General features: G+C 44.0%; 1 long non-coding RNA gene across 1 annotated transcript; it reads left to right on the top strand.

The window, feature by feature from the left end:
• The first annotated feature begins 23,347 nt into the window (after positions 1-23,347).
• LOC143443137 (uncharacterized) lies at positions 23,348-104,525 on the top strand. Its single transcript, XR_013111900.1, has 3 exons — positions 23,348-23,922; positions 95,516-95,587; positions 103,974-104,525. It is a non-coding gene; the product is annotated as an uncharacterized LOC143443137 (long non-coding RNA).
• Positions 104,526-105,191: the final 666 nt, after the last annotated feature.

The raw sequence follows: 105,191 nt of genomic DNA, 5'->3' as shown, positions 1-105,191 counted from the left end.
AGGGATAATGAAATATAATAACACAAAACAAACTGAAACATTGGTATTGTGCAAAACAGAAGAAAGAGGGCACAAGAGCAGGCATGAGAAGAAGAAATCCACGAATTTTCATACTCTAGAATCCTATATAACACCAGACGGGAAGCCTCATGCTGCCTCAGTGTCTGTTAGTTCATGTGTGCTTTGACTGTGCTGATTTAGAAAGCCTTGTTTTCTTCTTCGTGTCCTTGATCTTTCCTGGCTCTTTATTTTCTGCAGGATTCCCTGAGCCCTGGGGGAAAGGATTTAATGGAGACACCTCTTTTAGGGCTGACTGTTCAGAGGTCTCTCATTCTCTGCATAATGTCTGGCTGTGGGTCTCTGTCTGAGTCTCTGCCTCTCTGTGTGTCTCTGTCTCTTTTCCTTCTGCTGCAGGAGGAAGCTTCTCTGATGATGGCTGAGCAAGGCACTGATCTATGAGTGTAGAAGAATGTTATTCAGAGTCATTTTATTGCTGTGTGGGTTTTTTTTTTTAATCCATCAGGGAAATGCAAATCAAAAATACTCTGAGATTTTATCTTAACACCCACCAATCAATAAAACAAGTGCCAGCTCATGCTGACAAGAATGTGAAGTAAACACTCATCCGTTACCGGTGGGAGTGCAAACTTGTGCATCCACTACAGAAATCAGTGTGGCAGTTCCTCAGGAAGATGGGAATTGGATCTCCCTCAAGATCCTGTTATACCACTGCTGGGCATATACCCAAAGGATGCTTTATCTGACCACAGGGACACTTGCCCAACCATGTTCACTGCTGCTCTATTCGTAATAGCCAGAAACTGGAAATAACCTAGATGTCCCTCAACCAAAGAATGGATACAGAACATGTGGTGCATCTACACAATGGCGGATTACTAAATCATTTTTAAAAATGAAATGATGAAATTCACAGGTGAATGGATGGAACTAGAAAAAAAAAAAATCATCCTGACTGGCGTATATTAGAGAGCTGTAGTATGTATTTGCTTATGTGAAGAAGTTAGCTGTTAAGTCAGTGATAGCCAAGCTACAATCTGTAGAGCCACAGAGGTAAGGTATAGAATACGGGACTAGGGGGTGCAGTTAGCTCTCCCTGAGAAAGGGAAGTAGAATTTGGTGGGGAGGGAGGAGGGGGCTAGAATAGGAAGATCAAGTGGGGAGGGGAAGAAAAGGGGGGACAGGTAAAAATCAAGGAGTATTTTAGGGTAGTATAATACAGTAGAACCTCCACAAAATATACACATATATGAAGGCTATTTAACTGAAATTACCAAATAATTCTGGAGACAGCGCTCCAACTGGGCCATCTCTTATCACCAAATTAAGCTTCCAGTCGCCAGACTGGGTTAGATCTAATTCAGTTGTTGGCTGAAGGGGTCCCTGAAACAACCCAGGCTGCTGTTCAGACGATAGGTTGCTCTCCACAGACGTTGACAGCAAAGCCCTCCCTGTTGGTGAAGACAGCACCTACACAACTGATTGGATGTGATGGAAGTTGAGCTGGGAACATAGAAACGTGAAAACGTAGAGTTTTCACCCCTGCATTCTAGGGTTTCTGTCACAGGAAAGTACTCTGCATGCTACTAAAAGATTAACGCAAACACCAAGCCAGCCATAAATCCTTGGATCAGGAATGGCGTTCTGCCTGCAAGATATGCCAGTGCAATGGTGGCACAAGTTTGTGGGAGTGGCCAGTGAATATCAGACATCTTAAGGCCCACTCCCTGAAATGGAGCCCATCCCAAACACTGTGTAGGTGACCAAGAACCTGAGACTAGATAGCCCAGGGACTCTGGTAAAACCAAATACTACTATTCAATTTTTTTAAAAGAGGAGGAGGAGGATGGGGGAGGAGAAAGGAGAAGAGGAGGAGAAAGGAGAAGAAGAGGAGAAAGAAGAAGAGGAAGAAAAGAGGAAAAAAGAAAAGAAGAAAATCATTTGTAATTATGAGTGATATAAAATCTTGGCTTGTTCTAGGATCTTTAAAATCTCATTGGGGATTGTGTGTGTGTAGTGTGTGCAAGTGTGTATGCAGATATGAGTGTGTGTGTGCGTGTGCGTGTGCGTGTGCGTGTGCGTGTGTGTGTGTGTGTGTGTGTGTGTGTGTAAGTGAGTATGCAGATATGCTCCTCCATGCAGGCCGGAGATTGACACTGAGATGTCCTCTATCATTGCCCACCTTATTTATTGAGATAGGCTCTCTCATTAAACCTTGACTTTGAAGTTTTGGCTAGACTAGCTAAACAGCAAGCCCCTGGGATCCACTTGTCTCTACCTCTGCCAGGCTGTATTTCAGATGCAAGCCATCACCTCTGGGGATTTCTGTGGGTTCCTTCCCTGCACCCCCCCTTAGGGAACTTTAAAATTAGTATAAATGTAGTTTAAGTCATGTTGAGAACAGTGAAGTAATTTACTTCTTAGTGAAACTAGCTCTTATAGGTCAAGTGGAGTGGCTGTGTGTGGCTGTACATTCCATCTGGGTGGAGATACTAGGTTATGTCATGAGTGTACTAAACCTCCAACTTACACAGTCAGGACACAACTGGAGATTTCCTATTTTATCTGGCAAACCGAATGCCCTTAGTCCTGATGCTCAGCTTTGATCTGGTGTTGCTTTCCTTCCACTGGTCAGGGTTTTCTTGGCTTTCTTTTTCTTTGCCAGACTAAAGAGGGCTTGGAGACTATGGGACCTTCTGTGCATGACTCTTATAGTTTCCTCTAGAGCAGTGTTTCTCATACTGTAGGTCTCAACCCCTTTGGCAAACTCATATTTACAATTAGAAATTATATTTACAATTTAGATTTTATCCCCTTACCCCATTCCCCCCACCACCCAGGAACCTCCTATTCCATCCCCCTCCTTATGCTTCTATGAGGATGTGCCCCCCACTCCCACTTCCCTACCCTCGATCCCCCCCCACAAACTCAGTGTTCAGCCTTCATGAGACCAAGGATCTCCTTGAGAGATCTTCATGAGACAAGGTCGTCCTCCCCTACATGTACAGATGGAGTCATGGGTCCTTTCCTATGTGCTCCCAGGCTGGTGGTTTGGACCTTCGGGAGCTCTGGTTGTTTGGTATTGTTGCTCTCCTCATGGGGCCACAAACCCTTTCAGCTCCTTCAGTCTTCTCTCTAACTTCTCCATTGGGAAATCCTTGATCAGATCAGTGGTTAGCTGTAAGCATCTGTGTGTCAGACTCTGGCAGACCTCTAAGGAGACAGCTATATTAGGCTCTTGTCAGCATGCACTTCCTGCCATCCACATCAGTGTCTACCTTTGGTGACTGCACATGGGATGGATACCCAGGTGGAATGGTCTCCAGATGGCCTCTCCTTCAGTTTCTGTCCCACACTTTGTCTCCATATTTGCTCCCTTGAGTATTTTGTTACTCCTTCTAAGTAGGACCGAGGCTTCCACACTTTGGTCTTCCTTGTTCATGAGCTTAATGTGGTCTGTTAGTTGAATCTTGGCTATTTCAAGCTTTTGGGCTAACATCTGCTTATCAGTGAGTAGATACCATGTGTGTTCTTTTGTGATTGGGTTACCTTGCTCAGGATGGTATTTTCTAGTTCCATCCATTTACCTAAGAATTTCTTGAATTCATTGTTTTTAATAGCTGAGTAGTACTCCATTGTGTAAATGTAACACATTTTTTGTATCCATTCCTCTGTTGAAGGACATCTGGGTTCTTTCCAGCTTCTGGCTATTATAAATAAGGCTTCTATGAACATAGTGGAGCATATGTCCTTGTTATATGTTGGAGCATCTTCTGGGTATATGCCCAGGAGTGGTATAGCTGGATCCTCAGGTAATGCTATGTCCAATTTTCTGAGGAACCGCCAGACTGATTTCCAGAGTGGTTGTACCAGCTTGCAATCCCACCAACAATGGAGGAGTATTCCTCTTTCTCCACATCCTCATCAGCATCTACTACTACCCAGTTGGCAAACTCTTATCACCCAAAATATTAACATGAAGACTCATAATAGTAGCAGAATTACAGTTATGAAGTAGCAACAAAAGCAATTTTATGGCTGGGGGTCACCACAACCTGACAAACTGTTTTAAAGGATTGCAGCCTTTGGAAGGTTGAGATCCACTGCTCTGGAGCATGTCAAGATTCCCTTCTCAGTCCCAGCAACTGACCCCTTCAGTCAGTTATGTGCTGACCGAAAGGGATGGACCTACCCTCAGAAAACTGCAGTGAGGTGTTGGTTGTAAAGTCTTAACCTGTTTGGTTCCCTTCATTACCAAAATAAAAATACAGCTCAGCATCATTTGGAAAGAATGACTAATAGCTGGTCATTAGGCTGTGGGTGACAATCATCTTCCCTCTTTTAGTACAGGAGAAGAACAGATACCATGTCTTCCTGATTGACGATTGATGCTTATAAGAAATCATTTTCTCTGAGGCATTGATCAAAGAGCTTCTTGGCACTCAGTGCCCTGGGTCTTTGCCTGTTTTTTCATTTTCCTGTATTGTGTTCAGCCATGGTGGTCATTCACTGCTTCTTGAACTGTCTATTCTTCAGTTCAACAAAGAAAACAGGACCAGGTAGGTGACAGCATCCACAGTCTTCTCACCAAATCTCAGGTGGATTTGATCCTGATTCCCATCAATGTTGGCTTTGTTCCTCCTGGTCCCTACCCTTTTGTTTGGATTTTTGTCTGTCATAGATCCAGATAGTAGGCCTTCTGGTAACTGTGAACTTCCGTAGAGTCCTCTGGACCCTGGCTTCAGTGACTTGTATCGGGTATCTCCCTCTCTGAGCTTCCCTAGCTAGCACTTTGGGTCTCTGAAGCATGCAAGGTACAAGCTATGACTGTCCAGATCAGAGTGTCTCTCTGGGCTCTCAGGTGGGCTGGGATATCCATACAGGTTCCAGAGTTCTCAGGTGTCAAGGACTGGAATGAGAACCGGCGCCCTCTCCGTCACCACCTCTTGAGCTCTTTCCATATTTTTGTTGGTTTGTTAATTGCATAGATTGGATGTGGTCTGTGTGTGTGTGTGTGTGTGTGTGTGTGTGTGTGTGTGTGTGTGCATGCCTGTGTGTGTACCTGTATATTAAACTCTGCATGCAGTGTTGGCAAGCCGAATAGTTGTCAGTTAAGCTTCTGTAGCTCTGGCTCCTCACTCACCGTATATCACCAGTAGAATGGAACATCTGGAAGCCAGGCCTCCCAGCCTTTTATTAATCAGTTTTCTACAAATTATTGGGCTCTGTGCCAGGTATTTGCCATAGAATAGGGACCAGGCCACTGTTTAGAAAGGAATAATAGAATGGCATATGTATCAGCAAGAGTTTATAGAGCATAAGGTCTCATCAGTACACTTGCTTGATTAAAGCCCATAAAAAAATGCCTACTCTGACAGTCCTGTCCTTTGTCATTAGCTATTTTTAATTTTTTTTTTAGATTTATTTTAGCCAGGTGTTGTGGTACACACCTTTAACCCCAGTAATTGAGAGACAGAGGAAGGCAGATCTCTGTGATTTCAAAGCCAGCCGAGTCTACATAGTAAGATTCTATCTCAAATATTTTCTCTTTTAATTTAAATTTTTTGAGATGGAGTCTTATACATCCCTAGTGATGCACTAACAAGTGCCACCATCACTTTCAGCCAAAAGGAGAAACATCTCGGATTGCTGGGAGGAAGCAGCTACGCATGCGCGTTGCCGCCCAGGAGCCTGACAGTGGGAATCGCCTACTGTCATTGGATAGTCCATGGGACAGCGTTTTCAAGGTGGCTTGGATAATAGAATCTAGGAGCTTGCACAAAAAGGCCCATGACAGGCAGCCTGCCTTTGTTTATTTGTTTGTTTGTTTTGTGGTTTTGTTTTTGGCGTTGTTGTTTAGTTTGGGTTTGGTTTTGCTTTCTGCTGGCTTTCATGGCAGCTAAGAAGCTGATGTACCCCAGCCTTCTGCTGTTTGTTGCCATCTGAAGGCATGCAGGTTTGCAATTATTTGGGCTCAGACATTTCTAGAAAAGGGAAACAGAGAAGAAGGTGGAGAGGACTTGGCTTGGTTCCTGAGGAACTTGCTAGTTCTGAGTCCCCATCTTGCTAGACACAGGGTCCCTACTCAAGATGGCAGCCTGGGATGCCCTGGGCCATTTCTCCAAGGCCCTCCTGCTTTAATCAAACCACACTTGACCTTCAGTGTCCCATCCCCTGGCCCAAGCTGTGGCTTTGGGAAAGAGCTGGTTGGAAGGGTTGCTCTGAAGTTCTTTCTAAATAGGAAACCTATCTGTCTCTACCTATCATCCAGATGCTTCTGGAAGGCAAGATCTGTCCAGCTGTGGGCCTTGCTGCCCAACAACTAAACAACCCTGATTATTGTCACTGGCAAAAGGTATTTGGTGAATGAAGAGTAAGCATGACTCTGTTTACTGATACTAGTCCTGACATCAGTCGAGAGCCAAAGGAACCAGAGCATGACTGGGCCCAGGGCCTACTGTGTACCCAGGACCTACTGTGTAAAACCACTTTGCATTCATTCTCTCTTGTTCTCTGGACTCCTCCCCTCCTCCCTGTAAAGGAGGCTTTACATTCTCTGGACTTCTTGACTCCTCCTCTGTGAGATAGTTTTATCATCTCCACAGAAGAGCCCCTCCCTCTTCCCCACAACTGCCATCTTACCAGAAAAGCTTCAGTACGCTTTTGAGCAGGCCTTGCTCACACAGATATGCTCCACACCACATGGCCCCACTACCTGGTGCTTTTGTTCCTCAAGGACTCTGATGAAAGCAGGCTGCCTGCATACCATCTCCTGCCACTGGGGCTTCTGTGTCCCTGTATGGCTGCCACTCAGGTTTGGTGTTACACAGAGCATGCTTGCTTCCCATTTTCCTTGCGTTAGCTTTCCCGTGACAATTGGCTTGTACATTTAAATACACACACACACACACACACACACACACACACACACACACACACACACGGTTGTAGAGGTTCCAGTCCCTGATTGGTTGGTCCTGATGTTATGAGTCTGTGGCAAAGTACACCGTGGTGGGAGCAAAACTGACCCTTGCGTGGGAATCAGAGTAGAGAAATAGAGACCAAGGTCTTTTGATTCCCTTTGAAGATGTACTTCCAATGTCTGCAGGACCTCCCACTAGGCTCCTCCTATAGGCACCCTACCTCCCTAGAGCACGCCATGCTGGGGGCGGATGGGAACCGCTTCAGACTTGAACTGTAACACTTGGCCAACTTTCTTCTCATCTCCCAGTTAATTTTCCCCGTGAGTCCCATCTTAGACACAAAGGTCTTAGAAAACTGAAAGAGAATATAAACTCAAAGCGGCCTCAAAGAGTCTTGCAGTGCAGTCTAGTAGGGAAGAGACGACCTTGAGACCGGAAGAGGTTGGAGGGCTTGTCTGCGTGCCCTGTCAGGGTCTGGTAATGATCACGGGGCCAGATTCTGCTGTCCAACAGTGCCATCTGTCTCCTGTACCCTCTCCTTTCTTGGTCCTGTTTTTTGTTTGTTTTTGTTTTTTTTTTTTCACTCCTGTGTGACACTAGTCGTCCTCTGCAGAGGGCTTTCAAGCTCTGAGGAGATGCAATAGCATGGCAAAGTGTCTTGGATGATGAGCCGATGCTGTTCTTTGAGGGGCTCACCAGGTCCCCTGGGTGGGGGTGGGGGTGGGGGTAGCGTAGCTGGTGGCATGGAGCCTCTTTGGCCCATGGATAGGCAAGGTGGGAATGTTGACACTGAGTTCACACGTTTAGCTGGTTGCCTCATCCCTGAGCCAGGCTGGCTCCCCTGGGTGAGTAATTCCTCTCCTGGATACCTTTATGCATTAAGATAAAAGGGCTAGTATATAGGCTCTGGTATGGAACATCTAAACCCTATATTATACGAGGGTCCTCGTGACTCCTTTGAGAATTCATAGAAACACCCAGAGAGCCTGTAATTAAGTAACTTTGGCTAGCTTCGTGAAAACTCTTGATGTTTAGGAAGCTATTAGGGTATTTAAAAAGAGAGAGGGGGAGCTCTACCCTGAGATTAACTGATACCATTGCTTCCTGCTCCGTTTAATAATTGTTTTAAATTAAAAAGGGCTTTAATCACCTTCTGTTTTAACGGGAAGTAATAAAATGTCTGCTGAGCAGACTCCTGTCTTTGTGGGATTCATAGGTTCACACTTCACTCAAATCAGAATGTATCCCCTGGAAATGATAGGAGCGGGACCCTCAGAGGAGTCCCTGGTGCATGTAGATGGTGAATGGGAGATTGTGTTTTCTCCTGACAATGCTCACCAGATTCTTCAAGGATGCAGAAATGGTCCGGCTTGATTGCTCGCTCAGTACCTAGTTTCTGAGCAACTGTTCTGAAGGATGAAGGAACAGGGATGGCATTTAGAGGGACTTAACTAATGAGCAAGAGAAGAACTGTGTTGGCTAGGTAGAATGGGAAGCAGACAAGGAATGTCTATCTTCCAAGCTCCTAGCAGAGTGCTTCTTGTACACGGGGATGCAGGTGACCCAGCCACAGACCGTGGAGCCCTTGGCAAAATATTAAATTATTGCTGGTGGCTACCACTAGACTTTCAGCGGGCCCAGGGCAAAGTCCAATTATCAGTCTTTGTGGATTTGGGTTGTGTTTTGTTTTGTCAATGCTGGGGATCAAACCTGGTACCTTGTGCTTGCTAGGCAGGTGTTCCAGCACTGGGCTATGGCCCAGGACGTGTTTCAGTTGGGCTGTCAAGGTGAAGTAGTTATCAGTGGCCCAGGCGCCACACATAGAATCAGTGTATTAGAATATATGTACTCTTATGTAGTGAAGATGGAAAAAGAAAAGTCAGGTCCAGCCATCTCTAAGAGACTTAGAGAAACTATCTACATGGTTGCCCATGAGGTGTGATCTACATGCTTGCCCTTGAGGTATGATCTACATGCTTGCTCATGAGGTATGGACAATGGGACTCTCAGGAATTTCCAGAGTAAAGTGGGCCAGGAATAGTTCTCTGTATTATGTTAACACAGACTACAGATCTCTGCTGCCACATTAAAGCTGACTCCATGTCTAGACCTTTATGTCTCCAGTTATATTTTGCAACTATTTAATAAGTTGGGCATAGGCAAAACCCAGCAGCACGTGGTTGTTATCCTACTATTATTATTCTTTAGCCTAGTTTATTCATTTGTAAATAAATATATGTGCCAAACAATAATGACAGCCCTAGCCTAGTTGGGAGGAGGAAACTGCTACTGCTTCAACCAGCATGGGCCCTGGCTCCTCCCACAAAGCAGGCTGCCAATGGCATGTGCCTAAGAAGCAAACATTGCCAGTGTTGTTCCCAATGTTGGAAGCAGATGGAAAACTCCATGCTCCATTCACCTGACTAAAGCCAGTGAAGTCAGAGGGAACCAGCATCTGACATCCTGGCCCAACCTGTGGATACAGCCTGAGCTTCTTGGGGACTAGATTGGTGTTTCCTGCTTTAAAACACAGATCAGCTACATGATATGTATAGCCTGGTATACAGCCCTTCTTGAGAACCGCCAACACAGAAGAATCTTTGCATGAAATCTGCCTGTTAAGATGAAGAAAGTTTCCTTATTTCCTTATTCAGATGTAGCTGCTGTGTTAAAAAATAATCCTGATGCATTCTGTTTCTTGGGCTGTCTGTTCTATCCCCTCTGTGCTCCATCTTCTGGTCCACACCTCTACCTGCAATTCCAGAGGTCTACAGCCATCAGGAATGACAGACAGGACAGCATCACTATCCTCTGAGAGGCTCCACTCAGCAGCCAATGGAAACAGATGCAGAGACCCACAGCCAAACACTAGACAGAAGTCATGTGGAAGAGTTGGGGGAAGGATTGAAGAACCTGAAGGAACCCCTCAAGAAGACTAACAGAGTAAACTAACCTGGACCCTTGGGAGCTCCCAGAGACTGAACCACTAACCAAAGAGCAGGCAGGGGCTGTACCTAGCCCCCACCCCCCATCCCTGCACATATGTGGCAGCTGTGCATCTTGGTCCTCATGTAGGCCCCCCAACAACTGGAGCAGGGCTGTCCTTGACTCTGTTGCCTGCCTGTAGATTCCATTCCCCTAACTGGACTGCCTCGTCTGACCCCAGTGGGAGAGAATGAGCCCAGTTCTGCAGTGACTTGATGTGCCAAGGTAGGTCGATACCTGGAGTAGGAGTCTCCCCCTTCTCAGAGAAGAAGGGGAAGTGGAGGTAGGAGAAGGGCTGTCAGGGGGCTTGGAGGAGGGGGCCTGTGATCGAGATGTAAAGTGAATAGATAAATAAATGAAAAAAATCGTGTTTAATGTGTGCAAGTTGATGAGTTGATCATTCTTACTTGAAAATGAAAATCAAGAACTTTGAATAAAAGAAGATGCCCAAAGTCTCTCTTCAAGATCCATTGCGTGCAACTCAAGGCCTAGACCCAGCTGAACTCTTGTTCTTAAGGGTGGGTGGCTTCAGACTCACCGGATCCAGCTCCTCCCATACAGCAGGTGCAGTTGGAAAAAAAATGTATACTTTTTTTCCCCTCACACATGTATATATTCTTCTTGCATAAATGCACGGTGGGACAATTTCCTAAAGAGAAATCTAGTCAAATCCCTGCCCTGCTAGTTGGGCATCACGGACAGTTAGGGGCCTGTTACACTGTAGAGTGTAGGTGGGACTTAAAGTCAGGGCTGTGTGTGCTATGCTGGGAGCCCCTCCATCTTTACCCACTGCTCCCCTAGTTCCACTTCTTATGCTGGGAAAAACATCATGCCCAAAGCGACTCTGGGAAGGGAGGACTTGTTTCAGTTTACACTGTACAGTCCATCATGGAAGAACATCAAAGCAGTAGCTTGAAGCAGAAGCCAGAGAGGTGTGATGCTTCCTGGCTTTCTCTCCATGGATTACCAAACCTGCTTTCTTACTCAATTCAGGACCGCCAGCCCAGGGGTGGCTCCACCCACAGTGGGCTGGCCCCTCCCACATCAATCATCAATCAAGAAAATGGCCCACAAACATACTCACCGGCCAATCTGATGGAAACAAATTCTTTAATTGAAGTCCCTCTTCCCAGGTGACTTTAGTTTGTGTCAAGCTGACAAAAAAAAAAAAAAAGAAAAGAATCAGAATATATTCAAATGAAAAATTATGTGGCTTTGATAAAACACTCAAATGAACAACATAAAAAGAAGACTTATGTATTTTACTCATGACTTCAAAGGTTTTGTCCGTTGTGGTGGAGTGTGTGTGTGGCAGAGACAGATGTTGATCTCATGACAGACAGGAAAGCAGAGACTGGAGTACCCAACAAGATACAGACCCTAGGACGCACTCTGAGTGGCTTACTTCCTCCAGTTAGGTCCCGCCCCCTATTGCTTCCAGATGCACTGTCGTTTGGAAACCCAGAACTGAACACATTGGTCCTGGGGGATACACTGTTTGCTCACCAGCTTAGTCATCTTACCTACTTAGCTGTACTTGTTGTGTGGACAAGATCTATTTTCCCTTCGGTTTTCAGTCCCCACACAGAGCACAGCATATTGCAAATATCTCGGCCTTACTAGAATGTTTTCTTGGCTGTGGGTGAAGAAAGAACCTCCGGTTTATTTGTAAGGGTGCTTAGTTTCCTGGAGAGACTTGTCTCTCTCCACACACTTGCAACCCTTGTGCAGCTGATCCTGGGAGAGGATTGTGATCAGGAGCCAGCCTTCTGAGTGTCAGACCCTGGGAGCCAAGAAGAGAACTAGAAAGGACCGTTCCAGGAAGGCTGCAGCTAATGGGCTGCTGCCACACTCACAGAGCCATGCTGTTCTCTGATGCCTTTGCTAAAGACAGAAAGGGTCCACGACATAGGTATCTAGGTTTTGGGGCTAAAATCGAGCTTTGATGATGACCAGTAATCAGAAGGAGACGCTAAGGACTCTGAAATTAATCTTGTACTGTATGAGTCTACCATTTCAAGAAGTCAAAATGGAAGCAGATAGGCCCCCAAGACAAGAGCTCAAGCTGCAAGCATCTGGTCAGCCATGTTTGTTAACACACATGCCCCCCCCCCCATGTGCTCACTCTATTACAATGGCTTATTAGAGGTGGTTTGTGCAAACCCTGGAATCCGTGCTCCGGGGCCCCCGTGGCTCTGACAGGGTTTAGCACCAGAAGCCTCACTTTGTTGAAGTGCAGCAGCTGTGATAAATAAGCTTAAGCCTTGGAAACCACCTCTTCACTTTCACCAATTACCTTGGGCCGCTTTGTGACAGGAGTTAACGCCGAGGATGGATTTCCAAGGACCCTCATTCTCCTTGTCTAATTAAATTAAATACTTGAAAGGTGATTCACTCACTGATTCTCCCCTCCCCCCACTCCCCCACTCCCCATTCAGTCACCTGAAAATTACAGAGCCTTTTAGGAGTTTAAGTCACCTGACTTGCCCTGCTTGGCCTCTGGGGTCAGAGCCCTCATCCAGGATGCTCTGGCCAGCATCCCACCCACCAGCTTTTGTGTGCAACCTTCCTTAGAGGGGGTTCTTAGATGAACCCTGCCCAGGAACACTTAGCGATGCCACCCCTTGTTAGTTTTCTACCTACATGAAAGTCTATTCAGTATGTCTTTGTTTCGAGCTCCAAAAAACTTGCACATTTTTGATACCCATTGACTTAAAATTTTTAAAAGTTGACATGAATTATATTTTGGAAGTTCCATGTTCTGATATATACAAACATGCATGCATGCATGAATAATACATATATTACCAGTCCAAACATATTTATCTCCTCAAACACTTAGTATTTCTTTATGATAAAATTTTTAAAAGATCTTCTAGATATTTTGAAATATACAGGACATGCTTATTATGTATAGTTCCCTATGTGTCTTCTTGTTTCCTTCTGGATACAGCCAGGTGCCCTGTTCTTGGGTTTTTAGTAGCCCACACATTCAGCAGGTGTGTCCCTAGTGAGAAGCCCAAAGGCCAGTCATATCCTGTCCCATTATTTCTGTTGTAAAGAGGTCACAGAATTCACTAGGGTAGTATTGGCAAGTCAGTAACAGTTATCCTCCTGTGGTACTGACCTGGCTTATTAAACGGTTTCACAATGCTATCAGATTCTTGTCGTGGTGCCAACAGGATGCTGAGGTTAGAAACTTGCAACTCTTTATTTTCTCTTCTGCCTTCTGCCTTGTGTTTCTTAAATAAACGTAGATGCGTTGGAATCCGCTGTGGTTGGCACAACTATTTCCTCGGAGGCAGGAGGCTTCAGGAATGTCTGGGAGCCTGGGTGATAGCATTGTGTGTAATGAGCTGACCCTCCCTGGATGCTCGAGGTGTCGAGGTGTCTTCTGCAAAGTGACTTTGTCTTGGGCAGCTTTTATGACCAGCGCTCCTGTTTCACTCCTAATGATGGAAGGCTTTTCTTTTCTCAGGATGAAAGTTGCCTGCTGTGCATTTGCTCATCATCCATCTGCATTAAAATAGAAACCGCAAGAATCTTCGGCATTGCCTATTCTTTTTACTGGTGTACCCCCAGCATTACAACAGGATTTGCCCACACCAGCAGCTCAGAAAACAGCTATTTCTCCAGGAAGCTCTGGTGCCCCACGCCTAGATCCCAGGACTCTGAGGTAAATCAGGACAGTTGTAAGTTCAGGAGCAGCTAAACAACAAAGCAAGATTGTGTCTTTTTTTAAAATAAATAAACACAAGACAATAGAAGGATTTCTGAAAGCGAACAGAAATGCTTTTTTAATGGGCTGCAGATGGCTCAGCCTTGAAGTGCACATGTCATTCTTGAAGAAAAGTTTGATTCCTAGTACCTATACAGCAGCTCACAGCCATCTATAACTCCAGCTCCAAGTGATCAGATATCCTCTTTTGACCTTGGCAGGCATCACGCATCCATGTGGGCAAAACCCTCATACACATAACATTTATTTAAAAAAATTTAAGAACCCACACAATAATGCTCTTTATTTTATTTATGCATAGCTAGGTGGACAGACGAATTGATAGGTGGAATGGGTGGGCGGACAGGTGAATGAACAGATGAATAGATGCCTTCCATGGATGAAAGCAGCTGTAGAAGATGTAGAATTCCTCACTGATATCCTTGGCTGTGTATCTGTAAACTTCCAGCTCAGCCTGAACTGCTTTGGACAATTCAGTGGAAGCATAACTTAGTCTTGTGGGTCATTGTATATTGACACAGTTGTATCTATCCTTATATTTTGTTACAGTATTGACTCCTTCCCTGAAGAAGTGTCATGTCCTGAGCCTTCCAGCGCCCCTTGTCTCCTCTGCCCCAGCCTTCTGGCCTTCAGAGGCCTTATTTAAACTGGGATTGGGCACCTCTTTCACCCCAGGTGTCTTCCAGAACCAGGACCAGTTCTGTCTGGTCCAACCTTTGTCTCACAAGTTGCTCAATGCTTAGAATAGGGCCTGTCCTTTATGGGAATGATCATGTTCTGGTCCACTTTTCTAAAGAACCATTCAGCTTTGACATTAAAAGCAGGTATTATATGACACCACTCCACTCAAAACCCACCAACTGCTTCTGACTCACCCAGTATGTTGACATTGGTGTAAAAACTCTTTTTGACCTATAGCATGTTACTAGAGTGCTCTGAGCTCACAAGTCCCCACAGACTCAGTGCACCCCTTCCCTGAAACCTCCACATGTTCTGTTTCTCTGCTAGAGCACGTAGCCTGTGCATAATAATTCACCCTTGCCTGGTTGTTCAGGCTCAGCCCTAAGGCCACCTTCCCAGACAGCTTGTCTCCTGTCCCACTGGCCTAAAGTCAGAACCTGTGCTCCCAACGTCCTTATTCTTTACATATTCTCCCACAGTATTTGATTTGGTGTGTGTGTGCATATGTGTGTGTAGCAGACCTTTTGTGTCTATGACTATGCTGGCTAGTACTACGTCAAATTGACACAAGGGTCATCTGGGAAGAAGGAATCTTAACGGAGAGAACACTTTTGTCAGATTGCCTGTGGGCAAGTTTGTATGGCAGGGTTTTTGATTCACGATTGGTCTGGGAGGGCCTAGCTCACTGTAGGTGCTCCTGTGTGCTATATGAAAGCAGGCCAAGCAAGTCATGGGGGACCAATCCAGTCAGCAGCACCCCCTCCTTGGTCAGTTCTTGCTTCAGTTCTTGCCTCTAGGTTCCTGCCTTGAGTTTCTGCCCTGACTTCCTGTCACGAGGACTGTGATAGGAAACTATAGGCTTGGAATAAGCCTTTCCTACCCAAGTTGCTTTCAGTCATGATGTTTTATTGCCGAAATAGAAACCCCAAGACAGAAATCGGTATCAGGTTTGCAGGGGTATTGATGTGAAGGACATGACCATATGGTTTTTGGGAAGATTGTGATGGCATTTAAACTCTGGGCAGGAAGTGCCAAGAGCTTAGTGAACTACTGTAGATGCTAAGAAGATAACTCTGAGAGCAGTGCAGGTGACGGAGGCCTGGTTGTGACGTCTCTGAGGGAAATTCAAGAGTCCCGTAAAGAGTATATGGGAGCTGTCCTACACTTTCAATTTAGAATCTGTGGTTCTGGTGAGCTGGGGCTAAAGAGCCATCTGTGATGAAGAGACCAGAACCACTGTAGCAAAACATCTGTTTTCCTGGGAAAATCGATGCTGATCATCTAGAAGGGACCAGCATCACTGAGTGGAAATCTTCTGGCAAGTATTTCCTCAGAGTGAGCACACAGAGCTGTGATCCAGAGAGGGCTGAGGCTGCATCTCATGCTGGCAGCTGAGCTTGATAATGTGCAAGAGTCATTTCAGTGGTCCTGGTTTAGAAGGCATGAAGGGGTCACGGAGAGCAGCTGATGCTTGGCCCTGTGAGAGGCCACAGGAGTACATTGGCGAACGTGCAGTCTCCGTCTCAGTTGAAGCCTCAGGATCGAGGGCTCGTGGGGAGAATTTGATGCTTGACACCATGTGCCAGGGTTGGAGTCCCTGAAGAGAGCCTGAGAAAGGTTATTAGTGAAGGTGCAGGCCAGTTGCTGCAGAGACCCTAGCATCTCAGAGATGCCAGTACCATGTACAGTCACCACGCACAGCAGCAGCTGTGGAAAGCTGCCAGCCTGAACCGATGGTATCCACCCTATGGCAAGCCCTGTGGAGCTTGGAAAATCACAGTCCCAGACGCCCACTGAGCATTACAGTGTTGGAGTTTGGTTTTGCTCTGATGTGACTGTGCCTTAGTTCTTTCCTATGGCATAAGAAAGCATCTAACTTATTTTTAATTTTACAGAGGCCCACAATTAAGAGACTTTGGAATTTCAGAGAAACTTTGCATATTTTAAAGAGACTTTAGAGTATTAAAGAAACTGGTATATTTGAGGAGGTTGTTTTTTTTTTTTTTTTTTTTTTGATGTTTTAAAGAAGCTGGACTTCTAAAGAATTTGAAGTTTTAAAGACTGGAACTTTTAAAGTTCAGAATATGTTTTCTATTGTGATATGATATTAGTAGGACATCTTAGGGATAACAAGATAAGAAAGGTTACAATTTAACTTTGATGGGTTTGTTTGCACATCAACTGGACAAGGAGTCAATTGTGCTGGCTACTTCTATGTCAACTTGACGCAGGCTAGGACAGTCTGGGAAAGGGCATCTTAATTGAGAAAATGCTTCCATCAGAACGCCTGTAGGCAAACATGTGCGGTGTTGTCTTTATTGATGATTGGTGTGGGAGGCCTCCACTCACTGTGGTATCACCCCTGGGCTGCTGGTTCTGAGTGCTGTAAGAAAGGAGGATGAGCTAGTTGTGAAGAACCAAGCAACGGCACAGCCCTCCTCCATGGCTCCTACTTCATTTCCTGCCTTCAGGTTCCTGCCTTGAGTTCTTGCCCTGACTTCCTTTGATGATGAACTGTGATATGGAACTGTAAGCTTGAAATAATGTTTTTACTTCCCAAGTTACTTTTGGTCATGGTGTTTTATCACAGAACTAGAACTCCTAAGTAAGACAATGACATGTATGTGTGATACATATACATTTAAAGAACTTCTCTTATCCAGATAGCTATAACTGCCCATCTGTGTCCACCATATATATTTATATGAAGATAGATATCTCTCTTTGTCATCTCTCTTCCACCTATCTATAATGTGCTTCTGTATCACCTTTCATCTCTATCTACTCTCAGTCATCCATCGGTATCTACAATTTATTTTTTTGTATCTAAATTTATTGTCTGGCTACCTGTTTATCTATATTGTTGTCTTAGTTAAGTTTCCACTGCTGTAATAAAATACCATGACCAAAATAAATTTGGGGTAGAAAAGTTTTACTTCATCTTACAACTCTCGGGTCACACTCTATTACTGAGGGAAGACTGGTCAAAAACTCCAATCAAGAACTGAAGCAGAAGCCATGGAGAAATGCTGCTTGGTGGCTTGCTCCTTGCAGCTTTCTTGGTTCGCTTTCTTATGTCATCCAGGATCACCTTCCCACAGGATGGCAATGCTCTCAGTGAGCTGGACCCTCCCACATTAATTGTTAATCAAGAAAATACATGGAATTGCTTATAGGCAAAACTTATGGAGGCATCTTCTCAATTGAAATTTCCCCTTCCCGAGTTGACATAAAGCTAAGTAACAATTGTCTATTCCGTTTCTGTCAGAGTCTACCACTTACTTCCTCATGTGTATCTGTTCACCTACCTCTCTATTTTATATGCCTAAGCAGTAGCAGGCCTTCAGTAAACAGATGTAGAATGAATAAAATGTAAAGGTAAATGGAAACACTCGGCAATGAAGTCAGTTCTTTCCTCCAGCACCCACAGGGCTGCAGACTGACATGGGAGTCTCTCATATTATCACACAAACAACAGGGAATAGGCCGTGCCTTCTTTTACCTGACTGGTGAGTCCCCCTCACTAGTCCACTTTGTGTTTTAATTCATTAATTATAATTTACACACACAAAGCTTCCACCAGCCCCCAAGTTGGAACACAGAGAATGCCTCCCACTGATCCTTGTGCTCCGCTCCTGCTCCTGAGATGCCAGCCACAGTGTGTATCTATACCTTCACCACACTCTTGTTCTCTTTTTCCCTTCCCAGGTACAAGCTGGCAGCCTTTCCTTCTCCATCATGTGATCAAGTGACTGGCCAATAATTAAAATAAACTTTTCCCAAATTCAGATGCGTCACTTTTAGTTAAAAAGAAAAACCAAATCTTTCACTTCATTTTATTCTCTTTGTTTTTCTTTTCCCTGCTTTTAAATATGAGACCCACACATTGTGAATATCTTCATGCAGATCCAATAACTTAAGATTTTCACACCATTGCTCCATCGTCATATGTACACAAATACACCTGAGCAACTTTGTCTATTTCTAGTACTGAGGATGTGGGGATTAAACTCAGGCCCTGCATTTTCTAGGCAAGCACTTCACCACTCATCTGCCTCCCCAGCAGCTCTCCTGTGTTATTCTACAGTCACAGACACCAGGGCACCTTAGTCAAAGAACACAGACATTCTTTGATCTAGCAAATGCACCGATATTAGTCCTAAGAAAATAATGATAATTTCATAATCAAATTTCTCCATATTCAAATTTCAGTTGGCTTAAAACTATTTACTTCTTGTCTTGGAAGGTATTAATACCGTTCTGATGTTATTAATCAGACCAGGTTCCAGTTTCAATTGTGTATAGCTTGTGTCCTAAAACAAGATCTCCTTATTCCCTTCCCTCAAAATTAGAAAGAAGGGAAAAGAAAGGGAAAGAAAGAGAAAAAAGACGTAGGATGAGGAGATCTATTAAACAGTCCAGAAGAGTTGTCTTGTAGACTGTCCCCCATGCTGGGTTTGTGTTTATTCTTGGGATATAGAGCTTGCTTATCCTCCTCTGGTATTTCCTGTGAACCAGAGGTTAGTGGCAGCCAGGCTGGTTGAGTGAAACATTCTTGGCGAGTGTGCGTCCTAGCTGATGCATTGTACAAGGGTGCATATTAAAAGTTCTGTCTCTAAAGGCAACTGAAATCGAACAGCTCCGGGCTTCCAAAGAATGATTACTAAGTAGAGTTGAGCACTAAACAGCAAGGATCATTTCTGCCCCAGGAAAACATAATGGGGAAAACATCTGGCCCGTGTGCAGCAGCTGGGAAATGCTTTGTCTTTTCCAGGAACTAAGGGCAGGATAAAGCACAGTGGCACTTTATCTGACTCAACTTTTCCTACTATGATATGGATTTCACTTGAAGTAAGGGGAAACCCACGGCATCTCTAGGAGAGGCCAAGGAATAAAAGATTTTGTTCATTTCTTTCTCCCTCTCTCCCGCCCTCCCTCCTTTCCTTCCCTCTCTCCCTTCTTTCTTTTCTCTTTTCTCCCTCTTCCCTGTCTCCCCTCAGGCCAACAACTTAACAAAGTAAATTGATGGCCCAAGTTGGCTGGTTGACCAAATGGAAGCTGACAAGATACAGTTGAAACTCCCCGCCATTCGCTCTCTCTTGGCTGTGACACAGCTTTATGTTAAGCAGATGCATATATGTATACATGTGTGCACACACACACTCCTTACAAGTGGATGGAACATGGACCACTGATGATCAGTTTGGTTCTGTGTTTTCCCCTTAACCTACACGGCCATTTCCAGATGCCATTTTAACATTGTTTCCTTCCTGTAGAGCAGTGGTTCTCAACCTGTGTGAGTCACCACCCCTTTGGAGATTGCATATCAGATATTACATTGCAATTCATGACAGTAATTCAATAACAAAATTACAGCTACAAAGTAGTAAAGAAATAATTTTATGCCTTCCAGTCTGGGCCTGAACACTGAGCAGATCCCGGGTGGCAGCTGTGCCCCCAATCTCACTGAACCCAGAGGGAGTGGGGCTCCCAGGAACTTTAACCCTGGCAGTATCTTAGGTAAGCAGACAGCAATGCCTGCCCCAAACAGGGAGTAACTGGGACCCAGTAGGACCCAGGAAGTCACTTCCAGCCCGAAGCACTGGTTTCTTCCAGTCTGTGCCTGATCACTGAGCAGATCCCGTGTGACAGCTCTGCCCCCAATCTCTAAGAACCCAGAGAAAGCAGGCCTCACAGGAGCTCTAACCAAGGCAGTATCTTAGGTAAGCAGACAGCAAGTCTGCCCCAAACTGGGAGTAACTGGGACCCACTAGGACCCAGGAAGTCACTCTTGGCCCGGAGCACTGGTACTTTCCTGTCTGTGCCTGAGCACTGAGTAGATTTTGGGACCCAGCTCTTACCCCACTAGTAACACCCACCCCACACAGTTCTGACACAACCAAGATAATAGGAAAGACAGGCTCCAGTCAGAGACAGGGCAGGTAGCACTAAGGAGATACAGATGGCAAAAGGCAAGCACAGAATATAAGCATCAGCAACCCAGAGTACTTGGCATCATTAGAACTTAGTTTTCCCACACACAACAAAGTCCTGAATTCCCCATATCACCAGCAAAGCAAGATTCAGATTTAAAATCACTTCTAATGATGATGATAGAGGATTTTAAGAAGGATATAAATAACACTCTCAAAGAATTTAAGGAGAACACAGGTAAACAGCTAGAAGCCCTTAAAGAGGATACTCAAAAATCCCTTAAAGAATTAGGTAGTTGAGAGTAGCTTTGCCAGGCATCAGTGAAAGTGGAGGGCCTTGGTGCCTAAAAGTTTGGATTCCCTAGTGTTGGGGAATTTGAGAGCAGGGAGGTGGGAATGAGAGGATGGTGGGAGCACACCCTCATAGGAACTCCCAGAATTATATGAATTAGACATGACAGAGGCAGGCCGCCAAAAGACTAAATTATCTCAATACTAAAATTTGTTATGAAAATTATATATTGCAGAACACATAGCCTTGATGTATCTACTCATCAAGCAAGCTGAGCAGACCTGCTCAAACCTCTGATGTCCTGGAATTGTAGCTGGATGCAGTGAAGACACTGCATCAGAGGCTTATCAACTTACTCTTCCCCCTGCCACTCTTCTAATATCTCAACACCCATAATCAGCTTGAAGAAGTTAATGAAGAGTTGGTGCTCCTATTCCCTGGGTTAGGGGACTGAGGTGGTTAATATTGGGCTGTCTTTCTAGGGAAAAGTAGTGGTTTTTGTGGAACAGGGAGGATTAGCTAGGATTTATTGCATAGCCATAACATACTGGTAGAAATATGTATAATTGTTATTAAGATGAAGTTATAATTTCTTAAATGATACAAAATTGACTTTGATTTCAAATTTAAGGTTTTCATTGGTACGAGCTTCTTATTGATATAAAAGTAAGATTAATATTTTTACTCTCATAGGCATTGTGCCTGTATAACACACTTAGGAATACAAGGCTTAGACCCAGTCCTTCTTTAACTTTTCTAACTGATTTTAGATGGTTAGCCTGTGAGTTAAGGGCCTATAGCAAATTCATGGCTATGAGTTTATTGTTAGGGTGTTTTCTATATTTTATTTAGAAATAGCTGAGAGGAGTTAACAGGCAACAGTCCAGATTACCTTACATGGACAGTTGATTTTCAAAACATCAGAAATCCACAGAATTGATGTTACAAACATTTCTGTATTAATGTCCATTTTGATTAGAGACCTGTCTGTTCCTGACAGCTTCCTGTCTTGGATTCTAAAAAGAAACTGAGCATCTTTGGAGTTATTCCAAATGTGGTGAGACAGCCACTAGGCAAGAATTGTCTCTTTTCATCTACAGACAAATCACTGTCCAGAAAAGGACACACTTGCAGAATAGTCGACTGATTATATCTGCCAAGACAGAGTAATCAGCCTTTAATAATTCTTCATCACTAGGTCTGTCAGATGATCCTGGGCCAGAAGGCTGAAGATCAGATGCTCCAACGTTTTGTAGTATAGGGACTGTCCAGGTGTTCAGCAGTCTCTATAAATTGCCTAAGTTTTAGAAGCTATGCTTTGTGCTTCCCACAATTTCAGTTAACTCAGTCATTCTGGATTTCTGACAGGGTTGAAGACTTATAGTCTCATAGCCAATCCTTGCTATTTACTTTGAGAGAAAAGATTTGAAGGGATGGTGTTCAGTTGACATTCATTCTAAAGCCAAGAAAAAAAGCCAGGTTCAGAACTAAGTCTTTTAGTTAGGAGAGACAACAGAGGTTCTGTTTAGTCAACAAAATGATGGACTGGGTATTGGGTCTATCTTGTCCCTTGCTGACACAAATTGATATCGTTATGCTCTAATGGTATTTTGAGAGAAAAGTTTTATTTTCACAGGAAGGGTGATATCTAGGAGGAGCTAAAGTGGGAGAATTATGGAGAGGAAGAGGAGGAGTACGGAGAGGAGAAGGAGAAGGAGAGGAGGATCTAGGTGATGAGAAAGAGAAAAGGGGGGGGGGGACATGGAGGTGGATGTTCACATGTCCCCGCCAGTAAAAGATAGTTGATATATTTAGGTTGGGTATTGGGTTACACTTCTGATTGATATTGAGCACTACCAAACTTATAAAGCCTTTGGTTAACATTAAAAAAAATTGTATAAAAGCAAAAAGGAGAAGGGGCCATTAAATAGGGGTTTTCTGGTGAGGGGAAATGGGGAAAGAGAATGGCCTCTGAAATGTAAATAAAATATCCAATAAAAAATTAAGATAAAACGGAAGTAATCTAAAAAAAAAAAAGAAATAATTTTATGATTGGGATCACCACTACATGAGGAACTGTATCAAAGGGTCACATCATTAGGAAGGTTGAGAACCACTGCTGTAGAGGCTCCAAGACTGAAGAAAACTTTTTTTTCCCAAAGTTTGGAGTTGTTGGGATCTTAAAGAAAACCATGGGGATGGGGCCTGCCCAGAGCTTTCTTGGGAGTGGTGAGGTGTGAGGATGACTTTTGGCTCTGACCCTTTCTTAGCAGGGAGGCCATTGTTTCCTTCTCTGATCCTGACAACTGATAATGGACCACTGCAGTGCTGTGCAGCTCAGCCAGGTTGACTGTGAACTTGCTTGTTACAGGCTTACTCTTACTTTGTTTCATCTAACCCTAAAAAGGAAACTGAGTGTCTTAGTTGGGTTTCCTGTGAAGAGACACCATGACCAAGGCAACTCTTATAAAGGAAAACATTTAATTGGGGCTGTCTTGTGGTTTCAGAGGTTCAGTCCATTATCATCATAGTAGGAAGCATGGCAGCATCCGGGCTGATGCAGTTTTGGAGGAGCCAAGGGTTCTACATCTTAATCCTCAGGCAGCAGAAGGGGCTATCTTCTGCAGGCAGCCAGGAGAAGGCTGGAATTCCACACAGCTTTAGCACTGGGAGACCTCAAAGTCCACCCCCACAGTGACACACTTCCTCTAACAAGGCCACATCTACTTTAAAAAGGTCACACCTCCTAATAGTGCCACTCCCTATGGTCCAAACATTCAAACACATGAGTCTATGGAGGCCAAACATATTCAAACCACTGAACTGGAGCACACAGAGGCTCCAAGTCACACTGGAAGCAATGGAGGTGAGATGGTGGCCTGTGTCCATCTGTCCTAGCTACTCTCAGGGACTCTTCTGCAGAAGGAACACTGTTTGAGGTCTCTTGACATCACTAAGCTGTGGGATCCCAAAGTACTGACCATCCTGGTTTGGCTTTGAGAGAAGTAAGCTGTATCTGCCTCGGACCAGACTGTGTAGCTTCTGATCAACTCTGGCATGACTCTCAGTTTTGTGTGAGGTGTTTGGGTCACTGCCAGAGGTGCTAAGAAAAAGCCAGATAATGGCTGGAAAGCCTAATACCAACATGAGCCAAGGAAACAAACCAAGTTCTTCTTGGATAGTCCTGACTGAGTCTAGGAGCCCTGTCAAAGCATCCTGGAGGGATCCATTCACCTACTTTTGTCACCTCAAAACTAGTCATTTGATCCAGTGGCATCCAGCAGCATCCAACAGGATTGAGACATTTCTGAAAAGACAAACATTACCTGCCTGGGTCGTCGCATATTCAGGGTATGTTATGCTTTGAGTATTCCCTCCAGAATCCCTAATGATTGCTATTGTGTTCACTCAAGGACCTGGGACATTTGAGAAATGATTAGTACTGAGGACTTCATCCTCATACATTTGTCAGTGCATTTCCTGAGGCATGAGGATTGCTGTAAATCTACTCCTTGAACGTTCTTTCACATGGCGTTCTCTGCTGGGGGCCCTTACCAGAAACCAGTGCCCAGTTCAGATCTGTGAGCAATAATTTACTTTTTAAAACAAATTGCATACTCTGTGGAATTTTGTTATAGTAGCAAAATGGACTAAATCCAGATGCATTCTGTATAGTGCCCCCATCTGGGATTTGGCACATGGGGCCCATATTGAAAGAAGGGATGATTTTTCTGTGTTAGAAAGGGATCTCTGTCCTTGCAAGACATCTTGAGAGCTCCCAAGTGAGCAAGGCAGAAGGATGTCACTTGAATCTAGACTGCACTATTTTAATACTATTTCAATGATAATTTTTTGGGATCTACCAGAAACTCTGAGCCTAAAAGCTAGGACTCTTAAAGAGGGTATTCCCAGAAGAGTTGAACCCCAAATAGAAAGCCAGTTTCATGGCTACCACCCTCATTTCCAGTAACTTTTTTTTGAAAATCTTTATTGGATATTTTATTTACTTTTCAGATGCCATCCCCTTTCCCCATTTCCTCTCCCTAGAAAACCCCTATCCCATCCCCACTTCTCCTTTTTGCTTTTGTACTATTTTTTAAATGTTAATCAAAGGCTTTATAAGTTTGGTAATGCTCAATATCAATCAAAAGTGTACCCCAATACCCAACCTAGATATATCAACTATCTTTGACTGGCGGGGACATGTGAACATCCACCTCCATGCCCCCTTCTTGTAACCTAGCTCTTGCTCTCCTTCTCCTCCTCTCGTTACTCCTCTCACCATAGCTCTTCTTACATATCACCCTTCCTGTTTAAAAAAAAAAAAAACCTTTTCTCTAATTTAGAATACAATTAGAGCATAACTATACCAATTTGTATCAGTAAGATACAAGATAGGCCTAATACCTAGACCATCATTTTGTTGACTAAACAGAACCTCTGTTGTCTCTCCTAACTAAAAGACTTAGTTCTGAACCTGGCTTTTTTTCTTGGCTTTAGAATGAATGTCAACTGAACACCATCCCTTCAAATCTTTTCTCTCAAAGTAAATAGCAAGGATTGGCTATGAGACTATAAGTCTTCAACCCTGTCAGAAATCCAAAATGACTGAGTTAACTGAAATTGTGGGAAGCACAAAGCATAGCTTCTAAAACTTAGGCAATTTATAGAGACTGCTGAACACCTGGACAGTCCCTATACTACAAAACGTTGGAGCATTTGATCTTCAGCCTTCTGGCCCAGGATCATCTGACAGACTGAGTGATGAAGAATTATTAAGGGCTGATTACTCTGTCTTGGCAGATATAATCAGTCGACTATTCTGCAAGTGTGTCCTTTTCTGGACAGTGATTTGTCTGTAGATGAAAAGAGGCAATTCTTGCCTAGTGGCTGTCACCACACAACTGGAGTAACTCCAAGGATGCTCAATTTCTTCTTAGAATCCAAGACAGGAAGCTGTCAGGAGCAGACAGTTCTCTAATCAAAATGAACATTAATACAGAAATGTTTGTAACATCAATTCTGTGGATTTCTGACATTTTGAAAATCAACTGTCCATGTAAGGTAATCTGGACTGTTGCCTGTTAACTCCCCTCAGCTATTTCTAAATAAAATATAGAAAACACCCTAACAATAAACTCATAGCCATGAATTTGCTATAGGCCCTTAACTCACAGGCTAACCATCTCAGATCAGTTTAAAAAGTTAAAGAAGGGCTGGGTCTAAGCCTTGTATTCCTAAGTGTGTTATACAGGCGCAATACCTATGAGAGGAACAATATTAATCTTACTTTTATATCAATAAGAAGCTCGTACCAATGAAAACCTTAAATTTGAAATCAAAGTAAATGTTGTACCATTTAAGAAATTATAACTTCATCTTAATAACAATTATACATATTTCTACCAGTAGGCTATGACTATGCAATAAATCCTAGCTAATCCTCTCTGTTCCAACAAAACCACTAGTTTTCCCTAGAAAGACAGCCCAGTATTAACCACCTCAGTCCCCAAGCCCAGGGAATAGGGGCAGCAACTCTTCATTAACATCTTCAAGCTGATTATGGGTGTTGAGATATTAGAAGAGGGGCAGGGAGAAGAATTGATAAGCCTCTGACATCTGTGTCTCCACTGCATCCAGCTGCAATTCCACAACATCAGAGGTTTGAGCAGGTCACTTGATGAGTAGATACACTGAGGCTATGTATTCTGCAATATACAATTCTCATAACAAATTTTAGTATTGAGATAATTTTTGTTTGAATTCTGGAATCTAGTCTTCTGGCAGCCTGCCTCTGTCATGTCTAATCCATATAATGCTGGGGGTTTCTATGAGGGTGTACTCCCACCATCCTCCCATTTTTACCTCCCTGCTCTCAAATTCCCCAACACTAGGGAATCCAAATTTTCAGGCACCAAGGCCCTCTACTTCCACTGATGACTAACCCCTTACCCCATCTCCTCTCCTCCAACTACTATGAGGGTGTGCTCCCACCATCCTCTCATTCCCACCTCCCTGCTCTTGAAATTCCCCAACACTAGGGAATCCAAACTTTCAAGTACCAAGGCTGTCCACTTCCACTGATGCCAGGCAAGGCCACCCTCAACAACCTATACAACCTATGAGTCCCTCCCTTTGTGTTCTCGGGCTGGAGATTTTAGAATGGCTACTCCAGCTTGTTTCTTAGGGCCATTTGCTTGAAAAATTGTTTTCTAGCCTTTTACTCTAAGGTAGAGTCTGTCTTTGTCACTGAGGTGGGCTTCCTGTATGCAGCAAAATGCTGGGCCCTGTTTATGGATCCAGTCCGTTAGCCTATGTGTTTTAATTGGGGGATTGAGTCCATTGATGTTAAGAGATGTTAAGGAACAGTGATTGTTGCTTCTTGTTATTTTTGTTATTAGAGGTGAAATTATCTTTGTGTGGCTATCTTCTTTAGGATTTGTTGGAAGAGGATTACTTTCTTGCTCTTTCTAGGGTATAATTTCCCTCCTTGTATTGAAGCTTTCCTGCTAATATCCTTTGTAATGCTGGGTTTGTGGGAAGATATTGTGTAAATTTGGTTTGGTCGTGGAATATCTTGGTTTCTCCATCTATGGTTATTGAGAGTTTTGCTGGGTATAGTAGCCTGGGCTGGCATTTGTGATCTCTTAGGGTCTGTATGACATCTGTCCAGCATCTTCTAGCTTTCATAGTATCTGGTGAGAAGTCTGGTGTAATTCTGATAGCTCTGCCTTTATATGTTACTTGGCCTTTTTCCCTTACTGCATTTAATATTCTTTCTTTGTTTTGTGCACTTGGTGTTTTGATTATTATGTGACGGGAGGTATTTCTTTTCTGGTCTAGTTTATTTGGTGTTCTATAGGCTTCTTGTATGTTTATGGGCATCTCGTTCTTTAGATTAGGGAAGTTTTCTTCTATAATTTTGTTGAAGATATTTATTGGCCCTTTAAGTTGGGGATCTTCACTCTCATCTATACCTATTATCCTTAGGTTTGGTCTCCTCATTGTGTCCTGGATTTCCTGGATGTTTTGTGTTAAGAACTTTTTGCATTTTGCGTTTTCTTTGACAGTTGTGTCAATATTTTCTATGCTATCTTCTGCACCTGAGATTCTCTTTTCTATCTCTTGTATTCTGTTGGTGATGCTTGTGTCTGTGACTCCTGATTTCTTTCCTAGGTTTTCTATCTCCAGGGTAATCTCCCTTTGTGATTTCTTTATTGTTTATTGTTCTACTTCCATTTTTATGTCCTGGATGGTTTTGTTCAATTCCTTCACCTGTTTGGTTGTGTTCTCTTGTAATTCTTTAAGGAATTTTTGAGTATCCGCTTTAAGGGCTTCTAGCTGTTTACCTGTGTTCTCCTTAAATTCTTTGAGAGTGTTATTTATGTGTTTCTTAAAGTCCTCTATCATCATCATTAGAAGTGATTTTAAATCTGAATCTTGCTTTGCTGGTGATATGGGGAATTCAGGACTTTGTTGTGTGTGGGAGAACAAGGTTCTAATGATGCCAAGTACTCTGGGTTGCTGATGCTTATATTCTGTGCTTGCCTTTTGCCATCTGTATCTCCTTAGTGCTACCTGCCCTGTCTCTGACTGGAGCCTGGCTTTCCTATTATCTTTGTTTTATCAGAACTGTGTGGGATGAGTGTTACTAGTGGGTTAAGTGCTGGGTCCCAAAATCTGCTCAGTGCTCTGGGTCAAGAGTGACTTCCTGGGTCCTAGTGGGTCCCAGTTACTCCCAGTTTGGGGCAGACTTGCTGTCTGCTTACCTAAGATACTGCCTGGGTTAGAGCGCCTGGGAGCCCTGCTTCCTTTGGGTTCTTAGAGACTGGGGACAGAGCTGCTGCCTGGGATCTGCTCGGTGCTCAGGCCCAGACCGGAAGGAGTTCCAGTAACTTTTTTAGATGCAGAGTGATTATGGGACAGGGAAGTGAATGATGCCTTCTACTGGCAAGAACTTCCAGGAAAGCTGGTGTGTGTGTTGGCTTGTGTTCTGTGGATGCCATCCATATTCTTCTCTGGGAGTCTCTGAAGATCTGTGCATTTAGATGCAACTGCATTCAGTTATGATGGTCATGTCATGTCATGTCATGTGGCCACATATATGCCCTTTAACCTCCCAAGTCTTAGTTCCCACAGTTAGACTATGCTCATAGGTCTCCTGTGATGATGACAGAAATGAGATGTGTCAATTGGCACCATCAAATGATAGCTGGTGAGTCCAGTGAATAGCAGCTATCAAAGTCTGAGCCTCTGCACTTCGAGCCTTCCTTGCCTCCCCTGTAGCATCTGTACTCTGTTATACTGCATGACAGAAAGCCTTTCCTACAGTATTTGTCACTCCAGTTATATATCCATCACCCACATACTCCTTAATGTTTTCCCTTTTAACGGAAATTACCCAGTGGGGATTAGAATTGTTCATAGTGGTTATTTGGGCACGTCTGCAAAATGGGAAGGATATTTAAGAGTAAGAGATCAGTATTTTAAAAGAAAAGTGTGTGTGTGTGTGTGTGTGTGTGTGTGTGTGTGTGTGTGTGTGTGTGTGTAAAATGAGTCACAGTCACAGAATATGTGGATTATTGAATTACTGACTATCCAAGAGTCTATGGCTCAATAGTGAAATGGTGTCAGAGTACCATGATCTGATTCCTAGCTTTTCAAGAGGAAAAATTTCCACTACATTGACTACATACATCATGATGGCTAAACTTGGTTGTCAACTTGACTACATCTAGAATTAACTAAAACCCAAGCTGCCAGGTAAGCCTGTGAGAAATTTTCTTGATCAAATTATTTAAATCAAGAAGACTTAAGCTAAATCATGGCCACACCTTCTGGTGGCAGCCTACACAAAAGGGCATGGATGAATGAAGCTTTGTCCTCACTCTAGCTGGAAGTCCGTCTATCTTGTTGCTGTGTATGGTATTAAATCTAACTTCTTCAGGATTCCACTGTAGACTGAAGACCAGCAGACCTCCTGGATTCCTCCAGGACTCCATGCCAGATTTGGACTGCTTTCAGGCCATGTCAACCTCATGGCCTGAAAAATTACCAGATTTCCAATCCTTTCCATTGCAAGAAAGCCATTGTTGGACTACCTGGACTACATTCTATAAGTCACTCTAATAAATCTCATATATATATATATATATATATATATATATATATATATATATATATATATTATATATTATATATGTGTGTGTGTGTGTCTGTGTGTGTGTGTATCCTCTATCTATCTATCTAAATCCCATATACATACATATAAATATAGAAATATATTTATTCTAGCAGTTCTTTCTGTTCCTTTACAGAACTCTGACTATTTATACATCCACTGTCAGAGACATGCTCTCATGTCTCTAATAGTTTGGGAATTGCTGCTGCATTGAAGGTTACAAAGACAGCTGAAGGGGGTGGGGTTCATATACATTAGGTCAGCATCAGATCAAGTGTCTCCTGTCCCAGAGAAAACACAACTGCCCCTTTCAATCCCATGCCCTATTTAGAGAATTCTTATCTGGAATTTTTTTTTAAAGTTTGTATTTTAATTATAAATTAAATTATAGATGTGTATCATTATTGGTTCAAAATATTATAATACACAAGCACAATGTAAAATAATTAAATTGAAACAATGAACATTCCTCATCCAAGACAGTTTTCCATTGAAATAGAACTTTCAGTTTTTTTTTTAAAATATCTTTCACTTGTTGAGATTATAATCACATCACTTCCCTCTTCCCTTTCCTCCCTCCAAATCCCACCCTCCATGTACCTCTTGTTCTCTTTCTAATTGTTACATGCATGTGTCTGAATACATTAGAGCTCCATTTGTCGGGACTCCATAGAGAGAAATGCACCAAAAATCTTCTGGTGGTGTGCTGCAGTTGCTTGCCACTTCCAAGGACTCAGGCTGATTGGCAGAGTGATGTCAGCTGACACAGACTTATGTGCTGAGGCAAGACCTGTGGAGGACACATGATGTTTGGAGGAAGTACAAATAGGACTGGACAGACAGTGATGGGGCTGAGCTTGGTTTGCTCATAGAGCTGTGGAACACTTGTTGGTCTTGAGTTTTCAATGATCTTTCTTTGCTTTGACAGGCACAGCTGAGAACTTTCCCTCCAGTCCTCCGTTATCCCTCCTGCAGACATGTGCCAAAGCTGAGGCCTAGCTGACTCTGCTAGGTCGTGCCACCGCTGCTGATTCATGTTTTCTATCCCGACTCTACCGAACTAGGATGCTGGTATATCCGTGACATCTTTGTGAGCAGTGGTCCACTACCTCTGGTGGGTGGTGGGCTAAAAGGGGGGTTACAGCATTTAAGAACCATCACTAAAAATAGGTGGTGAAAAAAATTATAGTTACAGGGAAGTTATCAACCTTGCTGGGTACAATCTTACCAGGGTGGCTTGCTTTATAGATCCACCCATGCTCCTGGCTACCAACCCTTATCTAAGCTCTGTAAGGGAAACTCATTGGCTCCCCGGGGGGAGGGGGGCAGGGACTTGGTGGAATTGAACTTTGGTTTGCCACTGGGACCTGGACTGGGAGTATAGGTTTAGATTTTTTAAAACTTACTTTCAATAAGAGTTCTCAAAGGCTTCAACTTTGCATCTAGCCCACTGTCCAAAACTAGAGGAGAAAAGATGCTAAATAGGACAAGGGGATATGGACCTGTTTAGAACTAGTTATTTGGGGCAATTCCAGTCTCTGTCAGGATACTAGCAATTCAGTTCAGTAGTATCAGGATAGCAAACACGAATCAGCAGCAGTTGCATGATCTAGCAGAAACCATCAGGCCTCCACCAAACTGGCAGCAATCAGCTGGGATGCCAGAAGTTCTCTGCCCTGCCTCTCTCAATGAAGCAAAGACGTAAGATCAACAAAGCATTGCAAAGCTAGCTATGCAAACATGCCATCACTGTCCACTGAGTCCTATTTATACACTCTCCAAACACCACCTATCCTCCCACAGGTCTTGCCTCAGCAAAACAACACGTGAGCCTGCCTTAGCAAAACACCGCATGACTCTGTATTACATGACATATCTAGAAACTTCCACTTCAGCGAGGGGTGGAGATGTTGCTTAGTCACCTACTTTCAAGACAAAAACTCTCACAACAGCTAGATACTAATCCCCTGTAAGATATACATCTAGCAAAGGCTTTCTTCTATTCTGTAGGCTGTCTCTTCACTCCATTGCTATCTTTTCTTCTGTACAGAAGCTTTTGAAGTTTGTGGTGTCCCATTTGCCACCTGTGGGCTTATTTTCTGAGCTACTAGAGTAGCTACTATTCAGACAGTTTTGTCTATGTCTGTACCTTGAAGTGTTTTTCTTACTTTCTCCTTTGTCAGCCTCAGAGTTGCAGATCTTGCATTAAGATCTTGATTCATTTAGGGTTGAGCTTAGTGCAGGATGAGAGATAAGGATTTGGTTCATTCTTCTACATATGAATATTTGCATGCCCAGTTCCATTTTTTAAGAAGCTATCTTTTCTCCTCTCTCTCTCTCTCTCTCTCTCTCTCTCTCTCTCTCTCTCTCTCTCTCTCTCTCTCTGTGTGTGTGTGTGTGTGTGTGTGTGTGTGATTTTTGAAAAAAGAATCAAGTGGCTGTGGCCATGTGGGCTTATGTCCTCTATTCTATTCCAATGAGATAATGGTTGCTCTTGTGCTGATAAATTCTGCTTTTGTTACTATGGTTCTGTAGTAAAACTAAACCATTACATATGGTGATAACACTAGCATTATTCTTTTTTGTCACTCTAATTTGCCTACTCTGGGTCTTCTGTGCTTCTATATGCATTTTAAGATTGTCTTTCCCCTGGATGTGAAGAGTTGGCATTGACTTTTAATGGAGATTGCACTGAATCTATAGATTGCATTTGGTAGTATGGTGTTTTGTAACAATTCTTGAAATACGTGAACATGGAAAGTCTTTCCATCTTCTCATGTCTTCTTCAATTTCTTTACCAGTGTTTTTTGTTTGTTTAAGAAATTGACAGATTGATATTTTAAAGGTCAAGGTTCAAATAGAGGAACAAAATGGACATAGTAAAAGGGGCTTTATTAGAGTGGCTTACAGGCTGTAACAGTGGCCATCACCTGATGGATGTCTCCTGGTGGGAAGGCCAAAAATCCAGTAGTTCAGTTCACAATATTGAATGTCTCCACAGTCCTAGGGAAGTTCTAGAGGGCTGCTGGTTTTCAGTCTATGTTCAAATACCTAAGAATTAGATTATACTGCCAGCAAAAGAATACCCCAGCAACAGTGTAGATGAACTTTCCAGAGACAGTGAGAGCATTCAGGCAAAAAGCAAAAGCTTCCTTCTTTCATTGTTCTTTTATGGGGGTTGCCACCAAAAGGTGTGGCTCATATTTGGGTTGGGTGTTCCTCTTTCAGATGATCTATATTTAGGAAGCATCTTCCCTCCTCAAACAGTCCACTCATGGAGTGCCCAGATGCTTGGGTTTTGGTTTAGATTTCAAGATTAGCCATCACGCATATAACATATTTTGATCAAATCCATTCTCCCCTTCCCTTCTCTACAATGCTTCCCCCATCACCACTTTCTCCTCCCAGCTTCATGAGTTCTCTTTATGAGTCCACCAGTCTACTTAGGGATGCCACATCTGTGCATACCGGAGTCTAGGTAATCTCTCAGGGACCACATTCCTGTAGAAAGCTGACTCTCCACCCCACAGTGGCCATTGACCTCCATCTCCCAGTGCCCATCAACCATCAGTTGTAACTCCTCAGCTAGGGATCGGACTTCATGAGCCCTCCCCTGCACATACTGGGATTTTGGTTGGCTTGATACTGTACAGGTTTTGTGCACACACTCTAATGCTGTGGTATCATATGTGCAATGGCTCTGTCATGCCTAGAAAACAATTTTGCTGCAGGTGTCCTCTACCTCTGACTTTCACAATCTTTCCTTCCCCTCTTTCTTGATGTTTCTAAGCACCGGAGAAGGGGATATTATATAGATGTCTCATTTAGAATTGAGCACTCCATCAACCTATGGGTATAAGAAGTTAGTGTTTAGAATATATAAAGAACTAAAAAATTGAATACCAAGGACAAATAGCCCAATTAAAAATAAGGGCAGAGAACTAAACAGAATTCTTGAAAGAAGAAATACAAATGGCTGAAAATATTTTTTAAGGTGTTCAACATCTGGACTAGAGAGATGTCTCAGTGATTAAGAGTACTTGCTGCTTTACAGGGGACCCAGGTTTGGTTCACAGCACCCACATGGCAGCTTTCACCTATAACTCCATATAACTTTTTTATATTTCACCTATAACTCCAGTTCCAGGTAACCCAACACCCTCTTCTGGCCTCCACAGATAATAGGCATGCACACAATTTACTCAGATACATGCAAACAAAACACCCATATCCATAAATAATCGTTAATAAGATGTTCATAACTCTTACTCGTCAGGAAAATGCAACTTTGAAGCCTCATCTTACCCTAGTCAGAATGACAAAGGCCAGACTACAAAGGTCTGATGATGATGTATGTGAAGAAAGGGGAGCATTTATAACTGATGGCTCATCAGCAAACTGGCACAGCTACTATGGAAATCCAAGTGAAGTTTCATCAAAAAGCTTAAAGTGGATCTTTCTGTTCCACTCTTGGGCATATACCCAAATGATTCTATACTCTACTCTAGAGAGACCTGCTCCTCCATGCTCACTGACACTCTATCAACAAGAAACAGGAAAAGGAAATAGCTTAGATGTTCATCAACTGATGACGGATAATGAAAATGTAGTACATAGAATATTATTTAGCTGTGAAGAGAGAAAGAAGGGACAGAGCTGAAAACAATAATTCAGAGTGAAGTAGCCCAGACGTAGAAAGCCCAACACTGCATGTTTTTGTGTAGATGCCAGCTTTGAATCTTTAAATGTGTGTGCTTAAGTAGAATACTCACAGAATTCAGGGAGTGAGTCATAGGAAACTGAGGGATTTCTTTCTTCAGTATTTTAATCGTTTTCATCATGACGTCTTCCCACTTCCTCTTATTCTCAGGTATTTTTCAGGCAGTTACGAATGTGCTTGTTATCCCATTTCTCCCTCAATGTTTTTGTCATTGGCACAGAAGAAGACTACTGATGTTGCAGATTGAATTTTCACTTTGCTTTTTTTTTTTTTAAACCATATTTGAAAGTTTTAGGTTTTCCTATGCTTAGAACCATATCACCTATACATGGAACACTTTGACTTCTACTGTCCATATCTCTTTCATTCTCTTTTCTTATTGTTTAGGCTAGGACTTCAACTCTATATTGAGTAAGACTGGAAAGTAAACACCCCCTTGTCTTGTTCGTGGTTCTCACGTTTTGAGTCTCCTTCATTTTGTATAATGTTGACTATAGTTTTATAATGTCAAGACATGTTCTTTCTATGTTTCTTTGGAACTTTTATAATGAGGGGATGCTGGATTTTGTAAAAAACCTTTTCTGCATCTGTTGAAGTGATCATTTAAATTCTGTCCTCAGTGTTATGTTTACACTTGTTGACTTGCATTTGTTAAACCATCCCAGCATCTCTGCAGTGAAATGACAGTCTTTCAGATGTGCTCTTAAATTCAGTTTACAAGTATTTTACTGTGATTTTTTTCATCTATGTTTATCATAAAGATAAGTATATAGGGAAACTGCTGATTTTTATGTTAAATTTCTATCTTGACACTTTTCTGAAAATATTTATCGGACCTAAGAGTTTTCTGGTGGTGATATTAGATCTCATACATAGATTTTTCTCCTTCCTTTCTTCTTTCTTCCCTCCCTTCCTTCTTTCTTTCTTTTCCCCTTTCCTTTTTCTTATTTTTGTATTCTCAATGACTCTCATGCCTAGATGGGTATCTCATAATCTGAATTCAGAATATTTCAATATGATTTTATTGAAAATGTTTTTTATGACGTTGGCATAAAAAATCTTCTTGTATGCTCATGACTCTTGGGGGGGGTGTGTCCCCATAGATCTCAAATGTTCTATTGGTATCCTCTTATTAATTTATCTTTGCCACTGTTTGTATGTTCCAATTGCTCTATCATATGTTCTTGATATTCTATCCTCTCCATCCTCCACTCTTTGACAAGTCCTTCCACAGAAGTTTGTATTTGACTTGTGGGATTTTTTATTTTCAATATTAAGTTCATTTGTTTTAGCATTTCTCTCTCTTTACTGAAGTCTGCTTCCATATCCCACTTTGGTGTCCCTGTTCCATTTAGCTATTTGTATTCTTTTGTGTTTCATTCACAATAATATTTGTGTAACCTATGATTTCTTTGTACATACTTAATAATTGGTCTTTTGAATTCTTTGTCTTAGATTTCATCCAGCTCACTGTCACTGGAAGACATTACTGTGGGGTTAGTAAATTGGGGAGAAATAATCTTTTTTTAAACAGTTATTTATTTTATGTATATGAGTACACTGTCACTCTCTTCAGATCTCATTACAGATGGTTGTGAGCCACCATGTGGTTGCTGGGAATTGAACTCAGGACCTATGGAAGAGCAGTCAATGCTCTTAACCACTGAGCCATTGCTCTAGCCCAGGAGGAATCATCTTGCTCATGTATTTTGTGTCACTGGGACTTGTACATCTGTGGCAGGCTATTGGTTGAGTTTTTAAAATCCCCTTTATTCTTTCAATGCAAGTGTTTTCAGCGTTTAAAAAGGATGAGTTTGCAGTAAGGCTAAGCAGTAGTTTTATCTGTCAGACTGTGGTCAGGGCATCAGCCTCAGTCCCCATTATGTCCCTGAAAGTAGAAATGGCACACAACCAACCTTAAACTCAACCATTTTAGGAGATAAAATACACAGTGTATGCTAAGATATTACTTACTGTGAACCTGAGTGAGAAGGGAAAAAAATTAGAGTAAGATAAGTGATTTGTATTGGGTTGGCAGAGAAAAAGTAGGGAGAGGAAAGCAAGCAGAAGGGGGCATAGTAGAAACAAAGATGGGGCTGAGGCCATTTTGGGTGAAAGTCAAATGAAATGAGGGAGGTAAAGAAATGCAATCCGATCATATAAACAGGCACAGCTCACAGGAAGCGAGCCACAGAGACCCCCCACACTAGACAAACCTACTTTCTTTGGGAAAGCCTTCTAAAATAAAGTGAAAGGGGAAGATATAGAGGATAAATAAAAAAGAAAGAGAGAAGGGATGAGAACATAACAAGACCCAAGCTGTTCACCCAATTGACATTGAGTCCTACATAAAGAAGAATTACTAGGAAAGGAGAGAGCTGGGTACAGGTGTAGTGTCTGAATGGTCTTGCCTGATCACTGGCTCCAGTCTCAACTCTCTGCCTTGCTGCCCCAGATGCCTGTCATACTCTGGATGTCCTTTTATGAGGTCAGGTCACAGACACTGATCCTGTAGTCCTTCATGGATTGGTTCACAGATTCTGGTGAGTCCTCTTGGTGATTGTGCAGAGGTTGGTCTGTGAATGCCCTTCGAACCTCTGGGCTATCCTTTGCAGGGCTGAGTTCAGATGGTTTGATCATTGAGTGGTCCTTCTCAGATTCAGTCACACCTCTTGGGGATCCTTCAGAATCCAATTGCAAATGATGCTGTCACCCGAGGGTGATCCTCAGATGTCAGGCATGCCCCTTAGAACTTGTATCTGTATTAATGCTGTCTGACCAGGTTTCCACTTAGCTCAATGTTAAGGGGCTCTGATGCAAAGTGTCTTCCCTATAGACTAGAGGAATGCTGTTGGTTAGGTTTTAGAGTATGGTGCTGTGACACTTGTTTTAGGTTCACCAAGAGTTTGGGGTCACCTCTCTGCTGGCTCATCAGAGGTCTTTTTAAGATGACATGGTACTGCTGTTCCCTAAGGTGAGTGTTTTCCAGTGTCTTTCCTCCGCTGATGCTATTTCGTCTAACCTTTGTGTCTGTCCCACCACTTCCCTTCTTAAAATGTCTGTTGCTGGAAGACAATGTGGGCTTTCTCAGGGTCTCTGTTTTGAGTGTGGTCCTAGTTGTTCACTCTCCTTGAGAGGAGAAACCTCAATATTACATCAATTCCTTTGGAGACTAACTATGTGGTTTTCTGTTCTGCCTTTAAAAGTTTCTTTCTTCCTTCCTTCCTTTCTTCCTTCCTTCTTTTCTTTCTTTCTTTCTTTCTTTCTTTCTTTCTTTCTTTCTTTCTTTCTTTCTTTCTTTCTTTTTTACAATCAGACTAGAGATTTTCTTTTGCTTTGTTTTTGGGAACACTTCCTCCATACCTTACAGTGGACAGCCTCATTTCCCCCTCCTCCTGAATCCATCAGGCTAAGCCTTCATCTTTCATATTCTGATATGTGATTTTTCTCACTTTATCATTTCTGAAATGGATTAGAGTAGCTTACAACTGACAGTGTCTTTGAGTCTCTGATGTATGGTAGCTGATCCACCCTGTTTTTGATGCCAGGTCTGTATCCTGACATTGCTTCTGCTGTGAAGTTCATCTTCTTTGTTGGCCCACCAGCCCTAGTCACTTGTGGGTGTGGCCTGGGTCACCACTCCATTTAGATTGTCTTTCATAGTGGTTGAATCCTAGGTATATTGTAGGTCTTTGCTGAGAAATTCATCTGTCCTCAGAGAAACTTTCTCTGGCCACCCAACCTAGACAAAGCAGGCAAAATCTTCATGCCCTACATGATCTTTTGTGGGGTATCTACTCCTACAGGACTGTAAATTTCATTAGTGTAGGGGCCTTAATTCATTAAGCACAAGGGTGTGTGTGTGTGTGTGTGTGTGTGTGTGTGTGTATGTGTGTGTGTGTGTGTGTGTGCGTGCGCACGCACTCATACTCACAAACATGGACAGTAGAGCAGGATATGCAATGTCTTTCTCTATCTCCACCATTTTCTTTTGAGTGTCTCAACAAACCATAAATCTGCTGTTTCAGCTCGGCTACCTACATGCTCTTAATGCTGGATTATGGACACATGTGGTAATACCTGACCAGGCCATTACCGCTATCCTAATGCCAGGGTTATGGATACATGTGGCCGTGCAGGAATAGTCTGTCTCCACCATCCTAATGATGTGGGTATGGATACATAAGGTTGTGTCTGACTTTTTATGTTGGTGTTAGGGATTCAAACTCTGGTCCTCATGCTTGCAGAATGAAAGCTTCTCCCTACCCCCTCACCTGGCTCTTAATGCAGGCATCATAGAAGAATGAGTGGACATCACAATTCTGGTGTTAAGACACTTGAAGAAGATATTTAACTGCCTAAAATCCCTCACACAATGGATTCGGTAGTGGGGAAGGAAGGGTAACCTGGAGGTAGAGCTGAGCGAGAGTGCCAGGCACAAAGAATCATGTCCTACTTTCTTCTAACTATAGTTCCATATGTAACACTCATGTCCCTCCTTCCAACCCCTCACTATGCCAGCTTCCTCCAAGAGCTGCATGTTATATCCATTCAGAATGTCCCCTAAATGTTATTTTCAAATTGAGAAATTGGACATACACGTATAAAGCTTGCATGTGGAAGAGACACTGGGAGGATTTCTGAGGTACAAATCCTATGTTTGACTCAAGGGCATTTAAACACCTGCTTTGCCTTCAAGAGTTGATTTAGTGTTTCCTCGTGGTGGGAGGTAGACTGGCAGCCTTGGGAGAGCTCCAGCTGGGGTTCCAGCAGTGGGATTCACCAACTCTGTCTGTGCGTTGACTGCTCTTCCCATAACCTGTGACAAAACACCTGGGAAAAGGCAACTTGAGAAAGAAGCTAGGTTGGTTCATATTTGATCTACACTATGGGTTGAATGTAAAATGTCCCCCATGGGCTCCCTAGATAATGGTGCTTATTTGGGGGAGGTAATCAGTCCTTGAGAAGATGGAGTCTTGCTAGAGAAAATATGTCCCTTGAGGTGGGACTTGGGGGTTTGTAGCCTGCCCCCACTCCAGTTCTCTCTTTGCTTCTATAATGCCAGTGGCACTAGACACAGCATAAGGCAGTGATAACTGCTCAGCAGGTAGCTGGTTTCCACGGCACGTGAGGAACCCAGCTCTTCCACTTTGCATCTTTGCTATCCCATGGGCCCTTTGCCACATGCCTTCTCCAGCTGGCGAGTGGGACACAGACTACGAACACATCAGTCATATCTGCCTCTTAAGGCTCTGAGCCCAAGTGACACTCCAAGTATCTGCTTAATGACAAGAGATAGTCTCATCTAGCCAGATGTGAGGGAAATGGCATATGTAGTCCATGGAGGGGGTGTCCTGTGGGACTTCTTTCCAAGTCCCACTCCACCTTAGATGGGGAGTGAAGGTGACTGTGAGAAAAAGCTACTGCCTAAGGGCCATTTTCTGGGGGATAAAGAGACCACAACACTCTAGACCAGGAGATGTGTCAGCTGCAGCAGTCCAGGGTGGACAAAAACATGGCTTCTATTGCATGTAGGCTGTCTCCCGACTCCAGTCCTCTGGACTGGCACCTCTGTCCCAGGGAACAAATTTATTCTATAGATCCCTGAGTAGAAATGTTGGCTCCCTAAGGAGACACAGGCCATTAGGGAATGGCAGCCACAAAAGACTTAAGTATAATTCTACTTAGGCAGATCAGGGCTTTGAACACATTTTTTTTTTTCAGACCAGGGTACCCCAGAAGTCACAGGGTCATCAACAGTTGCTCCATGAGTCCTCTCCTGGAGACAGCTGGGCCTGTGAGCCAGTGGAGCCTGATATGGTGGAACATAGATCCATCTGTGAGTCTTCCAGTGTGGCTATCATAGTTGCTACCTTGTCTTCCCTCGCTAATAGCTGGAACAGAACCTCTAAGAAAAGGCGGCTCCTATGGAGCAGGGGAAGATGGTTCTAGACTTGGACTATGCAACTAAGTGGAATGATAGGACTTTGGAAGCCCAGATTTGTGGACTAGATTTCAAACTATTGATGTATTTTAGGAGTAAAGCCAAGGACTGACACTTTGAAGAACGGGGGGTTAATCCTTCTGAGTTCCATTCAGTTTCTCGGATGTGCAAGAAGACATGTCAGATTACTCACTGGAGAAGAACTATCTAAACTCAAGAAAGAAGTGATGGCGGCATGGGAAAGATGATACAGCAGAAACAGGGAGAAAACTCCTTCAGAAAACTGGTTTTAAAACAGAAATATTTACTTAATGTTATGGATAGCCTTTGATATTTATCCCAGGGAGAAAAGTTCACATTCAAGTACACAGTATGGATTTTTAAACAGAAAAAAATGCCATTTTTTGTCCTTATATATATATCATGACACACACACACACACACACACACACAGAGAGAGAGAGAGAGAGAGAGAGAGAGAGAGAGAGAGAGAGAGAGAGAGAGCCAAAAATAATATAGTATGTAAGGCTGAATTATCTGAGTGGGAGAAAAATTTAATAATGATAGTTAAGTGGGCAAACATGTGCTCTGCCAAAAGTTTAGCAACTCTCCAACCATCCAGGTGAGTTTCTCAGGCAGACCCAGTGCAGAGCTCTGTAGTTCATAAGAAATAGAGAGGATGTTTCGCTGGATCCAGGGAGCCAGACACCCTGGCATAGAGTGACAGGGCAACGGGAAGGGAGAACTGGAAGTGACAGACCAGAAACTGCCTCCACAGGGAATGCTAAAGAGATCTTGAGCAGACACAGTGGGCAAGGAGGCTCATACCCTGAAGAGGAAATTCCAAGAAAGGCATTCACCCAACCTGCTACCTTGCTGTTCCCGGTGAAGAAAGTAGCCCAGTTCCCAACAGAGATTTCCACAAGCCAGAACACCTATCTACCAGTGCTGGCTGTGTCCGGGAAGAGTATGTAGGAGAGATAGGGAATATCAGAAAAGCTAGGGAGACTCCCAGGGTGTGACAGGCTGGGGCCTTCTCAAGTTATTGTATCCCCAGAAAAATGGAGCAAGTCCTGAACAGAAGAGAGGCAAAGAATATGACCAGCAGGATAGCCCTGACCCAAGCCCTTCTTAGTGAGCGAGTACAATGGAGTCCCCTCAGGGGTCCAGGCCCTAACTCAGCTATTGCTTTGTGCAAAAACTGTAGCTCAAATAAAGAAAGGACAGAACTTCCAATCCCCCCCCTCCCAACAGTTCCCACTTGGCTCTTTGACTCAGAGTCTGAGGCCTGAGCAGGCCTGAGCCCAACATCCCCTGGCATCAGCCAGCTAAGGAGCTGTGTCAGGATGTAAGTTCTGTCTCTGAAACCAGGAGACCTCAACAAGTCTCCTTCACAGCTCTCAGCCAACCTCTATGGCAATGGTTCTTAACCTTCCCAATGCTGTGACCTTTTAATACAGTTCCTCATGTTGTGATGACCCCCAACCATAAAATTATTTTTGTTGCTACTTCATAATTGTAATGTTGCTGTTTTTATGAATTGTAATGTAAATATCTGATATGCAGAGTATCTGATGGTGATCCATGGGTTGAGAAGCACTGATTTCTCTTTTTGGGCTACAGGAAAGGTGAATGGAGCCCCCTTTGACTCCCTGACTCCTGTGAGGAGAGGGACCCTGCTGGGAAAGACTGCAGCCAGAGCTGTTTGGGAGTAGCTAAAATGCCTTATTTGTGTGCCTCAGTGATACTGGGGCCATGGAAACCTGAGTAGAGCAGGAGGCTGAGGATAATTACCTAGTCACAGATCAGATGAAAATCCACCTGTCACTGCTAACATGAGATGAGGCTTTGCAGTGAATGTACAGACCCCAGGAGTGAGATGGGACATGATCCCCTGGTGGAGGCATCCTCAGGATTCAGGCAGTACCTTGTGATCTCCAAATGCACTGCAAGGAGGAGGAATGGACTGATTTCTCACACCTTCTCTTTTCCCCTCTTCTATTCTGACTGTGGCCTATAGAAAAGTACTAAGTACCACAGACCCAGGCTAGAGTCTCTCCGTAGCCCTTTTTAGATCTGTGGCCTTCCACCTAACATGAAAGGGTCATAATCTCAGACCTACATCAGTGGCATGAGGAGGAGAGTTCCCTACACGTTAATTCTCTGCTCGTTTGGTCAAATGCCAGGTTGCATTTTCCTGCCTTCTTAATTAAGGTACTAGAACTGTTAAGAGGCAGAGTCATGGGGCAGAGCACACGGATTACTGCTGCGTGAAGTCATTGTATTGTCTCTTGGTTGTTTTTTGCCCAACCCCCTACCCTCAATTCATTTGAACAAATGGTGGAATCTAAAGAGCTGGTTCAGGTGAACCTAGGGGTCCCCCATCCCGCAACTACATGCTTACAGATATAAGCAGCCGGGATAGGGATAGGACGGAACCCAAGCTCTGCATTGCTGGATTGCCTAACTGGTCATGTCAGTGATATGATAGAATGTCCACATCAGGAGAGTGAATGCAGGATATGATGTTTCAGCATAATGTAATTGCCTTATACCTGAGATTTTCCTGCCTCAACCTCCCAAGTCCTGGAAATATAGGTATGCTCCACCAGTGCCTGAAAGCCCCTGAGAGAGTCAGCCGTGTCGCCACAAAACAGATGTCTCACCCAGGAAAACCAAAGAGCCATGAAGGTGTCCTTTCCCTACAATTAGACTCTTCCTATCAGTCCTTTTAGTGGATGGGCCCTGGTGTTAGGATGTGGACCTGAACCCACTCAGTGTATGTACCAAATGGAGCAAGCCTGTGTCATCACAGACCATCCGAAGCCAGGGGCTGTGGCTTGGCTTCAGCTCCTTTCAAGTGCGTTGTAAACTGTGTGCCTGCAGGAGATTTTAGCGGAACAGGGTATAATGCTTTCTTTGCTCCAAAACCTCCAGATTTTTAAGAGCAAGTAGATGAGGAGTTAATGAATTCTGGGGAAGATGGGGTTTGGTTAACGGTGCTTAAAAACAGATAGATAATCTTTGCCAATTGTCTCTGTGACAGCCTGTGGGAAAGCAATTCTAGTCACTTGATTAACATTATTGTTACTTTCCTTGGAGCGCCTGGCCGCAAATCCTCCCTCGTTACTGCTTTCCCTGGCCAACTGGCGTTTTCTTGCAAATGTCTTCAGGTGCCACTCAGATTTGGGAAGGTGGCCAGTGCTGGGATTTGGGACTATACACACTAGCTCCAAGCCTCCAAAGGGTCATTCTGGAAGGGTAGCCTGAGTCTCTGAACTTCCTCCTCCCCGTGTCCCTTGGCAGATTTTTCCTGATTTTTGTTTATATTTTATTTTATCTGGTACCACAGTTCTAAAGAGGATTTGAAATATCTGGGGTTTGGCCAGGAAGCAGGGTCATGAATACTTTGTGTGAGGTACAAATGTCACTTCACTAAAATGGTCAAGCAAGGGCCAAGATGCTAAAGAACTGGTTAGAATTAAGTCATCTCATTTACTTGAGTGAATCCAGAGACCAACACCAGACATGTTCCCAGTTACTTCATCGATAGCAGCCTTCTGCAAGCAAGTGGGTCTGTTCTCTGCCTCGAAAACAGTGTTCCTCTCCAGAACTGACACTTTGGTTGGACAACTGGGATGATTCCTTTGGGAACTGGTGGCCTTAGGGCTACCACCCTAAGGTTGCTTCTTTGTCAATGGTGAGATCTGGGCCATATTGATTAGTGGTGGTTGGGGTTGTTGTATTACTGTGATTCATTAACTTCCTATTGTTACAGTCTTACAGAATGACTGGATAATACATTTCAATGTTTGACTATTTTCTGGTTTGTTAAGATTTTTGTGCCAGAGTAAAACCTCTGAGGGAAGATGCCAGAGTAGAGGGCTTGCAAAGAATGTACAGCCGATTCCTGGCAGGGATGCTTTTCTACTTGGACTGGACAAAGTTAGAGAAGGGCATGTGGTTTTCCTCACTGAAACCTGCCTTCTCTAGCTTCTAGGGAGGTAAGTCTGGATTGACATTGGGAGGGAAGCCCCTGCCAGCCTTTTTCTCAGCATGTGAAAATGTTCATGAGCTTTGTTCAGGGCTCTCTCTGAGGTCCTGGTTTGTGAGGTGTGCCACCCACTGGAGGCTCACATGCAGGTCTGCTGGAAGCTTCCCTGTGACTCTTAGTCTCAAGGCCATCACAGCTATGCCCCCCTCAGAGAAGAGAAACTCCAGGTGACCCTGTTCAATGTCACCCTCCTCTGTTGGAACAGCAGGCATTACCTAGACCAGCAGACCAGCAGTTCTCAACCTTCAGCTTCGCCTAAGAGCATTGGAAAACATAGATATTTACATTACTATTCATAACTAGCAAAATCACAGTTATGAAGTAGCAATGAAAATAATTTTATGGTTGGGGGACACTACAACATGAGAAACTGTATTAAAGGGTTGCAGCATTAGGAAGGTTGAGAACCATTAGCCTAGAAGAACAAGAGAAGCAAACAGCATTGCGGCCACATGATGCTAGCTTTTGGACACAAGCACCTCTGTCCCACAGTTCTGATGGAACTGCCCCTGCCCCAGGTTTGGGAGCCAAGCCAAAGGAGATGCCAAAGAGTCAGGAGGAGGGCCTAGAGTCTAGGGTCAGGAGCATAAGCAATATCTGAGCAGATGGAAGACCTCAGTGGATCTGGGGTAAATCTGGAGTGCTGGATATCATCAAGAGGACTTTGTGGATGATGGATGAAAAATCTTCCATAGAAAGGGCTAGGAAAAAAAAAACCAACAAAACAAAACAAAACAAAACAAAAAAAAAAACCCAAAAAAGCCACAGCAAACAGCATGAACATCTTAAGTACCTATCAGTTCATTAAATAAGACTATTGAGTTGCTAACTAGATCATCATCATTGAATTAGCTCTTATAGACTGATAGTCAATGGATAAGTAAGAAGATGGATGACCATAGCAATTGTGTGAGAGACTCAGAATGCCATGGCCTCCCAGGGCAGAACTAGAGCTGGACTCAAGGTGATTTCTCATGTTTGTCTCTTGTCCCTTCAACCAGGATGGTCCAGGCTACTGTGCCTGTTCATTGTCCTGGGTCTGGTTGTACCACTTCTTTATCTTCAATCATGGAAAATTCTCTTCTACTTCCATTAATTAATTAATTTAATTTACATCTTGATCAAAGCTTCCCCTCCCTCCTCTCCTTCCAATCCCTTCCTCTCACCTCCTCTCTCTCCATGCCCCCTCCCATCCTTTCTCCTCAGAGAAGGGGAGACCTTTTATGGATAATAGCTCCCCCCAGCTTTTCATGTCAAGTTGTAGTTGAAATGGACACATATTCTTCTATTGAGGCTAGACAGGGCCATCCAGTTAGGGGAAAGAGATCCAAGGGCAGACAACTGAGTCAGAGATGGCCCCTTGCTCCTGCTGTTAGAGGTTCCATGTGGTTCACTCTCTGTGAGGCCCTATGTGTCCAGGTTAGTTGATTCTGCAGGTTTTCTTGAAACACAGAAAATTCAATGCTTTGAATGTAAACTATTTCTCTAGGGGCATTTCAAATACCCCTGTCTTTGTTTTCTGTTGCTATAACAGAATACTGCAGACTGGCTGATTTATAAAGAAAATAAATTTGTTTCTGCAGCCCTAGAAATTTGGAAGTCCAAGATCAAGGCACTGGCATCTGGTGAGGGATTTCTTGCTACCTCATCTCATGGCAGAAGGTACAATATGGTGGAAAACAAAAAATAACAACTCATTCCCCTGATAACCAGCTGTGTTACAACAACAGCTCTGCCCCAGCAGAAGAGCCTCATGAACCGAACACTTCCCAGGGTGGTCACAGGGGCTGGTCCACTTCAACCTGAGTTTTGGAGGAGGATGTCCTCTGTATGGACCTCCCTTTATACTTTGGGGATCTCATAAGGATGTGTTCACTGGGCCCCCTGCCTTACTGTATCATTCTTGGTCATCTCTTACTGGGGATTTCCTCAACTTTCATTATTAAGGATTGCTGAAAAAGTCACACCCATAGCTTTCATCAGTCAGCCCCTCAATGTGGGCTAAGAGCCAGCTCAAAGAAAATAGAGACCCAGGCTCAGGCCAGTGAGCACAAGCTAGTCCGAGTCCTACATACTCATATACATCCCTCCATATCTGTGACCCTGCATGGCCTTGGAGACATGCAGTGAAGCCATTCCTCAATGAGGAGACAACAGCCTTTCTGAAGACCGTGGAGGAAAACTGTGTGTTACCCGGGAAAACAGAATCCCATTGGTGCTGAAGCAGAGAAGGAAAAGAAAGAGGCTGCAAACAACTCGGTAGGGATGGTCCATGTCAGGGAGTGACATCTCATATTTACCATCCATCAGTCACCGTTGATCAGAGGGAGTTTCTGCCCTCAAGGAGATGTAGAGAGCCACATTTCTACTCTTTGGTCTCCTTGGAGCTGTGCACCTGTGGAGCATAAGCAAGAATGAGTTCCCGGCACCTTGAAAAGAAGGATTCCAGGGGGCCAGGCAAAAGAAGACCACTCTTCTTTTATAGTTTCTCAGTAGCTTATATCTGATGACAGTTTTTGTGGATGAATAAAAAAAAGAACCAAAAACAAGAACAACAACAGAAATAACTCTGTCTGTGCAGTCCCTGTCTAGAATAAAGAAACTTTGAAGTCTTAGTAGGATATACAGAAACTCCATAGAGGCTTATCGAATATGAACCTCATTTGAAAGGAGTCTTTTAAATAATGGCTGCACTGGATTAGGTAATGCTGAGCACTTTATCTGACCTTGTAATATTCAATGCTCACAGAACCTTTTAGGGTAAGTACTGTCACTATGGTTGTTTTAGACATGAGGGTTGGTTAGAGGAAGTGGCTCTCTCCCTGGGTAACATGGGTAAAATGGTTGTGTGAGACTCAAATCATGGGTTTGTATGATTCCAGCGTTCATACCCTTCATGTCTTCCCACTAGCCTCTTGTGTCAACAGTGGCTTGAGGCTTCAAGGAATTGGTGGTTTCAGATGGACATCCAGCAAGTAGGTCTTCACAACTGGTAGAACACTGAGAAGTGGGGGTGGGGAGCTCCCATGTGGGGTGGGATGGCAACAAGAAGAGTACATTTGCATTTGATGGGTGGGAAGTGACAAGGACTGACCTGTATCAAGCAGCATTCCTCAGCAGGAATCATGCTGGCACTGGGATGGGACGGCAATCACTGTGTGGGATTGTCTTGGGCCCCAGAGGACAACTCTCACACCTGGACCCTGCCACCCAATGCCAGTTGCCACCTCCACCCTTGTATCAACTCAATGCTTGCACACATTGCCAAACACCCCCTCAGGCACCCCAGGCTCCGAACCAGAAGAGAAAATGAGCATTGAGAGTCCAGTTGGACTGTTATTGGGATTAGATGAAGAAGGGCCTTGAAAACTAGACCAACGAGTCTGGCTTTGAGACTGGAAATAATGAGAAGCCACTGAAGGTTGATGAGCAAGTAAGAGTGTGGTGGGAAGGGCAAGAAAAGGGGAGAGCCCAGACACTGTAGACAGCAGACTCAAGGTGCCTGAGAATCCCCGTGAGTCATCCACTGTTTATCTGCTGTGGTCAGTCTTGTGTTCATGGGAGAAATAACCCAGTATCACCAGCAGCAGAACTGGTAATAAAACAGAAGGACATGGAGTTCCCTTACCTTGCTCTAAAGGAACAGGTCATAGAATTAGTCCATTTTCTGTTCCTGTAGTAAAGACTCTTGAGTCTGGGTGGTATATAAAGAAAAGAAGTTTATTTGATTCATTTTGAATGATAAATGTCCAAACAGCATAGGGTCAGCTCTGGTTAGGGCCTCTCTGGCTATATTACAACATGACAGATGACATCATGGTGGGAGCTTATGAGAGAGGAAGAGAACATATGGCAACATAAATGAATAAGATAGATAGATAGATAGATAGATAGATAGATAGATAGATAGATAGATAGATAGATAAGTAGATACATAGGTAGGTAGGTAGGTAGGTAGGCAGGCAGGCAGGCAGACAGACAGACAGACAGACAGACAGACAGTTCTAGAGACTGAGAAGGGATTGAGGACACAGGGTAAATACACTAACCCTTCCCCAAAGCATGCTTTCAAAGATCTAAGACCTTCCTGCTAGGCCCCAAGTCTGACTGTATACTTAGGTGTTAATATCCTCACACTGAGGAGAAGCAAGCTCTCAGCATATGTGCCCCTGGGGAACACACCTGAACCACATGTCCACCTTAGCAGTGGAACATTGAGACCACCTAAGCAAAAGGTTGAATCTCCCGGCTATCACTAACAGGAAGGAAAGGGGTGGGGAAACAGGGGTAAAGATGACTCAGGGCCTTGCCAACAATTATTTCCTCTGTTTTCCAGTCCGGTTTGTTTAAGCTGTCTCTGAGCCTCCACATCTTTATCCAAGAGGTCATTAAACTTTGCCTTGTAAACTTCTTTGCAGGACTAACTTACAATCAGGGAACAGACTGTACCAGCCAGACATCTCCAGGAGCTTCGTCCCCACTCGTAGCTCTGTGAAGCCTTAGCTGTGTTGTTGTGATATGTTTAGGCAGAGAAAAATACAGTCTTGTGGGGATAAAGGAAGAGGCCCTCTGAGTACCACCTGTGAAATGTCTGGGACAGACTAGAGAATTCTGTGTCCGTATGGGTCTCAGATGAGGATAGCTCAACTGGGGATAACTTGGGCATCACTCTTTGGTCTGAAAAAAAAAAAAGTTGCTGCAACTGCTTGCATCCCAGTGATCAGACAGCCTCGAGAATGATATGTAGCTTTGTTTATAAGGAAGAAAAGCCAACTCTTGAGAAAATTCCCAGAACAATGATTGTAATTCATGACAAGACAGAGTATGTGAGGTTTTTCTGGCGCCTTAGCTCATGTTGTTGATATAGGACCGTGTGGGATTTTCTTTCTCATGCTCTGAGGAAATTACACATTTTTACCAAAATACTGACTTGAAAGAAAGAAAGGAAGAGAGACACAAAGAAAGGAAGGAAGGGAGGGAGGGAGGGAGGGAAGGAAGAAGGGAAAGAGAGAGAGAGAGAGAGAGAGAGAGAGAGAGAGAGAGAGAGAGAGTTAGTTCATGGCTCTTTGGGGGAAGATTGGAAAGAATTCTAATTCAAGAACGCCCTCCACACCCTGTCAGCTGGGCTTCAGGTTATTGCCTCCCCCCGCCCCCCGCCCCAGAGTGGGGACTGATCCTGAAGTGCCTTATCACATTGGCATTGGATTTAAACTCCAGGGAGGGGTGGGGTAGATCTTGTTTAATACAATTTTTAGATTTCTTATGTCTTTCTAACACCCACAATGATATGACAGCAGAAGAAATCTTGTTATGTATTTATTAAGGAGCACTGTTCCTGGATATAGTCCAAGCTTTCGCCAGTTCTAAAAAGGTTTGGCCGAAAATATTTGGTTCCTTCAAATATTGACTTTGTCACAGTCTGCTCCCCTCCTCTGACCCTCACTAAATGCATGCTGGACTTTTCCGTTTAAACTCCCTCCCCCACAGCTCCTCAGCTCTTGTATACTGGATTATTTTTTAAGGACATTTATTTGCTTGGGTGACAGATTAGGAGACTTCAAGGTTTTCACTTGCAGCAATCCCCTCCCCCTTTTAGATTTATTATTTTTATATGAGTACATTGTTGCTGTCTTCAAGCACACAGGTAGGGGGCATGGGATCGCATTACAGATAGTTGTGAGCTACCATGTGGTTCCTGAGAATTGAACCCAGAACCTCTGGAAGAGCCACCAGTGCTCTTAACCACTGAGCTGTCTCTCCAGCCCTGTTCGATTTTGTTTCATTTTGTTTTTTCAATCTCTGCTTCATTCTATGATTTTTTTTTTTATAGACCCATCTTTCCATTCCTCAATTTTTTTCTTTTACTTCATCATCTTGCCTTTTGTAAAACTTGTCGACTGAGTTACAACGTTTGATCCTGATGTTTATTTCCTGGCAATTCCGTTTGGTTCTGTCAAGTTTTTCATGTTGCTTTAATAGTTTACTATTCTCAGAAGATATTCCTTTTTTTTTTTAAGCTTCAAATACCATTCCATATTTTAGGTGGGAGCATGGGGAGCATGGCTCAGTGGTGTAGCTCTTGCTCTGTGGAGCTCTGCCAAAGCAGTTTCTGTTAAGTTCCTGATTTGGGTGGGAGATGACAACTACTTACTCACTCAGACTCTGAGAGTTTGCTCCCTAGGCTTGTGTTAGTCACTCAGTCATCACTGTAGAGGTGACTCCATCATCACTGCAGGGGTGGAAAAGTAACAGCTGAAGAGATGAAGGCTTTATATGTGCTCATAGTTTCAGAGATTACAGTCTAGTTGGTTGGCTCCATTTTTTTTTTTCTGGGACTTGCTCTCTTCATGGCTGCCAAGAGAAAGGAGAGCCAGAGAGAAAATGAATAATACATCCAATAATATCCAACAACCTATTGTTGAATTAATCCACAGATTAGATTTGTGTTCTTATCTTCCACTTACCTTTCAAGTACTTGGAAGGTAAGGACCAAGTCTTCACAGCATGAACCTTCTTGGAGAGAGTTTATATTCAAACTTTAACAAGGCTCATGATGTGAGGTTGGACAGTCACTCGATATGTATCTTACTTTGAACTTTTGCCCACTTTCTTCCTATTAGAGACCAAAATGCAAATCTGTTGGATGATTAAGTGCCCTCAAAAGCAACTTGAATACTGATCTGACCTCTTAGGTGAGGTGGGTGGGTTCCTTCTTTCTCCTACATTTTTTGGCCTACTGGGTCCTTGAGTTAAATTACTATTGATGGGCTGGCCTTCTGAGGTTTTTCATTTTTGTTTTTCTTTTCTATCTGAAGACAAATCTAATACACCCAACCTTCAGACAGCCCTGGGGTGCCTTCTGTCTTATCTGTTGTTAACTGTCTGTAAATCAAGAGTTTTCCCAAATGATGTATCCCATAAATTCCAGAGATGGACTCTGTCCTTAGCTTTCCCTGCTGCTCATGGCTCTGGACCCTCCCCACATCAGCTTGGGTGACCTTGGTCTCTCTTTTTTGCTTTCTGGGGTTAATCATTTGTCTTTCCTTTTTCACTGGAATATCTTTCCAACAAGTATGGAGAATAACTTTCTCTTCTCACCGCTTTCTTTTACCGACTGTAAAAGGAATAAACCAAGAAAGAGAAAACTTAGGAGGGAGAGTAACTAAGTAAACAAGAAGTCACAACCCAGGGGCACAAGGATGTTTTAATGGTTCCCATGAACAGAAGCACAGGATAGCAGCCCTGTCGCCTCCCAGGATAGCTGATCCCATTAGGAGTGAGAAGATACATGGCCACAGGAAAGGGACCTCTAAAAACAAAACAAAAACAAAAATAAAAGCAAATAACAGCAAAACCCAAAGAAAACCAATAGTTGATGACCTGTGTTTAAACTCTTTGAGCATGGACTAGTCTCAGAGATACTGATGAGTGAGCAAACAGGACAACAAATAACAATGACATATATTTACCCACAGACAGAATGAGGCAAACAAAAAGATTACAGCCATTCTCAATTCTAGCAAAAAGAAAATCTACATAGCAAACAAAAGACGTTTAGTCATCATGTAGATGATTTGGCTACAGATACTGGTTACAACACAGGCATGACTAAGTGATTATAAGAATTGTTTTAACATGATAAAACCATGTTAAGGGAAATAGAATATGCACAAGGGTGAGGGACAGTATAAGAGAACTAAATTCTTATTGTAGGAGGTCAGTGCACAGCGTTTAAACTTAAAACTAGGAAGAATCAGTCTAAGCGTGTAACAGGCACCACCGAGTGTCTGGGGGCTGGAGCTATAGCTCAGCACTTAGAGTACTTGCTGCCCAACCCTGAGGATCTGAGATACAACACTGTGGGCATGAGCTGCACAACTGTAAGCCAGGTGCTACTGGGAATAGAGACAGGTGAATGGCCAGGGCTTGCTGGTTAGCAGCCCACTGTGAAGTGTGGGCTCTAAGATCAGGGATAGATTACTTCAAAGGAGTAAGTTGGAGAGTCATAGAGGAGAGCACCTGTCATCCTCCTCTGGCCTCTGCATGCACACATAGGAGCATACACACTGTCACACGCATGTCTGCACACCACATACATATACCACACGCTCTTTCACATGCATGTTAAAAGTATAGCATTGTGAAATAAACGGTCAGAAGAAATAATCAACAGAGGTCACAGCAGCTGCAGCTGAGGATGCTGCATCACAAGGGAATGTGGCAAAATTCTGGCTGGAGTGTAGCTCCGAGCTCCGTGGCAGAGCACTGGCCTCGCAGTTACAGGCTCTGGGCTCCATCCTCAGTTAAAAACAAGTGACCACAGCAAAGATCTGCTGTAATCAATTATGTCTTTTTGTATTGCTTGTTTTTAAAGCTTCGCTTTTACTAAGATAAAAATTAAACTTAAAAATAGAAAATACTCCAAATAAACACAAAATTATCTTGTTATTCAATTGTCATGGTTGATGGCATATCTCAAAAGCTCCCAAAACTGAATACTAATTGGTACTGATCAAGAAATTTTAGCAAGCTCGCTAAACACAAGGTAAGTATGCAAAAAAATCGGAATGCCTTTCTTTATACTAACAAACTTAGAAATGAAAACAGAGAGGTCCTATCCGTGCCAATGAAGATAATTCTACAATATTTATGTGCATAAACCCAGAAAAAATTATATAGTACCTATTAAAGAAAATTAAATAAGCTTATTAAAAGAAATTAAACTGAAGAGGCATATAAAAACAATTCTGTGGGCTGGAGAGATGGGCTTAAGAGTATGGGCTGTCCTTGCAGAGGATGCCAGTAAGAGTCCCAACAGCCATATGGCAGCTCAATTAGCTGTAACTCAAGTTCCAGAGGATCTTCTGCTCTCTGAGGGTACCTGGCACATACGTGGTACACAGGCATACAGACAGACAAAACACCCATACACATAAAATTATACACACACACCCACATAGTATAAAGACAAAAGTAAAATTCTAAACGTAATTCCAATACCCTATGTTGAACCAAATATCTTTTAAAGGCAACATAAAATAATAATAAAGTCTGAGGCTAGCCCAGAGCACATGGGGAAATAATGATGTTAGGGGAGCGGTTTGCCCCAGCCAATATTCCAAGCTTTTTAAAGATAGTTTTAACAAAACATCTGCACAGAAAAATGGTGTTGGCATAGAAACCTTCCCAGGTCAGTGCCGCAGAGTGACGCCAGAGGTGCTAATGTTTCCTTCATCACCTCTGGCTTGTCTAACTTGTTATGGACATGTATTACTCCATAATTTAAAAAAAACTAATAAAAATAATTGACAGACAAGTGAAATATTTTTATTTGTATGTATTTCAACATCTTAGAAAAATATTTGTTGTTCAATAATGTTCCCTTTCTTGTACATAATTTTCTTCCACTTTAAATAGAAAGGCATGCTATGTGAAGCAGCCATAACCAAGTCCGCCTCCAGGACCCAGTGCTTGCTCCTCCCCAGAGAACATTCAGAACAGATCCGCCCACTGATTATTGTTAAACTTTCAGCTTGTGGCTTCAGATTACAGGATCCTTTTTTATGACCTCACACTTCAGGGCAAAGGAAAGAGAACTGTACATGCATTTAAGAATTTGCCTTCAAAAAAGTTTTCAGTGGAGCCATCTCTACCTACTGCTCTCCAGCTTGAACATTTTAAATAGGAGTTTCTTAAAATCAAAGACAACACAAATAGCAAGGGTTTCAAAGTTCTTCCTTGAAGATCTTATCTCCCTGACGCACCCATGATCTCATTTCTCCTACAAGAACACTAGTTTGCTGAAGATCGTTCTGATTTTGTGATGCACGGTTTCGTTTCCGGCACCTGCGGGAGTGCGTTGTAATAATGGGTGCGTTGCTCTGAGGCTTTGTTTCTCTGCTCCCCCCACCTCCAACCCCAAGTCTGTTTCCAGCAGAGAGCCACACACTTCATAGTAGGTGCACTTCGTCGTTTATGTTGCCGATTTCATCCTAACAAGCACATTTGCCCCGCTAGTTTCTGACTAGCAATGACAAAGAGAAGGTGCCCGAACACAGAATCATAAGCATGTGAGGGGATTGGACCAGCTACAGTGTAAACCATGAGATTACTGAGTCAGAAGGTGAAACCAGAACAGCCCCGTGTCCAACGCTCCCCTCATTGCCGTAGGAAGGATCTGTTTTTCCACATTCTAGTTCACATGGGGTCTTCTCAACTGTTTTGCTTAGTGATTCTATCGTCTTTTACTAATTTTGTATTGTCATTTGTGACTTGGAGTTGCCCTTTCTACTCATTACTAATATTTTTCTCCCTAAATATTGCTTGTTATACAATTTTACAAATGATATCAAATATGTCAAAGTACCAATGATATCAAATGATATCAAATCTGTGTTGTTTCATGCCTTATTCATGTGGCATCTTCCCTAGAAAGACTGCATATACAGTGTGAAAAATGTCCTGCATAGTTTATTGTATTTTCATAATTTTGTCTAAGTGTGATTGTTTCATTCATCTGCATTTTATTTCCCGAATATAGAGATACATTAGAAATCTAAGTCTGTTTTTGAAATACTTGTTGAGAGCCCAGCCCACATTTATTGACCACCTGAGTCTCTCTGTGAACCAAGTGTCTGCCATATGCTAGATTCATGAGTAATCACGACTTCACTTAAAGCATTTGCTGTGCTTCTCTTCCCAGTTGTCTGTTTTTCAATAACACCTTGTTTTGATTATCATATCTTTATAAAATATTTGATACTAACTCAACAGTCTCGCATTTTCAAATATTTCTCATAATTACATCAGATACATTTTAAAAGAGAGTCCATTTCGAATTCTGTAGGAATCCTTAAGAACTTAGCCTGGTTTTCCATTAAATTGTGCCTCATTTGGGGAAGAAGAGGCCTCTTTATAATAATGGGTGTTTCAATTCAGAAACATAGAGGTATTCAGGCTTTATAGAACAGCCTCCACTAGGGCTGGAGAGGTGGCTCAGTGGTTAAGAATACTTACTGCTCATGCAGAAGACCCAGTGCATGTCCCTATGGCTCACCACTGTCAGTGACTCCAGTCCCAGAGGTTCCCACAGCCTCTGCTGGCCTCCTTGGCCAGTGCATCCACATGGCATATAAACATAAATTCAGGCAAATAAAAATAGATATACACAGCAAATAAATATAAACATTGTTTTTGTTTTTCAAGACAAGGTTTCTCTGTGTAGCCCTGGCTGCCCCAGAACTCACTCTGTAAATCGGGCTGGTCTTGAACTCTGCCTCTGAGATCCACCTGCCTCTGCCTCCTGAGTGCTGGGATTAAAAGCATGTACCACCACTGTCCAGCTTAAACAAACAAACAAAAACCAGACCCCAATACATTTTATTTTTCATCAGGAATTTAAATTGTTATTCCTACGTAAACTGTTACATTTATTACTTTATTGTTTCTTTGAACAGTATTTGCCCCTTATTATTACAGCTCTGAAGACATATTTTGTTTATTGTGTACATGTAAGAATGCCTGCATGAGCTATGTGCACAATGTTCAGGCCACCCAGAGGCCAGAGAATATAAGATCCCTGGACCTGAAGTGCTAGAAACTGAACTCAGGACCTCTGCAAGAGCAGTAAGTGCTCTTAACTACTGAGCCATCTCTCCAGCCCCATTGCAATTGTAAATGGGAATTGCTAATTTAAGGGAAGTCCATGTTTCTCTGTCTGGTTGGGTAGGGAGGTTGAGGAAATGATACACTGAGAATTATTTCATCACTGTTTTATGTAAGTCTTAGACCTCATCGACATCACCACGCTTTTACAAAATAGGGTGAGTCATTTTAAAAGCCTCGGGTTTTCCTTATTGTTTCATTGTTCACGGATTAATTCAGTGACTCATAACTGGGGATCGGATGAATGTGCCTTCCTGGGAAGGATATCAACATACTTTAGAGACGTTAATGTAACGAGAGGTATTTCATACATACAAAAATATGCACATTGTCTAATGCATTGTTTTCATAGAATAAGCAAGAATACAAGGGACTCTCCTCTACCCACAATGCAGCTTAATAAATTGAACATTATTAAATCTTTGAGGATGATTAGAGGTCTTTTTGACCTTGTTTTCTTCTTTCTCTTGCAGAACTAAGTTACACATAGAATTGCTTATCATCATTTTTATAACAGGTTGATGATCTACCTACTTATGGGAGTGCACACTCACGCATCTGGAGTGCACACTCACACATCTTGCATCTCCGTTTCCATCTCAAGCCTTCTCAATGTCAATTTTTGCCATCAGGAGCCACTATTACCCTGGGACTGTGTGGAGTACCCCAGAATTTATGGGCTTGAAAATCACTGGCCTTTATTTCTAATACTTTTGAAATGTATCTGACATTGCAAAGAACTGGAGTCTGTGAGGTGTGTGTGTGTGTGTGTGTGTGTGTGTGTGTGTGTGTGTGTGTGTGTAGAGGACCATTTCCCTTATCCATGCATCTACAGATTGGTACCTAATCTAATCCCATATCTTAGCTATTGTGAATTAACGCAATAGCAAATGGAAGTGCCAGTGTCTCTCATATTTGTTTTGAAAGCTTTTCTGAAGATGTCCATCTGAAAATGTTCAGATAGACTATGTGGTTAATGGAGCCAGCGAGGGTCAAATGGAAATAAACAAAAGATCTTTCAAACCATAAAGTAACATTAAAAGTGTTACACATTCTTCTTCAAGATTTAGATTGATTCCAAAATCATGAACTGTTTGTAATTGTCACTGATGTCTGTGGCTGGACATCAGTGACAATTGCAGTTTTTTTTTTAGTTTTGCTCACACAGGTCTAATGAGAGGTGGCCATAGTCCTCTTCATTGAACGTCATGGATCCAGGTTTCATCCATTTTAGCCCTGTTTCACTATAGTGGGGAGAGAGGGATGGAGGAGGCTCACTGCCCTTTATTGCTTGTTGTGGAAACGACTGCATCCCTGACACAATCCATTGGTCAAAATTGGTCATATGACCTGGCATAACAGCAAAGCGAGCCGAAAACCTCAGAGGTTTCAAGAGGTGTGTCACTTAGTTTTTCATGTCTGTGACAAAATACCAGTTGAACTCTACCTAAAGAAAGAAAGATAGACTTAGGTTTGGAAGTTGTGATCCACGGATTCCTGGATCTATTGCTTTTAGGTCTTGTGGCAAGACATAAATATTATGATGAAAAGGTATAACTGAGGAGAGCTGCTTCCCCTCATTGTGGCCAGGAGGGCTCCAGGGGAAAGACTTACACTTCAGAGGTGTGTTCTCAGTGCTCTACTTCTCCAGTCAGGTTCTTCCTCTCAGTAGCTCATACTGCTAAGGACTCATTGATGAATGAATTAACCAATAATGCAACCATTCTCAAAAAGTGTTACTAGCTAAAGGCTGAGTCTTCAACACCTGAGCTCTTTTGGAGAGACACTGTATTCCAACCTTAAGGAGTGTGTAGGTAGGCCAGCACTGTTGCCAACACACCTGTGCAGTCTTTCTGACTGATGCGTGTGGTCTGATGCTTTCCCTGAGAAGTTTCAGCCACAGAGGACCAGGCTTTGCAGCTGCTAAGGATGTGTGGGAAAAGGCACTGAACCCAAACACGCTCCTGGGTCCACGATGGATTTCCTGGGTTTCTCCTTCACACCCATTGTTCTTTCTGACTCTGGCTTCCGTGTGTAAACAGTCGACTCACTGGAACCTTTGACTTAGTCATCACTGCCGAATCCTCGTGGGGCAGTGGTTTGTGAGGAAGAGTCTTACTGGGTCCTGAGTGCAGTGGAAAGTCAGGCCAGGAGAGGCCACAGTGAGCTGGGGAGAGCAAAGACCGGGGCAGGACTCTGTCAGCTGTAAGGGGTGGAAACCCACTTGATTTACCTTCTCTCTTGAGGGTCGTTGAATTCTGTGTTGGTTTCTGAAGAGGCTCTGGAGTTGCCTGTTACCTTTGCTGCTCTCTGTTGTATCTGAGCACCATTAGTTCCCATCAGGACTAGGTAAGAGCATCTGAGCACAGCTCAGATGGTTCCCAATTCATCTCAACAATAACCAGAAGGGAACATGGGTGAGCCTGTAGACAGCGAAATAAGGTAGACACAGAAGGCCAGATGTCTCATGTCTATGATCCCATAAAGAAACGTGTCTTCTGAGACCCAAGGAACTCTGTTAATTGTAATCTCTCTGTGGTTGCTAGTTTTCTGTCCACTTGTCATAATCTAGAGTTATCTCAATGGAGCAAACCTCAACTGAAAAACAAAGCCTCCATAAGATCTAGTTGTAAGGCATTTTCTTAATTAGTGATTAATTAGGAATAAGGATGGTCTATCCTAGTGTGAGTGATGTTATCTTTGGGCTAGTGGTCCCGGAATCTATAAGAAAACAGACTGAACAAGGCAGTAAGCAGCACCCCTCCCTGTGTTGGCGCCTGCCTCTAGGTTCCTGTCCTGTTTGAGTTCCTGTCCTGGCTTCCGTCAATGATGGACTACAATGTGGAAGTGTAAGCCAAATAAATCTTTTCCTCTCCAATTTGCTTTTTAGTCATGGTGTTTCATCACAGCAACAGAGAATCTAACTAACACACCTCTGTACAATCAAAAGGGCAGATTATACACTTTCAACATACAATGGCACAGGATATACATTCCAAAAGGAAGGAAAATGGCTTAGTGAAGAATTACTACTGAGTCAAAGTAAAACCCAATGAATCATCAGGGAAAACTCTGTATCTTCTCTGATGACAAAGGATCTCTCTCTCTCTCTCTCTCTATCTCTCTCTCTCTCTCTCTCCCCTCCCCCCCCCCCCCCCCCCCCCCCCCGTTTATAACTTTCCTTGACAGCAGTCTTCTGGTTTTGGCATGGAAGCATCTTGGTGTCTCCAACACAATCCAGGCTTCAGTTCCACAGCTTCACCAAATGGCCTTGTAGGGGCTAGTGTAGGAATTCCCCTGCCTCACTCATGGCTTCAGCTGCTCTTCTTAGACACACACGAGGACGATTCCACAACCCCTTTACTTGTGTGCTCTTTATCTCTTTATGACTCTTGATCCAGAATCGTATGAATGACACTGACCCGTCTGATTACCAGCTCGGGGTGAACCTGGCAACCTGAGTCACATCCATGGCACCTTTGATTTGCTGTTGCTTTTTACAAACAGAAAATTCCTTGGGCCATTTCTTTTACAAGTTGGAAGCTTAGCTGGGTGAAGTCTTCCCTCACGGAACCTCTTCCTGTCTTCTATTTTAGACCAAGCCTTTTTTAAAAAAAATCATTTCATCTCTTTGAGCACAAGCCTGAGCTCCAACATTAAATTTTCTGGTGTTACTTTTCCTCTTCAAATTGTATATTTTTAAAATTTATTTTTGTCCCATTTATTCTTTTTCCTTCTGGACCTGAATAAGAGTGATTGCTGATAATCACAAGACAGAGTCAATATTTGGCTGTCTTGAAATCTCCTCTACCAGGGAAACTATTCCATTATGTTTTCAGTTTATTTTCAAGAAGTTTCTTAGGATATGGGCAGAAAGTAGCCACATTCCTTGCCAAAATATTCCAAGAATGGCCTCTAGCTCCATTAATATTGTTCCCCTCTATAACCTCATGAGTCAGATATCTACAATCCACATTGACCTTCACAATCCATGTTACTCTAATCATTTGTCTTTTAAGCTCCTGTTAGGATTACCCACTGTCTTAGTTGGGATTTCCATTGCTGTGAAGAGACATCATGATCAAGGCAACTCTTGTGAAGGACAACATTTAATTGGGCCTGGCTTACAGATTTAGAGATTCAGTCCCCTATTATCAAGGTGGGAGGATGTCAGCATCCAGGCAGGCATGGCGAGGCAGGAGCTGAGAGTTCTACATCTTGATCTGAAGGCTGCTAGAAGAAGACTGACTCTGTTAGGCAATTAGGAAGAGGGTCTCAAAGCCCACCCTCACAGTGACACACTTCCTCCAACAAGGCCACACCTATTCCGACAAGGCCACACCTTCTAAAATTGCCACACATCTCCTGGGCCAAGCATATTCAAACCACCACATCCATTAAGCCATACTTCAGCATTCAATTACTTTTGTAGTCTAAAGTCTCAAAGTCTTCCACATTCTTCCACAAAACAGCAATGCTCAGATCTGCCACAGTAATACCCCACTTCTGGTATTACTTAAGTCTTAGTTTCTTTTCTATTGCTGTGATAAGACACCATGACCTTGGCAACTTATGGAAGGAAGGTTTTATTTGGGGCTTACAGTTCCAGAGGGTTAGAGTCCATGACCATCATGGTGGGAGGTCATAGCAGCAGGCAGGCAGGCATTGAGCTGGGGCAGTATCTGAGACCTTACAACTTAAGACTCAGCTAGGAGGCAGAAAGAAAGCCAGCTTTGGATTGTGTGGATTTTTGAAACCTCAGAGCCTGCCTCCGGTAGCACATCTCCTTCAATAAGGCCACACTTCCAGATCTTTGTAAACAGTTCTACCAACTAGGGACCAAGTATTCAAACATCTGAGCCTATGGCAGCCATTCTCATTCAAACTACCACACCGTAATGACAAAAATACCTTGGGAAGGAAAGAGTTTATCTTATATTCCACTTTCAGGAAACAGTCATCACTCCTCAGTGACAGGACAAGACAGGACAGGACAAGACAGGAACTTAAGCAGAGCAGGAACCTGGAGGCAGGATGAATGCTTATTAATTGGTTTTCTCTTCGTGGCTTGCTCAGTCTGCTTTCTTATACAACTTTCTTATACAACTGCCTGACCACAAATAGCATCACCCATAGTGGACCGAACCCTCCTGAACCAATCATTGCAGCCTTTATATGATATAGACTTTACTTGTTTACTCTCCTTGGAGGAATGCCTCCCTTTGCACACACAAGGAATGTTGGGGACAAAATGCTTCCTTTCCTTAGCTTTACACAGTCAAGGCATTGACTCACTTCACGCTGAGACTTTCTGCCCCCTGAGCACATCTGGTGGAGGTGTTGAGAACTTCTCTGTATGTTTATCATTGTTTGTCTCTCCCTGCTTGAACCATGAGCTGTCATGGAATAAAAGCTTCAGAAAAATACAGCAAAGGACTATTGAGCAAAATCACCTAAGGTCTCCTGGTTCTGTCAAATCTTGAATTCAACTTCAATCCCTCCTCACAGTTCACTACTGGGTCACAATGATTCATTAATCAGGAAAGTGCCCCACAGGTCTTCCCACTAGTCCTCTTTGTGGAGGCATTTAAGGTTCCCTCCTCTTCAATTACCCCAGCTTATTTCATGTTAACACAGACACTAATAAGCAGTCCCCTCTTGCGAGGCTGGTTCTCTATTCTGCTGCTTGTGACCTGAGCATCCTTTGCCCTCTTCCTTCCACCCCCTCCTCTTGTCTCCAATTTTCTGCCCTATTCTATTTCTACTTCACAACACAAAGAACTTTCTATAGACTGTGACAATTACCCCTTTAATACTGTTTCGTGTCTCTTTTCCCTTGTTAGCATATGTATTCTGAGAAAATAGGGTGCCTGCTTATTCTGTTCTTGGATATAACTTTTAGAAAAACAATCAAGAATGATGCCAGCTACCTAGACTGTAATATATCCCTCTAAAAGCATAGGTCAACTAGAGAGCTTTATGAGATGGCTGAGGACTTACAGACATCTAAAAAGTCACATGAAAACAGCTGGAGCAACAAGAATTAGCCCAGGAAATTGTTGTCATGGCATTACTGTCCCCTTGTGTCTGAGGTAGCAAAGTCTTCATTTCAACCTCTGTCGGTATATCTGTTCCTTCATGTCTATCCTGCCCCTATGGCTAACCAGCCCCAGAAGCTGGCAGACTCCAGGGCTGACAAATGAGGCTATAGATACTGTGGGATGTAGCTGTATGTAAACACAGGCCTGAAATATGAAACTAAGGTCTCGATACCATTCATTAGTTCCTCAGCTCCTACTTCTGCACAAAAGTGGGGATCCAAGTTAATGATCCCCTTTTCAAGTTTCTATTATTTTTATTCCAGAAATCTCTGTCTTGCCTGACCCGGAATATGTCTTGTTAACATGTATCCTCAGGGTTTGGTGCTGTGAGGGTTTGGTTCCATGATAAAATACCTTGACAATAAGTATTTACTGGACACATCATCAAATATGTGTTAGATCCTTGTACAGTGGTCAAGGGTTTGTTTCTCAGTTCTCCTCCACAGATCTTTGAACTCTGTGGTCTTTTATGAGGTTCACACAAGCCAAGGTGTTGGCCCTGATATGGTCTCTCAAACCTATCTAGTTCAAGGGTGCAGTCCATCATGGCGGGGAAGTCCAGACAGTGGGAGCTTGAAGTAGCTGGTCACAGTGTAGCCCCAACCAGAGAGCTGAGAACAGTGCATGCGCGGCAGTGCTCAGCTCACATCTTCTATTTTATACACTCCAGAATCCCTTGTCCAGGGAGTTGTCCTGCCTGCAGTTAATATGGGTCTTCCCACATAAATTAACATAACATAACCAAGATAGTTCCTCAAGACAGCCTCAGAGGCTAACCTTACTCTAGGCAATCCCTCACAGATGTGCCTAGAGACTTCTCTCCTATGTGATTCTATGTTCTGTCAAGAGGACATTTAATACCATCACATCAACTCCAAGTCAGTCTTCTTCACATCAGCTCTATTGTCCTTCCCTGCCACGGTGCTGGACTAAAACTGGGGATAACGCCCCTGAGGATGAGATCCTGAAGCCAGCACCCACAGGAGTGGCAAGTTCTTAGTGTGGGGCCTTACAACCCCTTGCTGCAAGACCACCTAATGTGTTTGTTAAAATATGCATTCCTGGTCCCCTAAGTAATAATTTCAGGTATGGATCCAAGAAAGCAGCCTTGTTATGGCTCTGTTATGGAAAAGACATTGTACATACTGTCCCGAGAACCTTTGGAACTCTCGTTAGAGCAGGGCTAACTGACATGACAAAACACACTGACAAGTGCATCAGTGTATGTCTATCCTGTTTGCTTTCAGAGGAGACATTCAGTGTGGTGGCTTAGGCTGATGCTACGAGGCCTGATGTGGAGTTGGGTCTTGCAGGATGAATAGGAGTTCATGGGCTGAAGAAAAGGAGGAAGAGAGTTTCACAGGTGGGGGGTCAACATGCAGAAAGGCATTGTTCAGGGAGAAGACCAGCCTGGAACATGGAGCAGTTTGGTGGGGTTGATATACTGGTGCAGAAATACAGGGCATGGATATGTTGTTTGGGACATGGTGGAGACATCCAGAGAAGAACACCATAAATGGATAGATTCAGGCTCTTGAACTGACCTGGAGTTCAAAGGGTGGAAAGGAAGTGAGGACAGATGCAGAGAGACAGCAACAGCAAGCACCATGTTGTGTAAAAAATAAAAGGTGGTTCTGAATGTGAGTGGGGAGATTGGGGTCACCTGGAGAGTAGGTGGGAGACACATGCCAGCGGCTGACGGAAGCAGATGTGGGCAGACTGTGAGTGGAGTCCAGCTTCTCTCAGACATGCTTGGGTATCTGTGGTACTGTTACCCTGGCACAGAACACCATGGACAGCTTGGGAGGCAAGACAGATGAAGACGGCTCTACTTTGGGGAGCTGAGGGGATGGAGATACCAGCAGGAAATATACAGAACACTCCTGCTGTGGCCCCCTACTGCCAAGGCTGATACAGGCTGTAGAATATCTGGAAGAGTTACCCTTGGGTTCTCCAGTTCTCCTGTGCCCCCCCCTCCAGTGCCCTCAGCCCTCTCAGGGTGGAGTCTGTAATTTTGAAGTATGTCCCAAAAGACATCGGAGCCATGGAAATACTATCTTACTTTCGTTTATCTTGCTGGTTCTGGGAAGGCCCTGGCTGGCTCCCTGTTCTTAGTAACAGACAGGAGGGGAAAGGCCTGTGCCTTTCTCCTCAACAGATGAGTGTATTGTGGGATCCATGGCCTTGCTGGGCCCCAAGATCAGCCTGAGAGCCAGCAAGTGGGAGGAGGAACCAGAGATAAGATGGCTCTCAGAAGGGCTATGGGCAAGAAGTTTCTGAGGGCCCTCAAGAAGGCCTCCTCACTGCTGAGTCACTTCCCCAGAGATGGGGGTGGGGGGAGCTCTCTGCCTACTCTGGGGTGACTGAATGTCCTGTCATTCAAAAGTGACTTTCTTTAGCCAGGCAGGGCCTGAGGGCCTTAGGACATTGGTCATTTGACTGTAGGCACAATGGCAGTATGCCACTGACCACAGAAGGATCCACCCATGCCCAGTCAGCCTAGCCTGGCCTCCTTGGATCCTATAAACAAATTCTGGTAAGGGTGGGATTGTACCCTCCCAGCACTGAAGCTGATGTCATAATACCTCAAGTCCTGGAACCTGACTCTATTTGGGAATCGGGATCGGAGATATAATTAGTTAGGAAAAGAGCACACTGAAGTAGGGTGGTTTCTAATCCAACTGTCTTTGTAAAAGCAAGCAGGTAGGACACTAATATGCAATCTGAGGGCATCTGTGACAATGAAGGCATCAAAGTGTCTCTAGAAGCAGTGGAACATTCTCTCAGGCCTTGAGGGAGACTCACCCTGCTATGCCTGCTCTTGAGTCAGGAGCCCAAGAACCTTGAGACTCTGGGTTACACTGCTTTAGACTGCAGCCCCTGAGGAACAATACATACTCCAATCCACGACACACAGATGCATTTGTGGGATGTGGCTGCACACTCTAAGGCTCTTTCTAGGTCAAGAGAGAGAGAGAAAGAGAGAGAGAGAGAGAGAGAGAGAGAGAGAGATCAAAATACATGTGTTTCTTGCTTTGCTTTCTTCAAGTCAGTTACCTATTCCGTTGAGGTGGACATGGGCTTGGGAATGAGGGGGTGCTGTACTCTCACCAGACTGCAAGCAAAGGTCAGCAACTGGCTAAGGTACATTTCAGCTGAGGTCTGACGGTGTTAAGTTCTGAAGGAGACATATGTAAGAGTTTAGGTGGGTAATGGAAGAAACTCACCTAATATACTGACCAGCAGGAAGCCAAGACACCACAGACCACACCAGGGGTTCAATTTTATCCTGAGTAGCAGGGAGAACAGGGTACCTTGGCAAGGGAAATTTCTGCTTTGAAAACACTCCTCTGCTTGTGCAGAGAGTAGATGGGGGTTTGGGGATGAAGGTAGGTGAGGAAGGACCTGTTTGCACAAGGCCACAGGAACCCAAGTAAGCGAAGTTGGTACTGGGATTGATGGGCACCTTGGGGAGTAAGGAGAAATGGATGGACTGCAAGCATGCTCACTGACGGCAGTTATCTGGGAGATGCAGAGCATGCCACAGGGAGATACCACCTCAGCCCCAACAAAGGCTATTGCAAACCAAACCAAAACCAAACAGAAACCCAAAAAACAAAAATCAACAACGAACAGCAGGCAAGTGCTAGCAAGGACTACATTCCTCTAATTCTTTGATTCCAGTTTCTCAAAAGATTGAAACTATGGGGGTGGAAAGATGATTCAAATCTATGAACACTTACTGCTCTTGCAGAGGCCTCAAGTTTGGCTCCCAGACTTGCAACTATCTCTAGTTCTAGTTCCAGGGGTTCTAGATGCCTTCTACTGGCCTCTGTAGACACTAGGCATGTATATGGTACACATACATCCACACAGGCAAACCATTTAGGTGCATAAAATTAAAACTTTTTGTCTTTAAATTTTTTTTAAATAAGCAAGTCATACATAATTCAGAATTATACAACTGAGGATTGCAAAGACCAGACATTAAGATCTCAAAGAGATGTGTCATGCGTCCCTGTTGTTACAGTAGGAGTAGCAATGGCCACATGACAGAATCAACTTGGGTGTCCATCAGCAGACGAATGTGTCAAGAGTGTGCACATACAGCAGTATACTGTTGTTTAGCCTCCAAAATTATAGTATCCTGTCATAGGCAACACCATGGATGAGCCTGGCAGACATGATGTTAAGTGAAAATATCACAGAAGTCAACTACTTCATGACTCTACCATATGAGAATCTAAAATCATGAACTCACAGAACCAGAGAGTAGAAAGGTGGAGAATACTGGAAGCTCTTAAACAGTTTTCGTAACATTTCAGTTAAGTAGGATGAGAAAGTTCTAGAAATCTGCTCTGTAGTGGTCTCCCTCTGGCTAGTGATCCTACATTGTACACCTAACTGTAAAAATGTAGTTCACATGCTATCTACATAATAATGTGTGCTTGTGTGTGGGCATGTGCGTGTGTGTGTGTGCGTGTGTGTGTGTGTGTGTGTGTGTGTGTGTGTACATACATATGTATAATTTTTTTTAAAGACCTACTTGGTCGACTGTTGGATGTTAGTGACCTGGGCCAGTGGTAGAAAATTCCAGAAGTGGACTGGTTTTGGTGAAGAATATTAAGAGCTAGAGTTTGTGTTTTGGTTAAGCTTAGTCAAAGGCACTGGTCGATTGGGAAATAGTGAAATGAAACCTAAAGGTCAGTGGAGGGTGTAGGGGAAGGACACCAAGGCAGGAGCTATTGGAGCACCAGGAGTGGCCATGTGAAGGGGCAGGAAAGCACTGAGGGATAGCAGGGGAGAACCAAGACCAGGCTGGCCAGAAGGAGAGCGCGGGCTGGGTCAGGCAAGGAGAACAGGGCAGAAGGCCAAGAGCTAGGAGGAAGGCAAGGTTGGGGCTAAAGCATCTGGCTGTGTAGGCTGAGAGGACTCCACTGAAAACTCAATCATACCAGATAAGTTTAGTGGTTTAGGTCATTGGTGATATCAGTGGAACTAGTTGACGGTATAGAAGCCAAGTCTAGGGAGTTGTGAGCTGAGAAGTGGGAGGAAGAAAGGACAAGATGCATAGTGTAGGCAACTGAGCCAGGCCAGGAGACTTCTGGCTTTGCTTCAACTTTTCTCGCCAAGGTCATCAAACATCCATTAAGTCGTTCTACAAAAGCCTTCTCAGATGCATCTGTGGAGTCATCATGACAGAGACTAGGGAAGGATGGCAGGGTGGGAAGGGCAGTGTGGACTGGTGAGAAATCCACAGGCCATCCCAACCCACCCTGCTTTGAGATCAAGGCAGCTTATTTTGGAGGTTCTTTGAGGCAACAGTAAGACACGGTGAATGTCCTGAAGAATGCCCTTGTAGAGGACGGGATACAGAAAAGACTGTAGGCTCAGGGTTCGTGCTTGAGAGTCAACTGCCACAGTGATAGGTGGAATCCAGGGAAAGACAAAGGTATGACTTGGTGTCTAGCCCAGGTTACAGTCCCAAAGTCCCTCTAGCAGAAAGGGTCAGCCGTGGCTCCTTTTTTGCTTTTTTTTTTTTTTTCCTTTTGTGTTGCTGAGGATTTACCCAGGGCCTCACACATGCTACTGGACTACTCTAGCACTGACCTATATCCCCAGGCATAAATATCTGTTTTCTTTTCTTTTTAAATTTTGTTTGGAAGAACCAGGAATTGAACCCAGGGCCTTGTGCATGCCAGACAAATGAACAACGCTATTGAGTTTTACAGCTACCAGAAAATTCCTAAGTGTAAGTTCCAGGAGTCCTGTTGGGTCATACACCTAAAGACAGGGCCTGTGGTGACATCCTTGCTGGCCATGGATCTATGGGATTGGGTTCATGCTGTTGCACTATTACTCCTAAGCCATCAGTCAGTGGGGAAGGGTGCAAATGTCATTTGGGAGCAGCAAACTCCCTTGGCTTTACTGTGATTGGCAGATCCGGAGATTACCAGAGCCCTAGAATGGATGAAGGCTTTGCTGATGGGTGTCTTGCTTTTATTGCCACTGGTCTTACATTTAGAGTGCACAGATTCCTTTCCTCAAAGACCTTCAGGACAGTGACAGTGGCCCTACCATATCAGGTTTCTGGAACCACAAGCCACAGGCCTCCTAGAGTACGGGGTGTCTGTTTCTCTTCTTCATATTCTGATGAATTAGGTGCCAACATCTCACCCTTAGGGGAAGGCTGAGATGGATGCATGGTGGGGATTCTGTCTCCATTTGGCATGCACCTCATGATCCTGGGCTTCTATACTCTGGAGTGCCATCAGTAAAAAATCCAGCACATCCACAGATATCACAGCCAGTCCTCTGGGGTTCAACTAGTGAGCATGAAGTCCATTTTCACTCCGCGATGCTGTTTTTGGTTCTTACTCGTATGTATGCAGCATGTGCAGGTGTCAGAGGACCCACAGGTCTTAAAGATCGCTGGTAGGAACAGATATAAGGCTCAGTTCAAGGTCTTTCACATCGTCCCATGTGTCAATGAGAAGAGGCAGTACGCCCAGAGTGTGCACACACACCACAGGGAGGCCCTTCCATAGGCACCCTGCTCAGAAACCTCTTTCAGTTGGGCAGGTCACCCTTACAGGCTCTAGCCCCTCTCTGTTCTTCATGAAAGTAATTCTGTAGCAGTAGGTTTTGCAAAGGGAGATGGTTTGATATATAAATAAAAAACAAAGGCAAGGCCAATAAAACAAGAGAACTCACCTGTGTGTATATGAGGTGTCTCTTGTACCTTCCAGCTCTGCCAATGTAAACGGAGCCTGGCCTGCTTTGGTTCTGGGCTCACCATGCTTGAGGAAGCTGGCAAAGCTACTAGATTCCATCCCTGCCATAGCTCTGATTACATGGGTGGACTTGAGGATGCTTTCTGAGGCTTTGGCGTCACTCACCCATGATGTCCAGGCCCCAAGCAGCCCTGGAATGTACACAATCCTGCCTGCTGGGCCTTGGGCCTTCAGGAGTTGGTTGAGGCACCACGTAGACCTCTCTCCTGGTCTACTGGGTAGCCACCTGGACAGAGCTAGTCTTGCTTCGTGGGAGTGCACGTGGGAGGTGCTGGAGTGGGTATGGCTGTGTGGGCCAGGGCATTTCTGGAACTCTCTCAGAATGCTTGCATGGAGAAATACCTGGTTCTCAATGGCAAAAGGAATCAAGGACCATGACTGAGAACAGGCCTTTGGCTCAGCTCCTGTGGAAAACATTTTCTGGCTCTGCACCTCGCTTTTGAAAAAGAAGCAAGGCTGGAAAGGGGTGTAATACACCCCCACTTTCACAGATTTCTAGCTACTCTGCTTTCAGGGAAGCATATCCTATTGCCAGCCTTGAACCAGAATCCAGTGGAGTCTGCCTGGCTGGACTATGTTAAGAAGGCTTCATTGTCTCTCTAGATGGGTCATATTGGAGGCTTTTTTGTAGTATGATAACTGGCTAAGGAAGCCTCTCCACCAGACAGATGTGGGTCCACACACTAACTTGGCTATAGAGAGCTGGGAGTCAGGCCAGGAGCCTCTCCTGCCCTGTTTGTACATCTCTAGATAGAGAAGGAGAGTCCTTATCAGATGGGCTGGGGAGATGATTAATTCATTGCCATCACAAAGGTACAGTACCTCCAGGTACCTGCCATGTTTCCTCTTCCCAGGACTGGCTCTGGCATGCAAGGGGCTCTGCTGCCTGAGACAGGAATTTCCTCGGAGGGATTTTTATGGTAACATTACCACCTATCAGGAAGCTGCTACTACAATCGCCTTTTATTTCTCCCTCTGGGACTGCCAGCCAGGCCTATTTATAACCCAGAGGATTCCCTGGGCGTGAGTCACCTGCTCCAGTGTTTTCCTCAGGAGACCTGATCCACAGGCTGCCTAACTCATTATCCTTGGCCTGGTTCTTTCTTCGTGAGGCCTAGCTCAAGGATGCCTGTGGGTACCTTTCAGCCCTGGCACCATAGGACACTGACAGCTGGAGACACAGGCAGACACCACTGCTCACAGGAAGAGGCAAGAGGAGCTGGGGCCCAATATGAGTCCCAGTGAGCACCTGTGTCTCCATGGCAACAACACAGCCGTCTAATCTGTGTGGCATCTAGTCAGTGCAACAGGTTGCTGGTCATGGGCCAGGAAGAGGAACTTGGCCCGAAGCTGTTTAGGTCTTTTAGGTCTCTGGCCCTTCAGAAATGAGCTCAGGTTGGATTGTGGAATTTCTAGTGGTTAATAAAGGCCAGCATTCCTCAGGAACTTGTGAAGTGGATTTTCTGTCTCTGAGATGGAGTCCCTTCCCCAGCTACGCATCTTCCTTATAATCTGCAGGGTTTGTCCATTTTTACTCCTTGCTCTCTTGCACCACCTTGCTACTTAGTGACTCTCTACTCTTTCACACTTTCTTTAGTGCTCTCTCTCACACACACACAAACACAGACACACACACACAGAGACAGACACACACATAGACACACACAGACACACACAGAGATAGACACATACACACAGACACACACAGAGATAGACACACACACAGACACACACAGAGACAGACACACAGACACACACAGAGATAGACACACAGACACACACAGAGACACACACACAGACACACAGAGACACACAGACACACAGAGACAGACAGACAGACACACAGACACACACAGAGACAGACACACAGACACACACACAGACACACACAGAGACAGACACACAGACACACACAGAGATAGACACACAGACACACACAGAGACACACACACAGACACACAGAGACACACAGACACACAGAGACAGACAGAGACAGACAGACACACAGAAACAGACACACAGACACACAGACAGACACACACAGAGACAGACACACAGACACACACAGAGATAGACACACAGACACACACACAGACACACACACAGACACACACACAGACACACAGAGACACACAGACACACAGAGACAGACAGACAGACACACAGACACACACACAGACAGACACACACACAGACACACACACAGACACACAGACACACACAGAGAGACACACAGACACACAGAGACAGACAGACAGACAGACACACAGACACACACAGAGACAGACACACACACAGACACACAGACACACACACAGAGACACACAGACACACAGAGACAGACAGACACACAGACACACACAGAGACAGACACACACACAGAGACAGACACACACAGACACACACACACACAGACACACACAGATAGACACACACACAGACACACACAGAGACAGACACACACACAGACACACAGACACACAGACACACACAGACACACACATTCTATCTCTTGCTAGCTCCACTACTGTCTCCCAGTCAACTGCTTGCCTAGCCCTGACTATGTCCAGTCTGTCTTCTCTTCTCTCTGCTCTGGACTTTTCTAGAAGCCTCTAGATATTTTCTTTCTCTATCTACAATAAAAAACCTTCCCCTGGTGGAGAGGACACGTTCACAGTTTCTTTACACACTCCTTCACATACACAGCCTTCTTGGGAATATATGAAGCTGGTTCTGATGGTTGGTAGCCCACTGCTGCAGGGTCCTCTGCAGGCTGTGTGCAGAAATGCCATCAGAATGGTGTCACCTCCTCTAAAATGGCACAGACATGCCACCAAGGTTGGCACATATAGGGGGAGCTCTGTCAGGGTCTCACAGGGGGCCAACCTCTCCCTGTGAGAATCCTTAGTCAGGACCTAGGTACATTCTTGCCTTCTCATCTTTACCTCTAGCTATATGCCCCTCCATAATTTTTCTTCTTCCTCCCCACATTGCCCTGAAAAGGGCAGTAAGAAGAGACCTTTGCATTAGTTGGTATGACAAAATACCTGACAGAAATGACTTAATAGAGGAAAGGTTTATCTTGGCTCATGGTTTCAGAAGTTTTAATCTGTCAGGGTAGGAAAGGCATGAGGGAGTTCCTGGCAGCAGGAACAGCAGAGTGGAAAGGGGCTCCTCATGGCACAGCTAAGTCCTCCTGCCCACCTCAGGTTCTTCTCTCTTATAGTTTTGCCTTCTTGTAGATGATAGATGGATGGGTGAGTGGATGGATGGATGGATTTATGATAGATAGATAGATAGATAGATAGATAGATAGATAGATGATAGATTGATAGATAATTGATAGGTGATAGATAATTGATAGACAGATGATAGGTTGATATAGACAGATGATACATGGATAGATATACATACATTTAAACATTAATATGACCTTAAATTGCTATCATCTTAAGAATGTAAAACATCCTTTTAGAATAATTTTGAACATCTCAAAATGAATTCTCGAAACTTGACTTAGAAATAAAGACTACAGGAGCCCCTTAGCCTCCCACCCAGCAGCCTTGAGATGGGCGGATTGGCACGGACCACAAACTGTGTCTTCCTCATTCTCTTAGGCTTATCAGAAAAACGTGGATGCAAGCATGCTGATGTTCGCAAACACCTCTGACATTTTCCAGCCCCCAGCCTGTTGCGATTGCTGAGTGTCCCTGCCAGCAGGTACAGGAAGCAGAACTGGAGATAACCAGCACAATAGGTGTTTCCAGTGAGCAAAGCTCCGCTCTCTGCACTTAACAAGAATTCACCCACTCGTTCCTCCTAACACCATACAAAAGAGAAAATGGAGACACAGAAATGCTCTTGTGACACACTGTGACACAATTTATGGTGGCCACACTGGAATTCAGCTGCAGGCAATCTGGCTCTGTGTAGCTGCTCAGGTTCATGCAGGAGCATGGTCCTCCTGAGATGCTTCCCATACCAGCTAGGGCCATAAGGAGTTCCATCTTGGAACATTAGGGTTCTGTGACAAGCAAGAATGTCAGGTGAAGGGGGCTAGTGGAGGCACAGGGTCTGGTGGGAGGGGTCTTCTGTGTCTGTGCAGCCTCTAGGTGCACTGCAGGCAGCACCATGTACCATGTCCTAATCCCTCTGCCACCTTCTGTGTAGGGTCTTGTCCAGATGTTTTCTCCTGATGAGACCAGTAGACACCAGGCCTGGTTCTACATGGTAAGACAGGGTCTGGCTGTTCATTAATGTTTTTACTTATCAATGGAAAGAAACTCAAGAGTGTTTCCTGGACAGAGGCCATGAACAAAACCTCTGTTTCAAGGGATACCAGTCTGACCTTCTGTCATCAGATGGAGAACTGGTCAAACCTTCTGGGGGGAACCCAACAAACCTAGGCATTGAACCCATGGCTTCTCATGGCACTGGACCATAGCCTAGTCAATGGCAGGGTAACCTGGCTGGAAGGCACTGGCCTAGAAGCAGGAGACTCAGTAAGCAGTGATAGTATCCTCCCAGGTTTTGGGGCTGTCTAGTGTCTCTCTGGCTTCTTCTCTCTGGGGAAGAAGACTATTTCTCTAGCCATGTGAACACCAGGGTTAGAGGTACTTGACTTTCTAGAACAGGGGTGACTACAATGACTACTACTGGATTTGTTGGGAAAGCATAGGCTATGGCCATTTGCCTTATTGCTGCTTATTCTTGATCTGGGAAGCTACCAGCTCAGACACCGACATTCATCTACTTTTAGAAACATTTGAGGATGCTGACAGTGCCATGGTGTTCAAATGAGGATAGCCTGGACTTCTTTCTCCAGGACATAGATCAGTGTAGGAAGAGCCTTCAGTGCACAAGGAAGGATATGAAGCAGTTCTAGACTTTCTCCCAGCCCCATCACCTACTAACCACATGACCTTGGGAGAAGTCTTGAGTGTCTCAGTCTCTCAGTTATTGGTTGTCATTGGAATTAACTGTATTAACATAAAACTGAGCCTGGCCAATCCAGCTCTGTCTTGGGTACTGAGGGCATGGCATACAAGGAACATGAGAGCCAGGACCACTTCCCTGGTACCTTTTGGAAGTAAGACACATGTGCACTGAGATCGGGGACACCCAGTTGCAGTGGGAGGAAAAAGCTGTCCCAGAAAAGTTGCAGAAGGATCACAGTAGCTTCCCAGAGGGTCTCTGTGTGGTAGACAGGCCTTGAGCACGGGTCAGACAAGGAGTGCGCAAAAAAAGACATGATTGAGAGCAGAGTAAATGTAGGTGTTGAAGGAGACTATAGGACCATTTGCTTCCTTGGTATAGCGGATTCACTAAGGGGAGTCTAAGAAACATCAGATGGAACCCAGTGTATCAGTCCCTTTTCTGCTGCTGGGCTGAACACCACAACCAAAAACAACTTGCAGGGAAAAGGTTTATTTGGAGCTCAAGCCAGGAACCTACATGCCAATCTGATGGAGGCATTTTCTCAGTTGAGATTCCCTCTTCCCAGATGACCCTAGCTTATGTTAAGCTGACATAAAACTAACTAGGATGCTCACTTACAGGAGCTGTGAGTGCTATGCAAGCATGGATCCCACAAGCAATGGGATGGGAGGGGCTTTGTGATCTCATTCATGTGAACACAGTGCTGTCTTAGACAAATCACTACAAGATGGATTGGCTCCCAACGCACACTTGGAGAATGAACAAATGAATGAATTAATTAATGAATTGACACATTGGTCATTGGAAGGGAGGGAAAAAGCATATCCAGTGAGCTGGGGGACAGAAGAGGAGAACAGAACACAGCAGTGGGGACACTGAGCCAGGGAGGTAGAAGTATAGTACATGGTGGCTGCAGAAGGATGCTGGGAGTGGGTAGGATCATGGAAGAGAAGCGAAAGAGGAGAGGGGGGGAAAAGGTAATGGTGGAAGGCAGGTCAAAACCTGACTGGCAATGGAGAGACAACACTTATCTGATTGGTGGAGGAGATAAAAGCAATAAGCTGATGCACAGGTCTTTGGAGAAATGAGAGATAGAGGAAGAGAATGATGAAGGAGGAAGCAGCTATGGGAGTGGCCAGCTTTGAAAAATACACACAACCTTCTCACTGGTGAAAACCAGTGCTCCTCCACTTTCTTAGGGTCATTGGGCCAGATAGCAGTCAGCTGGAGCAGAGGGAAGGTTCTGAGAGCAAGTCCATGGGACCAGGGAAGGCTCAGAGGGTCTGGTGAAGGGCTAGGGGGGTGAGGAAATGACAGGGAGTCAGGTCAGACTGAGAATGGATGAGTGAGTCACGGGAGAAGGAATCCCAGAGTGATGCTGTGCCGGCTAGAGGGAAGAGCAAGTGTTGGTGATGTCATGCTGGCCCGCTCTGTGCCATTGTCCATTGTTGGGAGTGGGAGTGAAGGTGGTGGGCAGGATGACGCATTAGTCGTGCTTCCTGTGGCATGATGTGCTTTCCTAGAGTGAAAGCACATTTTAGTTCTTGGCAATCCCATCATGAGACTCAGAGTGTTTCCTCAGCCATCTGGATCCTTATTTATGTAGGTGACTAATCCCTTCATGGGGAGGTCTAAGCTTTCTGTCTCAGTTATATGGAGATACTGGGGAGAATTACTCATGGGTTGCAGAAGAGATGAATATCTAGAAATTATTGAGACAGTTTCTATATGCAACTAGCATTGTTGAGTCTTGCAACTATCCAGGTTAGACTAGACAAAGGAAGTTGGTAATCTCAGGCCAGTTACCCACTTCACACATGGCAAAGTGCTCCACCTCTCATCACTGTGTCCACCCGACTCCCATGCCCAGCACATCCACGTGGGAAGAATGCTCCCAGAAGCACCCAGGGAAAGGAGGATAGCTGACAACTATGTTCTGAAGACTTTGATTATCTGCCCTGCATGAGTTACATCTTGTTGGTAGAATATTGTCTGTCTGGAAGCAGATGCCTCCTTAATTCACTTTGTGGGCATCTCCACAATATTCTTCAGAGACCTTAATGGGGCTCTAATAAACCTTACAGAAGAAAGGCCCTGCTCAAATGGAGAGAGCCATACACTGTCAAAAATCAAGTTGGCTGAATCCTAGACCCAAGAAGAAATTATCAGACATTGTCCAAGGTGAAGAACTTCCTATGTCTCAAAACAACAAAAACTTGTGCAAAATGAGAGGAGAACATCACAATGTTCAAGTTCAAGACTAAGTTGCCTTCAGGACTAGGTTGGAGCCAATGGTCTTTTTCGTAATTAATAAATGTTCTATTAAAAATGAATTTTCACTTTACTTTCAGCAACTGGTTATTTGTCTTTGAACATTTGTGATGTGAGCATATGGGTACAGGTACACGAGCATATGGAGACCTCCAGGGGTCAACCTTGGTGTCAACTTTTCAAGACCCATCTACCTAGTTTTGTTGAAACAAGGTCTCTCACTGGGACCTCAGGCTGGCCACAATAAAGTTAAGCTGGCTGGCATTGGCCTATCTCCTCCCTGGCACAGGCATTGCAAGTGTGTGCCACCTTTCAGCTTTTTACGTGGGTTTCAGGGACCAAATTCAGGTCCCTATGTTTATATGACAGTGTTGACTGAGCCAATTCTGACCTTGGAACCCTGATTGCTAATGAAGCATGGAGCTCTTGCAAAGTCACGAGGTGATTTCTCCACCCTTAGCTAATTGCCTTGCACTTTCAGCAGAGTCAGGGTGAGCTAAGGCAGCCTGGGGAAGAGAGAGAAGGGCAGGCTGGCCTGTGCTGGCATAAGTGTCATCCGTAGATATTTGGGTAGCAGTGTGTCTGTCTGCATGTGAGAGCTTCCTTCCAGGGCCAGCCTTAGTCACATGCCTTGGTCCGAGGAGCTGTGAAAGAGACTTTGTTAGAACCCAAAGGTTTAAACAGTAGTCTCCCTTTATTCATGCTTTTGATTCTGTGGTTTCAACTACTTTAGGTCAACCATAATCTAAAAATATTAAAGGAAAAGTTCTAGAAATAGACTCTTTCTGATTTTTAAATAACTTCCATTACAATGTATTATTATAATAGTTAATTTCATTTTCACAAAATGTTCCACTTAGTCTTTTTCGGTATCTGATTTATAAACAAAACTTTATCATGATGTGCAGGTATAGGGGAAAAACAATTTACATAGGGTTAGGTACTGTTTGCAATCTCAGACATTCATGGAGGAGGGGCACAGACTACCTCCTCCAAGAAGAGGGGGGAGCTGGGTTTCTATTCACCTGTACCACAGCTCGTAAGGAGAACTGCCATGCTGTTTCACAGGGAAACTAGGTCACATGTCTGGATTGCAAAGCAGCAGGCAATGGTTTCTTCTCACAGGCCTTCTATTTTGCTTATTTTGGTCTGCATTTTTGCTGTTAAACTCCCCCCCCCAACACCCTCCCTCACCATGCTATGAATCACACAGTGAGTCACACACAACCAAGGCCTTGTGCAGTCAAGGCAAGCACTGCGTTACAGTGCTATATCACCAGCAACCCCCCCCCCCCCATCACTGATAAATCTTGGCAGATGGGCAAATTCCAGTAATCCTCAGAAAAAGCAAATTTACCTTACATCTCAAAGTCTTCAAAATATTCATCACATTCCTTTAGAGAAATCCCTTTGTTGTGTGAGTTAGTCCAAACTAACTTTTATACCAACCCCCAAGTCCTAGTTTATAGCACCCTAGGGCTGGCAGCTCCTCTGTATGGGCCAGATGGGAAGTCCGGAGGCTCTGCCAGCCACAGGCTCTGTTGGAACTGTGTGAAAGCAGCCACATACAGTACAGAAAAGTCACTGTACAGAGGGGGTCATTGTGCCCTAGACTTCACATATGGACACTAAAATTTCAATTTTATTCAATTGTCCTGGACTTCGAAATGTCAATCTTTAAACCACTTTTTCAAATGTTAAAATTTACCTTGAGTGGATAAACAAAACGCCATGTGAAAACAGGCAGCAGAAGGACCGTATTTGGACTACAGGACACAGTTTCTTTTTTGTTACCACATTGGTGATCCCTTGCTGGTTCTTTTCCAGTGGCAGCCCAGGACTCCGCTGTCCTTCTTTGGCCTCTAGGGTCTTCTCCAGGCAGGTAGTGAGGTGGGATCACTTTTCCCAATATTCTACGGACTGAAAGTCAGGTACTCAGCACTTCCAACGGCATGAAAGATGGGGACGCTAAATCCAACAGGGTGTTGGGAGGGAAGTAGACAGGGAACTTGCTGACCCAAAAGAAGTGTGTTCACGGATCCCTTGCCATGTGATGGGATGTGAATTCCCCACACAGGAGCTTCACAGTGAAGGTGTGAGACTGAAAGTGAGGCTGGTCTGGAGAGATGTTGTGATAACAGTCTCCTGTTTAACTTGGTACCTATTATGTATTACAGGCCAGACTGAATTGTTACCTAATATCCACAGCAGCCCTGTGAAATGTGTTGTTCCTTTTTAAAATAGGGACACAGGGTGTCCTCAGGAGCTCTTAGTCAAGGCCACACAACTGTCAAGAGTATGACCAGGATAACAGTCCTCACACTCTCTGTAGCCACTACTTTAACTGCTTCTGGACACTGTGGTCAAGCCCTAAATAATTCAAGCCTAATTCTGTATTCCAAGGTACAGACCGCAGCAGCCCTGAGGCCTGAGATGGATTCCTTCATCTCTCCCCAGTCCTGCCTGTCTCAGAGCTTAGAGCTCTTCCCTGGTTTCTGAGGACCTGCCCAGACAGATCCACCCTTAGCAAAGAAGTGGGCCTGATTACCCCGTTGCTTCACAATGGAGATACCAAGTGCTTGACTCTTGCCTGGTCCACCCACGCTCCCAACCAGGAGGGAGCAGTCCCAACTCCCTGCTGCTACAGAACTGGGAAGGCTAGGTGCCTACCCATCCAAGGGTTTCCCAACATCTGGAGACATCAAAGAGGGCAGGATGAAGGAGAATGAGTTTGGATGGTTTTACTCACAGTACACATTTAGATTCAGATATGTGGGGCACATTAGCCTGCTGGAATCTGAAGGAGTTTGGATGTTGCCTGTGCCTCAGTGTCCACCTTGAGTCATAAAGAAAAAGCAGCAGCTTGAGGGATCCTGAAGTGTGTGACCACAGAGGACACAAGACAGATTTACTGTTGCATCTAGTGACCTCGAAATCCCAGGACCTTCTAGAGGGGCTGTTCTGAAATTGGTAACACCAGCCTGGACGCGAGAGGCTCTGCAACTAGGCTCATAGCTCAATGCTATTCGAGGTCCAAGAACAAGAGCTGGCTTTGAGCTGTCTGAACCAGCCTACTTCTCTGGGGTGTTCATATAGTGGCTGCCAAGTCCCCCCCCCACCAAGAGTGGAGGCCTCCTTAGGCAGAAGTTGCCCCCACTTTACTTTTTGGTACCTACTCAGTTAGCAGATGGGTTTGGACTGTGACATATACTATCTTGGGTCAAGGAAACTCTAGTAGGATTAGACACAGAAGGGAATGCACTCCAAGAGGTCCTTATCAGCTAAGCCCTGAAGAAGAGCCCCAGTACGCTGGTCTTCCCAGCTGTGAGCAGGCTGATGAGTGTCTATTATAGGTGCTGAGGGTGGAGGGGGCGTCTCATCGGATTGCCTCCTACCTAGAAGGTTTCCCCCTCCTGTGGTGCTTTCCATTCTCACAGGGTGATGCTCTCATGCGCCAAGTCTTAGGGCTGTAGCCAGCACTTGCCATGGGTGTAACCTGGGCACCCACAGTACTGTTGAAGGACATCCAGGCTCTCCTACTACCCACGGAACATCCGTGACATTTGAGGATTGTTCTCAAAGGACCTTTCACTGACAGGGGAGGCCACAGTCAGTCAATAGATATATTTATTTGGCTGGCATCTCTGTTGCTTGTAAATTAAATTAGATGCTGATACCTTAACAAAATTTGGGAACCAGGATTTCCAGTTCCTGATGAAAACTCAGACATTCTTTTCAACTCCAGCTGCATCTCTGTGTGGCTCACTGGTTGGGACCAGAATGCTGGCTGCTAGGCTTGGGCTCTGCCCAACTCCCAGCTCATTGGTGACTCTCCTTGCCTCCTCAGACCACAAGCTTCCCTGGGGACTGCCTGTTGCCCCACACCTCCTATATGGAGATTCTGGACTGCCTACTCAGGTCCCCCTGCCAGGCTACAGCTCCCAGCCTGGACCACTGTCTTTGGGGACCATGACTCAGGCATAGCTTAGTGGCTTTTTGGAGTGTCCTTCTCTCTCAGTCACAACACAGAACTTACAGAATCATCTAAGCCAACCTTCCACATTCTCAGAGAAGCAGAGACAGCGGGACCCTCCTTAACTTTCCTGGGTGACTTGGCAACTCTGACTGTGGGCCCCCCACCCCTGCCCCAGTGGAAATTACCAGTACTGGGAAGGGGTGCTGGGGGCAGGGTTCTCTTGGGGCATTCCCACAGGAGAACCTGAGATTTAGAAAATATGGGGCTTTAGGACTAAAGCTCAAGTACTTCTGACCTTCTGAAACCAATTTAAAAAACAAACAAACAAACAAACCCTGCAGAGTAGATGCTGGATACCAGTTGACCCTGGCTTCATATTACACCCAGGGAAGGGGGTCAAAGGCCAAAGGCTGAGGTGGCACTAGGCATGGCTGTCTCCTCTCCAGGTACAGCTACAGTGGCCCAGAGGATAAATCTGATGTGGAATCTACTGAGTGAAGTCCCTAGGAAATGATCTGTGTCCACAGCTGCTGTCTTTGGAGCTGTTGAACAAGTCTTCCCCAGAGTTCTGGAAAAGGAAATTTAAAACACGTGTCCAGGCCTTAATGAGACCAGTGAACTCCTGAGGGTCCTCCTCTGGCTAATGTTTGTTAATTCTATGAGGCCTTCTGACTAGGGCTCTCTAGCACTCGGGGGTGGGGGTGGGGGGTGGGGGATGGGGGTGGGAGTGAGTGCAGTAAGGTTGTGAGGTGAGAGACATACTCAGCAGAAGCTGTGTCATTGCAGGCAAGTCGCTTCACTTCTCTGAACCCCAGTGTTTCTACTTGGGAGTTTGGGGTGTTAACTGCCTGAAAGAAGGTTGCAGGGATAAATTGAGACAAAGAACATGTTTGTGTTATCAGTGTCATACGTGGGCCCGTATTTTACCTAGGGTTGGGGAAATCAGAGTCTGGAACTGAAACTTCTATCTCCTCACCAGTACTGTTTGAGAACCGCAGGGGCAGAGCTAAGTCAGCATTCGTGGCCATTCTAGCTCTTTCTGTAGTCCCATAAGAGCAACCCACTGGAATGGGTAGCGTATACACGGATGTGCATATAGAACCAGGCAGTGGTGGCGCACACCTTTAATCCCAGCACTCGGGAGGCAGAGGCAGGCGGATCTCTGAGTTTGAGGCCAGCCTGGTCTACTGAGTGAGTTCTAGGACAGCCAGGGCAACACAGAGAAACCCTGTCTTGAAAAAAGGCAGCAGCAGCAACAACAATAATGATAATAATAATGTGCACATAGATGCATTTATTATGCTAGGCAAATGTTCTTCTGCTATGCTACATCCCCAACCTCTCTGGCTCCTTCCCTCTCCTTGGGGTTTCCTCTTCTATAGCTGTGCAGACTTGTGGTCAGATGTGCAGGGAAAGGCAGCCCGGCTTGGACTTCCAGGTGAGCAATTAAGACCATCAGGTATTTTCAAGTCCCAACCCCTGAGCCCAGACTCAGTATCAGATCCTCACCCTCAGACGGAGCAGCTGCCAAAAAGGGTCCCAGCTTACCTCTGACAACTTGCTGGCCACTTTCTTTTAATAGGATGTCCCCAGAAAAAAAAAGTGAGCTAAAGATTGTTTCTGTTTTCCAAGAAAAGAGAAACTATTTTTTTTTTTTGAGCCAAGCCAGAGAGAGCCTTGTGAGTATGTAGGGTTCACAAGAGGACAGCCAGGGAATGGGTCCCAAAGGTTAAGGACAGACACGGAGGAAGAAAGTGTGTGTATACCTTGGAGCTACTTGCACATTGCTCTTCTGGTCTTGGTGGAGTTAAGATCTCCAGGAAGCCTGGCATTCATACCCAAGGCCAAGTAAAACCTTGCCAATGTGTTTCTCTGTGAGAAAGTTGTTACATGAGTTCCTAAGAAGGACAATGACTGCTGTTTCATTTCTGTTGTCTGAGTCTTGCCCCATCCTGAGATTATATCAAGACAGTCCTGTAAGGACTGTGTACTGCCTCAGATGCAAGTCAGCACCCTGACTCCATCCCATGGGGAGGAAGTCTGCAGCATCTGTTGTTTCAAGTCTGATCTCTCGACTCCTTTTTCTTGGGGGACCACTTTGTTCCAAGGGTGGCAGGATTTAGCCATACCCTAAAAGAGAAAGGGATACCCATCATCTGAACACAAAACCAGAACTGTATAGCTTCTTTATTGGAGCAGTGGTTTGGGAGAGAGCACTACACAGTGAAAAGTTAACACTACAGGTGAGTGTCCTTGGCTGTGCTTCTGATTCATCACCAGGTCAGGGCATTTCATGAGGTTTGGGACAGTGGTGTTCTGACAGCGTTCACCTCTGTTGGTTGTCTGTGTCAGACTCTCCATCAAGGGGACATCCTATGGAAGACAGATGTGCAATTCTAGACATAAGCATGTGACTACTAACTCTGCTCAGGAGACTGTGCAGATGTCTGCCTCAAACCCCACCACCCCCCCCCCCCGCCACCATGTTTGTTAGCCTTGTATTAACTTGACAAAAGCTAGAGGTATATGAATGAAGGAAGCCTCAATTGAAAAAATGCCTCCATGAGACTGGCTGTAAGGCATTTTCTTAATCAGTAATTAGTGGGATAGGACTCAGGCCCCCAACTCCATTTCACCCTCTGTGCTTTCTCTTACCCCAGGCTGGCCTCAGACATATTTCAATAATTTTGAAAAGATAGACAGATAAATCAGGTGCTCCTTGTGATTGCTGTAATGATCAAGTAGAACAGGTATTGAATGTACCCACCATCCGGCTCAGGGTCCTTCTTAGAACTTGGAATGCAAAGGCTGTAACCATCGGCAAGGTTGCTGCTGTGATAATCCAGCAACTTGCTCCTTGTCCTGCTTTCCAAGACGCCATCATAATCTGGAAACTTCACAAATGACAGCTGTCCCAGTGGCCCCAGCACACTGGCATATCAGTTGTTTTCCATGTTACCTCAGGATGCCCAGGAACCGTGCCTTACTTAATACTACTGTCTAACATCTGGGGAGACCATCACACCTACATATCACTAGCCCAAGGCAATACCAAACTTTAAAGCTCAGGGTATCTGTTTTTAATTAAAACAATTTTATTTATTGCTTTTATAATTTTATGCATGCATATTATGTTTTGATCACATCCCCTTAGCCTCTTTTATCTTCTCCCACTGGAGTCTTTATTTCCAACATGTCACTTTCCTATTTCTACTTCCATATCTCTTTAAAACTTTATAGCTCACAGAATTGGATTAGGGTTGTTTGCATGAGCATGCGTGTGGGGGGTTTGCTGGATCATGGGTTACCACACCACTGAAGAAAGGGGATTCCCTTTACCCAGCAGCATTAACAGCCAACAGCTAGCTCCTTGGATAGGGGTGGGGTTAAAAGCAGCACTAATCTATGGATATAAACACAGATACTTAGGAAGAAGATGGTGGAAAGGAAGTTGATAAATAAGCTACCAGGGTATGCCTGGCTCATGAATGACACCTTTGTGGAAATATGTTTCTTACTAGGGCAATGAGAGGAGGAGGAAGAAAAAGAAGAAGGAGGAGGAGGGAAAAGGGGAGAGGGAGAGAGGGAGGAGGAGGAAAAAAGGAGGAAGAAGGAGTAAGAGGAGGAGAAAGACAAGAAGGAGGAAGAAAAAGAAGAAGAAAGAGGAGGAGGAGAAGGAGATGGAGGAGGAGGGAGGGAGAAAGGATAGAGGGGAGAGGGAGGAGGAAGAAGAAAGGAGGAGGAAGGAAGAAGTAAGAGGAGAAGGAAAAGGAGGAGAGAAGAGAAGAAGAGGAAAAGGAGGAGAGAAGAGGAGGAGAAGGGGAGGGGGAGAAGGGGAAGGAGGAGGGGAAGGAGGAGGAGGACGAGGGGAAGGAGGAGGAAGAGGAGGAGAAGGAGAAGGAGGAGAAGAAGGAGGAGGAGGAGGAGGAGGAGGAGGAGGAGGAGGAGGAGAAGGAGAAGGAGAAGGAGAAGGAGAAGGAGAAGGAGAAGGAGAAGGAGAAGGAGAAGGAGAAGGAGAAGGAGAAGAAGAAGAAGAAGAAGAAGAAGAAGAAGAAGAAGAAGAAGAAGAAGAAGAAGAAGAAGAAGAAGAAGAAGAAGAAGAAAGAAGTTTTCAAAATTAAGACTGCTCCTTCCAGCACTAGAGGAAAGTTCCATTCCCAGCGCTGACAAGAGATCAGTTGAAGCAGAAGCTGAAGACCTCTCAAGAATGTTTACAAAGATGTCCAAGCTTGTATTCACCACAGTAGTCAGATGACAACAGAAGCATCTGTCACACTTGGATCAAACAACCCTAAGGAAATGGTTCCAACTCTGGCTCTCCAAACCTTTTTAGTGACAGCAGCTTTCAATGAAGATGAGGACTGTGAACTGGAAGAAATGCCTCTGGAAGCAAAGATGAGGAGAGGATGAAGAATACGGAAGGGATACATCAGCATCATCTGGACCAGTTCCCTTTAACAAAGGAAAGCATGGTGTTTTCTATAACCAGAAGCTGGGGGAGTAAACTATGAAATCTCATCTCATGACCATGACAGTTTGATGATGTGTTTTGAGATGTGGGTGGGTGTGTAGCCAATGCCTCACACGTGGCTTTTGAGAGGTGGTGGCTCATTTGATCCCAGTGCTCACAAGTGGAGGATGAATGGATTAATGAGGTCATGGATACTGTGGGTTTGTTATACAAGTGAGCTCTCTGGCACCTTGCTCTACCCCAGGCTGAGCAAAACTTTCTGGCCATATCTTTGTGCCATGCCCTTTGAGAAGGACCCTCACCAGGTATGAGCACCATGAACCTGGACAACCTCCACAACAGGGCAGGGGACAAATGAACTATTCCTTATAAAATAGCTGGTCTTGGGGAGGCGGTTATCGTAACAGAAAATAGATATTATCCTGTCTCAATGTATTGCTTTGAATGTATACACACTCAAGAACAACTCTAAGATCTTTAATGTATTCGTCTCCTTAGATGCTTAGCATACTTTTTATGAGAACAATAGAAAGCCATTCTTTTTTCACAACTTTGAAGTATGAGAAGCCCACACACTTCAAGAGGACTACTACAGACTTTGCTTTGTGTATATAACTCAATGGTAGAAGAAGCCACTGTGGAAACCATAGCTTGGGTTTAGCATCAAGCCACCTCCTTCTGCCAAGTGTGATACTCAGAAGATTGTGCAGTAACTGTAGCCTAGACAAAATGGCAGGTAACCCAGCTTTCAAAGCCAGAGCAGAGAGGATACCCAGAACAAAAATCAGGGTAGAAAAGCATCTCTCTCCCTCTGCCTCCCACTGTCAAACAGAACACCTAGCTTTGATGGTGGTCCCTTGGCAAAGCGGTGGAGACTGGCAGTCCTTGCCTGGCACTGCTTCCAGCCATTTCCTTACCAACATCTCCTATTGTATCCTACAATACAGTGACAGTGTGGTTCTGAGCATCTCTAACCAAAAACAACATAGCACTGAGCATCCCTGGGACTCTTGGATCTTTGAACTTCACTCTTCATTAGATAATGAACGGTTTTCTCCAGGGAGGAAAAAAAAATATGGTGATTTTAGGCAACGTGACATTACCATTGCCATATGTTGGATCTTAACTGTCCCTCCAAAGGACCATGTGATATTATTTGGGATGTGGTGAAACCTTTAAGGACCTGAGCCTTGTGGAAGTCAAGTCATTAGAGACAACCCTTGAAGAGATTATTAGGACTCTGGCTCCTTCCCCTCCTCCTCCTCTTTTGTTCTCATGATATAAAGATCTTTGTACCACCACATACTCCTGCCACAGGTCCAAAGCACAAGGGCCAATAAAGCCATGGATTGAGACCCAAAACCCTACAAACTGCGGAACAAAATAAAACTGACTTCAGGGTAAGATGGTGGATTAGAAGCCTTGACACTGAAAATCAGTGAAAGAAAACAGTCTGGACAGCAGCAGGCTCTTACCCTGTGAGAACAGAAGTCAGGGAATGAACTCATTAAGCTCTGGGAGATGGGCTGGGGAGAGAGAGAGAGAGAGAGAGAGAGAGAGAGAGAGAGAGAGAGAGAGAGAGCCCTGAAGGCAAGCATATGGGAGAGCTGAGAACAGAAGCCCCTCCCCCACCTCCATCACCACCACCCCCCCCACACACACACCCATTTTATCACAGCAATGGAAACTCTAAGACACTGAGTTTCTCTTCTAATGGGTGCTATTTTGATGTCAACTCTAAAACTGCCTGCCTGGACCTAGAGCCAAATACTTTGTTTTATTTTCTCAGTTTTATAACTTTACAATTTAAATTGCTTTCAGTATAAAGTGGAGCAGACTTTACTCTTTTCTACAGATAATCTATGTTCTAGGAGCATTTGTTATAAAGACTTGTCCTTATTCCACTAACTATCATTAATTTTTTTTATTACAAATTCCACCAAATTTCTTTCTTGAAAACAAATTTAGGTGGCATACACTTTTAACCCAAATACTTGGGAGGAGGAGGCAGGTGGGTTGCTGTGAGTTCCCAACCATCCTGTTCTGCATGGTAAGTTCTAGACTACTGACAGCTACACAGGGAGACCCTTTCTCAAAAAAGCATATATATACATTTATTTTGTGGCAAGGTTTGGGTAGGTGGGGGTGGGCATGTGTGTGAAGGTAAGAGGACAACATTTGGGAGTCAGCCCTTTCCTTCCCCTCTGTAGAGCCCAGGGACTGAACTCAGGTTGTCAGACTTGGTGGCAAGCACCTTTATTAGCTGAGCCTTCTTGCCATCCCTGAATGTCTTTTGATGCTTTGTCAAAAATTATCACAAGCATTGTTGTTGGGACCAGAAGTGGGGGCTGGATGAATTTGGTAGTAAAGTGCAAACCACACAAACACAAAGACCTGAGTTCCATCTCCAGCACCCATTAAAGAAACATAGTGACCTGTGACTGTAAACCTGGGCTAGGGAGTCAGAGACAAGAGGGTACCTGAGGCCAGCCAGTCTAGCTGAACCGATAAGCTCTGCGCTTAGCCAGAGACACTGTCTCAAAACTAAGGAGAGGAATTGAGGAAGATACTGATGTTGACCTCTGGCTCAGGAACTCCTGTGCAGGCACATACATACATGTAAACATTAAGTCAACACAGGCAAGACATGTAATCATCACAATCAGTCAAGCATATGTGTGTGGCTCCATTGCGGGGCTTTACTGTGTGCTATTGCTCTGTCCAGCCTGTTGCCAGCACCACACTCCTAACCACTATATCTCTGTCATAAGTCTTGAAATTGAATAGACTCCTTCTTCTCACTTTATTTTTCTTTATTGGACCCTTGATTTATCTCATTGCATGCGCTTTTCTGTATGTACTCTGAAATACTTTTGCATGTGTTGATGAAAATCCTCACTGGGATTTCAACAGGCATTGTGTTAATCTTGCAATTCACTTTAGAGACAGCTGACATCTTTACTGTGTGGCCATTCCAGTCCATACATATAGAATAGCTGTTCATTTAAGTCTATCTTGGTTCATTTTACTAATACCATGTTTTAAAACATAAAAGGCCCACATATGATTTGGTAGATTGGCCCTGCCTTGTTAATTACTTCTCTTATTGCTATGATAAAATAACCCAAGTGGCAGCTGAAGAGAAAAAGGCTTTTCTCTGAGTCACAGTTTGAAAGGATACAGTCCGTCATGGCAGATAAGACAGTGCAGCAGGAACCATAGCTGGTCACATTGCCTCTAAAGCCAAGCATGGTGGCACACTCCTTTAGTCATAAGAAAAAGAGGCAGATGGATTTGTATGAGCTGGAGGCTGGCTTGCTCTATATAGCAAGTTCCAGGCCAGCCAAGGCTACATAGTGAGGTATTGTTTTAAAACAAACAAAAGAGGGGGCAGGAGGGGGGAGGAGGGAAGGAGGAGGGGAGAAAGAAATAAGAGGAAAACTTTGGGGAGATAGTTCTCTATTCCAATAAGTATTTTTCTTCCACTAAATTTAATCCTAGGAATTGAACTCAGGTTGTCAGACTTGGAGGCAAGCACACTTACCCACTGCACCATCTTGCCATTCCTGAATGTCTTCTGATACTTTGCCCAAAAGTCAACACAAGTAGAGATTAGAGATGGGGCCTGAATGGATTAGGTGGTAAAGTGCATGCTTGTATGTGCAAGAGAGGGGAGAAGAAGGAGGGGGAGGGGAGGAGGAGGAGGAAGAGGAGGAGGAGGAGGAGGAGGAGGAGGAGGAGGAGGAGGAGGAGGAGGAGGAGGAGGAGAAGAAGGAGGAGGAAGAGGAGGAGGAGGAGGGGGAGGATGAGGATGAGAAGGAAGAGGGAAAGGAGGGAGAGGAGGGAGAGGAGGGAGAGGAGGGAGAGGAGGGAGAGGAGGGAGAGGAGGGAGAGGAGGGAGAGGAGGGAGAGGAGGGAGAGGAGGGAGAGGAGGGAGAGGAGGAGGAAGGTGTTCAGCTTGCTTTTTTCTTTCTTTCCTTTCCTTTATCCCAGCCCTTGGGATGATGCCATACAAATGCAGGTCAGTCTTTCCTTGTCAAACTTCTTTGAAAACATCCTCACAAACACAGCTAGAAATGCTTCTGTGATCCGTAGTGTCAACTTGACAGAATCTAAAATCCCCTGGGCAAGCTTGTGGGGAATTATCTTTATTATGTTAATTGATGTGGGAAATCCCATCTTAATTGTTGGTGGGACCATTTCCTGGGCAGTGGATTCTGAATTTGATAACATGGAGAGAGTGAGCTGGGCACTAGCACACATAAATTTCTCTCTGCTTCTTGACTGTGGATGCAGTATGACCATCTGCTTCATGATCCCACAGCCTTGACTCCCTCACCATGTTGGACTGTACCATGAACTGAGAGTTAAATGAAAGCCTTTCTCCCTTAGGCTGATTTTGTCAGGGTATTTTATCACAGCATCAGAAAAAACAAAAACAAAAACTAAGACACTTTCCTAGGTGATTCTAAGTCCAGTCAATTGTCAATGAAGTTTAGCCATCACAAATATTATTTTTCTTTGAATTATTATTATATATTGTTGTGAAACAGTTTCTTTAGAGACCAAAGCATTCCATCCTGTAGGACACTTCTTAAGCAAAAAGGTAAACAATTTAAAACAGCTTCAGGAAGTCCCTAAAACTGACCAGATCCACTAGGCCCCTCCTGCTAGAGCAAGCAATAAAAGCTTAGAGTCCCTCTCAGACAGAAGCTGAGCTGAGCTGAAAAGAATACCTTTCAGATGATCAGATGATACCTTGAAGAGGTTAAGACCAGAGACCCTGAGAAAGGGCACTCTCTAACCTGTTGAGCTGCCTGTGAGCTGTTCAGTATGTTTCAAATTCCCAGCTTTCCCAGCTGTCACTCATGCGGGGCTTGGGGGTGGGAACTGGTGATGAAGCTTTCTTTGAGACATTTCTGCTCCAGTATGTAACCCCAATAAAACCCATAGGTGCACCAACTTGGGCTTTGGTGGTACATAGTCTGTTATGGGGTCTCTATCTGGAGTGAGTAGACGGATATGTTGTATCTCCCCAGAAAAAGTTTTGTCACATAACAATGATTGTGTTTTTAATTTAAGTTAATTAATGTGTTCATTGCTGCAGTATAGAGATTGGTTTCATAGGTTTATCTTTTTCCTTATAGCCTTAATGAATTCACTTGTAAATTCTAGTTTGTGTATATTCCTTGACATTTTCTCTGTCATCTGCAGAGAGTGAGAGTTCTCTTTCTTCCATTCATACTCTATGCTGTCAATTCACTGGCTGAAATCCAAGTCTATGTTGAGTAAACTTTGGCAATTAGACATTCCTTCCTGGTAGCAATCTCAAGGGGAAAGCACCTTTGTCTCTCATTGAGTATAATGTTCACTTGTGAATGGTGGTAGTTAGTCCTTAGCAAATTAACTGACCTCTTCTGTACTTGTATTTTTCTGAATTTTTAATGTGAGTGGTAGTCAATTTTCTGGAATGCTGGTTAGTGATTAATTAATTAATTAATTAATAGGAACAAGTAGTTTTTCTTCTTTCGGCTATTGATGTGATGAATTATACCAAAAAAGTTTCTTTATTTTTTATTTATGTGAGCCTGTGTGTGTGTGTGTGTGTGTGTGTGTGTGCGCGCGCGCGCGCACTCAGGTACTTGTAGAGGCTACAAGAGGGCATCAGATACCCTGGATTTATGGGTATTCACTATGGGTTCTGGGAACTGAACTTCAGTCCTCTGTAATAGCAGAATGTGTGCTTAACCACTGAGTCATCTCTGTAGCCCTCGCCAGGATGTTCTTGAATACTGGTCTAGATTTTCATACATGGAACCATTCCTTATGCAATCTTTATCCAAGTTTAATAAAAGAGTAATGCTGGACTTTATAAAATAAATTGGGAGATGTTCTGACAGGAGCTATTATATATGATAAATATTAACTCTTCTTTAACATTTGGGTCTAGAATTTTCTGGTAAAGCTATCTGGAAATTAGTTTTAGGAGAGCTTTAAAATTACAAATTAAGTTTCCTTAAGAGCTCTGGGGCTATTTGAATGATCTATGTCCCATTGGATGACTTGTGAGATAGTATTTTTAAAGGAAGAGGGCTATTTATCACAGGTATTGAATTTGTGCATGTTAGGTTCTTAGCACGTACCTTTTTTTTTGATGTCTGCAGGTCCATGGGAATGGTCCTTGCTCCAGTTCTTCCGTCAACCATTTACATTTTTTTCATCTTTCTTCCGAGTGTTTGGAGAAATTCTTTGATTTTATTGATCTTGTAAAATATCTTGGTTTTGCTAGGATTTCTCCATTTTTATTTTATGCTTTTGACTTTGTCAATTTCTGTTCCTCTTTCCTCTGCTTGTTCTGGGTTTATTTTATTCCTCTCATTCTCTCTTCAGGCAGGAGCTCTGGCTTCTCTTCTTTCCTGATATATGCAGTTAGTGTTAGAAACTTTGCTCTTGATCTTGTTAGCTGTATTCTCAAAATGTAGCTGTATTGTATTTTTTTTTCAAATCATAGTGTAGAAGACTTTATTCATGGCCTTTCTGTACTGTCAGCATGTATTGTATTTTAATTTTCATTCACTTCAATATATTCATAGTTTAATAAGCCTTCTTACATAGCCCTTGGGTTATTTACATGAGTTGTTTAGTTTCCAAAGTTCTAGGGATTTTCCTGCTGATTTCAGTTGGATTCCATTGTAGTTGCAGGACAGACTTTGTGATTCCAGTTCTTTTATATTTGTTTATATTTTCATAGATATGATCTATGTTAGTACATGCCCCATGGACACCTGTAAGTAATGTATTCTTCTACTAATATCATTTGGATTTTGTTGAGTGATATGTTGAATTCTACTTTACACCTTTTCTCTATATAAACTTCAGTACTGTAGAGAGAGAGAAATATTGAAACCTCCAATTGTCACTATGGATTTACCCTATGAGTTTGATCAGTTTGGGATTCACATACTTTTCAGCTCTTTTATTGGGTTATATCTTAGTTATGTCTTAGTTGTTTTTCCTGTTACCCTCAATTAAATACTTTGACAAAAGTAACTTAAGTGAGAAAACACTTATTTTAGCTCACAGTTCAAGGGTACAGACCACCATGGACAGAAAGTCACATGATCAGATCAATGGGTAGCTGCGAACATCCGCCTCTAAATATGTCAGACTCTGGCAGACCTCTGAGGAGACAGCTACATCAGGCTCCTGTCAGCATGCACTTCCTGACATCCATATCGGCGTCTATCTTTGGTGACTGCACATGGGACGGATATCAAGGTAGAGTGGTCTCCCAACGGCCCCTCCTTGACTTTCTGACCCACACTTTGTCTCCATATTTGCTCCCTTGAGCATTCTGTCCTTCCACATAGGACCGAGGCATCCACACTTGGTGTTCCTTCTTCATGAGCTTCATGTGGTCAGTTAGTTGAATCTTGGCTACTTCAAGCTTTTGGACTAATATCCACATATCAGTGAGTAAATACCATGTGTGTTCTTTTGTGATTGGGTTACCTCACTCAGGATGATATTTTCTAGTTCCATCCATTTACCTAATAATTTCTCGAATTCATTATTTTTAATAGCTGAGTAGTACTCCATTGTGTAAATGTAACACATTTTTTGTATACATTCCTCTGTTGAAGTACATCTGGGTTCTTTCCAGCTTCTGGCTATTATAAATAAGGCTGCTATGAACATAGTGGAGCATGTGTCCTTGTTATATGTTGGAGCATCTTCTGGGTATATGCCCAGGAGTGGTATAGCTGGGTCCTCAGGTAGTGCTATGTCCAATTTTCTGAGGAATCGCCAGACTGATTTCCAGAGTGGTTGTACCAGCTTGCAATCCTACCAACAATGAAGGAGTGTTCCTCTTTTGGGGACAGGTCTTCTTAAGTGAGCTAACACAATCAAGATAATTCCCTGCAGGCATGCATAGAGGCACTGTCTCACTGGTAGTTCTTGATTCTGTCAAGTTGACAATTAAGAGTAGCTACCACAGTGCACACATGCTTCAGATTATTATACCTTCTTTTTAATTGTGTATTCAGTGTTTCTTACTTTATTTTCATAGGTGTGTGTGTATGCACACATGTATCCCCAAGTGAGTGTGGGGAGACCAGAGGAGGACATAGGATGCCCTACTCCAACACTCTCTGCATTATTCCCTTGAATCAGGGTCTCCACTGAGCCTGGAGCTACACTGGAACTAGCAAGCTCCAGTATTCCTCCTAAGTAAGCCTCCTGTTGAGACTTCCCTCACACTGTGGGTACAGAGGTATGTGTGGGCACACCCAGTTTGTTGTGTGGATGCTGTGTATTTGAGCTCAAGTGTCCACGTTTGTTGAACAAGTGCTCTTATCCGACAAGCCAGCTCTTCAGCCCATTTTTGTAGCTTAACAGCTCATTTCTTTGTGATACTGAGTAAAAGTTTGATGTACTTTAAATGTCTCTGTCCATCCAGAATTGGCCTATTTAGAAACTCCTTTATTGGCAGTTTAGATAAAATTCCTCTTAAATATTTGTGCTTGCTTTTGTGTGAAGGTAAGTTTCCAGCTCCTTTAGAAAAATATTCAAGAGAGACATTGCTGGACTGTGTTGTGAGAGTATAATTAAAACCTATTGTTTGCCTTCCAACGTGTGGCTGTGCTATCTTGCACTCAGATCAGGAATGAATGAAGTTCTGCTCTTTCCACAGTCCAGCCGGCATTTAGCATTGTTTGTTCAGCAGATTTGGGTCCTTCTAAGCCTGATGGTTTCAGTTTCCAGTTTTGCTTTCTTTTAATATTGTGTTATTTATTTTGTGTCTTTGTCTCTCTCTAGAAATTTCAGAGTCAGTATTTTGACACCAGTAACTTCTGGAATTTGGGCTATATTTATATTGGAACTCTTGATCAAGTTGGAAGAAGTTAACACTGTGCCAGTATTAAATCTTTCTATTCTTGAACATAAAATGGTTCCCCATATCTCTTCCTTCAATTCTCTTCTAATTCTCCAACTTTACTTATTGTTGTTATATAACTGCATGTGCAGACTGTACATTGTAAGTGATTGTATGTTGTAAGTAATTTGGATCTAGTTGATTTATATATAATTAGTCCATTTTTAGGCACTAACATAAATAGTATAGTGCTTCTAATTTCAAATCCTGCTTGTAGGATCGTGTACAATCACTGATTGTATTAATCAGGGTTCTCTAGAGGACTAAAACTAATAGAATAGATATACATTTAAAGGGGGATTTATTAGGTTGGCATGCAAGATATTGGATGGAGGGGTTGTTGTCCAGTAATGACTGTTTGCACACCAGAGAGCATAAGAACCTGGAAGCTGATTATAAGTCTGAGTGCCTGAGAAATCTCACCTGACACTGAGGACCTAGAAGATCATTAGAGAGTTGTCTTTGGTACAGATTAGAAAGCCAAAGAAACTGGGTTGTTATATCAGTGGAGGATGGCAGTGGCAGCAATAGCAGCAACAACAGAATAAATCCATGCATCAGCAAGAAGTAAAGGCAGGCAGGCAATATACCTCAAAAACCAAATGTGTATTTGTGTGTGTGTGTGTGTGTGTGTGTATTTGTCAAGGCCAAAAGAGGATATCACATCCCCTGGAGGTAGAGTAAGAGGTGGTTGTGAGTCACATGATTTGTGTGCTGGGAACTGATTTTTGGACTTTTTTTTTGTCTCATATTGCTTTGCTTTGCTTTGCTTAGGGTTTTTTTGTTTTCTTTCTAGCCTTTTGCATATATATATATATATATATATATATATATATATATATATATACACACATACACTATAGTTTCTGATTTTGAGTTTTTATGGGCTGTGTGTGTGTGTAAGTGTGTGTGTGTGCATGTTTCTCATTCTCTTTCTTAATTTCATTTTTTTCTTTTGTTTATTATCTCATCCCATCTTCCTGGGTGAATATCCCAGCTGGCTCCATCCCCGAATTCTTTCTGCCTCCAGGATGTCCCACCTCTTAGTCCTTGCCTAACCAATAGAACATCAGATTTTTTATTGACAAGTGCTATATCCATAGAGACGGAAGATATCTCTACAGCCAATTAGCTTTTTGTTGTCAGGTGATGAGTCCATACAGTACACAAGAGAGTCTCTGTATAGTCCTCCCTTTCAGTCAAATAAAAGGTTCTTTCTCTTTTGACACTAAACTATAAACAATAATAACAATTATAAAAATTTATAAGGTAAGATTTTATTCACTATGTCTAGTCTATATGTATTTGGCAACCTTGGAGGAAGTGTTCTACTACTATCTATACTATCTTGGTGAGTTCAGAATTCTGTACCTAAATCAATTTCTATCATAACTTGCATTACCAACCTAACAACATCTTCTTAGAGTTTAAAACATTTTCTAAAATCTAAAACAATTTAAGCCTAATTGTGAGATTATAACTATCTAGTCTTCAACCTCATCAGAGACCTGAGAAGGAATAAATATTACCTGGTGTACAGGAAGTGCAGGCAAGCAGCTTCCAAAACTGGAGAAATGTCTGTGATACTGGAGTTACCCTTGCCCCAGTTCCTGAAATAACGATTATGAGACTTAATTATATATGAATAAATGCCTAGTTCATAAGCTTATGCTTGTTCCCTAACTAGCTCATAACTTAACTTAATTAAAACTGATTATTCTATTCTATGAGTGCCTGTGGCTGATTAACTCTCCTCAGTTTTACGCAAATCTCTTCCCACACCTGGCTCTCTATCCCAGAGTTCCTTTCTCTATCAGAACTCCCACCTACTATTTCCTTCCTCAGCCCATTGGCCAATCAGCTTTTTATTGACAGATGATGTTTTCTTACAGCCGTAGGAGATTCTCTCTACAAGGGCGTGGGATCCTAGGGAGCTGGAATTATAGGAGGCTGTGAACTACCAGGTAAGTACTTGGTACCAAACCCTGATCCACTGGCAGAGTAGAGTAGCAAGTACTCTTAACTGCCGAGCCGTCTCTCCAGTTCCCAAATATTCTTTATGTTCCCCTCCTTTCCTGGTCCCCATCATATGTGTTTATATGTTGCATAATTGCCCAGATAGTTGATCTCTTTTTTCTTTCAGTCTTTATTCTCTTCTCTTATGTTTTTTTTTTTTTTTGGGGGGGGTGGTTCTGTTAAACTTTCCTCAAAATCAGATTTTCTTTTCCCCTCACCTGTGTCTGTTTTATTAAAAAGCCCGTCAAAGTGTGGGTGAGATGGCTTAGTGTTTGCCAACGTGAACTGTTCAAACGAAGGACCCAAGTTCAGTTCCCAACACCCATCATGGTTAGCTCAAACCACCTGTAACTCCAACTCCAGGGGATCCGACACTCAAAACCTCTCTTCTGAACTCTGTAAGCAGCTTCTCTCATGTGTCCCAACCCAAACATGGACACCAGTATAGATATGATTAAAAATAATAAGCATAAAATCTTTGAAAAAGAAGCCCATCAAAAGCATCTTCATTTCTGTTTTGGGTTTTATCTTCAACATTTTCCTCTAGTTCTGTCTTGGAATATCTCTGTCTACTTACATTGCCCACCCGTTCCCGTATGCTGTCTACCTGTTATCACACTGGCTTTCCATTCATGGCCTGATGAGTCCAACTGTCCTCCAAATTTCAGTCCTGATGCTTTCTCTCTGGCTCTTTAGTTCTTTTCCTTTTGACATGCCTTACAGTTTTTCCTTGGTATCAACAAATGATGTGCAGGGGTGAAGGTACCTTTTTTTTAGAAACAGTAACAGTGGCTAGGAGAAGCAGTCCACTGTATCTCTTCAGGAGAGGGAGGAGGCTTTTCCCCCAGGATTGTCATTAGCACCCCAGCAGGTGAGGTCCTAATGGATCAGTTTCTTCAGAAAGGATCCTTCTGTAGAAGAGCGGGTCCATTTTGCATCACTTTCTTTCATACCTGGAAGCTCCCACTTCCCTGCTGAAGCGTGGAGACATTTCTCTGATATTTACATCGGGCACTTGGCTGAGCCTCTCGAGGAACGTTTTACAAAACTGTGAGGGCCTTCCACAATGGGGTCTTCTGGTGGTTTTTAACTCTTAACAGTTTTCGTCTTGATTTCAGTGGCCACAGAGCTTCAGCGAATGAATCTCCAGTGTGTTTTCTGCATACTAGGGGATCATTGCTTCATCCTGTCAGCTTTGTTAACACCGTGAACGACCTTAGTGGATTTCCTGTGCTAACCACATTGACATTCCTAGAAGGAACAGAAGTTTCTCAAAACTGTATTGTTTAATGCTGTTGGATTCCATGTGGCTATATTTCCTTTAAACTTCTTGAACTTAGATTTCTTAAACTTCTTGTCATTCACTTTTTGTTAAACTCTTTCTCGGGTTTTTGTTTGTTTGCTTGTTTTGCGAGACAAGGTTTCTTTGCATAGCCCTAACTCTCCTGAAACTGTCTATAGACCAGGCTGTCCTCAAACTCACAGAGATTCACCTGCCTCTGCTTCCCGAGTGCTGGGATTTAAAGGCGTGCACAACCACCAACGCCCAGCTTCTTTGTCAAGTTCTTAAGTGAGATACATTCTTGGCTCATGGGTGATTGGATATTTCTCTTTCCTTTTGAGCTATGGGATGGTAAAAGAAGCCCTGGAATACCCTGTGGATGTGCTGCCCTTGAGGGTTGTGGGGCTTGCTTCTCTGTTGTTTATGTGACTGTTCATATCTTCAGACTGTCTAAATAGAAGCCTTTACCTGTGTCCGTCTAAAGCAGTGGTTCTCAACCTTCCTAATGCTGTGACCCTTTAATACAGTTCCTCATGTTGTGGTGACCCCCAACCATAAAATTACTTTTGTTGTTACTTTCTAACTGCAATTCTGCTACTGTTATGGATTGTAGTATAAATATCTATGTTTTCCAATGGTCTTAGGTGACTGAAAGGGTTGTTCAAACCCCACAAGGGGTCATGACCCACAGGTTGCAAACTGTTGATCTAGAGGATTGGGGGCAGGGCATTGAAGAAAAAAGGTCAAATAGATTTCAGGCTTCTAAACCATGAGAACAGTTCTCATGGGCATGACTTTGCCCTCGGATACTCAGGAAGACTTCTTTAGAGAGACCTAGTTTTCTCAACACTTGGAGGTAGGATGCCACTGATAGATAACACCGCAGGACAGATCGTGTTCTTTGAGTCCTGACTTCCCTTGGAAACAAAGGTGAATATGAATACACTTGTGTGAGTGTGTCACGGACCAACTTCACAGTAACTGGGGGGTAGGAGAAGGGACTGAGGCTAGATTTAGGTTTAAAACATCATCTCCAGTGCCAGTCTCATAAAAGTATGCTGATGTCACAGCAACTCCTTATAAGGTAATGCTTAGAGTTCCTGCTGCTGTCCAAACATAATGAAGTATGAGGCTACCCTCCTTGTACTAAAAATTAAGGGGAAATCAAAATTCGAGTGGGGGCTATTTGACTAGAAGATTCTCGCTCACTATAACACATACAAGATTACCTTTTAGTTCAGATGGTAGAGGAACTCAGCCCATAGAATTGCCATCTAAACAACGATGGTTCCTCCCACCCCCTTTTCTTCATGCTTTACAATGAATAGTATACCGGTGTTTACTTTTCAAAACAAACAACCCCCCCCCCCAACAATTCCTGTCTCCAGCAGAGTAAGTGTTCCTTTCTAAAGGATGTCTCTTTGATGGCATCTGACAAATTAAATAAAGTAGCTATCGTTTGGTGCTGGGTTCAGTTTCCCACTGAAAAGATTCTCAGTGAGATTCTCGGTGCCTTTCTCTGCCTCTCTGAAGCTCCCAGTCTTCCGTTCTCACTTCTTCCTCACGTGCTTGGTTTCTAGGTAACATTTTCCATTAGAGCCATGGGAGACTAAGCAATACACTTTAAATTCCATCGTCCACACTAATGACTTGTTGCAGCACAGAAACATGTTGCCATCAACAGCGTTCTTTATTTATTATTGTTTTTTTTTTTTTAAACAATATTATACAGACCTTGGTGGAGGCCAGCAGTGTGGGGTGGGGATTTAGTCTCAGGAAATTTGCAAAGCTGTTTATGCAACAAGAAGGTTCCTTATGTAAGCCTGCAAGTGCCGCTGATGTGCTAGCCTCCCTCTCCCATCTCAGCTTTTATTCATTAACAAGCTGTTCTTGCTTTCATGATACCACATTAAATGGCTAAAAGGAAAGGAAAAAAAAACTTGCTTACTGTACACAATAACTTAAGTCTCCACAAAAACATCCATTTGGTTAAAGGAACCACAGGGAGTTCTGAGAAGCTGGGCTGAGAGGAGGCTTGTTTTCGATGCTCTAGGCCAGGCCCTTAACTCACTTCCCATTGCTCCCTAGAAGCAATCAAACTCAGATGTGGGGAAATAAAAAGGGTTTTAAAATACAAGAATGCACCAACAGGACATCCTCTTTTGCATTGGGGGGGGGGGAGGGGGTGCTGAAGAGAAATTTCCATGTAACAGAAAGTGTCAAATGAGGGAAACCACTGAAGTTAGATGGCCATAGACATAAATTAGCAATGCGTAGTAATTGTGAGAGACTAAGGAAATGTAGGGTCAGGGCTGGCCCTGGCACAGGAGTAAATAGCTGGCTGTGTATGTAACCCATCAGGCAGAGCTCATGAGGCACACACAGGATACTGGGGGCACTGCACAGGACACTCCCAGTCCTCCCTTCTTATCTCATCGCCTCAGTGCTCGGTGGCTTCTGCCCAGTGAGTCATCAGCAATGAGAAACTTGGATGCTCTTACAGATGTGCATCACAAATGGACAAGCAGCCCACACCAGGCTGTGCCAGTGCCCCTCCTACAACAAAGCACTGCTCCCTCCACTAGGGTGGCAACCCAGCCAGGTTAGCCTTGCAAAGCACCCCTGTGCTTTCCATGACATCAGCTGCAGAGGAAGGGCCAAGGGATCCACACAGAAGAGAGCCTGACACTGGCTGGAAGCCTCTCCAGGTGTTTTTCTTCTCTCCCGGCTCTGTGAACATCCTAGGAAATGTTGGGATAGCTAGGCGCTGCATTGGCCTGGCTTCTGGAGGTGAGCAGCGAGGCTAGGACCACAATCCTGTGAAATGAACTCAAGCTTGTCAGAGACAGGGACCGGATGTCTTGTTAGAGAAAATGTGGAACCTTGGCCTAGATACGTGAAGGGATGGCAGACCCTGCCCTCTTCCTTAGTTACTCTTTAGCTAATGTTTGTTGAGCAGTTGCCTACCGTGTACAGCTGAGAAGGCTTCAACCACACAAAGATGATTGTGTGATGTTTATTGTGTCCACTTTACAGAAAGCACTAAGAAAGCACGCTGAATAAGGAATCCTGTCTTATTAGGATTCTACTGCTGTGAAGAGACACCATGACCAGGGCAACTTTTATAAAGGACAACATTTAATGGGGCTGCCTTATGGTTTCAGAGGCTTAGTCCATTATTGTCTTGGCAGGAAGCATGGCAGCATCCAGGCGGATGTGGTGATGGAGAAGGAACTGAAAGTTCTACATCTCTATCCAAAGGCAGCCAGAGGGAGACTCTCTTCAGCAGGCAGCCAGGAGGAGGTTCTCATTCCACACTGGGTGGAGCCTAAACATAGGAGCCTCAGAGCCCACCCCCATAGTGACATACTTCCTCCAACAAGGCCACACCTCCTAATAGTGCCACTCCCTGGGCCAACCATATTCAAACCACCGCAGGCCCCTTTCTCCAAGTTCCCTGAAAGTGCTACATGAAATTGTGACCCGGTATACATGGCTACCTTCAGCAGTGGGAATTCAATGATGCACAGGACATGGGAACCTTCCTGTGGTTTTGGAATGTCTGTGCGTATGCCAGGGTGAGGGAAAAAGCTAAGATGGGGGTGACCTCAGCAGGAGCTCCTGGGAGTGAGGCAAGTGAAGGCCCCTAATCCCACAACCATGCCCTGAAAGCACACTGTACTATACTGTGCAGACATCTAGAAAATTACTACCAAATAAAGGGACAGTGCAAGCCATAAATGCAAATCATATGTGTCATCTATAATGTCCCAGTAGCCAATTTAAAAAAACTAAACCGAAACAAACAAAAAAACCTAAAAAAGGGGGTTAAAAATAATTTTATCAAATTTATTCAACTCAATATGTCTAATATATTATTATTCACCACTCGGTTGGCCTTTCGTGTCCGTGGATTCTGAATCCTCTGACTCAGTCGGTATCAGAACAAAAATAAACACGTATCTGAGGACTAGAGAGATGGCAGAGATGGCGTGGTGGTTAAGGACACTTGTTGCACAGTCAGGAGGACCAGAGTTTGGATCCTAGCACTCACATAACACTCTGGAAATCTGGGACACACATATAACCCCAGCTCTAAGGTGGGGCAGAGACAGGAGGATCACTGGAGCTTGCTGGATTCCAGAGTAGCTGAGAAAATGTTGGCACAGGGCTCAGGGAGAGACTCTGCCTCGAAGAAACAGGCAGAGAGCAATAGAGGACATGTAATGCCCTCTTCTGGCATCTGAGCATGAAGAAGGGTGCACACATCTGAGTACACACATCTGAGTGCACACAGGTTGGGAGCATAAGGTCCTGCACAGATACATACTAGGAAAACCAGGATTGTGTCTTTAACCAGAGAAATGTATAGCTTGTTCTCTCACCAAGAAGGCTGGGTATGGAGGTGATCATTTAGCCTGGCGATCTGTGCTATCTGAGGAGCCAGGCCATAACAAGCTCCTGCATACAGGACTGGAGGTGGCTAATAGACTAGGTGATCTTTGCATTATCTGCAATGCCAGGGGCTCCCCAAAACTCCCACAACCAGGACTGGAGATGGCTAATAGGCCAGATCATCTGTATGACCGAGACCACATCAGATCCCCCATAGGCCCTTGAGATAATTCATGTAGTCTATCTCTAAAACCCATCTTCATGGAAGAAATGACATGTACTTTGAGAAGAGTTTCAATGTAATTATGTTTCCTTGTGCACACAGAATTGTGTTACATTAGGAAACCCTTCCCCCAAATTGTAATGTATTTAACTATGCCTAGAATAAACTGCCCAGTATCAGACACTAGGAGTTTGAACAAACACCAGTTACTAAGTTGTGACAAACTGAATTTCCTTCTTGTTTCATATAGTTTGATATACTCTGTTAGCTGTGGCATTTGCAGAGACTACCCCCATACACAAACAAACACGTTTACAAAGAAAATCATAATACACACATACACACACACACACACACACACACACACACACACACACACGTGCGCATGCGCATCTGTCTCTACTAAACATATACAGGCCTGTGTCTTGTCATTATTCCCAAAACAACAATATCAACAATTCCATTTCTTTTTCTTTTCTCATGTTTGTATGTAATGTCTATGTGTGCATGAGTGTTTGCACATTGTCTCGTGCTTGCTCAGCAAGCACTTTAATCATTGAGCCATCTCTCTAGCTGTTTTGCATTTGACGTAATAAAGAAAGGGCCTATATCACAAAAATAACAGAATACTGATCACATTGGTCAAAGAGGACCCAAAGGAGGTGGAGGCATCTGCATTCATATGGTGAAGCTTTCCAGGGGGCGAGGAGGTTATTCCTCCTAACTGATCACAATTGTACCGCAATTCCCGGTACACACTATTCTTGTAGATACAGGTAAGATTGCTCTGATATTTGTATAGCAAGGAAGAAACCCTGGGAACAGTCTTTTGATAGGGAAGAAGGAAGCAGGAGGAACAAAGGCCTGCTACTAAGGCTCAGCTTGGAGCCATAGCTAGGACAGCACAGTTTCGGCAATGACAGACCACACACCATGGCCCAGCCTATCCTAGCCTTGCCCTGTGTATACTGTGACTTGCTTGGTAGACAGGACTGTTCTCTCCTCTCAGTCTGCTTTCATCTTCAGTCATTCCAAGGAAAATTGAAGGCTGGGGGTGAGGTTAGCAGGGGCAGCAGGCAGACTCTCTGTATTCCCCACAGACACTCTACTATGTCACTGCCTGTGACACCTCCCCCTCCCCCCACTGCTGAGTCCCTGAGCCACCTGCTTTCCTTCTCAGGAGCCCCAGAACCATCACCACTGTCTTAACCCCCACCACTTTGTCTCTAGACAGCCAGTGGGACCACTGAGAGGATTATGCCCAGAGTCTCAGATGGTTGTGGATGCCTCTCACTGATTCATTGATCCCTGACACCTGTGGGAGTCCTCCCAGAGTCCAGGGCCTGGTGTTTTCTGTTATGTCACTCCATACACTTCCATAGTCTAAGTCTAAATCTTCCCTAGACTTGCTCATTGCGCTCTCTCTCTCTCTCTCTCTCTCTCTCTCTCTCTCTCTCTCTCTCTGCGTCTCCCTCCTCCCCCTCTCTCTGTGTGTGGGTGTGTATGTCTCTGTCTCTGTGTACATGTATGTCTGTCTTTCTGTCTCTTTCTCTGTCTCTGTCTATCTGTCTCTCTCTCTGTGTCTCTCTCTCTGTGTCTCTCTCTCTCTGTCTCTCTCTGTGTCTCTCTCTCTCTGTCTCTCTCTCTGTCTCTCTCTCTGTCTCTCTCTCTGTCTCTCTCTCTGTCTCTCTCTCTCTGTCTCTCTCTCTCTCTCTCTGTGTGTGTGTGTGTGTGTGTGTGTGTGTGTGTGTGTGTGTGTGTGTATGTGTCCCTAGGAGCTGAGTTTGGATTCTACAGGACAGGCTTCTCCTCTGTCCTTCCCTCTACTCTTCTGGACTCTTGTTTTCCTGGGATTGTTAGCCCCCACCTTGAGTCTAGGTCAATGGAAAGAAGCTTCTGTCCACAGAGCTTTCCTCACACCTTCCTGGCATGGCCCATGTGAGGGCCTGAGGTCTGGAAGACTATCCCTCCTCCCTATCCCTCCTCCCTGCAAGTGTACAGGATGTGAACCAGTCGTTCCATTATGTGTGGTTATGGGGGTGAGTCCCATGCCAGGAAAAGCACGCTGTTGGGCATGCATGTCCCTGGAGTCCCTTGGATGAATGTCTAGGGATGAGTAGAGCTGGCAGAGGAGGAAGAGGGACCAGTGGTAGGAACAATGTGGTAAAAGGCCTCAGGTAGGAGGGGGCAGCCACTAACTAGCCTGCGGGCTGAAGCAGCACGGCAAAAGGGGACTGAGGCTATGTGTTATCTCGGCATGCTTTCTGTCTCATATACTGAACTTGAATGGGAGGAGGTAGGCCTGGGGGTTCCTGATTCTCATCTTTCTATTACCCATAGTTCGCCATAACTTACACTTGACCCAAGGTCAGCATGGGGTCATGGACGATCCAGAGCTCTCCCAGGCAGTCAACTTTCCAACTTTTCTTTTCAGCTGCCGAGGACCCAGCCTTTGTTTAATCACTTTCCTGATAGTCCCCTGCCTTTCCATGGAGAGCACCCCACTACAACCACATTCTATCACATAGCATTGCTGCATATCTGTTTCCTCCAGGATGAAAACATTCCATGCTTCAGGGAAGCTCCTTAAACAAGAAGTAAGACAACTCAAACTAGCTTCAGGAAGTCCCTGAAACTAACCAGATTCACTAAGCCCCTCCTTGCCAGAGTAAGCAGTAATAAGAAAATGTCAAGAAAAACTGTCAAGAAGATTCTCAGACAAGACAAGCTGCAAAGATGATCCTGAGACCAGCCCAACTGCCTGAAAGAGATTTATACCAACTGAGTCACTTGGAAAGGACTCTAACCTGTTGAGCTACCTGTAGGCCCTGTGGTGTGTTGTAGGCTTTCCAGCTTCTATGAGCTGTCTCACCTGTGCTGGGGTGGGCTTTGATGATCCAGCTGTGTTCGAGTGATTTCTGCGCCTGTAATAACCCCTAACCCATATTCTTATAAGTAACCCCAATAAAACTCACTGGTTCATCAAGTTGGACTTCAGTGGTATCCATACTTTGTTCTGTCCTGGGGTGAGGAGACATGTGTGTTGTGTCTCCCCAGAAGAAGTTTTGTCACACAAAAAGCATTGAACCCCACAATGTTGTTTCCACTCAGGAAAAAGATTATGAGTGGGCTAACTCAGCCCAGCTCATGCCTTAGCAATGGGATACGTTTAAGGGCAAACATGTGGCCAATACAATCCTACAGATTTTATCAGTTGGTTGGCCTGTGTGTAGCCCAGGCTGTGGTCCTGGAGCTGCTGAAGCATGGCTCCTTGGCAGAATCTGCCTGACCATAAAGCCAAGCCAAAGAAAACTAAGCAGCAGTGACAGCTCCTTCCATCCGGCAGATCCAGCTCTACCTGCAGCCACTCCGTTAACTTTTAAATTGCATGAATCAGTAGACTTCCTTTCAGCCTAAGCCAGTTTGACTCGTGTTCCTATCCTTTGAACTTGCCAAGTTCTGGCTAGCCTAACATCCCTAGCCAGGCCTCATTCCCCTCATCCTTCCTGTGGCTTTCCTCAGCCTGTCCGTCCCATGGCATGGAGCCTCTCAGTTGCCTCCAACCCTCAATTAGGGTCTGTAGGTTGAGAGAGGCTCCACACTCCTGTGCAGCTCTGGCCTCGCTAGTCTGCAATTCTACAGACACTTGTCA

This window comes from Arvicanthis niloticus, chromosome 1, assembly GCF_011762505.2.
Source record: "Arvicanthis niloticus isolate mArvNil1 chromosome 1, mArvNil1.pat.X, whole genome shotgun sequence".
NCBI lineage: Eukaryota > Metazoa > Chordata > Mammalia > Rodentia > Muridae > Arvicanthis > Arvicanthis niloticus.
The sequence above is the reverse complement of the archived record's forward strand: the minus strand, read 5'-3'. Positions and strand labels throughout refer to the sequence as shown.